At 42.5% G+C, this 144,179-nt stretch overlaps 4 protein-coding genes across 8 annotated transcripts in view; 1 reads left to right on the top strand and 3 right to left on the bottom strand.

Annotated features, from left to right (window-relative positions):
- Positions 1-11,580, bottom strand: part of smg7 (SMG7 nonsense mediated mRNA decay factor) — a 22,420-nt gene extending 10,840 nt beyond the window's left edge. For 4 of the 5 annotated variants that reach the window (XR_008386230.1, XR_008386231.1, XM_053627950.1 and 1 more), the window contains exon 1: positions 11,467-11,580. Coding sequence is in view for 2 of the 5 variants with exons in the window: in XM_053627950.1 (XP_053483925.1) it covers positions 11,467-11,492 (26 nt within the window). In the remaining 3 variants the exon portion in view is untranslated. Of the gene's footprint in view, positions 1-2,959; positions 3,274-11,466 lie in introns of those variants that run through there. The other variant, XM_053627951.1, reaches the window with a different exon arrangement.
- Positions 11,581-16,201: 4,621 nt separating this feature from the next.
- Positions 16,202-30,483, top strand: nmnat2 (nicotinamide nucleotide adenylyltransferase 2). Its single transcript, XM_053627949.1, has 11 exons — positions 16,202-16,510; positions 21,707-21,795; positions 24,277-24,344; positions 24,489-24,567; positions 24,676-24,799; positions 26,730-26,810; positions 26,977-27,021; positions 27,779-27,855; positions 28,234-28,335; positions 28,495-28,562; positions 29,876-30,483. The coding sequence occupies exons 1-11, from the start codon at positions 16,243-16,245 to the stop codon at positions 29,976-29,978; spliced, it is 1,104 nt and encodes a 367-aa protein (XP_053483924.1). The 5' UTR covers positions 16,202-16,242; the 3' UTR covers positions 29,979-30,483.
- An 8,023-nt stretch (positions 30,484-38,506) lies between these two features.
- On the bottom strand, positions 38,507-52,312 carry lamc2 (laminin, gamma 2). The gene is made up of 22 exons (XM_053627948.1): positions 52,141-52,312; positions 48,335-48,508; positions 47,697-47,820; positions 47,518-47,609; positions 47,294-47,425; positions 46,982-47,171; positions 45,622-45,734; positions 45,295-45,510; positions 44,866-45,039; positions 44,533-44,766; positions 44,281-44,417; positions 44,004-44,157; positions 42,695-42,900; positions 42,351-42,430; positions 41,975-42,112; positions 41,680-41,824; positions 41,236-41,385; positions 41,000-41,111; positions 40,498-40,691; positions 39,999-40,157; positions 39,811-39,910; positions 38,507-39,076 (listed from the first exon to the last, which is right to left on the bottom strand). The coding sequence occupies exons 1-22, from the start codon at positions 52,205-52,207 to the stop codon at positions 38,823-38,825; spliced, it is 3,345 nt and encodes a 1,114-aa protein (XP_053483923.1). The 5' UTR covers positions 52,208-52,312; the 3' UTR covers positions 38,507-38,822.
- A 2,084-nt stretch (positions 52,313-54,396) lies between these two features.
- On the bottom strand, positions 54,397-135,753 carry lamc1 (laminin, gamma 1). Its single transcript, XM_053627947.1, has 28 exons — positions 134,895-135,753; positions 89,062-89,366; positions 82,536-82,666; positions 79,342-79,508; positions 74,168-74,356; positions 73,954-74,071; positions 71,719-71,817; positions 69,353-69,489; positions 69,146-69,268; positions 68,677-68,866; positions 68,350-68,462; positions 67,967-68,188; positions 67,665-67,853; positions 67,324-67,560; positions 66,261-66,414; positions 66,033-66,175; positions 65,757-65,935; positions 64,582-64,735; positions 64,275-64,480; positions 64,080-64,159; positions 63,198-63,335; positions 62,976-63,120; positions 62,666-62,815; positions 61,823-61,937; positions 60,650-60,849; positions 60,404-60,562; positions 59,660-59,759; positions 54,397-59,572 (listed from the first exon to the last, which is right to left on the bottom strand). The coding sequence occupies exons 1-28, from the start codon at positions 135,265-135,267 to the stop codon at positions 59,316-59,318; spliced, it is 4,773 nt and encodes a 1,590-aa protein (XP_053483922.1). The 5' UTR covers positions 135,268-135,753; the 3' UTR covers positions 54,397-59,315.
- Between the last annotated feature and the right edge of the window lie 8,426 nt (positions 135,754-144,179).

The raw sequence follows: 144,179 nt of genomic DNA, 5'->3' as shown, positions 1-144,179 counted from the left end.
TGCCCTGAATAAGTTATTTCACATAGCAGATATCGATCCACAAGACACAGTAATAACTCAACTTACACAAATTACCCCGTTCACAAGTTTACACACGCTTGATTCTTAATACTGTGTGTCGTTACCTGGATGATCCACGACTGTGTTTGTGTGTTGTGATGGTTGTTCATGAGTCCCGTGTTTGTCCTGAGCAGTTAAACTGCCCACTGTTCTTCAGAAAAATCCTCCAGGTCCTGCACATTCTTCGCTTTTCCTGCATCTTCTGCATGTTTGACCCCTTTCCAACAGCGACTACGTGATGCTGAGATCCATCTTTTCACGCCGAGGAGAACTGAGGGACTCGTACACAACTATTACATGAGGTGCAAATATTCCCTGATGTTCAAGAAGGCAACACAATACAATAAAAGCCTCAGCTCAGTCGTCCTCAGAGTCAAAAGATGGATCTCAGCATCATATAGTCGCTGTTGGAAAGGGGTCGAATATGCAGAAGATGCTGGCAAAGAATGTGCAGGACCTGGAGGATTTTTCTGAAGAACAGTGGGCGGTTTAACTGCTCAGGACAAACACGGGACTCATGAACAACCATCAGAAACTGGGATTACAAATAAATAAATGTGAAAAGGTTTATGAGAATGTATCTAGCCTCATCCAACCTTTTTTTTTGTTCTTTGCTTCTTGTGTACAAACAAAACCAAACGGCAGAGTATGAATTTCTCTCTGATCTTTCTATCAGACTCAGTTATCAGATCAAAAGCTGTAAAAGTGACCTGACGAGACAAACCGTGCATGAATAATATGGACACAAATTGTCAAAAGCACGGCACCAGCAGGTCTCTGATGTTTTGCATAACTTGGCAGGAGACACTTGCAAAGCTTGGTTAGTGTGAGAATATCAGCACTGTATCAAAAATGTAAAAAGGGGGATGAGTTCATGCCTGCAAAGAAGCTGAAGCTCTGTCGGGAACAGAAGCCGATGCCGACACGTCAATTAACAGATAAAAATACAAGTAGCAGCAACAAGTCAGTATCAGTAAAGAGCACAAGAGCAATACAACTCTGCAATAAATGGACTAGCATTCGTATTCATAGTGGCACACACACCAAGCTCGTTATTTTTCGGCTAATACACGCATCATAGACAGATAAAATGGATAGTTATATGCTGTTCTAATAAAGATAATCGTTCATCCCCCCCCCCCCCGGTCGTAACAATGCGCCTCATTTATCTCGATATATACGAACGGATTGACGCATAAATCGCTGGTGGGTTTACGCAGGAAATTTGGTATGCATGAAAATCCTGTCCCTTCAGAAAAAAACAAAAAAAACATTTGTATCCTACTCGTGCTCCTCAGTCTGTGTAAATGTACACATAAGACGACAAACAAATGGAAACTTCGACTTAATTCATCTCAAATCATCATATATGCATGGATCACTGCACTTTTATATCTGGAACATATTGTCGAGGTTGAACTGCTTACTTTCATCACATTTACGGCATTTAGCAGATGCCATTATCCACAGCAACTTCTAGAAGTGCGTCAGAGTCTCTACCAAGTTGGGATACGAGAAGAATACCCCGAGTTGACTTCCCCGTTGCACTGGCATTTGACGTCATGAAAGACACAATCCCCATTTACACTGTCCAGAAAAAAGGGTTCACTAATTTGTGCAAAAATACTAACCCTTTTTTTGTTTTCAATAAGAACCATTGTTTGCACTATTTGGTATAGATGGTGCTGTTAAAGTTCCCCAAAGGCCATTATAATAAATAAATAAAAATGATAATCAAACTGTGGAATTTTTAAAATGCATTTTGTAAAAACAAAATATACAAACAAACAAGCAAAAAAAAATCAGCGTTTGAGACTTTGATAAACCAGGCAGAAAATGTTTGTTTGGTTTGGCTTACACAAATACTTGGACATATTTGCTAAAAGATTGATAACTGAGGCCCGTTTTTAATTTTCTATAGCAGAAGCTCAGATTAATGTGTGCTGCCAGTAATTCAAATTACAGGTTTCTATTAAACCCATGCTAATTTACAAGTAACCGTTTCTATAGCAACAGCTCGTTCACAGGGACTTGCATGCCAGACAATCCACATAGTCTAATCCAGTTTCAACTCTCTGTAACAGTACATTTTCTGCCAAGGGAAAGTCTTCAGGACAAGTCAGCTCCATCATCACAATACAGCACTGATAAACAGTCATGATACCGTATTAGGAGGACTGCATTGATATTACCCGCTATTCCTGCTTGAGCAAAAATAATGCAAAGCTTCTGACCAATCAGATTCGAGAACTCAACCCCATTATATGATGAAGATCCTCTGACGACAGACCTGTGATTAAAGAAAATGTCTATGATCTGTGCACATCATCACTAAGCACAATGCAGTAAATGGAGTCCCATTATTTCTGTTCAGATTGGATTACTTTGATCAGTTGGATGTCTGTAATAATTTCTTACATGCCCCCCTCAGTGATAAAACGATCGCATCCCGGCAGCAAAAGAATTAGAGGTCGCCCGATAGTGGATTTTATAGTTACTGATAACCAAGTTGAGCAGTACCTGCCAATAACCGATTAATCAACCGATAGTTTTTAAAACCGATACTGAATGAAAACTGTGAGGGACATTTTTATTTGTAATGGTTTTGTTTTTGTTCTTTTTCGGTTCATGTGAGGATAACGCCTAAGGAGGCCATGTGAGGTCACTGAGATCAGTACAGAACGTTTATCTGCTTACAGAGACACAAACATGTTGTTCTGTTCTAGGTTCGTCTAAACAGCTTCCAAGATCCTAAAACAAAGCCTGTTTGAACTGCCTCAAACTGCTTCTTATCGGTACACAGAATGATGTCATGCTCTGCGTTTCATATATATAGTAGTGGTTTAGTATGAGCGCTCTCATTATTCTATCCTGTATAAACCATCTTTCTGTAATAAACCTTTTTTCCCTTCAGAGGACGAGTCTGCGAGTGTTGTCTAATTTCCACGACAATTTGGCGTCTCCTGGCTGGGCTGCGCGAGTCTTTTCAGCTTTTCTGGACAACAAGCAAACCGGAGGAGGCTCGTGAAAAAGTTTCACCCTGAAGTCCATGTTGATGTGCAGGCGGTTTGCCCTTTGTGGTGCGGAGCGAAAGACCGATGCAGCCTCAACACTGACTGGTAGGAATAATCACGAATTTAGAATTCAGAATTAGAATTTTATGAAGTCATTGCGTATTGCTGTCTGTATGGAAGGGAGTCAGTGATATAAGAAATGCGTGTATTACACTGAGAGAAGTATTACACGGAGCCATTTCTTATAAGAAGTTTGAGGAACTTCACCTCTGCGATGGCAGAGAGATTGGTGTTTCATAGATCACAGCTTCAAAACTAAGATATATACCGACGGGTGTAATATATATATATATATATATATAGAGAGAGAGAGAGAGAGAGAGAGAGATAACGGTAAAAATACACGGAAAGAGTCCGGTTCGAGGAATAAATAAGTAAAGAGAGTACTTAAGAAGCGCAAGAGGCGCAGTGTTTTTACAGCAGATCATCATCAAGTGGCATGCCCACTGACTCATTCCATCATATCAGCAGTACACGATATATTTGGCAAATTTAACGCACAAGTAAATTTTACTGAGATAAAAAAATTTAAATGTGGACTCGCTCTCACAGGTAAACTCTTTCACATTCTTAAAGTTTGCTCTATTGATCCTACAGGTTATATGATTAATTGAATGTCTAGAGATCTGGCACACATTTTGAACCTTTTCTGTCTGTGCACGAGAATGCACATGCACTTGATTTTCATAGCATGTTAAATTGAATAAAACTTTGAAAGTTATAGAAGGTGTAAAAGAAAAGAAAATAAACCCTACAACCTGATGAATGGTGATTCGTACAATATTTGCAAGCGTTAATGCAGCAGTCAAACAGAGAGCTCCAGACGTGCCCAATTCGTACACTACGTTAAGCCAGGTTCCAGCAAATAGCGAACCGTTTCAGTCCTAGATTTAGCTAATGCGTTTTTTCAGTATATCTCTTGATATAGACAGTTTGGGTTTGCATTCATATTTGACAGACGTCCTTGCACGTTCACACGCTTGTGTTAAGGGTATAGAGTCACTAATGCCATACAACCAAATGCTAAAGGACAGCTTAGCACCTCTACCTCTTTCTCCAGGACACAGTGTGACACTGACACCATTAAATTGTTGCAGCATCTTGCCAAAGAGGGACACAAAGCCAGTCTCTCCAAATTACAGTATGTACAACAAGAAGTGAGATTTCTAGGGCACGACATCTCCAGCAGTGGAACGAAACTCTCAGCTGACAGAGTATCTGCAATCCAGAAGATTCCCGATCCTCTGACGAAGAAACAGGTTCTCTCTTTCCTAGGTATGTGTTCGTATCGTAGATCTTTCATTCTAAACTATTCCATTCTAGAAGCACCACTCAGAGAGATGGCATATGTGACAGGCTGCACAGTTCATTCTCAGGTAAGCTGGATCCAGTCGCTGCAGAGTTTCCCGTGTGTACGTGCAGTAGCAGCAGCTGAGAAAGCTGTGGTGGCATAAAGAGACCTGGTAGGTTACTCAGAATTGATTCTCTTGGTTCCACATGAGGTGTTGTTACTCCTACTTGAGCAGAAAACCTCACACCTGTCCACCCAGTGGTGGCTGCACCATAACACTATAAGACTAGACATGCCGAATGTCACTTTAAAACCATGTACTGTCCTTAACCCTGCTACTCTTCTTCCAACAGAGGGAGACGGGGAACCATATGATTGTGTCGTACTGACTAATGAACTCTGCTCCCCTAGAGTCGACCTGAAAGACGTTCTATTGGAAAACTCAGATCTGATCCTCTTTGTGGACGGATCTGCGTCACGTGACCCAGAGACAGGTAAAAATCGTGTGGGATATGCAGTAGTAACCGCACACGCGACGGTTTGTCAGGAAGTCTCCCCTCATACCTGTCAGCACAGGCAGCTGAACTGTATGCCCTCGTAGAGGCATGAAGACCTGCTGAGGGACAGTCAGTAAATATCTACACAGACAGTAGATATGCCTTTGAGGTAGTACATGATTTTGGAACAATTTGGAAACACAGGAACTTCCTGACGAGTTCAGGAATACATTTAGCCCACCACAAACGAGTCTCTGAGCTACTGTACGCAGTCCTACTCCCCAAAACTACTGCAGTATGCAAATGTGATGTACACACTAACAAATTAGACCCTGTCTTCCTAGGAAACACTCGAGCGGACAGTGCAGCAAAGCAAGCAGCTGCATCTATGGTCCCAATATTCAAAAGAAAATGATCACTCCTTCTTTACAGCTTTCAGACCTCCAAGCACGGGCAACGCGAAAAAGGCTGTGTGGCACAAAGCAGGCTGCACGGTTGTTGACGGAGTTTGGCGATGCCCCCAGGGCTGTCCTTGTCTTCAAAGTTGACGCATGGCAGGGACCATGCGTAAAAAGGGGGAATGATGGCTGCGAAAAGCATTGGTTTCTCTAATTACGCTAAAAAAAATTAATAATTTCTTTTTATTAATTTTGTTTATGATGTTTGTGCAGGTCATAACGTGGGTTGAGGTTTGAAGGTAGAGAAGGCCACGTCCCTACGTCCAAACAGGACTCAGAAGCGGTAGTGATAATGATAATCTCCAGTGATAATGGCACACCTTTTGTGAGCCATGCCCTTGAGTAGGTGGGTGAATATTTGGGTGTTGACTTAAAGCAGCACTGTGCATATCATCCAGCTAGTGGTGGGGTGGTAGAGAGAGAAAACGGGACACTAAAAAACAGACTGAGCAAATGCTGTTCTGAAACAGGCTTAAGATGGGCTTAGCCCCTTTGGGATACTGATTGGGAGACCTCCACACACAGGAATTGGACCTGTGACAGCTCAGCATGTGATGATGTAATGTTAAATTACTGTGCAACCTTGTCCTGTGCTCTGCACTCTATCCACAAGCAGGTAAAAGCAGCGCTTCCAGCTCCAGCCACAGGTCCGCTGCATGATCTGAAGCCCGGAGAGTGGTTCGTGATCAAGGACTTCCGCAGGACCAGGTGGAACAAGCCACGGTGGTCTGGGCCATTTCAGGTTCTCTTTATCACTCATTCAGCAGTCAACCAGAAAGTCAACCAGAGAGCCACATGGATGCGTGCAAGCCACTGTAGGAGAGTGCCAGAGCCGAGCACTGAGCTGGAGAAGACGGGACTGCAAGAGAATTACGGTCTAGTTCTCCCAGATCAAGAGGCCTCTAGGAGGACCGTTGCTCACGAGCAACGATCTGCATATACACACCCCGACACATCAACACACCAGTCCCACGCGACTCCATGATGGACGTCTTAAGTGGTATCTAGTAGACTGCGAAATCACGGACATGTAGTTTTTGGAGAAAACGTTGACGACGGAAACCGTACTATTAGGAGGACTGAACTTCATTGGTGCGTACTATATAGCCACGTGACCAGGACAGAGGTTAGACGACGTGACTTTGCTACCGCAGCTCTTACGCCCCAAAGCTCCCTGACCATAGACTACTGTTGCAGACTAGACACGAATCATTAGACGTCGACCTGCACATCCGCTCATACATACAAACCTATTCCTAATCGTGCACCCTTCTCCTGGTACAGGTGGTATCTGTTAGTATTAAGCCCTGTCATAGAAATAAACTCACAAATCACTGGGACCGTTCCCGACAACACTGGGGGTCCGGGGGTAGACCCTTAAGCTGGAAAGATGAACCAAAGTGCGATATTGAAGTTTATTGGATGGAAGACTTAATGATCAATCACGCCAATCACATCGTTGCAGCAGAAAGAGTGCATGACGCACACACTTTTACCCAAATTTGGTATTTAGCTGACCGTGGTGAAGGGACTAAGTGCCTAAGGCGACGTGATTTCTGTAGGTCCCACATAAGCCCACGAAGTTCTCTAGTAGACTATTGCTGTAGATTGGACGACAATTAGTAGTTAAAAGCCCTTATGCCAAGATATTGGCCGCCTCTGTAAACCGTTCTGTATCGCCTTTCGTCGTAAGAATCGTTGCCAACAGTGCTACTCACACAACGTCACACGCCCCCTCGTCATGCAGACACATAATGGCTATTCTATCATTGAACACATGCGGTCTGCGATACGCAACCCTCCACAGACTAGCGAGACGGGGTTTGATTGGTTGAACTCCGTTTTCGGGGGCTGGAGGTCGTGGATACTGACCATTTGTGATCCCATAGTCACCGTCATTCCACTTGTCTTAATCATGGCTCCGTGTGTAATTTCCTGCATGCGGGGGTGTTTCCTCTGCTCATTAAGATCAATGACTGATGACTAAACACCGATGCTAATTAAAAAGTCCACAAAAAGTGACTACGAGCCTTACGAAGCCCAACCCGAGCTGTATCTTAAACCTGACTGGGAACTAGATTCTGCCAGCGACACTGACGATGACGACCCATTGACATCCATTTCACGTCTATTGTAAACATGCATTTGCCCATGATGATTCTCATTTCACTCTAAAATAAGCCTTCGTTATTTCTGTTTCATGATGAATTCAGATGAATCGTGAAAGGATTCTGAAGTTCTGATGTATTCACAGCATTGTAATTCCTCTGTTAATTTTAGCTATCATATTTTGTAATGATAAAAGGGGAAATGTGAGGGAAATTATTCATTTTTACTTTGTAATAAGTTTGTTCTTGTTCTGTTTCATTCTCATGTGAGGATAACGCCTAAGAAGGCCACGTCATGTCACTGAGATCAGTACAGAATGTTTATCTGCTTACAGAGACACAAACATGTTCTTCTGTTCAAGGTTCATCTAAACATCTTCCAAGATCCTAAAACAAAGCCTGTTTGAACTGCCTCTTACCAGTACACAGAATTATGTCATGCTCTGCGTTTCATATATATAGTAGTGGTTCAGTACAAGGACTTCAGAGCTCTCATTATTCTATCCTGCTTTATTCCATCCTGTATTAACCATCTTTCTGTAATAAACCTTTTTCCCTTCAGAGGACGAGTCTGCGAGTGTTGTCTGATTTCCACGACAAAACATAACATTCAGTAAAATATCACTGAACTTTATGACAAAAATAAACAGTACTGACTCTAAAATGTACTGTACTTACTGCGAGTATATCAATATTAATGTATTAACTATAATAAATATTAAAGTAAATAAAAAAATATTTACATCCAACCTGAACCAAAAAGTAACAGACATCCAAATTGAATAAAAAAAAAAAAAACGTGAAATAAAATGTCAGCGATGGTGATTATTTCGCCTCTAGGAGCCGCTCTCGGTCTGTACAATGACAGCGGACCCTTCTCAGCCGCTTCCGCAACTGGGAAAAACCATCGGTGTGGATTTTTGCCGATAACCGATAGTTCTAGTAATCACCTATCGGATTAATCTGCAAAACCGATCAATCGAGAGAAATAAATCAATCAATCAATCAAACCTCTAAATAAAATGCCCACAGGAGTTGTCTAGTAGGCGTTTCTAGAAGGCTGCGTTTAGTAACACGCAGTCATATGATCATGCTTGGTTTACAGCACGGCAATTGAAAAAGCACTGGCGTAGAGGAGAGACGCTCGGATTTCGGTTTGAGGTGAACCAAGGTTCAACGTTTGAGGGGAAAAAATTTACATGATAAACAAAGTAAACAATAAGTATTTCGTTTGTTTGTTTCATGATTTGGGAAGTGTTTAATATCTGGGGGGAAACGCGCGCTGCGAGACTAAACACGGTAAATAACTGCAGTCAAACATGCCATCTGCACCAGCAAAAGCCAGTGCACCCACTGTAATGAAAACATACCGGTGAACAAATTACACAACAAATCAACAATGCACCAACAGTACTTCTTAAAGGAAAAACCTACAAGTCATGTTGCGAACACGCCGTCTCCATGACGACGCACTAAACCACGCTCCATGAGGAACCACAGCGTAAAGGATTCACAAGACTGTGTTACAGTAACGTACTCGTTGTAATGTTATTCACTCAGATCAGGCTTTCACAAAAAGAGCAGTTTTACTGTTGTGTGTTGATGCATGTTCAAGTTACTACATAAAATACATGAATACTGGGTTTCATTTCCGTCTCATCAACAAAAACGCCATTTTAGTCAGTGTATTGCTGACTAAAATTAGTAAAACATGACGTCACAGAATATAAAATTTAAAGGATATTTTCGTCAGTCGAGAGAAACTATTTGACATTGCAGTGTCTGAATGTTTTTACGGATTAACAGTTCATCGCTCTTTGAAAGGGTGTCCTTGCATTATCATGCGATTGATATTATCATTATATCAGTAGCATGAAATGGTCTCTAAGGCTGCGTTAACACTGCAGCTCGAGGCCCAATACGATTTGCTAATATCTGATTTATTTGACCACCTTCTTACATCTTCTTTTAAAAGTGACCCATATCCACATTTACACCAGACGCTTCACGAAACAACCCGAGGTAGATGTCACCGGAAAAGTGGAAAAAAAAACAGAAGTGAAAACATCATTTGCAACGGACGCAGACGAAAATATGATACAAGCGTTTGCTTTCCGAACCCTATTTAAAAGTAAGCAAAAGACCGGCCTCTTAAGGTAGAGGGAAGAATAAATACATACAATTAAAAATAAGAACAGGAGCGCCCTTGTCGAGCGTTGTGTTTTCACGGTTCACGTGAAACGTCGTTCGCCGCCGTCGCTTTTTCAATGACACTGGAATATCCGATTTATCCGCTCACACGGCAGACGCAAACGCACGTATCCAATTCATATCAGATTTATTTCCGCATACGGACGAGGCCTGAAATGGATCGGAGAATATCCGAACCCGCGTGCTTTTTTTTTTCTTTCCTGTTTACACATTCATTCATTCAGCAGACGCTTTTATCCAGCGCGACTTACGAAAATGAGAAAATACAAGCGAAACGGGTCACATCCGATCTGTGCCACATGGGAGGGAGAAATGGGAATCGGGTCAGTGGAACCATGCAGTGTAAATGCGGCCGAAACGACGATAATATAGTCTGTCGCAATTATTTCCGGGACGATATATCGTCCGACAAAAGTAGTCATCGTGACAGGCCTAAAATCAACCGGCCATGCGTTTTACGCTCGATCCGGACCGCCGTGCCGCGTACGGCCGCAAACATCACAGACGGACCCCATCCGAATACGGCGCAGGACTACCGGACTCCAGAGAAGCATTTTATCTGTCTTCGAGAGCCAAAAAAAGATCTAGTCCTACGTTGGAAAGTTAACACGTCTAGAAGTTATTACATGATATGATATTACACGCGACATAAAATGTTTCAAAAGTATGACGGATCATGCATAAAACTGGAACTTTTTTTTTTTAATCGGTAAATCACTGTGGTATAAGAGAAATAAAACACTTACAAAAAAAAATACTACTACAAAGAACAATAAAAGTAACAATAACTGAAAATAAACCCTCTTCACGTTATGTCAGACTTTATTAGACTGGTACTGTTGATTCATTTCCTGTAACAGCATGCCCGGAGATGATTTATTCCTCCCATTAAACCCAGTGAACACTGGGGTTCGGGACAGACTCTATATTCTGTCTTACTACTCATCTAGTTAATGGACTACCAGTTACAAAAAAAAGTATACCCCTCACACGTGTGTGTGTGTGTGTGTGTGTGTGTGTGTGTTAGCTATTCAACCAAACTCCGTATCAACAAGAGCAACACAAAGCCAAGTTACTCCAGCTGTCGCGCAGAAATAAACGCAGCCAGATGTGTCCACGCGCTCGGGTCGCATCCTCTACACATCTGGGTTGCTCGAAGCAGGCAAACCAAAGGAAAACAAACACAGTGACCAACTCGGCAACGAAGCTAGACAGCTATAGCTAGCTCGCAGGAATGTGACACTGACTCCACAAACAGGAGCAATGTCAAATATCACAAGCCGAACGTTAATGAACGATAGTATTCACATTAACAGTGTTCAATATTACCAGCTTTGGTAACACAACAAAACGGCTCGTGCGCGTGCGAACACTTTTTTTTTATATATACATGCTGCGTCGTTTTGTTTGCTAACGTTAGCTTAAAAAAAAAACCTGAGCGAGCCAAATTAGCTCCGCGTTCTGGCTCAGCACAAAGCGAGACTCAGCAGCTAGCTACACGATATTAAAAAGAACAGCTCGAAACACGTACACATGTAGAAACACATAAATAAGTAAGTTTAAAGGAATTTGCTCAGTACCGCGACTCGGTTGGACTCCCCAGCGTTGCTATTTAGCTTAGCTTAGCTTAGCTTAGCTTAGCTTGTGTTGGCTAGCCGGGTACTCGGTATACCGATTCCACACTGGCGCATAAAACTACTGCAATACAAACTTCAACTCGCGTGGAGACGTTTTTTTATTATTTAATATTTTTTTACGTTTCCTTACCGCAAATATTGGCCACAGAGGTTCATCCTGCCGGACAATTAAACAACCGCAGGTCCAGAAGCTAAATCTACACCCGGCGCCATATTGTCCATCGCTTACAGCTACCGCTTGCTAACAGGCAGGGGGAAAAAGCCCGATTATTTTCACACCCATAATTCGACAACATCCCGTCTACTCCTGCTACGATTGGCTGGATGGTCTATCAGTATAACCCATCAGCCAATCACATATTATAAGGCGGGGCTGGAATGTCAGCGGTGGAGTTCAATTCAAATAGCACGAATGGCCCGCTAGAGGGCGCCCGTGGGCTGTCGTCGTTGTCAGGCTGCCTGCCTTCACTGCGCAAGTTAGATTTTTTGTTTATAGACTATATTAAAGAAAAAAAATCCGCCCTGAATGACTAATATGTTGAACTTATATTAATATAATATATATTTTTATAATTAACATACATCCAAATTTTATTTTATAAGGAATTGATCTGAACTGATTTTTTTATGTTAAACTTCTTTCATCTACATATTTGTGTATTTTCACTTTGAGTAACAGTTTCCTACATTACCCACAACGCCATTTGATTACCTGATGATAATAGTGCCAGTGGGATTTATTTGTAGCTTCAAACTGAATCCTAATAGAGCCGTCAACGCCATCATACTGGTCATCTGGTCAATCCTGGTACACGTATGACGATCCTGCTACCCTTAGGTCTATTCTGTTACCCTTATATCAGTCCTGTTACACTAATGTCACTCCTGTTACACATATGTCTATCCGGTTGCATCTATGTCAGTCCTGTTGCACCGTGGGGGAAGTGAGTATTAAACACGTAAAAACAAATTCAGTAAATATATTTCCAATGAGGTTATTCACATGAACTTTTCACCAGACATCAGTATTAACTCAAGAAATGTGGAAATATAACGAATACACAACATTAAAGTCCTTAAATAAAGTTATGTGTAATAAAGTGGACACGGAAAAAAAAAGTATTGAACACGCTAAGAAAAAGCAGTTCTCCAAGGCAAGGTAAGGCAAGGAACCAGCTGAAATCCATAAGTAGTTAGAAAGTAATTATACCTCCTATCTGTGTAAATTAATATCAGCTGGGTTAGTAAATTGATGGTCTATAAAAAGGCTTTTCGTTACCAAGGTGTCACACATGAAACATCTCATGATGTATAAAAGCAAAGAGCTCTCGCAAGACCTTCACAACCTTATTGTGGTGAAACATATTGATGGAATCGAATACAGACGTATTTTAGAATTTCTGAATCTTCCAGAAAGCACCATTGGGGTCATTATCCACAAGTGGAAGCAACATCACTCCGCCATCAACCGGCCACGCACAGGAGCTCCTCACAAGATTTCTGACCAGGGAGTCAGAAGAATAGCCAGAAGAGTAGCCCAAGAGCCAAGGACCACTCGGAAAGAGCTCCAGAAACACTTGGAGGCAGCAGGTGCCATCTTCACAGAGAAAACAATAGGCAATGCACTCCACTGCTCACGCTCACCCCACAAGACTCCATTACTAAAGAAAAGGCATGTCGATGCTCGTTTAAAGTTTACTACAACTCATCTGGACAAGTCTATGAAATACTGGGAGAGTGTAGTCTGGTCAGACGAGAGGAAAACTCAACTTTTTGGCTGTCATACTACACACCATGTTTGGAGAAGAAATGGCACTGCACATCACCCTAAAAACACTACACCAACAGTGAAGTTTGGAGGTGAAGCATCATGGTGTGGGGCTGTTTTTCATCACATGGTACTGGCAAACTTCATATAATTGAAGGGACGATGAATGGAGCCCTTTACCGGGAGATTCTTGAGAAGAATCTGCTGCCATCCACCAGGTTGATGAAGATGGGACGTGGGTGGAGCTTCCAGCAGGACAACGATCCAAAGCATACAGCAAAGGAAACTCTCAATTGGTTTCAGAGAAAAAAAATCAAGGTGTTAGAATGGCCCAGTCAATCACCTGACTCGAATCCAACTGAACAAGATTTAAAGACAATATGTTTAGAAGAACGGACCAAAATCACACCTGAATACTGCAACCATTAATCTCTTCATACAGGAAGCGTCGAAGCTGTCAGTACAAACAAAGGCTTCTCCACTAAGTATTAAATACATTTCAGTTAGCGTGTTCAATACTTTTTTCCCGTGTCATTCCACTTTATTACACATAACTTCCATTATGGACTTTAATGTTGTGAATTCTTTATATTTCCAGATTTCTTGATACTGATGTCTGATTAAAATTTCATGTGAATAGCCTCATTGGAAATATATTTACTGAAGAAAATGTTGATGTGTTCAGTACTTATTTCCCCCACTGTGTGTCAGTCCTGTTGCACCTATGACAATCCTCATACCCTTACGTAAATCTTGTTACCCTTAACAAGGAACTAGGAAAAACCCAGCAAGTAAGTAATGCATGATAACACAGGCAAGACATCACCACTAGACTAGAATACAACAGACTATATAAAGACAATCTAATCAAGAGCTAAACACAACACCTGGGCACAATCAGGAAACACACCAAAGACAGGACTGGGGTGGAGACAAGGCTCAAAATCAAAACAAAATGCACATGGTGAATATAAACAAAACTCAGAGCCTGTACACTGTCTGACAAATTTGAATGCCTAAAATATTACCACAACCATGCCACGGGAAATAAAATGCTTAGCTTGGTTAGCCTTGCACCACACACGATGAGTTTTCGAGTTACCCAACAGCTAAAAAGTATAAAGATTATTGTATAATACCACATCATGAAACAGTATCAAGTTGAACAAACTCTCTCTACAATTGTTTTCACATGTCTGGTCTAGCATTCCAAGGGGTTTCAGTTTAATGACTCAGTCTTAAGAGGCCCACAAGCAACCCATACTTTAGAGATGGTCTCAGTATGGTTTGGCTTCTCGTTAATTTTATTTCCTACTAGATTCGTGTCTTGAATTTTTCAACATCAACAAAAATTAATCCCACTCCAGCCCACTCCCAACCTACCACAGATGCACTATGTGGCCAAAAGTTTGTGGACACCTGGCTATCACACTCGTATGTGGGCCTTCCACAAACTGGTACCACAAAGTAGGAAGTACACAATTGTCTAGAAGGTCTATGCTGTCGCAGTACAATTTCCCTTCATTAGAACTAAGAGGCCTGAACCTGTTCCAGCATGACAATGCCCCTGTGCACAAAGCGAGCTCCATGAAGACGTGGTTTGCCAAGGTTGATAAAGGTGGAAGAACTCTATTGTGCTGCACAGAGGCCTGACCTCAACCCCACTGAACAGCTTTGGGATGAACTGGAACACTGACTGCACTCGTACGACGTCAGTGCCCGAACTCACTCACGAGGCAGTGGTGGCTTCGCGAATAAGGCTCTGGGTTACTGATCAGGAGGTCGGGGGTTCAAGCCCCAGCACTGCCACTTGAGCAAGGCCCTTAACCCTCGCTGTATCATGGCTGACCCTGTGCTCTGACCCCAGCTTCCTGACATGCTTGAGTATGTGAAGAAGAAAAGAATTTCACTGTGCATATGTATACGTGATCAATAAAGACTCATTATCATGATGCTCTTGCGGCTGAATGGACACAAATCCCCACAGCCACGTTCCAAAATCAATAGTGGGAAGCCTTCCCAGAAGACTGGAGGTTATTATAACAGCAAAGTGTGGACTAAATTTGGAATGGGATGTTTAAAAAGTATAATGGGTGTGATGGTCAGGTGGCCACAATCTATTGGTCATAATGTTAAAAGTTTTACTTCCCTGCTAAAAAAAAAACTATAGAAACCCTCACAGAATTTGTACTGGTTTCAGTGGTTATAATGGGAATTGTATTGGTTTTAATGGAAACTGTAATGGTTCCTGTGGGTCTGTACGGGTAATCTGTTGCCTTCTGTCAGTGGCACGTTATGTCAAAACAGTTGTTTTTAATATATCTTGTCGGCAGTAAACAAATAATTGAACAGGTTGGTATTTTTTTTAATGCAACACTACAGTATTGCTGGCAGATACAAATTGTGGATCATGGACACGCCTTAAGACTTGTGATAAGATATTTCTGCCCGACCACCCACTCCTTTTGTCTGATGAAATAATAGATTTCTTTTAAGTAGGCCTGTAGAAAAGACGATCAATCGATTAGTCGTTTGTTTAGTTACTGGTCGACAAGCAGTTACCCAGCTGAAAACAAAAATCAACAGAAACCATCACAGACATTCTAGTGTTTTCCACTACAAATACCATTACAAACCATTTGCTGTTAACCATTAAAACCGTTACCATGATTAGTCCTTAATGGTATCCTCTAGACCAGGGGTGTCCAATCTTATCCGGAAAGGGCCGGTGTGGGTGCAGGTTTTCATTCCGACCCAGCAGAAGCCACACCTGAGTCTACTGAAAGCCAAATTCAACTGATTAAACAGGTGGAATCAGGTGTGGCTCCTGATTGGCTGGAATGAAAACCTGCACCCACACCGGCCCTTTCCGGATAAGATCGGACACCTCTGCTCTAGACATAACATGCCACCAGAAGGCAACAAATTACCAATATAACCCCAACGGTTTTCATTCAAACCAATACAATTCCCATTATAACCAATAAAACCATTACAAATTCTCTGAGGGTTTTTATTGTCTATAGTCGTGCAGTCGGGGGGTTTACATACAGTCTTAAAATTTATTAGAAATATTTCCTAGGTTTTCTCTATTTTGTTCTATACAACAGCTCCATTAGGTCAAAAATAACTGAATGGATGAAGGATGTGTGTTGCTTTAAGGCAGCAGGGCAGAGAGCCTATCAGAGCCCAGCACTGCGTCTGGAGGAGTGGAGCAGCTCTGCCGCAGCTGAACCAAACCTCGCCTTTAAGCTGGAACAATCGAAACAAAAGGCCTGGGAGTCGAGCACGCATGTGAAAAGAGCCGGAGTGACGAGCAACATGACAGAAACGACCAAAACGCACGTTATTCTGCTTTCATGCGGAAGCTTCAACCCCATCACAAAGGGACACATCCATATGTTCGGTAAGAGACCTCTGTTTCCTGAGCAGAGCCGCGGGGAAACCGTACACACCCTTCTTTTCTGATTGCTTCGATTGTTTGTTTGTTTGTTATAAATATATATTTGACTTTCTGGACGCCACATTTCGAGATCAGTGAATTAGGTTGAATGGTTTGAGGAATCACTTGGCGGGGGTCGCTGTCCGAGTCCCGGTGCTGAAATGGGCGACGGCTCCTGACCCGCCGAGCAGCGTCCACGCAGAGGGATCATGTGGCGCAACTAGGCCTAGATGATTTATACTGTTAATCATCACTAACACTTAAACGCTTTTCCCCCCTGCTTGTTTTTCTCTTCACAAGCAATGAAGTCATTTACCTAGGATTAGAAGAAAAGGGTGGGCTTGGTCCCTTTTCAGTCTGGTCCTTCTCAAGGTTTCTTGCTCATTGCACAAATGTGATTTACACCAAATACGAAACAGATCAGCATTGTTTACCAAAAATAATAATAATAATAATAATAAGTCAAACCCTGTTTTTGTCTAAAATGTTTACAGACCTTTGCGTCAGAGAGGTGACGTTCAGACCTCACTGGAAATAAAATAAGCCTCCATTAACAGATCCTAATTGATTGATTTCCTCTCATGAGAGGATGAGTTGAGTCGGGTTCAACCGAAAGAGTCTGCTTCCTTTCAAGTTTTGTTTTTGTTTTTTGTTTTTGTTTCTTCGTTGCCAGCATCTTACTCACCAGGGACCTAAATGTACCGTACATTCAGATTTCTGTAAGCATGCCTCGGATAGGCTCTGTGCTTTTTTAAAAAAAACAACAAAAAAAATACAAAGGAGATCGTTTGAATCCAACTTTATCTACTAAAACAAATTCCAAATTAGAAAACGTTGGCGTCACCCCGAGAGAAGTGACGTCCATTCATCACTGGAAATAAAATAAGCTTCCATTAACAGGTCCTAATTACAAGCCTTGGCTTACTGATTTCCTCTCATGAGATAAAAATCAACCAGAAGAGTTTAGTCTCATTGAACCAGAAGTGTTGACTCCCGTTTGAGTCTTTTGTTGTTGTTGTTTGTTTGTTTTGTTTTTTTCATTGCCAGCACCACTGGTTTACTCACTAGGGAACTAAATAAACTGTACCTTCAGATTTCCGTAAACATTCCTCGGATAGGTTCTGGCCTTTGATACATACAAAGCAGATCATTTGAATCCAACATCATTTACTAGAAATTGCTAAACCTATTTTTTGTCTGCGATGTTTACAAACCTTTGAAAAGTCCCTCTGTGTCATACTAAGAGAAATGACATCTAGTCATCACTGGAAGTAAAATAAGCTGCTATTAACAGATCTTAATTACAAGCCTTAGCTTATTGTTTTCCTCTGATGAGATTTTTTTTTTAAATCCCCTATAAGAGCATGGGTTTGGGTCCCTTTTGAGTCTAGTTCCTCTCAAGTTTCTTTTTCCTTGCCAGCATCACCTCTGACTTGCTCACCAGGAATGTAAATGTACTGTCCATTTAGATTTCTGTAAACATGCCTTGGGTTCAGTGCTAGGGACGTGGTGGCTCAGTGCTTACGATGTTGGACTTCTGATCGGAAGGTTGTGTGTTCAGATTCCAGCGCTGCCAAGCTGCCGCTGCTGGGCCCTTGCGCAAGCTCCTTTGTATAAATGAGATGATTGTAATAATCGCTCTGGATGAGGGTGTCTTCCAAATGCCATAAATGTAAATGCTGTGATTATTAGCTCTGACCTATGAAGAATACAAAGCAGGCCATTTGAGTGTCTGTCCGTTTGAATGATCATATCCTAATTACAAGCCTTAGCTTATTGATTTCCTCTGATGAGTTCGAATCACCCAGAAGAGGATGGGTTCTTTTTGAGTCTGGAGTTCTTCTTTTCCAGCGTCACCTCTGACTGGCTCAGGGATCTACCATCCAGATTTCCAGAAAGCTGCTTTGTAACCATGCAAAATAAAACGGAGTGAAAGGAGAATGAAAGCTGCAGTGGCTACATCAGATGGAAAATGCCGCATTATCCCATCTTACGCCGTGTATTCATTAAGGAAAGCTCTCATCGTAGTTGACCTGGCAGTTAAGATTATGCTGTCGTGACCAGAACCTTGAGATCACAGTCCAGAAATCTCTGACAGTCACCGTTGGTACATTGAATAAAGCTCTCAAATGCTCAACTGGATACGATTGTGCCTCACAAATCAATAAAAAAAAAAAACTACAGTTAGGAATTTGATGAGTACTGAGGTTTGGAGTAATATTGAAAGGAAAATGACCTTTACAGCCTGGAGAGTAGATATTTGGAGTCTTACCATACTCTTAGAAAAAGCTCAAATCTTTAAATTTTATATGTAGAATCCTACACCTGGAAAACCTTAACCAAGGTAACTTTCAGAGTTTTTCATGGTAATTCATAGGGAAGCATCACAACCATTTCTTCAGACAGAGTATTAGTATGAGTATCTTTTTTGGTACTTGTTGATAATGATACTGATACCAAAACGGATACGAGGACCTTAGTATTACTCACTCAGGGGCTTTACGGAACGTTTTATTTAGCCCTGTTTAGGTTGGTTGCTGCTGGGTGCTGCTAGCAATGAACTCCTCGTGCTGCGTTTTACGTTTACCATTTTATGCCTTTCAAATAGCTCCCGCGAAATCGAGTGTGAGTTCAGATGATGCTGTGAATGGCACCTTAGAACCTGGTGAGCAAGGGGGAAAGGAGGTGCAGGTATCTGAGTGCTCAGTCCTTGCAGAAACAAAACGCTCTCAAATGCAACTGCTTCACTCTAGCGACTAGCTTTGTTTCACGAGCTGATGCTGCTCTGCACACTCCGATCGGCCAGCTTCACACTCTGTATTAAAGGTAGTGTTTAAGCAGTAACCATAAGATGTTTAATCAGCTTACAGGTATTGTAGGATGATACTTCTCTTGATATTTACGCCGGGTTCGCAGTCTGCTTTGCTTTGATTGCCTTCGTTAATCATGCAATAAATCCAGATGTCTGCCATCATGTCATCTGCTCTTGAATCTTTAGCATGGCCACACACACTAGGCTTATATTACAGAGTACCACGTGGTATATGATGTTGGCATTGGAGCTTGTTGTTTAAGTAAATAAGCACCGTATTCGACTAAAAACCTATACCAGTATCAGTATCGATGCATCTCTAATTGGTTTTTGCTGCGCATACTAATGTACTGGGAGTGTTTAAAACCCCCTTTTACAGGTCTCAATGTGTCAGGTAGAGAGATATTCGGTAGTTGCCATGAAGGAAATGGCACAATGTATTTTAAGAGGCTATTAGGTCATTATATAGACTCAGGACATATTCATATTCCTTGAGAAAAGCCTTACTCAGCTCTTTTGGCAGTGAATAAAAGTGTCTGCCAAATGCAGTTTAATAAATACATTGCATGTACAGATTGTTCGGTGGAATATTTGGGGAACTAAATATAGCTATACGGTAGCCTAAGAATTATAAACCGTCCAAAATATATCACATAAACACATTTGAAACGTTTAATGATAATTCGAGTTAAGGCTCAGATCTGAAAGGTCTTAGTCATTATAGGTCATAAGATCACAGGGGCTTGACTGCGCAAGTCATCGTTCTGTGTTGTAGTTGAGGATCAGAGGGAATGTCAGTACAGCAAGGCCACTGAGTGCCGCAACATTCATCTTCAGTTTGCCTTAGATCTTCGAAAGATCTCTGACCCACTTTTGAAAGCTCTAATGGCTGTGTACAGCGTAGAAGTAGAATAATTTTGCAGGTGGTTTAAAAAATATATCATATCCAAAGGTGAAGAACTCAAATATGATCGGTGAGCTCATTTACAAAGCACAAAATCCGATTTGAAATTAGACGTAGGGAAGAGTCTCCGTATGGTGTAGAGGTCGACCGATCGCTGGAACTATCGGTTACCGGTAAAAATCCGCACCGATTCGTTTTTCCCGGTTGCGTCCGTAGCTGGAGCGGCTGAGAAGGGACCGCTGTCTGAGACACACTGAGAGCAGTCTCTAGAGGAGAAATAAAAACTATCACTGACCAATTTTGTTGTGTTATTTCATTTTATTTAATTTTTAAAAAATTTTTGTAGGCGTTTTTTTCATTTGAATTTTTTTGGACGTCTCGATTTTTATTTGTTATTTGGAGTTTTACTTTTTGGTTCTGTTTGGATGTATATATTTTATTTACGTTAATATTTATAAACAGTTCATCAATAATATTATTTTTTTTAAATTTCATTTTAAAAAAAAGTACAGTACATTTTCATGGTACAGTCAGTACTGTTTGTTTTTGTAATAAAGTTCAGCGATATTTTACTTTGAGTGTTATGTTTTCATTCAGGATCAGTTTTAAAAACTATCGGTTGATTATTTATATTGGTTATCGGCAGGTACTGCTCTATTTAGGTATCTGTATCGGTAAAATCCAGTATCGGTCGACCTCTAGTGTGATCATTGTATCATTGTAGACATCGTATGTTCTCGTAACATGCACGTAATAATTTTTTTTCAATTCTCTTATTATGTCCTTGCTAAATTAAAGTACCTTATCTTTCCACAAACACATCTCAAGAGGACATCCTATTCCCTCTTATATTGCGCAAAATGATGAATGGGAAAACATCATCTTTCCTGCGGTAACAGTCCAGGTGCACTTCAGTTATACACGGGACGTCTGAGTTGTTATTTCGGCCGTCTGTCCTTGTTGTAGATGTTGTAGCTATTGTTTCTGAGCTTGACGGTTATACGATATGGTAAACATTGCTGTAAGGAGATGCTTCTTTAACCTTTATGGAAGGAGTCTCCAGTATCAGCACTTTATAACAGTCAGTAAGTTTTCCACCACAGGAAAGTCTCCCGGGCTTTCTGTCATGTGTCTCTGTAACATGAGCTTTTTTATGTATTTTTTTTGTCTTATTGACTTCAAGACAGAGATAAAAGTGAGGCTGGTGATGTCATTCATTAATTAATTAAAAATTGTAATCACTGTGCTATAAGAGAAATAAAACATTTTACATAGTGCTGTTATTGGAAAATAATCCCCTTCACTCCACATATTGCCGCATCACACCGCCCCATGGTGGATTCCTTTCCTATAACTGCACAGCCCCAAGAGTTTTATTCCATACTAAAAGGATGATAGCGTTCAACTGTGTTGTACCAATCATGCGACCATATCTGTTTTTCAGAAAAAGCCAGAGAGTTCCTGCAAAAGACAGGGCGCTTTATCGTGATCGGTGGGATCATTTCACCTGTACATGACTCCTATGGCAAAGCGGTAAGTGCCGGCTTGAAACTGAAGCGTGAATCAAATGTACAAAAATGAATCAGTCTGAAATGCCTGCACAGGGGATCCAAATTAGAACCTTTTTACGGAGCTAAGAACCTTTTAGAAAGAGTGTAGTAATCATAATGCATAACAGTTATTGAATTATATGCTTTAACATGGATTACTAAATAATGTTGTGCATCATTTAATTTAAGACCGTATTAAACATACAGTAATTACGCACTGGGCTGAAATATACATCAGTGTTTGATCTAGTCCTAATAATAAATCAGGATCTCTGGGGCTTCATGTGGAATTAATGAAAAGCTTGACCTATTTTCTGTCTCTCTGCGTACCAAAAAAAAAAAAAACAAAAGCTTCCAGCCAGCAAAATATGGAGAATACATGTTTTAGGAAAGAGTGTATGTCCCCATTGTGAGAAACGTTCTGCACTCCTGTTCTATGCGTTAATAAGTGAAATCACATGGGATGAACAGGAATGCACCTACAGACGCTTTGATTCGTTGGCCCTTATTCATCAGGGTTGCGTACGGACAACGTGATCGTGAAACCGGGCGTAAGCAAATCCCACCGACAGTTCTTATTCACCGTTCTCATGTCTAGCGTGTGCGGACGATCAGACTCAGTGTTCGTCTCGTTAACATTTTCACAATCTGAAAAACGCGTAAACAAATTCAATATCAATATCAATATCATATATCAGTAATAAGTAGAGTAAATAATTAGCTACAGTAGTACGTGTTAGCCAATAGCGTGCAGATCATCACGATTGTGCGTGCAGGAACCTCGTACTAAAGCACAAGTAATGGGGTTTAGTGTCCGTATCATCTGTAAATGCAAATCAGAGCCTCAGAAGTGGGTCTCTATCACCTCGTTAATCGTTCTGTTTAATAAGAGATGCATTTGAGTACAAGAGGTAAAACACACCACGCATGGTTTTATTTCCTGGTCATTTTCGTGGTCTGTTTCTCAGCGTTTGGTTAATTTCTAAAATGAAATAAATAAATAAATAGAGTTCTCATAACTGTGACATTGGAAAAAGATTCAGTTTTCTACCAAATGATAGTCTTAAACTTTAGTATACTCGATTACGTTTTATAAAATAAAACAGTGCACACTTCCAAAGCACCTCCAACTCAGCTCCAGTGAAATGACATTTTATCCCCCGCCTTTTTTACTTCTTTCCTTGGATCCTGATAAGCTGCTGGATGTTGTCCTTGCTGACTCATCATTTGTGAGCGACTCATTGTTGGCTGTGTAGTTGCTGTACAAGAGTTTCATTCATCAGTTTTGTTCATTCCGTGTGTTACTCTTTTTGGTCATGTCATGTGGCGTCACCAGTCTCATTCACTGGTCGACAGCTTAATTTAGACCAGTATTTGCATGTGGAATGTTATGAGTATTCAGTGTTGGGTTATGCACCTGTTTAAATTGATCTGGGCTCCCTATTCGCATTTTTAAAATAACCTGAGTCCAGTTCACGCCACCAAGGTCGTCTGATTTTCCTCGAGTAGAAGAGTCCGAGACGGGGTTTTTCAACAGCGTCTAGACCCCTGGCTTTAGACACAAGCATTTGCCTGAATAAAAAATGCAGACAATAAAAAAAAAATGGGAATTAAAAAGGAATAATAAAAAAAATACAGACAAAAGAAGTCATTCTTTAGTGTTTGCTCTGAAACTCTGATACAGTGTGACATGAAAACATTCATCTTTGAGATAACAAATATCTCTGATTAAGCAAAAAAAAAAAAAAAACCTTTTCACTGACTTTAAAGGGATAATACTATTAATTAATCAATAGAATTAATGAATAGCGTCATATTTACGTATTTAATATTGGCCTCGAATATCATTCCGTAATCATTTTTTGTGTGTATTCACAACCCCAAATTTCAGAATGACGTTCTCAGCACACTCCGTTCACTTAAGAGAGCACTTAAGTCCGTAGTTACGTCTGAGGTCTGAATATCAATGAGGGTATTTTCGCTATGAAAGGGGTCATATGATGATTTTAATAGAATAGGTTAACATGCTCTAATGTTCAAAAATAACATTATTTTTCACATACTGTACATTATTGCAGTGCCTCTATTCCCAGTCTGCCTGAAACGTTCTGACTGAGTTCCGGTTTCTCCAAAGCCCCTCCTTCTGAAAAGCCCAGAGTGTTCTGATTGGCCAGCTGACCCTTTGCGTTGTGACCTCAAGTGTGTGTCGGAAATGTAACGCCCCTCACCATAATCACGAGCTTCAGCTTCAAAGGCTTCTAAAGCGATTATAAACACGGTTAATAATACACATTAAAGGAAAAGTAAAACATCATAAGCATCATATGACCTCCTTACTGTGTGCACTTAACTCTGAATACAGCCCAGAGTCTGCGCTTGCTGTTTGCTTGCTGTTGCTGTCCTGCTTGTATAATGCTTGTGGGATTAACATATGATCAACTGTTTCATCCATGTGGTTTCTTAGGGTCTTATTTCTAGCAGACACCGGCTCACCATGTGTCAGTTAGCAGTGCAGTCATCTGACTGGATCAGGTACATGTCAATGAGTCAGAACAACATCTGTTGTGAAGTTATTTGTATTGTAATGTTTAGTAGATCATTTATGTGAGTAAAAAAAAACAGACAAACGGCACAATACACGAACAAGATGGCGTCCGATGCCTTTTCCCTTCGCAGGGTCGACCCTTGGGAATGCTATCAGGACACCTGGCAGACTACCTGCAGCGTACTGGAACACCACCGAGATCTCATGAAGGTCTGTGTCACAAATATACAACTCTAGGACAAAAACAAGCTCATCAGATTAACATTCAACTGTCACTTTCCACTTTAACACTGAAGCGTTTAAACCGTCTCCTTGCAGAGAGTAACGGGATGCATTCTCTCTAATGTGAACACACCCTCTACAACTCCTGTGATTGGCCAGCCCCAGAACACCACTTCTCCTATCTATCAGAACCGCAACACAGCCAACAAGCCCTCAGCTGGTAAGTGTCCTTCTAAACGCTTTGATTCAATTCATTTTGTTTTTTACAGTCGTTATAAACCGCATGGAGAAAAGTTTATGGTAGTGTGTGAGTGTACGGATATGCAGTGTTAGAAGAATAGCATTTAGCAGAGAGTAGGATGGGATGAATTGGCCAATCCCTCTCTTTGGACTATTTGTGGAGTGAAGAACAACAGCATTCCCAATGATTTTAATGCAGTAATAATTCTGGGGCTGATTTCTTTCTAGCTCAGATTAAGAGTTGTTTCCCGTGACAAAGGGAAATATTACCAAGATTTGTGGATTTCTAAAGATCACTTCGCTGACACAGGTATAACAAGTCCTCAGCAGTGATCGTGAAGAATAATATGAAGGCAGAATGAACAGCAGATTATTTACTTGATGACCCATTTTTCAAAATGTCTCTGGAGAAAGTAAAAATAAATAGATTGAGTACACATCGTCCAACTCAACGTACAAACGACACAAAAGAACACACAACAGAGCTGTAAATTTTGTGCTTCTTTGGTTTGTTTTATCTGTATTTGGATTTTTCACTGCCCGCTACTGGCATTAATCCGGTGTATACAAACTGCATGATATATACTGTATGAAGCTGGTGTACGAGGTTAAATGTGGTATTTAAGCAAACGGGCGAAGGGCGCCGCGTACACACATTCACTTCAGGGAGGATTGCGCAAAAAAAGTGGGACGTCGGTGCAAAAAAAAGAGGTATTTTTAGTCATACGAGCATAAAGCTTTTGAAAAGCAATGAGACTAGAAAGTGTGATCCTTTATACAGTATGGAGGCTAATTCCTCTTACGCACTTCAGGCTAATTACAACCACACCCACAGCTTAGGGCTGTGATTGGACAGCGATTGCATTTTTGTGTGGCACGATTGCAGCTCAGTGATGAAAGTAAAATGCAGTGTAACCAGGAATTACGTTTACTTCTCATGACAAGCGAGTGTTTCATTCTTTAAAAAACTAACGAAGATAAAGTCCCCACTGATTGTTCACTAAAGACAAATAAAGAGCGGAGCAAAGGTTTTGATTATCAGTAGAGATCGACTGATATTGATTTTTATAACCGATACCCGATCCCGATTATTTGCATGTCTGTGTACCTGATAACCGATATGCCTAACCGATATTTATTTATTGTTTTACTTCTGATAGCAACACCACTGAACTGAACAAAACATTTTATTTATAACTATTTTGTCAATTTCACTTCCTCCTTGCATACAAAACAAGAAAAAAGAGGGAAAACCCCTCTTATCTATACGCCAATAAATAGAGGGGTCTGAAAGAGTGCACAAAAATAAATAATAAAGTGCACTATTAGTAAAGCGTCTTCTTTTTAATAAAGCTTTGACGAGGTAAAAGGATTACGTGACTCCATGAGTTTGTCTCTATTTCTTTGTGCCAAGCAGCTTAAACAGCAAGTGTTTATGCAACACATCTAATTAGTACATTAATGGCTGTTATGTTAAATAAAGTTTATTAATTAAAGCGAAGCAAGTAAACTTTACCTGTACACACTGTCGTTGACTCGTCTCTCCTTAGATACAGTGTTGCGATGGTGGCCCTGCACGCAATTCTCAAAACGCCCACCAGATGGTGCCATTTATCGGTGGATCCGATATTACAAAACCGATATCTGATTATAGAAAAAATGCTTAAATATCGGGAAAAATATTCTAATTCTAAAAATCTCTAATTATCACCGTGCCACATTTTGCCCATTTCCCAAATGAAAAGCAATTATGTCTGTGTATTGCAGTGTACTGGATTTCACATTCTGTCCCTTGCTTCTGTTTGGCATGGAATTGTCAACAGAAAATTTGGGCAGTTCTGTGATTAGTTTGTTTTCTGATTTCTCTCTCTCTCTCTCTCTCTCTCTCTCTCTCTCTCTCTCTCATCCAGTTAAGCTGTGGGGAAAGATGAGTGAGAGTCTGGGCAAAATCTGCTGTGTTCGCCCACATGTGGAACGTTTCACCTTTGTTGGTGTGTACTACAAGATTAAGATATGATAAGATATAATATATATATATATGTCCATCCCACAATTATCCTACATTACGTACAAGAATATTGGAGAAACTGCGTACACGTTACATGAACATGTAATGACTCAGTCATTTCCACAACTGCTTTTCCTTCCTTTGAGCAGATGAAAACGCAAACCTCGGCACCGCAGTGCGCTATGAAGAAATCGGTGAGTGGATTTGATTTGTATTATCTTGTCTTGTGGATTCTAGATCATCACACAGCACCATAGCGAATCACTGACACAATGATGATGAACAGATATGCATTCATTTTGCCTCCGAGTGTTCTCCTCACAAAGCAACAGACTTGATCATATTTAGTCTTAGTGTTTGGCCATAACGTGTGTTAGTCTCATGCAGTGTATTACCACTGCCTTCATTTGGTTGAATATATTTTTAATTATTATTTACTTCTTGACGTTATTTATTTTTATTTTTGTTTATTTACTTCATGACATTATTGATTTCATGATTTTTTTTTTCTCTGACCCCAAGTAGGGGCATTCCACATATGCCAAAAAGGCATATTCAGTGGAAGATGTTTCTCGGGTCTGATCAGACCAAAATGTAACCTTCTGGCACTGGCACAAAGCATTATGTTTTCTGCAAGACCAACACTGCTCATCACCCTAAGAGCACCATTCCTTCAGTGAAGCATGCTGGTGTCTGGATATCATTTTACTTGATATCCAGACCTTCCTGACTAACTTTTGTGTTGTAGATGAGCGCTTGTGTACTTTTAATAAATCTGTAAATATGTCCTGTAAGTGTGCAAGACCAAAACCACAGCTGTAGGCTTTGGGACAGCACCTTAGTTCAGCTTCTTTAACAGTTAGATGTTTGGAATTTACAGTGTACTGCTCAGTGAGTAAACGTAAACATATTGTGTTACACAGTGTGACTGTATTGTGCTGTATTGTATAGAGTTGCGTATCCTGCTCCTGTGTGGCAGTGATCTACTAGAATCCTTCTGCATTCCTGGGCTGTGGAACGAGAGTGATGTGAGTATCGTTAATACCCGCACCCAAAAGACAGAACTATACAGAGATTCATGGTTCAGTTTTAGCATTTTTAAATCAGACCCTAGACCCATTTTTTGAATCTAACCCTAACCCTAGGTTGTATTGAGCTCCGTTGTTCCTTTCAGGAGGGAAATGCTGTGTCTATTCACCCCCTTGAGCTTTTCCTCATTGTGTAGTGTTTCAGCCTGGAATTGGGTATTTTGTGTAGATTCGTAATATATAATCCCAACTCTATTCCATTTCCAGGTTGTAAGGGGGTGAATACTTATGCAAGGCCCTGTATTACTAGCTACAATTATAAACTGAAGTAGATACATTTCCAGATTGTAAAACATTTTGCACGGGGTGATTCTGCAGATGGAGGTGATTGTAGGTGACTTTGGGATAGTGGTGGTGCCTCGGGATGGAGCTGACACAGAAAGGATAATGAATCATTCCTCGGTACTGCGTAAGCACAAGGTAATGAGCTACAGAAGCTACCTGAACCATCATAAGATCTTCAGACATTTGGGCTTGTTAGAATGATTATTTTAGTATTATCCTCCTAAAACGATATACTGTCATAGACTGTCCTAAACACAGTGCTGAAGCAAACTGACGGCTTCTTTCCTATGACAGGACAACATCACTGTGGTGAAGGATGACATGAACCATCCGATGTCAGTTGTCAGTTCGACTAAGAGCAGGTGAGGAATTTCACACATTCTCCTCATCTGGCTTTGCATTAGGCCACACCGCACCACCCCATCATTGACTACTGTCCCACATACCAGCATGTCCACAGGTGTTTGATTCTTCTTATACCGCAGCACTTTGCCACTGATTACAAAACAAGTTGACGCTGTTGATCAGAACTACAGTCATTGTGCTATTATAAGTCTATGAAGTCTATTTGTCTACAAAAAGACGTCAATACACACTATATGGCCAAAAGTTTGTGCACACCTGACCATCACAGCCACATATGCTGGTGAACATCCTATTTCAGAGGTAGTCACATTTGCTGTTATACGTCTATAAGTGTGTTATACGCTTCTGGGAAGGCTTTCCACTAGATTTTGGAACGTGACCGTGGGGATCTGCCCTTTCAGCTACAAGAGCATTAGTGAGGTCAGGCACTGTTGTTGAGCAAGGATTCTTGGCATGTTCCAATTCATCCCAAAGGTGTTCAGTGGGGTTGAGATCAGGGCTCTGTACAAGAAACTGGAGTTATTCCGCTCCATCCTTGGTAATCCGTGTCTTTATGGACCTTGCCTTGTGCACAGAGGTATTGTCTTGCTGGAACAGGTGTGGGCCTCTTACTTCCATGCTACAAAGACATTTCAGACAAATCTTACTTAAAATACCAACTTTGTGGTAACAGTTATACACTCGTACACATATGAATGTAATTGTCAGATCTCCACATATTTTCAGCCCTATAGTGTAAGGTATTGAATATTTTAGATGTCTTGGAACCAAGCACGACGTCACCACAGGATGGTATAAGGAAGTGAGGCTGGGGCTGATTTCCCCCCCCCACTAGATTTCATTTGGGACACCTGTAACACATCATCAGCACTGATTGAGAAGGTACATGTGAAATACTGTCATGATGTAATGAAGGAGAACGAGGTGGATTATTTACTCTCGTTCCCAATCCTTCAAAAATGGCGACAGTGTTTTTCAGGTTTGAACGTAAGGTGCTATGTTTACCATTTTTATGTTTACAGTGTTTTCATGTTACGTTTACAATTTTTCACGTTTACAACGTTTGGTATTCAGAGGAAATACGGAATGAACCTAGTAGAGCACTACGGACTTGAAAAAATAGAAATCACAGATTCAGCTATGTGACCTTGTGATATGTTGCATTTATTGTCGAGCTATTGATCGATAGATTTTCAAACCAGCCCTCACTTTTGATCGATTGTGATGTCCACCCTCTTTGATTTCCTTTGCAGAGAGTCTGTGTAACTGTGTTAGTGTCTACAGTGTAACGTTCACCTTTCTTCTGTAGACTGGCGCTCCAGCATGGAGATGGCCATGTGGCGGATTACCTGAGTCAGGTTGTGATTGACTACATCCTGCAGAACCAGCTCTACATCACCGCCTCTGGATAGGAGAGAGGACGCAAGTGGACGCCTCTCTTTAAGCTGCCCCATCTGTCTCCCTGTGTGTGAATAACAGTGTAATCCTGCCGCACTCTACCACTGCTTTTTCCATATAGAGGAGCATTACCTATCTGTCATCCTTTCTAACTGTATCATAGTGACTTGTCAGGAGTAAGGGTGCGCCGCATTGTGCCGAACGGAGCCACCCTGTACCAATGCGATGAAGGAGATGGAGCAGGTGAAAATAGTGGTCTAATCAGGTGAGGGAAAAGGATGTTTAAAGAACAGAAATTGGAAGAGAGTGTGAGTAATGCAGGAAATGTTACCGGCTTGAATGTTGGCCTTGCTGTCAGTTTGATACCGTCTTTTCCTCTAATTGCATGTCTAGTCTTTCTTTTACCGCACGAGTGCTTGAATAGCCTTGTAGGCAGTAGTCTGCTGTGACAGTGTTTGCAAAAAAAAAAACCCCCCCAAAAAAAAAAAGTACTTAGGCGCATCTCATCTCTAACTTCATTTTCTATTTAATTCTATTTATGACTCCGTGTACAAAGGAATTTGGATTGCTGTCATTTTTGCAACTGGAAATATTATGCTGCACTGTTCTTGTCTTCACTGTATATTCATGCATATGTCATTTGTATTTGGTTGCACATTAAAGAATGGCCTTTCCTTTTGCGCAGTACTTCTAATAAGGCTTGTCTTTGCTTGCCGAAAAAGCCTAAGAAGCTGTTAATGCGTTTTCCGTAAAGACAAATCACTGCCGTTACTCTGTATAGTTCGTGGCTGCCATTTTCAACTTATTTTGACTCTGTAAACGTAGACACACCTACAGGCTCTCCTCTTGCTTCCAAACTCTTGAGCTGGGTTTGTCAGAAAAAAACAAACACTGGGTACCTGATTCCAACTGGATTTCGATATCTGGAAATGGTAAGCACTTTTTTGAGTCGCTTGAGAATAAGCGATGCAGTGAATAAAGCGGTTAAACTATAGAGCAGTGCAGTGAGTTTAAACAGGGCATATAAACGTAATATACGCTGACCGGCCACTTTATTAGGAACCAGCCAGTCGTGTGACAAGAGCGCAGTGCATACTGTAAACGCATCCAAATACAGGTCAAGAGGTCTGACGCTGTAGTGAACTCTAAACTGTCCAGTTTTGGTGAACTTGAGCCCACTGTAGCCTCAGATTTCTTCTTGTTGGCTGACAGGAGTGGAGCTCGGTGTGGTCTTCTGCTGTTATAGCCTATCCATCTCAAAGTTTGATGTGTTGTGCATTCTGCGATGCGTTTCTGCTCACCACGGTTGTAAAGAGTGCTTATTTCAGTTACCATACACATCCTGTCAGCTCAAAGAGCAGCACTGAAAGCCACAGGAATTTTTTTTTTTCAGATTCTACAGCCCCCCAGCTTTCTGCCAGGTGGCGTGCTCTAAAGCCTAAATACTGTTCTCTAAAATCTAAATGCTGATCAGTCATTTTTTTAAATATAAATATTTCCATGTCATGTTTTCTGTTGTTTTGCGCGGGCTTGCACGAGAACTTCTGTCCTGATCAAGAACATTTACCTTATTTAATTTTACAACCAGTCCGATCATTCTCTGATGAATCTCTGATGACACGGATGTTTGACGTGAACAGGAACTGAAGCTCTTGTCCTGTATCTGCCCCATAATTGTAGTGTAATGATGTTTCTAAAATATCAACAACGTCATCATTATGATTCTATATATAACCACCCCAAATGTCACCCGAACATGTCCCTTAGTTTGTTTAATCAAGTTTATTGGCTGTTAGCTGCTGTGGTGAGAAACAAACAGGATTAACCTGTCAGAGTCTCCCCCCCCCCCCCTCCTCCCCCCGAATCCCAGCTAGCTACACTCTAAGTATAGAAATACTGAGGTGACAGCCAATGAAGTACTAAAAGTTTCACAGCAGGAGGTGATAAAGAAGGGGAAGATGTGGTGTTATAAGATAAGATATCATTACTAGCATGGTATTGTAATCATTTTCAGCTCTTAAAGTTTTATGATGGTAATGTTATTAATATGGCAAGGTTGGTTGATGGTAGATTGTGCCTTAAATGGCTTGTATGAGTGTGTCGCACTTCTCAGTTGTACAGCTGTACAGACCAGTGATGTTATTCGGTATATTTCCTTATGCTCCACCACTGCTGTGGAGTCTTACACCTACATCTCTCTTAATTAAGCTGTAATACATAATCGTCACCTGTCACGTAATATTATGTTAATGTATGAATTGGATATTGGATAAGTGAAATATGACCTAGTTCATTTTAGTAATTCTTTTACAATATAAGTAAGGATAGTGATTTTAGCTCCGTAAGGGCTGACAGAATGGAGCATTGGGTTAGGTTGTATCGGCAAGTATTTTGTAGAAGGTATATTTTTTCACTGTTTCGTGACTTACTTAAACTGAATGAGTTCAAACTACAGCACGTATTGTATACTCGCTGCTACTTAAACTTCACAGCACCGTGACCAGTAACCGTACTTCATCCAAGTGGATGCATTAGGTTAGGTCATTAGGATTAGGTTACTTCAGTTATCTCGCTCATGAAATCATTGTGCATGATGCAATAATACGGTTTAACACAGGGTTACAACGGATACACGCTAAACACTTGACTCTGCATGGCTTACGCATACTCCAGTTTTGCTGTAATATACCTCTATAATCCACTCAGCTTCCTATACATCACTATGAAGTTAGTGCAAATCATAATCTACTCTCTGGACATCCTTTCCATTTAGATTCAGATTGTTTACATTTTATTTCTGCTTTTTATATTTATTATTAATGCTTGATTATAACTGTATGTGTCTATTGATGTGCACATGATGGAACGGACATATAAAAAAAAAATCCACATTGTGCTGCCAGTGTTTTAGTTCATGTCAAGTAATTCTTTATAGTGACATGTATAAGAGGACAGAGACGCTCAGAGTTTTATTTACAGTTTATTCATATTACGGATGCACATTATGGATAGAAAATAGTATATTGCTAATTGCAATGTATTAAAATTGATGAACCCATGAAGTGTGAAGATTGATCTATAGTTAATCAAGCAAAAGTGTTTGAAACCAAGCGCCAGTGAATAGCAAGGGTGTGAAATGTTACCAGGAAAGGGGCGGTGTGGGTGAAGGTTTTCATTCCAACCAAGCAGAAGTCACACCTGAGTCTATTGCACGACTGATTAGCACAACCTGCTTGGTTGAAATGAAAACCAGCACCCACACCGGCCCTTTGTGGATAAGATTGGACACCCCTGGTGAATAGGCACCCTATTGCAGTTTTATGTTTACTTCTTCTTATTGTGATTATGCTGTACTGTATGTCGTATGGGAGTCTATGGCAGCCCATTGAACACTTTTTATGAAATCCGGCAGAGTGACAGTGGTAGCCCCACCAAAACGGCACATTTGGATCGTGAAAACCTGATTCCACTTTCCTCTGACGCTTTGGGTCACTGATGCCACGATATCACGATGTTAACTGCTGCCATATTGGGTTTTCATTTTACGCTTCTTGTCCTATTCAGGCCAAACTTCGTATGTGAGTGACAGACCAGGACCCAGGGGACTCCAACGTGCTATGTCTAAATTCACCTCTAGGGGATGCTATAATTCAAAAATGAATAAAACACCAGTATAGATTACAAATGTGAAAATAATGTTCAAAATAAAACGAGCATCGAAGTTCTCAACATCAAATAATGATTCTTCTTTCTGTTGATTCCCTGGAAAGTGCAGAGTGTTCTTGATGTAACAAATTTGTGATTTGCCAAACAGAAACTCGGACATTTTGAGTTTTAGGAAAAACAGTTATTTCACCTCTTCTACGTTGACGGTGGTTGGCAAACGGGATGTGAGGGCATATCTCAGCAAAAATCTACTCAGACCAAACTTTGTACATGAGTAAAAAGGACCATGTCCTAAAGGTCTCCAAGTAGTTTTGTTTAAGTTTACCTCTGTGGGTGCTATAATTCACAAATTTGTAAAACTGCTCCTAACTTTTAAGCTGCTTCATGTCAAACCGTGATTCTTCTTTCCGATAATCTGCAAAACAGTTGGACATTTTTCATTTTAAATGAATGTTTTTTATTCTTCTTTACTCACAATTTTCTGCTAATATTTCTACGTTTGAACAATTGCATTGTCAGACCATGCTGAAAAAAAAATATTTATCAGATTTTTTATATTCCACATGGTTCATACAAAATGTGTGAACAATTCGATAATGAAGTTGCCAATCAGGACATGAGACCATATAGCAAAAAGGGCTTGATAAAGTGGCATTAAATTTAGTATGTCTCTTTGGAAAAAGCACTGATGGTCCCTACAGCATCTCATCTTTCTCAATAACTAAGGGATGAGGCCATAAAGTGCTTGGCCCCTTAATCACTGCAAATTATTCTACATTCTACAATCCACAAGCCATGTACACTCTTAAAATAAAGGTTCCAGAGAAGGTTTCTGAGTCCTATCTATTACAGAAGGCTTCATAATCTCCTTTCTGCCACTGCCTCTCAGGGTTAGTTAATGGGTGCTCACTCTCAGCAGCTCCACCGTAGTTCCTACGCTATGGAGGAACTCATCAAGGCCTGTAGAGTGGAGCTGCTCTCAACTAGCGTTAACACTAACGGTTTAAATAACAGATACCTAAGCAGGTAACCCATCACCCTTTCTAAACCTAGAAGTAAAACTGTTCCAGTCATGTACTGCCCTGTCTAAAAAATTACAGTGGTTCTCCTGGTAAATGCAATGACTTTCTTATGAAATGATCCATTTTCTGCACCAGCTCTCCCTCTGCTAATCCAAAGGCCCATGTGGACAAAATCAGTGCTATCTCTTCACACCAGAAGAGCGCTCACCTGGGCCACCACCATGCTTGATCAAATGACATTAACTACCCAGTTTCTGCTAAAGACTTGTTGCACTAAAACAATGAAAAACTCCCAGACACGGATTATGCTGTGAAGTTTCATCCACTTGCCGTGCAAAGCAGGCAGAACGAGCTTACTCAAAAGACTGTTTAATCAGGGTTTCAAGGAAAAGTTTTAATCTCGTGACAAAGATTCTCTCTCGGTCAGTTCGTCCAACTTTCCATTCACACAGATAACCTGATTAGAGCATGACAACCACATGCTTTCACCAAGACACAGCCCTGTTTGTCCAAAAACACACCTGGAGATGGAGAATTTAGAAGTCGGACATGTCAGCCTCTCCTGTGAGGAAAATGTGTGTTGCAGAGATTCTGTCTGTATCGAAGAAATAAAGGCCCTTTCTGAGTGGAACGCATCCTAAGACCCAAGAATACACAACATGACCAGGTCAGCAAAACTACCACCCCCCATGCTGATTTGTCTTAGTGCTAACATTCAAAGTGCTTTCCAGCACGTATTGACTCTGGTACATCAGGGAATTTCCTGGATGAGAAAATGGCTCAAATGCTTGAAATCCCCCTTGTTTCCCTGAGAAGCTCTCTAAGTGTGCATGTGCTGGATGGATAGCTGCTGGGCAACTAGTTCCCTTGTAGATGTGTTCCTGGGTAATGCATACAGAAACAATTTAATTTATGGTCACATAACAGATCTCCCAATCATTTTGGGTTCACCACTCATACCCCAACAATCGCCTAGAAGGAAGGTGAGCTCATATATAGATTACAGAACTCTGTCATGATCAAGTATGGGTATCCTCTCCCACTCATACCTCCAGCTCTGGAACAGTGAGAGGAGCTCAAATTTACACTAAACATGACCTTCAACGTGCCTATAACCTCACTTGCATCAGAGAGGGTATTGAGTGGCAAAACTACATTCGTATCTGGACTCTACGAATAGATTAGATTGATGTCATTTTGATATTTTCACATCTTCCATGTCAGAAAAGTGCTCCAGAAGTTGATGGAGAACCAGCATTTCATCAAGTTAGAGATGTTCACCATCCTTCTGTAAAGTTCCTTGTTTACATCTTAGACAAATATTGAGTAAAGATGGAACAGGAAAAGGGAGGTGCTGTAACATCAAGGCCACAACCCTGAACCATGACGGAGCTACAGAGATTACTGGGGTTCAATTTCTCACAAGATTCAGCACCATGGCAGCCCCTTAATATCCCTCCTGAAGGGAAAGCTGAAAACTCTTAAGTGCATGGAAGAAGCCGTTTCGTTCTGAAAACTATGATATAGGAAATCAAGAACTACTGCCAATCAAAACTGCATTGGAGTAATGGCGACACTGGGTAGGCGGGGCTGAACACCCATTCCTCATTCTAACTGACCACAGAACTCCAAATACTATAAGTCCAATCAGCCAAGAGATTGAATCCACATTAAGCCAGAGCAGCCTTTTCTTTACTCGATTCAAATTTACTCGGCCCCATGCTCAATCTGAAGGATTTCAAGAAGAAAAATGTGTCTCTTTTTTCTTGCCTTCTATGCCTGAATTTCAGGTTTCAGGTCTTTTGTGTGGTTGTTGAGATGTAGTTGGGTGGTGATTTTGCGGAATGCTGCTAACCTTGCTTATAGTTTTTCTCCATCATTTATCGTTTACACACCAGCACTAGAACTTGAGAGGCAATTAGCAAAACCTGAAACTCACGTAGCCATGTACACCAATTCTGCACAAATACAAAATTCTACAACACTTTTTTCTTTTGGCATTTTGCATTTTTTGCATTTTCTTCATTTAAAAAAAAAAATTACTTATTCAGAATGCTAAACTCAAACCACTGGTTACACCTGTAACCTCGCACATGGGCAAACACCTCTTGCTTTTCACTTAGCGATCATAGCTTAGGCAATGAAAGGGCCAAAGGTGAGTGCTCCTGTTCTGTTTGAGAACAATAGATACCTGCTTTGCAGTGAGAGCTAGGGAGTCAGAGGAGGAGGACGAGCAAAAGGAAGACCAAGATGATAACCTAGGAGAGCGATATCTGATGAGATTCAGGACACTTTGGTTGACCACATGGTCAATCATGGTCTGACGCTGAAGGAGGCTGGGCTGAGAGTTCAGCCAAAATTGTGCTACTTCAATGTGGCTTCAGTCATCCAGACATTCAGGAATGAGAATAGGTCGGAAATAGCTACTAGATAATAGATAGGAGGCCAAATAAGAGGTACAAATAGGAGGTACACTTGATAGTTGATTGGACACCAAGATGAACTGATTAAACACATGGAAACAGCTGTGGTTCCCGTTTGGTTGGAATAAAAACCTGCAGCCACACCAACGTTTTGCAGATACGCTTCAAGACCCCTGCTGTAACGTATTGCAAGTGGACAGTCTAAATACTGTGCTGTAAACAAAAAATAGATTTAATATATTCATGAAATTGGGAACTGTACATATTTCTACTTTGTCAGTGTAAAAGTACTGTTACTGTATTGTTCTAATCATAGTATATTATAGTAATATAATTTCTCTCAATAGTTTACATTTGAGACGCAGTGACCAAAGCCTGAAACTACTGCAGCTTATACAAAACCATTTCTGCCTTCCGCACAAATCCAAACAATCCAGAGTTCTCGCTTCTTTTACTCAGTTTGCAGTTTTAAACCACATCTGGATCATTTCGGGAGGACTCGACGCTGTTCTGAAGCAGTGTTTGCTTTCGCAAGGGATTTGTGCGTGAATTTCTGGACGTGTTTTTAGAGTTTTGAGAAAATCAGACATGCTTTCAGAAAACGTGTAAGCGATTGAGGAAAAACTGCAATCATCGTTATGCTCTGCGCAAACGTCAGCCACTGTTGTGCTCATTTGTTGTGTTGTGCTTCGAGGTTAGTGACTCATTAGTTTTATTTTATGTTATTTTTTACTTTTGATTGGGTATGTGTCCCTAAGCTTGCTTGTGTATTTTGAGATTAGCCTGTCCCCCTTGGCTTGGCTACCATTTTTGTTGTGTGCGGGTGTTTCGTATTTGATTTTGGATTATTTAGGGAGGAAAAGAGCAGATCGGCATTCGTTTATTTTCTTTATTGTGTAGGTAACTTGGGTTCTCTTGGTACAGTTAGACTGGGTGTTTGTTTATTATTTTGGTCTGGACTGGCCTGATGCAATTTACTGGTGGCTCTGTACATTTAAATTTCTTATATCATATCTCCTTCTCAGAGAAATAATTGCCAGCGTTCTTTATTCATTCCACTTTATCTGTTATTGTCTCTAACCCTAGACTGGGGACACACCTGTGCTAGATGACTGTATGTTGTGGGATTACTCTAAAAATTCACTAGATAATAGCCTACAGCATAAATCAAGTGCGAGAGCCCCTAGAATTAATTTTGTTTGAAGCTATGCCATTAGTAACGTCCTGCCTGACCGAAATCTATGGCCATGAGCCACTGCTGTTTATCACAACGCCCACAGAAAATGGATTTGGGACCACTAAAGTGGTCCAAATGCTTTAAAACAAATTAAATAAATTATGATTTGTTAAAGTGTTCATTTGCATAATAGTGCAGCTCTAAAGGATGTACTGAATTCAGTAAGGCTTATAAAATTGAATGGGGGAAAAAAATCAATCAACATCAACATTTTATTCAAAAGCACAATACATACAATAAATACTGATTACACATGGGAATGTCTTTGGGATCAAACAAACAAAAAAAATGGTATCCAAATCTTTCCTACCTGCATTAATATTGTTTGTGTCTTACACGTCACAGTCATGGAATATATAAATATAATTAGTGACAGCCACTGACTCCTAAATCTCCAGTAAAAAATACACATAAAAAAAACACATTAAATGAAACGTGGTGTCAATTTTCTAAAAGTCTCAGAGGCATTGTCTATCCATAGGCCCATAGTCCATTTCTTACATTAAGCCACTAAGGCCTCTCGATGGGCGGCCTGTTAAAGCAGCTAATTGGAATGGTACGGTTAATGTGCTCAAGGTTGTCGATATCAGCCAGGATGGTGTCGATATCGTTGATCATGCGTGTGATGGCAGCTCTCTGCTCAGCCTCTTTGTCCTCTAGCTCTCTGAGTCTGGGCCTGAGCTCTGTCTCCACACGTCTACGGCTCGTGGCTATAGCGTTCTCCAGATCCGTCACCTTCTTTTCATCCACAGTTCCTGGTGTTCCTGCGGGACATGTGCCAGACTTTAGGAATGAACGGACTAGATCATATATCACACAGAGGTTTGAAATGGAGTCCTGATCTCTGCTGCTTCCTTTCAAGCTGTACTTTTTCTGCATAATGTCTCCGTGCACTCGGAACGTAACTGAATCCCAATGTGTAGGAGGTGCACTATTTTATTATTTATTTTTTTGCCTGCCAGGAATCGGGTTGAAACTAGAGGTGTGAATTGCGACTGGGATCCCGGGGAACGTGACGAAAACTGCACGTGAATGGGGGGTCTTTTCTTTCAGGTGAACATGCGGCCAGACATGAAGCTCGCAGAACAAAGAGCGAGCGCGTTCATTAACATGAATATGAGCTGCTGAGGTTCATTCCTTCATCCTTACTAACTGCCTGGTCAGGGTCATGGTGGTTTAAACGAGGCTGCTTTAAATCCAACTATATCCGTTAGAGAGTTACGAACAAAAATCGTAATTGCTTGAGCAGGATAAAAAAACAAAACAGGAGCTACTGAATACAGCAGGCAAATTATGAACTCGAGTCATGTAGCTAAGGTTGAGGAAGTGTCAGAGCCAGATTTTACAGACCATGCTGACAGTACTGCCATTCCTACCTCGAATATTAATTCATGTCTATTTATTTATTTTTTTTTAAAGTAGTGTAATTCATAAAAAATATATCAATATATCAATTAATCAACTGAATAAAAACAGCATGTTTGTCATCAAGACTCACCAATTAATCCTAGAAGGTTATTAACGGTCTTCAGAGCATCTCCGACAGCACCCTTAGTGTTATTTGCATTAATATATGCTCCACTGGCCTCCCAATTAACCTGAAGTGGAAAAACAAATGTGGAATTGAGTACACTCAGGATTTAACGCGATGTCAAGTTCAGTTGAGCGCAGGCGTGTGGGTCTTACCTCCTCGGCTAGCTCCCGCTCTCTCTCTGCGTTTGTTTTCTCCTCGGTCAGTTTGTTCATGGTTGAGACTGCTTGGTTATTTAGCACTTCCAGGCCTCCCTTCAGCGCCGTAGCTGTTTTCAAAAGATCTGACGAGGACGGCAGGGAACCAGATATTTTCTACGGAGACAAAGAGAACAGCCTCACGAGCAAATTCAACATGTTTGTGTAGCCACTTTTCAGAGTGGCAGCACGGCTTGACCCTAGACCGTCAGTGACGACTCGCGCCAGCGAGACTTTATTCGATATGCGAACAGAGAGAAAAACAAACTTCCTTCTAGAAAGTGCAGAACAAACATGAAAATGGACCATTGTGTTGTGAATAAATATGAATAAATAAATAAGTTCCAATTTTCTGATGGAACTTAGATTTGCATTTCGTCCTCTAATTAATTCTTTCGCTTGTCACTTGAGTTACCCGGACGTAAATGAGATGTAACGTATGTTTCTCATACTGTACCTCTACTTTGGCCAGAGAGATGTTTAGCTTGTCGAGCGTGCCCAGAGCATCACCGTAGTCGCCCAGCTGGTCCAGAATGGCCTGAGTCTTGTCGTTGCTGACCATGGCTTTCCCAATAATGCCACTAATTATGGGCAGTTTACTGAGGGCATCATCAGCCAAAGCCTTACTACTATTGAGCTGGGCTTCAAATCCTAAGCAAAATATAAAGTTGGGGTTGTTTTTAGCAACAATAATTTCTAATGATTATATTAAAAGATTTAAAGTCACCCCATAAATAAACGTATACCCCACCCCATTCATATACATATTCACATTATATATATAAACTGTCATAAACATGCATGGCATAGTATGTATATCTCATTTAACGTCAAAATGGCTATAGCTTATGTTCCACTTCGGGTCACACAATACCTGTGTAAGAACGCTAAGCACAGTACGACAGCATCAGTTTGCTGTCTGACAGAAGAGTGCTATTAGACCTAAAATGTGTCCTAACCTTTGAGCTTCTCCAGAGCCTGATCCACACTGCCCAGATTGTTAAACAGCTTCAGGGCTTTATCTGCATCTGCTTTGGCAATGGTGGCCCTGGCAAGCAGGTTTTCCTGGACCTTAAAGCACAAGGCAAGGGTAAGCATGGTGACATCGGTTTAATATTATTCGCCAAAAATGTGTGAAAATAGTGAACAAGTGAGGTTATATTATTTATTATGTGTCCATGGGATATTCCTTTACCTGCTCAGCATTTTTAAGTTGTTTCATTAGCTCCACTGCCTCTCTCTGATCATCCCCGGCCTGTTTATGCAGCTCCAGGAACCCTGACACGTTACTCCCAAATGAATTCTTCAAACCATCCAGTGTGGCAACCAAGCTGGTGATGTCCTTCTGTAGACAGAGAATTGACCTCAGAAGTGTACTCACCGTTTAAAGGAGCGCATCCCACGGCCCACAACAAATACACTGCCGATATATATATACTACCACAGAGTAGTCACAAAACGGATTAAAATGCCCGTGAGAGCTGTGATTTGATGCTGTATGTCAAGTGCATTTCCTTTTGAAACACGGAGTCAGGGAGGAAGCATGCCGAATGGTTTGACTACTACCGTATAAGGCTAATACTTTTAAAAAAATACACTGTTTATGCTAAGCTGAAATCTACAGCTCACTGCTCAGTACCTTTGGGGCCTTTGGAAGGTTTTTCTCCAGGTCAGATATTTGTTTCAGAGTATCCAGTGCCACTGTGCTTTCCGTCTCTGCTGCTTTACTCAGACGAGACGCCTGCTTGTTCATGGCATTCACCTGGGCTATGTCTGCCTCGTACCTGCAACAGTGATTAAAAGAAAAGTTTACATCAGTATGAGCTGTCTATCTAATTATCTATCTATCTAATACATATATATATATATATAAATATATATCTGTTGTGAGGAAATCAGCGGATAGCTTGTGTCAAAAAAACCAAATCGCTTACTGAGTCCTGAGGCCATTTAGTTGCTCTGTGACTTTGTTTTCTCCACTGATGACAGTGCGCATAAGAGCCAAAGCTTTCTCAGCCTCGAGAAGAGAGCTCTTCACTGTCCGCTCCACTGTTGCTGCCTCACCCATGTGCCTACAGAGAAAAATAACATTCTGAGGTCAATAACGTTGTTAAAAAAATGTACCGTAATAAAGCTGCGTACTTAAACATGCACGGTCACTTTCTAGGAAGAAAATGCTCTATACACTTCTTTCTTTTTAATTTCACCTTTGAGTAATAGTACTTTTTAGGCTAATACGCCTTTTAATAAATAAGATAACCATATTCAAAGTAGCGTCATCCGAAAGCACTGACAAGACGCTGCACTCACTTCTCAGCGAGATCGCTTGCTTTCTGAACCAAATCGGACGCGACGTTTGTACCTGGTACCGCATCACGTGAGGGGAGCTCCTAAAGTAGAACAATATAAACAGTACAAATAGACAAACGAATCAATGACTTAACACGGAACAGGTGAACACAGTAGGGCAACAGACCAGTAACACAGCGTGGGCGGATACTGGAGACGGGACTAGAACCGAAACATGAGCACATAGCATTGTAAACAAAACCATGATGTATAAACTCCGTGACTCCGTGACTGACATTCAGCCCCCATTTTACAAGATCAACAGAATTGCTACAGGAGCTATTTAAATATTACAAAACACTCACAATTGATTGGATGTCCCGCTTGGCCTTCTGCAGATTTTGCCTAATATCACTGATGAGTTTCTGGATGTCAGCCACTTCTGTCCGATACTGCCGCTCCTGTCGGACGACGCTCTCCACGATCTGTGAGATGTCCTGTATTTTTCCCTCGTCTTTCCGCTGATCGTTGCCGATGGCTACCAGCTGGGCATGAAGACTCTTCTCTGCCTCTGCAGGATGAATGATGAAAACTTATAATCAGTCAACAGAGGTTAAAAAGTACTTAAGTAACTGTACTTACTATGCTTAAGTATCATTTTAGAGGATTATTCATTTACCTACGTTTTGTGCAGCATAGATTGATTTATAGCTATTTTAAACCCCCGAAATCCTTATCTACGGAGCCTCTGACGTGACAGTGGTGATTCTCTAACAAGGCATGGTCACGAATTAGTATATTGAGGACACGTGATAAGATTTCGAGGAAACAAATGAAGTATATCATGAGATACCAAAGTCATAGCCTTGAACTGTGTAACGAGACCATGACTTAATACACTGCGATGTCATCATTTTAAATACATGGCCTCCAGTTCATTCTTTCAGCAGGTTCAAGTGAAAAAGGATATCCGCTTTGAGAATTCACTTAAGATAACATGGATAACGGTGTATCTGTGTCACAACACCAGTGATGTCAGTACGTTTTAGTGGATCGTTCCGTGATTGAAGTAACGTGTAATCTTCTTGCTTAGTTTCCTGCAGTCACAATCATCTAAATTCGTTGATTTCTCAGTTTCACTCACTTACAAATATAATAGTTGCCATGACTGAAGCCTAAGTATATTAAATCATGGTCAGTCCTTATTAAAAATTAACCATCACAACCAGTGATTTTTCTACAAAGAACATTTCGCTTATTACTCTGACGTGTACTTTATACTCCTGACATTCTTTAATGACGGGGGAAATTACCTGATCTCATTAATAATGTCTATGAATTTGAACAAATGAGAGCAATGTGGTTAAATTTTTAATTTCATATGAAAGACGTCACTAGAAAAGGTATGAACACGACCCCCTAATCTTAAGCTCCATAAGTTTTATCCAAATTGAGTCCTGTGAATCACGATGCTACGATCGTATTGGGGAAAAAATTCAGTTAAAGTAATTTACTTTTATATTTAAGTGTGTGGCATTTTTACTAGCCAGATTTTTGACACAGTTTCCGTACGTTCACTTAGTATGGTGTACGCTGTCAAGTGATGTGTCATATTCTTTATTTTGTTTTGGCGTTCTTTTTGGACTCGACAAAAAAAGAAAGTGCGTGTTTTACCAATAAGTGATTCTGCTTCACTTTCCACTGTCTTGACCATTTCCTCAGCAGTGCTGATTGCTTTCTCCATGGCCCTTGTGATGTCCACACCACCGGTCCCCACTTCATTAAAAAGAGCCTCCACGTGCTGCAGCTTCTTCACGTACTTCCCAATCTGTTTAATCACAACATCGCGACACAGCCATTAACTAGGTTTCTCATTCAACGTCTTCATTTACAGCTGCGAGAACACGAACTGACTGGTTATGTCTGAAATGCAGAACACATTTCCCCCCACCTGGCTCTTAACAGGGTTGAAGCATGATGGACACGTAGATCCGACACACTTTTGTCCCTCGAAACCCTCTTTACACTTGCACTGGCCCTGCTCGCTGCAGGAACTGGCGATTGATCCCTTTGGGTTGCAGTTACAAGCTACAAGACAGAGAGGAGAGCATAACGGAACGCTTGTTTACACCAGTACAACGTACTACGCAGACGCAGGATTTGATTACACTCCTTCTTGCGTGTCAGTATTTGTCTATGTTACCTCGACATGCATCGCCGGCTTTGCTGTGGAAGAATCCCTCCAGACACTTCTCACACTGAAAGCCTGTGGTGTTGTTCATGCATTTGAAACACTCCCCTGTCAAGCGGTCGCAGTTGCCCACGGCATTTAAGTCCAAGTGTCCGTTACATTGGCAGCTCTGGCAGGGTCGCTGAACGCCACTCTCTCCCAGAGGATCGCCATAGAATCCATCGCTGCACTTTTGGCACCGAGAGCCTATAATTCAACACAGGAAAATGAGCAGACAATTATTTTAGGCTTGAATGTTCAGCTCTCTAGTGACGCTTAACTCCAGTCCTGTTGTTTGCTACTCACCTGTTGTCCCAGGTGGGCATCTGCAGTTTACGTTCAGTGTCCCTGCAGTGAGCGAGCAGACGTAGCCCATGGGGCATGGGCACTTCTTGCAGGCTCCAGGAATCTCAGGGTCGCTGTAGTAACCAGTACCACAGGCTTGTCCACTGGGTGTCTCATCAGCTGAGTAGCAGTCCCCTGGAAAGGACACACCACGCCACACCACCATGTGTTATCATTATGTCCCGATGGCTTTGGCCTTTTGTAATTAGCAACATCCCAGAACAATAGGCACATCCCGAATCCTTTTTTTGGTGGAACTACATGTAAAAGATGACTAGTCGTCGAGTCTACTACCGTATTTTTTTAAATTACTTGTCGACTAGTAAAAACAAATAATCTTCCAACCCCTACTATTATCAATACACTAATGCTGTTTTCCGAGTAGCGTACCTGTTTCAGGATCACAGCTTCCTCCCCGACAGGCACATGGCTCACACTGGCTACGGACACCCTGACCAGGGAAACGTCTTTTATAGCCTGTAGCGCAGCGCTCACAGAAATGTCCTTCGTAACCTGTCGGACAACGGCACTTCTCTACCCAGGATGCAGGGAGGCCAGGACCCAACCGAGCCGAGACCAGAACCACGTCGTCCAGATAACCATTTCCTGGTGTAAACACATAGGGATTCAAAAACATACAAACTAACCATTAAGGATAGTTACAAAAAAAAAAAAGAAGATGTGAATAGACCTTAATCAATATATTTGCATACACACCCCCTTCCCCAAACGTGACTCGGATCTTGATGGCCGTAAGGTTACTCAAAAGGGTTTGAAATTCCAGCGCTGAGAGCTGGGGATTCCATCTGCTGCTGGGTTGTTCATCCAGCCTATAAAATGAATTACAGTACTGTATACTCCTGTACAGAATGAATAAAATAAACCAAACATGCTGTCTAACAATGTATATTGTGGATGTTGATAGGTCTAGGCGAATTGATCTAATATTTCTAATATTATGACATTATCATCAATCGAATCTTATGTTATTTAGCTTGTTTTGAGCTTGTTTTTATTCTGCTGGCTGATCACTTGGCTTCTTTCTAGAAATGAATGCTTAAAATCCAATACAACGAGCCAATTTCAAGCTTGAAATGAGTAAAAGTGCATTTGTATATTGTACGGTATCGTCAAGATCCAACTGGAATAGCAACACATTCATCAACCGTACACGCAAGTCATTAATTAACGTGGCATTTTCCTCACGTCATTTGTACGTGTTTCTTTTGAATTCTCTAAAGTGCTGAACTCAGGCAGTACTGCAGCTGGAAGGCTAGTAAGGCTGGCACTGCAGCAGCTGAGGCTTTTTTAAACACTGCTATGCCCAGACCGCACACACTAAATGCCAAAATGTCTGTCTAGGAGGTTCTCTGTTAGTAAACGCAGAGCCAGCACTGAAAAAAGTGTGCTCTCATTAAGCCATTCTTCTAGCGCCTAATGAATCTACAAAAAAACAATCAGCGAGGCATTCGCATCGGAGTTTGCATTACTACCATTTCTGTATACGCAGAACCAAAGCGTACACTCTAATAATTACTCAAAAAAGGTTTTGAGTGAATTCCATAATCGTACTGTTTGAACAGTATCCACATAGTCATATTTTATACAGAAAATCTACTACAATCAGAATCTACTACAATCAGAATCTACTACGAAGCTGGGACACAGTGCTGCTGCTAGACAAAATGGGGTCCTTTACGCAGCATTTTGTTTTAATGCCTGCATGGTTTTCATTTAATAACAGTGTAGAATGACAAAGATTAAAAATAATAATAATAATTTTTAATGAATTAGCTTAGTTAGCTAGTTTCTCGAGTATGGGCAAATATATACATATATATATTTCAAACGTGAAATCGGCAGATACATGTCTAGGTTTAAATATCTTACATATATTTGGTTTATTGTAATTGTGCAATAAGGATCTATCTAATAAGGATATATCGATTTGAAAATATCCGATATATTTTCACTTGCAAATTGTAATTTTTTTGCTGCGTATGCCGCACGTGCTCTGCGTGGGCTATATGGAATACAGGTTAGGTCAGATTACTGGAAGCAAACCGCTAATGCTTACCTGAAAGTGTAGGTGATTTTCTTGCCACAGGAGATGACAGTCCTCATGTTTCCCAGCGGAGCAGAAACCTTTAGTCCAGCACCTTCTAACACGACATCTGAGGTAGAAGGATAACGGACTCCCCGGTTCAGACGCAGTACGAAGGACAGTGTCTGACCGTAGCTCAGAGCCTGGTTCCCCAGATACTGAGCTGAGCGTGACACAGAAAGGGAGGAAAAGAAAGCACATTAAAATTTCTTTTAAAAACACTTCATCGTTACGGTCATACTGAATAATTGTGATAGATGTGATTCGTTGAGTAAAACTCTGAACCTGGAGCAGACAGGTAAACAGGCATCACGTCTGCAGAGATGACCTCGACGCTGTGGTGTGTTGGAGACCAGCGGAATTGCACCTGGGATGGACTTACACTCGGAGCAGTGACGACTCGCCAGCCCTCCGTCCCTGTATTTAGACCACATAGACCACTTTTTATCAACTATTCCTCAGGTTTATTGTCTTGTCATGCAATTTAACCCACAGAAACACCGACTCACCTTGATCAAATGTTGAGATGATGTTGTAAAGCGAGTAACCCTGTGCTGGAGAGCACTCGTTTGAATGACCGTTACAGAAACAGGTTTTCTGCCTAAACGGAATTTTTCAAAAATAATCTGTAGATATATATAAAATGACAGGAATGTTTAAGTAATTATACGCATCATCCATTACTCACTGCAGCGGCTCACAGCCGGTGGCTGTGACTGGAGATCCGTTAGCGCAGCGATCGCACTGGGCCCCCTGCACACCTCGCTTACACACACACTGCCCCTGACTGTTACATCCTGAGCCCTCAGAGCCTGGATAAAATAAAACAGGGTTGTCCATGCTACCATCACTTCTGCCTTGCTCTTTAGGGATAAATGAAAATTTTATATCCGGATTCCTGTAAAGCAGCTTTGAGACAATGTCCGTTGTTAAAAGTGCTGGATAAATAAAATTTTAACGAATTGTATTGAATTGAATAGTATTTTTTTAATCCTGAGCCTCTACCCAGTTCAGATATCGATCAGTGGTAAAAGTATGTTCCATATATATCATTTCTTTAATGAAAAAAAATATAATTTAATTTAGACTGATTCAAAAAATACCTAAATGGTTGTTATATAAAAAGGATAATGCTTATTTGTGTGGTTTTGCAACATCAAAACACTTTTTTTTTTTTAAATAAACAAATAAAGAAGCCATAATATACTGTGGGGGATTTTAGATGGTTGAATGCACTTTTCAATATATATTATCACTGGAAATGTGCTTTACCAAATGGTTGAGCAGATGATTAATGGAATAAGCTCCACCCAGATGTTGACCTACCTGTGGGGTTGCAGTAGCAGGGCAAGCAGCGCTCTCCTGCTCTCTGGTGGTAGTATCCTTCCTTACAGCTCTCACAGTGCCGGCCATCGGTGTTGTCTTGGCAGTTCGCACAGCGCAGGCCCAGGGAGTCCCGCACGCAGTACAGAGCCTTTCCATTACATGCACATCTCGAGGCTTCAATTAAACAGCAAACAGACAAAAAAAATAAAGCATTCCCAATAAAATGTAGTGTTAAAACCTGATACTGAAATGGATTTAACTTTGGTTATATTATGAAGCTACATAAATCGTTTGCAAAATTATTCCCAAATAAAAATGTAAAAGGTGGGACTGCATAAGCATTCAACTTTGCATGCAACCAGAAGTCATATCATTAGTTGAACGGAGCCTAAGTGTGCATAAATAAAGCGTCATATCAAGTGATCTCAATACACCTGTTCCTAGAAGGCCCCAGAGTTTATTAGAGAACATACGTAAACAAACAGCAGAATGAATATCAAGGAGCTATCAAAACATGGAAAAGCATCAGTCAAGATTCGTGGGCATGTGGAAAACGGTTCTGCGGTCTAATAAGACCAGAGAAACTGGTGGTGGTGGGATCATATTGCATCATGTTGACCCAATTACTGACTTTTGATGACCTTCTCTTGGTTGTGCCATGGTCTTACCATTTCCTGATCATTTATTAAATAGTGTTCCTTTGGATGTTTAAAGTTTGGGATCTTTTTTTTATATATATATATATATATATATATATATATATATATATATATATATATATATATATATATATATATATATATATAACCAAATCATCCATCCGTCCATCTTCTACCGCTTACTCCTTTTCAGGGTCATGGGGAACCTGGAGCCTATCCCAGGGAGCATCAGGCACAAGGTGGGGTACACCCTGGACAGGGTGCCAGTCCATCGCAGGGCACAATCACATACACATTCATACACCCATTCATACACTGCGGACACTTTAGACACGCCAATCAGCCTACCATGCATGTCTTTGGACTGGGGGAGGAAACCGGAATACCCGGAGGAAACCCCCGCAGCACGGGGAGAACAGGCAAACTCCGCACACACATGGCCCCGGCGGGAATCGAACCCCGGACCCTGGAGGTGTGAGGCGAACGTGCTAACATAACCAAATCAAACTAGGTGAATTTATATTGAGATCATGTGACACTTTTCAGTTGCAGGTTGTAACAGGGCACCAAGAAACTTTTGCCAGATGCTCGCTCAAAAACTTTCTGATGATGAAATTAGGAAAAAAGTTGTGTTTAAGTGTTCAAGTTTAAATGACATCATAATCCAAACTTTCCAAACAAGCTGCTTTGTATAAACTCCTAGGCCAGTGTTAGGCCACACCCTGAGATAGACACCTGCATTCATCCAGCAGTAGTAGCAGGCAATGCTATGCAGACACAAAGAATGTGAAAAGGATATGGCAGAAGGGGCAAGAAGAAGACAGCCAGGACCATCGAGGATCATAAAGTGAGTCAATCACAGGTGTGTCCACATAGCAACATGAAGTCAACTTGCTTTTGCTGGCTGAACAATAAATAGGTAGTGGCTTTGGGCAGGTTTTGTCTTGTACTCTGAGGTATTCAGCACCAGGCTGATCCAATCAATTGGATTTAAGGGTCAGGTAATAATGAACATCAGCTGCACACCTCCTCAGCTCCAGGCAGACATAACATTCTTACTAACATACCCACATTGCGCTGATTCATTCTCTGCCAGGTTAGTAATCAAACAGCTGCTTACTGAGCTCTGTAGTAACAAGTCCAAGATCATATATGTTTTGGAGTGAAAAATTATAATTAGCAAACGTCTGTTTTAATCGTGTCCTTGTTTACAAATAAATAACTAATTACAATTTGATTTAAACTGCTATCTGTAGTGGTAGAATAACTGTTTATTCTTTCCTACCTAACGTATCATCTGACTAAACACTGTAATGGGGGTTGTGTTTTGCAGTAAATATGAACCCTACCAGCTCTGACAGTTCCTCAACCTCAACGACATCATTCCTGTTCATGATTGACTCCAACTAGAGACGTGTACTGGACTGTTTGTTTTTTAAAATCCCGCTAGTTCTGTTATTATTTTTGTTTGCATGTGCACATCATATTTAGTGGGCCAAACCCCAAAGGTATGTAGACACCCTAGCGGAATTGTGAGGGTTTTTTAAAAAAATATATTATATATATATATATATATAGTTATTGCTAATGAATTTTGCAGGTTCTAAAACAAAAATTTTCCAAAATATTAAAAACCAGTAGCTTAATTTAAACGACCGCTACCCAGTAACCCAAGCAGCTCCTAATGTTGAATGAATGAATGAATGAATGAATGAATGCTGTAAATCCATTGTGTTGATATTAATGAACATCGTACCCTTCTATTCTCCGCCATATTCCCTGTGATCCTTTCTGGCAAGCTTTCTGAAAAGATTTTATCCGTTCATCACCAATCAGTTACTGTATCTACACACTCAAGATATATGATCTGATATCCTACCAATTTCCTGCAACCCAGTAACAACTAACTGAAAGCAGCAAGTTCGCTCATCACCCTCCTTTCTATTGAACTTTTTGACTAAATGTACAGTAGGAAACAAACATTTTAAATACTGATTCATTGAATCTTGTATTACTTTTAATTTTGTGCTTTTTTGTATCGTGTCCAATGAGCACTATCCTATTCTAAGTGCCTAAAGTCTGGAGCCTATCCCAGGGATCTCGGCGCACAAGGCAGGGGACACCCTGGACGGGGTGCCAACCCATCTCAGGGCACAATCGCACACACATTCACAAACTACAGACCATTTAGAGATGCCAATCAGCCTACAAAACCTGTCTTTGAACTGGGGGAGGAAACCAGAGTACACACAGGAAACCAACGAAGCGCAGGGAGAACATGCAAACTCAGCACACGCAGGGCAGAGGCGGGAATCGAACCCTCGACCGTGGAGGTGCGAGGCAGACGTACAAACCACTAAGCCTGTCTGGTGTATTTGTTTAAATGAAACAAATACGGTATGCCGTTAAGTTTAATAACTCATTTGAGCACAATTTATTTTGCCATTATTTGTGCTAGGATTATTCAATCACCGAAACCACTGATCGTTTCAGTGTCAAGCCTCCAGTACATTTCTGAGACAGTGGTACTTGCCCTTGTCGCTTGGGTGTTACCATTAAGGGGGCATGTTTTGTATTTTTAGTATGTATCTTTGAGTCAAACATTAACGGTACATCCGTGGTCCTGAAAGCCCGATTATGTATTATAAATTATTCTTTTTTATAGTACCCTTGGTAGTTTGGTACCTTTACACACCGTGTGTTACAGCTGTTTATACCACAGTACCGGTGACTTATTTGATTCTGATTGTTCAGGTGTTGATTCATTCCTAGTTCTGGCTGCAAGGTCTCAGCCTATATTAATGCGTTCTTCTAATACTACTGTTTCTATAGTAAGTATATAGTAATTCATAGGGATTTGTATGACAGGCAGTCTAAAGACCTAAGCCTAATAAACACTGAGTAATAGAATTTAACTAAGAAAGTGTATAATCACTGATCTCAAGACGTTTACTGTAAGGAACCATTTATTTAACACTTATGGAAGGAGTCTCCAGTGTCAGTACTGCCTAATGGTCAGTACGTTTGGAGACACATGGGCGTCGTGGAATATTCTCCTATAACAGCAAACCACCAGGTGTACTGCAGCAGCACTCTGCCCCATGCTCAGTCTATTTAATTGGTTTCAATAAAGAAAACTGCACTTACACAGATATGTTCCTTGAACTGGAAACCAGACGCAGATTGCGCACAAACAGATCCAAGCGCTCTTCATGTTCCGGACACTCCGAGTAAAGTCCAGGTGTTGTGTGTAGGTGGTGTGGTGTAATAATAATAATAATAATAATAATAATAATAATATAAACCACTGCACGATCCCGACTTGTTGCACGACGTGTTTGCTGCCTTTGCTCTCAGTGCGCGAGCTTTTAAACTGTCTGGAGGCTCGTGCATGCGCCAACACGCCGCGCGCGCTTCACTGACTCACTGACTCTGACTCGGAGCTGATTCAAAAGCGCGCGACCCGCTGACTGGCTGTTAGCTGTTAGCTGTTAGCACACCCAAACTCAAACTTTCTTAAAACTCGCTCTCTCTGAGTCCCAAAAAAAAAGGCTACTAAACTGTACATTTCCCCACCCTTTTTTTTGTGTTCATAAATGATATCAAACATTATTTACTAATGACGTGTGGTAATTAAACACACTTACTCTCCAGAAAATAAAAAGGACTTTGGACCTGTGCTTTCTTGTGTTTGGGGTGGTACTCTGAAGGGTACACCAGTTGTACTTTTAGCACGTATCTTTCACCTGGAATTGTGAATGTAGTTTAACTTTAAACATGATTGAAGCTACGTAAATGGACCGTAATTATCTTTTAGAGTAAAACTTTGCAGATAAAAGATACACGCTAAAGGAAAGGAGGTACACTGAAGGTACCACCACAAAGACAAGAACGTTTAGAACCCTTTTTCTGAAAGTGTATTGTATGACCAACAAGAAGCTGACACAGACAAGCAGACCCAAGTAATTTCCCCTTTGTTGGATTCATAAATGATATCACAAAGATTTTAATAATGTCCTGTGGTAGTTATAGGTACTAAACTGTACCTTTTCTTGTCACTGGTGTGCTAGACTCAATGGTACAGCTTTTGCCCCTTTATTGTTTATTTTTTTACGCTGTATTGTGAATGTAGCATACATTTAAAATGATTTAAAGTACATAATTGGACCTTAATAACCACAAGTATATATATATATATATCGTAAATGAATATGGTAACATTACCACCTCAGTGACAAAGAAAGCCACAGTTATATAGTTTTTTTTTTTTTTTTTAACTAATAGTGTACAACTGAAATACATGGTTTTTAAAGTGCTGCTCAAAAGTTCTACGGCTGGTTTACGCTCTTAGTTTAATGAAAAATCCAGTTTATAGGTGCATCCCAATTCGTGTACATATGCACTATTCTATGCCGTTTTGTAGTCTAAATAGTAGAGTGTTCACACTGAAAAATTCCAAATAGAAAAAGTACACTTTAAATACCCGGATGATGCACTTAATAAAGCGAAAAAACAAAGTGTGGAATGTTGGACACTTCATGCACTCAACTGTCACAGCTTTAATTACACAGCGGAGTGCACAGTGTATAGTGCGTCATCTGGGACACAACTTTATTCTGACCATCTAGTCTTTAGTCTGACCAACTTTACCTATCATCTGTCAGAACACACACTGAGCTAGTCAAACCTGTAGACCATCTTTGCAGTTACATTTTAGACGGTTTATTTATCAGAAATTAGATAATCTCCAACATTTATTGATCACTTTGATCAAGTAATAAGGAAGCTGGAATATAAATGACAATCTGGCAAACATGATCTACCAGCTCGAGCAGTTCAGCCTGTGTTTTGGCAGCTGGTAGTTGGTCTAATTTGTGTTTTTTTTTTTTTTTTTTGTAGTAGGGATGGGGTTATTCCAGGAATCTTTTCAGAAAGGGCTCTACTTATGGCCTTGAAGGGTTAACCTATTCAGAGACAAACCGAAGAACCACTGAGGAAGGAAATGCTCCACTTAATGAAATGTTGTCAATGTTGTAAAAGCACAAAAACCTGGTACAGTTAATTCATAACACTGAAATACTCTGGTACGTTCCGATGAATTCATTCTTCTAAGAAATTGTATATATACTTATATACCAAAAATGCTGTTATACATACCATGTTCTTGTAAACGCTAAAACGAATTGAATTTCCATGAAAAGTTATCAACTTGAAATGAGTGGACATTTCTCTGAGGAAAAACAGGGGACATTCTAAAGCTAAAAGCTTGTAAAATGCTCGAAAACAACAACCAAGTAACAGCAAATCATGATATTTATATTTGGGGTCATTCATTTGCATTTTATATAATAGACAGTGCTTATAATTTAAGCACTGTTACATTAAACAGTGTTAAGCTGTTTATGGTAAACTTTATAATGAGAAAAACTGCTTTTTATTTAGTTTATGGGGTGATACATTTTCATAATAGTCAGTAGTTAATTAATACATTAAGGAGATGTTTCTACACCACCGATTCAACAAATGATGCATAGTTAGCCATTTTAAGAATGTTATATTGTCATATTTTAATTACAGTGGATAGTGATTATGACGGAATGGACGGAGTATGACAAGGAAAGTGTGCGAGAGAGATCGGGTGTGGTTTGGTCGTTGTTATGCTATACTAAGCCGCTTAATCTTTTTTTATGATGTGTTTTAGAAAGTCCTCACAGAAGTAGGATTCATAACAACAGAAGGAAAAGAGCTGAAACACCCTGGAAAGATATCCAAGCTGATAAATGCACTGATGGCACTGATTCATTTCCATGAAAAAGCAAAGTGTGCAAACCCGGTTTATCATTAGATTTTGTAAATGGCACAAATCATTTCTACCTGAACACCGACTGTAATGCTTATTGTTATGTAGTTTTATTATATATAGATGGCACAGCCACACCTAGAATTATGTGGGAGATGAGGGAAAGTTGCCAGCTAGTTGAGATAAAGACATAGCTTGCAGCAAGGAAAGAAATTCCAGCTGGGTGAGGTTTAAAAAAAAAAAAGAAAAAAAAAAAAGCAGCACCTCAAGGCTGTGATTTCATAACCTTGTACTAAAAGCTACACCCTGAGTGTCACACAACATCAAAGTACTTTAGACATGGGCTGAGTCAGAGGTTTCCAAGCCTACCCAAACACATACACACAGCCACGCCCTGCTTGGTTTGCACACACCATGCCCTACCTGAACTTGACCTCAAACACACACACACACACTACACTCATGATGCGTCCCAAGTCACATCCTGTGTACGTCTATCCTATCAATACCACACCCTGCTTAAACATGCGTGATTTAGCCTGTACGATTCACTATTTGTGTTCTAAAGGTGATAAAGGAATACTTATACATGAAACAGCCTGTCTAAAATGGATGTTGAAGAATTAGTAAACTTGAGTGAAGTAAATTATTTCTTGATTAATACCATGTCAGGTTTTTAGGCCTCCTATGTGAATAAGGCTTACTCAAATGTCAGAACATTCAACATTCCATGTATCACATGATGAATTTGATTATACTTTTTATAGTCTAAATGCCAAAGATTTTCATGGCAATTTGAACAGGGACATCGTTATGCATGCTTTAAAGCCAGAATGACTCCCTAGCATGTTAAACAAGGCCCTTTATTTTAATGCATGCAAATAACTTGGGGGAAATAAGTGGTGCACAGTCTGCACAGACCAAAAATGGAACAATGATGGTCCTTATGATGCGTGCTACAGGCTTCAGCACAGAGATCCGCTCAGTTCAGTAGAAACAAAGCCTTCGGCCAGTCACCCGAATGACAAGCTAACCATACCTGCTGAGTCAGAGATCAGAACATGCAGCTCATCATGATTATTTCTTAACACCAGTGATTCTATGAAGGAATAATACAGCTGCAAGTCCGAATTTGTATCTGCTATAATGAAACTAGCCAAATCCGGTGACCCATCCAGCTCGTTTCACTTATTAACTGGCATAAACATTCCAAAGCCAGTACACGTGATCTCAAGATGAATACACCTCCTATATAGAGTTAGAGAACATATCTAAACAAACAGCACTATGAATAGCAAGGAGCTATCAAAACAAACATCATTCAGGGTTTGGTTAAAAAATCATCCCAAACTTTGAACATCCCTCACAGCACCATTAAATCTGCTATTCAAACAAATTTAAAGAAAATGGCACAACCATAAACATTCCTAAAAGAGGCCATACACCAAAAGTCAGTGATTGGGTAAAGAGGAGATCAGTCAGAGAATCTAGAGGCCAAGGGTAATGCTCAACATGATGCTCCCACCACCATTCACTGTGAGGATGGTGTTCTCTCCGTGTCGAACAGTATTGGGTTTCTGGGAAATGTAGAACTTTTTGCCAAGACCAAAATGTTCAGTCAGACCAGAGCACCTTTTCCATCTTCTTTTTATTTTCATCTCCCCGAGTCTCCAACATGCCTTCATCAAACAGGATTTCATATGTCTCACCACTCTTCCATGAAGTCCAGCTTTCTGGATTTAGTTATCCTGTGAACAGCTTCTCCCAGCTGAGCTGTGGAGCTCTCCAGCTCCTTCATAGACACCCTCTTGGTTGCTTCTCATTACCCGGCCACTGATTTTTGGTGGATTGCCTCCTCTAGGCAGAGTTAGGGTTGGGCCAAATTTGTCGCATTTTTAAATAACGGATTTCATAAGGATGTTAAAAGTGTAGGATATTTCAAATTTTCCCCTTGGGATCAATAAAGTAAGTCATTAAGATATTTAGTAAGTAAGTAAAACAGTAGGTCAGTCAGTAAGTACATACTTCAGAAAGTCAATAAGCAAGTCAGTCGATCAGTAATTAAGTTACTAAACTAGTAAATGAATCAGAAATTAAGTCAGTCCATCTTGTCCTTCATCTAGTCTTTTTTTTTTTGCTTTTTCTTTTTATCAAACTTTGTCCAGGACTTGTTTTGGTGTTCAGGATGCTGTTTGTTTAGGTATTTTCTCTAACAAACTCATTTATGCATTTATAATGAGATCATACTTTAATTGCATACAACTCGACTCCATTGAACTAATTACGTGATATCTGATGATGACGGGTTTATGGGCTTCACACTAATCGGGGTGCATATTAGGGTATTTATGCGACCCCCCCCAATTTGTATTAATTTTGCAAACTATATTGATCACACAAACTGTACTAGGAAAATCAAAAGTTTTATTAGATTATAGGCCGTGAGTAATACGCTTTCAATCTTCAAAACGGATTTGCGTTCCTACAAATCTAATGATTTATGGTTTAACTGTTGTATACTTAAGGTCTGATTCGTGAAAGGTGAATCAGTGCCGTCTAGACGACTCGGTGAGTCACAATTAAATGGTTCACATTAAATGACCATGGTCACACATTATCATGTCTGGAAGTAACCACTGTTTATTATTCAAATGTTATAACTCGATTTAACAGGCAAATGGGTGACAAGCTGGAGTTTCTCAGGCCCTTTCTAGTGTGTGTGTGTGTGTGTGTGTGTGAAGAGTGCCTTGAAGATCAACAGGTTAAAGCAGGAAACCAACTTAAAGACCGTGCAACACACACCCATATACTGAAGAACAGCTTTAAAAAAATACTTGATGCATTATAAATTAGAAATACTGCTGTATACATAATCGTGTACATGTTGCACTCGTGTCCACATCGGTAAGGCGAGAGGTTTCGAGGAAACGTTCTGGATAAATTCACCAGATAAGATACATAAAGGAGGAGTGTCGAGGCCATTAGAGACTCTGAGAAACCATATCTGTAGTGGAGTGCTTAATACTCTTCCTGCTTCTTTAAATCTAGCGACAACAAGAATCGCATAGCGTGTGCACATTTTCTGATTACATCCTTATAAAAAAAATAATGATAATTAAAAAAATAGTGTATAAATCGTGGACTGGGTGGGCTGATGATCTTCTCCAGCAGTTAAGGCACAAGACACAGTCATAGCTGCGAAACTAGTCACATGACCAGCTTTCTGTCACAACACTTTTTGAAATGTTAGACATAGTGTACACATTCGGACAGTTTTAGTTAAGGGAGTGTTCTTTGTACAAAAGCGTTATATCTTGTTTTTATTTATTAACCACCCGCTGAGAATTAAACACAATTTAACATAAATGGCAGCGCTATAAGGCGACTGGGGAAAAAAAAAAAATTAGCCATGTATACAAGCAAGCATATTATACCACAGGTCTTATATATAGATTTATATATTATGGAGGTGGAGATTTTAGCTGATTTTCTCTTAGGTGAAATAACCTACAGCTGGCAGGGTGGCGGTGTAGTTTAAAAAACAACAAAAAAAAAAATCAGCCATTCCTGAAACATTTAAGAATATATTTACACAAAAAAAAATCCTCACTCTATATCATCATAATAATTAAAAAAAAAAAAAAAAAAAACATTCACACAAAAATATAACATTTGAAATAATTATTAGCACCAGTGTATCAGGTAAGTCTTGCTACGCAAATGTACAAAGTTGCATAGTGTTGAATTTTTTTTTCGCCTTGAAAATAAAACCGTGAACGCGAGATTGGCAATAAGTAAGCAGCAGCTTTTATAGAAGACGATGGCGTTAAACGTAGCGTTAAAGAACTGTGTGAAACGTGTTTAGATCACTGAGCTGAACGTGAGCTGGATACGCTCGTGAGACAAGACGAGATGAGCTGAATACTGTACTGTAGTGTGTGTTACTAACTCTCTCTGCACGGCCGCTGATAGTAGGCTTCTATAACTTCGAGAGAGAGAGAGAGAGAGAGAGAGAAGAGGCAGATTACCAAGAAAACAGCAAATAAGATTCCTTCACTGTCCGTTTTCTGAACCAAATGGTAAATAGATGGCGTTATAAAGTAATGTGATGGGGGGGGAAAAAAAAAAAAAAAAAAAAGAAATCACTTAATTCTCCAAGCAAACCGACGTGACTGCATGGCACTGGGATTGAAGGCAGGATGGAGGAGGAATAAAAGTTCTGGAGGTGACCTCAAGAAGACACCTCTCCAAGCCTGTCTTTTCACACGGTAGTATGATTGAATATCTGGTAATAAAAAAAAGCTGCTAATGTCTGTGAATTGTCGAGTTTAAAAAAAAAGAAAAATGTGGCTTCACTGATAAGAAAACACAGCTAAAACAAACGAGACAAAAAACAAAACAAAAACAAAACACAGTGAGATTTTGGTAAAGGATGGCATCTCGCCCCAAATGTTAGATGACGACAGGTGTGGTAGAGACGAGAAGTGGTGGAGGTGGAGGGAGGAGAGGATGAGGGGAGAGGTTAAGGCCGCTCGAGGGATGGCGTGTTGAAGCAGCCGTTCGGCAGAGTGTTCTTGATGTCGTTGAGGTTGGCGATGTCGGCGCGGATCTCGCGGATCTGCCGGTCGTAATCGCCGATCATATCCTCCTGGCCCTTGGCCATGTCGTTCAGCTCCTTCAGCTTCCTGTCCAAGTCGCTGCCTGCCATTTTCTCCTTGGCCTCCTTCAGCGATCGGTCGATCTGGTCCAGCTTACTCAGATCCACCTTGTCAATGTTGCCTGCATGATCAGAGCACAGGATTGGAACAGAAAATCTTTCCCAGGACACACGCGGCGAATGCAGACAGTAATGAATTCTGAGCTCACCTAGCTGGCCGAGTAAGTCTGTGATTGCGTTGAGCACGGTGCGGACGGAGTTTTTGGCTTTGCGGGCGTTTTCTTCTGCTTCCTTCGCGTTGTCTGATGCCTGTGGACGAGACGGACATGGTGGTGGACATGACGGTTACTGTGTGCGCTAGGACTGTAGGACTGTCACAGTTTCACCGTTAGTCCTGGGAGTATGATCTAACGTGTATCGTTACCACCGGTCAGTCGTTCTTATCCCTTCTGTATCTGACCGTCATACACAGATAGGCTGGATTCTGAGTCCCTAAATCATACTACAGCAATCTTAGTTTTTCAGCAGGGGCTGTTCGTTTTCTTAGGGGTTATTTTGGGCTCAGTGTGCCGCCTTTCCTCACAGCCACTCAATCCACCCTTCAGCTTACAATAACAACATAAATACGGACAGATCATCGAAATAAAATAAGAAAGAACAATTAGCGTCCAACTGTTAGAACAAAAATTTTAATTAATTAATTTTAATTTTAAGAGTAGATCATCCCACTGTGAACGTGTCAAACTGTAGAACCCAGAGTGTCTAGATTAAAAAGAAAAGGTAAAAGGAACGAATTATATCGTGAATCAGACTGATTGTTGTTATTGGTATGCTGCTGTGACGCTTCACGTTCGCTTTGGTGACCAGTAAGGTGGTGTTATGTATTCCTTACTCTGTTATCCATCTACGGCACGCACAAGCCAATCCAGTAGCAAACACCACTCTGTATTTACCATAGAAGCCATCATCATGTCCTGCATCGCGTCTTCTTTCTTCTTCTCCAGCTCGGTCTCTGCCTCTGCCAGCTGCTTCATCATGTCCTTCACCTCGCCGTCCAGCTTCATCGTGTCGTCAAAGGCCTTTTCTGCATCCGCTTTGGTTTTAGCAGAACCCTGCGCGGGAGAACGGGAAAGTGGTTACCGTGTGTTACTTAGCGCCCTCGAGCATTCACTCTGCCCCGTCGGACTATTTGCGGATACCTTCTGGACACTGCTGGCGATTTTCTCGGCTTCCTCCGCTTTGGATTTGGCCTCTTTGGCGTCGGCCACCGCGTTGCCGAGGGCCGCCTCAGCCTGCCGAGTCTTCTCGTTGGCTGCATTGATTGTCGCGTTGATTTCTGGGATCCGTTTCAACGCCTCTTCCGCGGTGGTCTTGTTGTCGTTCACTCTTCTATCGAAGTCTGCATAGAGGCGTGAGCAACATGGGTATAATGACAAAAATCAAACACCGCACTCCCACGAGAGGAACGTTTTCAACAAGATCCAAGTTTTTATCATATAAGAAGGGATTCGGAGATTATGATACGACTACGGGCGCTGCATGTGACCTGAAACAAGACCTGATACTCCGAGCAAATTTGAACAATAATAGCTGGGACTCAGGGTCTGTTTCTGACCAGCTGTGCTACTTACGTCTATGATAAGTGTTTATGCCAAGGCCAGTGTTTAAAAGAATTAAAAAAAAATACAAGTTATTACACTTGTATTTAATATATACACACTACCGGTCAAAAGTTTACACGCACTCATTCTTTCTTTTTATTTTTTCCCCCACAAAACTCCGGAGTAACACAAATGGAACGATGGGAATTATGTTGCGATGATAAAAAAAAAAAAAAAAAATCCAAAATAAATCAAAATGATTTAATATTTCAGCGTCTTCAAAGTAAACACACTTTTTGCCGAGAATTTCCAGAAAAGTATTATATTTTTTGTCTTCGACGCCGATTTCACACGTTTAATCACACACCTTCAGATCGAAAGATTTTTAACATCATGAGAAACACGTCAGTCAAGTGTCCACAAACTTTTGACTGGCAGTGTATATAATAAATAAAAGTAACATTTCAAGAAATTCAGTCTAATACTACGGAATTTTTTTGATACTTTCATTATATTGATATATATATATTGGTAGTTCTTTGTAAAGATCTATCCATCCATGTGACTGTTACACAGTGCGGACAACAGGTGGCGCTCTACACCAGCTGACTGTTATGTGTTTGAAATGTACACAGGATAAGTTGAATTTCTTCTGGCATTTTCAACTCAATTAAAATAAATAAGTATATATATATTTTTTCTTTAAAAAACAAAACAAAACAACAACCAACAAACGAACAAACACATTCAGCATCTGCAAACCTCATTTACCTCGGAGGTTGTTGAGAATGTCCTTTGCCTCCTGGTATGTGGACAGGCCTTTCTTTGCTGCATCCTCTGCCAGGGCCTTGGCTGCGTCTGCCCGTGCCAGCAACTGATCCGCTGTCTGAGCAGCACGAAGTAAAAGTAGAGAAACGTGAGTGGGCAAGAAAAAAAAAAAAAAAAAGAAAGGGAGAAAAAAAAAAAAAAAAAAAAAAAAAAAAAAAGAAGGGATGGAAACTTCATTCAACCGTGCAATTATTTACCACTTGAACTAAAGCGATTTCACCGAGCTCTTTTCTGTGTTTGAATTACTGTAATTAGACGCACAGGCAACATCCAAAGAAGTGCATAAAATAAAATAACGTACAAGCGGCAAAACGTAAGGCATCTCTTTTGACCGAATCTGCCAGGATCACTTTACAAAGCCTGGGTGTGTATCCATACAGTGTCATTTTCTTACTATAAAGTGTGTGCTCAGGGATCAGCTCTTTCATTAGCGTGACATTTCACCCAGTTAGAACAGGACGAGGCTGGGGACTAAAAGATTCATCATCTTTCATCACTTTTAAATCTGGACCTCCCTGCAGCCTGGCCTGCATTCTCTCGAATAACTGTGTAACGAAGCTCGTTAAACAATCTCTAAGCCTGCACGTCGGTTTGTAAACAAACAAATGGGGCCATTATGAAGAAATGGAAGGAAATGTTGCTTGCTTAAACACCAATTATCACTAATACACCAAACTGAATGTATTCGTACAATAGCGGGAGCACAGCTGAGTGTGTGTGTGTGTGTGTGTGTGTGTATGTATATATATATATATATATATATATATATATGTAAAAGAAAAGCACCTGTTGCTCAGTCTTCCCCTTCTCCAGCAGTCTGCGGACTTCATTTTCCTTGCTTCGCAAGTCTTCTCTCAGATCATTGTATTCCCTCTCGGTTTTATCGATCAGCTTATCCAGGTCCGATGCCTCCTTCTTGATTTTATTGGCTTCGTCCTAAAAGCACAATGGTTGTTCATATAGTAATTTCGTGAAGTACAGTATTACGTACCTCAACAGCTGGATTACGTTCATGTTCTGAGGAGTACGTGGAATTGATTTTACACTCTAAAATCTTTTAACGTAATAAAATAAATAAATAAAAATAAATCTCTACCTCTAGAGATTTGATATCAAACGGAGGCAGGCTGGTCAGGTTCGCGTAGATCTTCATAGCCTTGTCTCCTGCTTCTTCTGCTTCAGCTCGTACTTTAGTGGCCTGTTTCTCCAGGTTCTTCGCCAGATCCTTTGCCTCATTGTACCTGCGGAAGAGTCCGTTTACAGTTCATGAAGTGTACTGCATGTAGAGTGGCAACTCTCTTACTCGAAAGACACACACTTCTTGTTCAGGTCATCGATGTCCTTGTTGATCTTGTTCTCGCCGTCCAGAGTCTTCATCAGCAGGTTGTAGGCCTTAGTCGACGTGTCGTTGGCGTCTTTCGCGATCTTCTCAATCTGATCCGCGTCTGTCTTGTGCCTATGTAGAGGAATAAAACCGGTCAACCAAAGTGCCACCCGGGGGCGGTCCGCTCCGAAAACCGATTAGTCAACCGACTAATTTTAAACTGATACCGAATGAAAACATAACAGAACTGAAATACTGCTGAACTTTATCAGAAAACAAATAAACAGTACTGACTGTACCATGAAAATGTACTGCACTTTATATATACACACACACACACACACACACACACATATATATATATTAAAGTAAATAAGATATACATCCAATATAACTAGAGTGCCTTTATAATTATCCCACAGGATATAAAGAAATCTTTACTGACATGTCAATCAGATGTAAAGAATCTCTGTGAGGCTGTGTCTGTAGGGTTTACACAGAAACAAAAACCAAAAAAACCAACAACAATCCAGTGAGAAATCAGAGGGGAATCACTAGACTTGTCCGAGCTGAAAGTAAGTCAACTGACCGGGACTAATCACTCTTTACAACCACGGTAAGCAGGAAAGCATCTCAGGTGATGTTTGGCTGATTGGATGATTGCACGAAAGAACATTAAAGTGGCCGGTGTGTGTATATTAGCTGCGGTTATGTCTACTGGTCGTTTCATTAAAAAATTGAAAAGAAGCTTTCCAGATGCATGCAGTTCATAAAATTGTTTACTAATCCCGGGAATAAATAATTCCATGACTTCACCTCCCCGTATAAATCGAGTCCAATTCAAATAGGGCAATAATTACTATCTTTAAATCTTACTTCTCTGCCAAATTGCGAGCCTCCTCAGCCAGGAGCGTCATGTTGTTCGGATCTCCAGTAGTCGTGGGAATTTTGATATCCTGGTGAGAAGAAAAACACATTCATTACTCTCTAACACACTCATGTCATCACGTTAGTCCAAAGTAACGGTAAACGTCAGCTCTATTAAACGTGCCGTCTTCTACAACAACCCACCACTTTGCTGATGGCATCCTTCGCCTTGTCCAGCTCCTCTCTAGCCCGCTCGATGAGTTTTTCCGTCTTGCGCACTCTGCTGCGTGCCTTATCCGCCAGGTTTCCGGTGTCTTCCACCGTGTTCCTGATGTTCTGCAGCCGGTTCCACTGCGTCGTCAGCGTGCTGTTGATGCTCTTAAGGCGATCTAAGAGGTCTTTGTCCACCTCTGTGGAGGTTAGAACGACACACGCGTGAGCAGCATGCTGGAAAATCATGCGGAACAGTACAAGAGCGAGACTGTATGCTGGCGTCTAAGGTAGGCGGTACCTTTGCTGGCCTGAGCCTCCTTTAGTAAATCCATGATGGTTTTCTCAGCCTCTTTGAGGCGGTCTTCGAAGGCTTTGTCGCTCACCGTATCCTGGCTGCCCAAATTGTCGATCAGATTCTGCAGGTCGTGGAGCTTCTGTCTCTGCTGGTTCACCTGCGGGACAAACGGAGAGAGGACACGTTCGCTGCAGCGGCTACGACAGAGGCGTTGTACAATATTTACTATTAACAATAGTTTTTTCCCGGTCTACCATAGTATGATCTTTTGTGGTCGGAACGTTAAAAGATCTGTAAACAAACTATTATGTATTAAAATCTGACCAATATGGCCAGGAATTCAGGAGAAGAACTGATCATGCTCTCTGTGTGGAAAGGGAATCTGTCCTAGCCAAACATGGGCATCGGTTAGCTTACTTACTTACACGCTTTCAAAGCGTGCTCAGCCACCACGTGCTGTTGCAAGGGCAGCGGATTGGAAACACGAGACGTCACCATTTTGCAATACGACTGAGTGCTAGAATGGATTTTGTTCCTGGTTCTACTTTACGGCGTGATGCACATCTGATCTCCTGGGGTTTGTATGCCTGTAGAGTTTACATCCAGTGCGAGCGAGTGGACACATCTTGCTGATCAGACTGGTTTGAGCTGACAGGGAGACTACATTAACTCCAAAAACCACTCTTTACAACCGTGTTGAGCAGAAAAGCATCTCGGAACAGCGGAGGGCTGGATGGGGTTCCACTCCTGTCAGCCAGGAACAGGAATCTGAGCCTGAGAAACTGGACAAATGTGCAAGGCACGTGCTTCTGATCACTGAACTGATCACTTTTTATTCCTCCGCCACTCTGCATGACTTTTTGTCTTCTTGAGAACGAGGGGTTGGAACGATCGGAGGATTTGTATGGAATTACCTCTGCAAATTTTGGAATTGATCTATACAGCGTCAAGGTCACGGCGAGGTCAAATGTTTGAAATCTTCAACAGAAGTATGTTTTAAGGGTGTTCGAGGCGTACGAATTAGTAACTAGACTTGTTGATGAATTAGCAAAAATAATAGCTCAAAATTCGGAGTTGTAGGTAGGTAGTATAGATCGTTTCAATATTATGTATTCAAGTTAGACACCTGCGACCTAAATCATATAAAAGCCTTCTCTGTAGCGTTGGACTGCTCTTACCTTGTTCCTGACGAGACTGTAGCAGTTGGGACACTGCTGGCAGCCAGAAATGGAGCGGTTGTAGAAGTAGTTCTCCTCGCACATATCACAGCGACTACCGACGAAGCCGGGGCGACACTCGCAGCGGCCGTCGTCTCTGCACTGAGCTGCCCGGGAGCCCTCGGGGTCGCAGTCGCAGGCTGTGAGAAGAGACAGAGGGGCAAGATGACGGGGACTTCCGCTAAAGATAGAAACACACCCGTGCACCCGTAATGAAATCTTAATCGAGTCTCTTACGTTTGCACCCGGACGAGCTGAAGCCGAAGTTGTTGACTTCACAGCGCTCGCAGTGCTGACCTGTGACCCCGGGCTGACACTCGCACTGTCCACTCACAACGTCGCACTGGCCGTTAGTGGAGCCGATGGGGTTGCAGTTGCACCTGAAAGACCAATCGTTTAAAATGGCAAATCAATCACGTCAAAACGAAATCAGCGTTGTCGTTACTGTAATGTGCCTCAAGGTACCGTTGGCAGCCTTTTCCGCTCTGCAGGTTGTAATAGCCGGGCTCACAGGCGCTGCAGTCTCGGTTGACGACGTGAGGGAGACACTCGCACTGCCCCGTTACCTGCATGCAGCTCGTCTGGCTGTTCACCGTGCCGTACCGGTTGCACGAACAAGCTACAGAGGTGAACAGGAGAGGAAGGGTCAAAAGTCCTGCTCTGATATGGTCAGCACTGCAAGTAATGCATTAGTCTGACTGATTTTTATCATAACATAGTGCACCTCCAGGCAACGCCTTCACCGGCAGACTTGTTGGCTCATTACGGGCAAACCTTTTGGAATATCATCGTTCTTTTGAAAATTTCTGTCCGGATTGGTCTGAAGGTGACGTATGCCAAATCTGGTGGCAACTGAACATAATTTTGACAGAATTTTGACAATTTTCAAGATGGTGGAAAATCTAATGAGGTGTAAAGTGATGTAGGCTCATAGGGCGCGTTGAACTCGTGCACTGAATGTCTGGATTTTTAATTTTGGACGCGTGGTTCAAAGGTTATGACCATAAACATGCATCCAGATGAGGCCTAAATTTGACCAGATGGTGGCGCTAGGCCCAAATTTGGTTAGAATGTTTTTTTGACCCTCCCCAATAGGTGGGCTGAATTTCACAACTTTTTTTTTTTTCTTTTTTTTTTACCAGATGGGCTGCCACAGACGCCCTATGAAGAAGGAGAGGAAGACGTAAAATAACAATAGGGTGTCTACGTACCTTTGGTGCTTGACCCCCTAATAATAATAATAATAATAATGCTTTAAAGTGTTGTGTAAAGAAAACAAGAGAAACAGAATAGTAAAATACGCCAATAGGACGTAGTGCAGTTGATGCATTGTGCATAAACACAGGAAGTTGGGCCAGCTGTAATTACACTACAGTTTAGCTAAGAACCAGACATGACGCAGTGGGACGGTGAACGAACAGCATACTTGTGTGCGTTTACTCTGCTCCCGCACGTCACTCGAGACGGAAGCTGTCTCATGAGACACGCTTTCGGTGCGGAACCGGCGGTCCTGGAAGGAGGTACTCACGTTTGCACTTTTCGGCCTGGTTGCTAGCCAAGGCGTTGCCATAGAAACCGTCCTTGCAGCGATCGCAGAAAAAGCCGTCGGTGTTGTAGATGCACTTGAGGCACTCGCCACTTTCGCGGTCGCAGTTCCCCACAGCGTTGGGGTCGATGTTGTTGTTGCAATTACACGCCCGGCACGTAATCCCGTTCCCGTTCCCGTTTCCGAAGAACCCGTCGTCGCACAGCTCGCACCGTTTCCCTAGGTACAGACACGAGACACAATTACGATCGACAGGAATGATAATCGAACACGGAAACACTAGCAGAAGTAACATTTGAGCTTGAGCAGATTCAGCAACGGACCTGTGGTGCCGAGCGGACAATTGGTGCACACCACCTCTTTGGTTTTGGGCACGACTGCGCAGGAGGCGCCTGCAGGACACGGGCACGGTTTACAGTCCGAAGACGAGCCCACCGTGGCGTCGCCATAGAAACCATCCTTACACCTCTCGCAGCTCATGCCAGATGTGTTGTCCTCGCAGTTACACATTCCTGTAAAAGAGAGAAAGACGGTGTGAGGGCATGGCCGAATAACGCCACGACTATATAAACAGACAGACAGACAGACACACTGTAGGTATGAACGTGTTATGAACGTGAGTGACCTGTTACGGGGTCACAGGTGTCGCTGTGGCCATTGCAGTTGCAGGTTTCACAGGGGCTGAATTGACCCAGCTCTGGTCGGCTCCTCCTGTATCCAAGAGAGCACCTCCCGCAGTGCTGACCCTCGTAGCCGGGAGGACACGAGCACTTCTCCACCCAGCGCGCTGGATCCCCATGTCCTCGCCGCGCAGTCACCAAAGACACATTATCCAGATATCCGGCACCTGGACGCCAATAGATTAGTTTAGATTAGGCTCCATCACGGGGTGGGCGATTTCCCTTGCCGCTGACACCTGTGGCTTGGTCATTAGGAATCTAAATCTACATCTGCGTTTCTGTAAAGCTGCCTTGAGACATGGCTACTGTTAAAAATGCAGAAGCATACTTCTCTCGCTGTAGGTTCCACGGATCTTGATGGAAGTAAGGTTGTGGAGGAGCTTCTGGAACTTTCCGTGCTCAAGCTCTGGACTCCAGGTAGAGACTGAGGTGTGATGGAGCCTGTCAAAGACAACGCGCGTATTATTTAAAACTCCTTTAATGTCGCTGACTGATGGGAATATCGTCAGGACCCGTACGTTCATGGAATCGTCCGATTTGAAACGTTAACGCTTTCGATATCTTTTTTCCTTAATGGCGTTCCAGTTGGCTGCAACGCTGATCGTTATTTTACTCTGACCTGAACACGAGCGCAGCCGTCCTGACGTCAGCTTACCTGAACACAAAGGTCTGCATTTGGTCTCCGGGGTAAGCGTTTCCCTGAGCGATGAGGGGCACAGCGACGCGGAGTCCTGCCCCCTCCAGCACCACGTCCTCGGCTGAAAGACGAGCGTCACGCCGATCCACCCGGAAGCTGAGGGTCAGGTTCTGACCGTAGCTCAGGACGTGGTTCCCCAAAAATTTCTCTACAGGAATAAGTAACGCATTAACCAGTTAGCACGGACACTCTGTCCTCTCCGCCACACATCACTTGGCATGTAGTTCCAAATTCTGGACTGAGGCTTGAGCTCCAATACTGGGCCTCGTTTATCAAATCATTTAGTAAAGCTGGGGGTAAACGCTTTCCTAGGCCAAACTGAACTGAAAACTCCTCCTCCTGTGCAATAAGTATATAAACGCCGATCATTTGTTAATTACAATCATTTGTTTGTTTTGTATACCGTGTATCGTACATGCAGCCGTACCTGGAGCCACAAAGTATATGGGGAAGTAGTCTTCAGAAACAAGCGAGATCTCGTGAGAGCTCGGAGACCACTGCACTGCCACGCTGGAGCCGTCTCTCTGCTGACCCGTCCAGCCTTCGTCACCTGACGACGTGGAAAACACGACGCGTTGATCAGCAAAGCACAGCTACACGCACATGGTTTCTCAAACGTGTGCGCGAGACTCACCTCGGTCGAAGGTGGACGTGATGGTGTGCACGCTGTAGCCTTCTGCACTCTCGCACACGGTGGAATGGTGGAAGCAGAAGCATGGCGTGCATCCCTGAGGGTTCTGAGGGTCCAGGTTGAAGAAGCCGAGCTTACACCTGAGTAGCGTGCAAATCACGGGCTGTTAGTTAAGATCTACCGAACATCCAGGAACCCAAAGATGGCTTAGCTAAACAACGCAGCTAAAAGTTTAAACAGAGCTCGTCGTTAGCTACGTAGGTTCTCGGCGCCCGATTCGCCCGTTTCCAAACATCGAGCCTCGGACTGTACGGAAACTGAAAGCTTGTAAGGGGGAGCGGGGAGGGGTTGCTGTCATTATTTCTAGTTATTATCTCATTATTTCAACTCCCAGACAATCTGATCACACAGCACTGCTAGTAACTAATAAACAGCTTACTGGTGCATGAACGAAAGGACAGGTCTGTCCAAGTCTTGCGTCGGAGCTGCTCTTCGCTTAACAGTCTACAGAACCGCACACAAAGGGGCTTGAGCTGCACTCCTCATTTCTAATTTGTTTCAAGTCCATAATGGTCCGCTGGAGTCATACCGCATATACCGAAATGGAAATTCTTGGCCGAAGCCGAAACTGAATATAATGAAAAACTTGTCCGAAGGCCGAAACCGAACATGTTTTTTCACGTTTTTTCCAATTATTTTGCCATTTTTTTCACCAATGCATAAATTAAATAGTCAAAATGTGCTTTTTAATATGTTGTCTTGCTTTTCAAAGAAAAAAATCAATTACAAAAACTACAATTTCAAAATATTTATTTAACACTGAACATTTTTTTCCCATTCCAGCAGGCATAGGCTACCAACAAGGCACAATATAACTTTAAATAAATAAACGAGTAAATAAAAATATTTTGATGTGGTGCTCTCTGAGCCCCTTGAATAGCCGATGTTAGGCCTGTAACTGACTGCTGAAAGAATGGAACACTCTGTAGCCTACAACAAAATGTGCATTAAAAAGTGCATTGACAAGAGTGCAGAAGCTGGTTCTATTGGGTTCTATACGGCTGATGATATTGGGATATATACCGCTCGCGTCCCTGTACACCTCGCCGAGTATTAGAGTAGATATAGGAATTTTCTGCCTGCCCGTAAATAAATACGTCTTTACCTGCTTCCGTACTCTACTCCCTTACGTCTCGCGACGTGACAGAAACAAAACAAACGCACGTATCCACGGATCGTGCATGCGCGCGCCCCCTCATCGAGGTCGTGACATTCGCGCGTCTCACTCTGGTTGCTAGGCTATCTGGTCGCGTCATCAAACACGCCACTGCGCGGTCAAATTTATTCGGCTGAACACCGAAAATGCTTTTTTTTGCTATTTTCGGCCGAATAATTTCGGTTGCCGAACATTCGGTGCATCTCTAATATATATATATATATATATATATATATATATATATATATATATATATATATATATATATATATATAAAAAAATATAACCTTTATTTTTAGAGTGTTTCTATATTATTGTACATGCAACAATGTAAACAACATTTATTTCTACCCAACTGCTCGTTGCATTTTATAACAAGACACTGAGGCTCCGTTATTAGTTGTGTACAGGCTGCCGAAATGTATAGTCTATATGGGCTAAAAGGAAATCAGCCTCAGCCTCACTTCTCCATACCATTCGGTGGTGCTGTTGCACTTCCGTACACAGAAATACAAAAAAAATCCAACACTGCTTAACTGCATGTTTACTCGTTTACATATTTAGAACTGAACTCTGTTTACATCGGTCATTCACTCCAACGAGGAGCAGGCCGTTTGTGTTTTAAAGACGTACTCATGTTTAGGCATACAGTCTCCTACTGAAAATGTGGATGTATGCATGTATATATAAAGGGGGATGGAGTGTATAGTTAGTACTGCGGTGGGGTAAGCTGGCCTGTCTGAAGGCCCTACATGGCATTGCTCAGGGAGGTTGCTCCTATCTCTGCGCTATTTTTTTCCTGCCTCCAACACTAATCCTAATTCTGTCTCTCACACATACTTCCCCAATTAGCTGTCTGTCTGTCGTCCCGTCCCACACACACACACACACAGAGGGACTTTCCAAAACGAGTAAACCTCTGAAAGCTTTTAATAACCGACAGCTGATTAAAAGCACATTTCCTCAGAGACGTGTTTAAAGCGGACTTTGCTGGGAATCTTTATAACATGTGGATGACTTGTTCGTACTGGGACACGAGCTGCTGGTATCTAATTTGAGAACAATGTGAACTGGAGGCCCTTTTTCTCGACGCCGTGCGTCAGCACTGCGGCATGTCCCGGTCCGCACACAGAGAGACAGAGAGAGAGCTGACCTGTCGCAGCTGAAGCCGTCCACGTTTTCCTTGCACTGGCAGCGTCCCGTATTGACATCGCACTCCTGTGTGCTTCCGGCAGGGTGGCAGGAGCAGGGGCTTTGGAGGAGCAGAATGAAAGAGAGACGTTACAGGGCAAGAATTTACAGCCACTGACTAAAATGGATCTGCAAATATGATCTTCCAGGAAGAGAGAGGAAAAAAAAACCAAAAAGAGAGAAAAGGAGACAAGAAACACTAGAATTAGAACTGGTACATTGTAAATTGTTGCTGTACGGCAAGAATGTGTAACGGTGGTGTTGTGACATGAAATAAACACGAGGGAGATCTAGTATGAGTAATATGTAATTTTATTGAAAATTCACAGGACTGGTGGGTGTATAATCTTGAGGAGAGCGGTAGGGGGAAGAAAATGGGGTGTGTCCTGGGGACATGGGATAGCCAGCAAGGGTGAAATAAGGAGACCACTGAGAGTGGGGCGGACTGACAGGTGAGAAGAGGGAAGAGTGGTCAGAGCCCAGATCAGAGAAGGCGGTGTCGTCCTCGGACTGGGAGCTGGAGGGAGGGTCAGGCGGAGGGTCTGTCTGTGTAGAGGCGTCAATACACACATTCACGGGGTGGATTCTGTATCTGAGAGGGGGGGAATTTCCATTTCCAGAGGGGATGCTGCGAAGAATGTCAAGTAGCACCATGATGCCAGCAGTGAGATGCGCAAGCTGATAACGTGTGTTTAGATCCAAGTCCACCCCCTCCAGTAAAGGAGAGAATGAAAAAAGACGGGCACCTAGACACACAGAAGCAGAAGCGGTATTAGGCGGATATTGACGAACTGGATTCACATTTTAAGATGAACACACTATGGTTTATTAGTCACAGAGAAAGAGAAACGCACACACATAGCTAACACACACACTCTTACACAGTCAAGGACGGGCGTGCAGACATAACATAAACACACACACATAGCATTATAACTTTATAAGAATAAAAAAAAGGAGTAGTAGGATATGTAGGATATTAGAAGAATAATATAATGATATCATATTGCTTATATTGATATATAAGCAGTATAACTATATATAAAATAGAGATATAGAGCAAATATGAAAGTAAATTATAAACCAGAAATACAGAAAAATGTCAAAGAAACTTACTCATAATTCAGATGGGGAAGATTCTTGTCTCGCGAGGAGGGGTCAGGCATGGTGTAAATGAGGGCCTTAATTTTAAGAGAGAACCATGAGGAGCCATTTATAATGGTAAATTGGAAAGGCCTCTTTCAACACACCATGGTAATGTAGATGAGCTCTTTTTTTTAACCCTATTGGTATTGATATCATAGTCTTATTAAAACATATTGGTTATCTACTGTGTAAATACAGTATAAATACTGGAGCTTGAGCTCCGGGTGTCAGATCACTTCTGAGAATTCTCGTCGGTGTGGATCTCGTGTGGTGGAACGGAACCAATAAATCTGGACCCTTGCTTCTTCTCACTCACGGCTGGTGTCTTTTTTTCATCTCCAACTGGGTTTGCAGATGTGAGTATTTGCTTCTATGTTGAATTTTTAAGTTTCTTCAGGTAATAGGCTAAATTTGAGGCTAAGTATGATACAGTCAAAAGTAACACGAAACGTATGAGATTACATTTCCGATTATGGCATTTTCCCGACTCGAGTTTTTTTGCCTTCGAGAAAGGAATTACAGTTGTAAAAAGTTCATGAATTCTTCATTCTTTCTCTTGAAACATAAAATTCTGAAAATGTCTGAAATTACAATAGATTCTTACTTTGAATGTGAAAAATAATGAATAAATACTATAAGAGAAGCCTAGTGTCTTTTTGTGCTATGTAGGCCTGTTTGAATTCATGAACGCACATACACTACATTTCACTATACAAAATACTCAAAATATACAAACTTGTTTAAATGACCAAAAAAAAGGTAAATGTTTACTCAGATAGTGTTTCAAGTTTTCCTTTAAGTAGCTTTGCCTAAATGATTCAATTAATCATATTTTGAGAGCCCTTTGATGACCATGCCATGTGAGTGCAGAAAAGAAAGTGCTTCCTGGTCATGTGACATGGCATTTTTTTTTTTTAAATGTCATGTCAAAGTTAAAGCCCACTTTTTCCAGTTAAATAGGAAAATAATAGTTTTATATTATTACCCAACAATGGAGATAAATTCATTGCTGCCATATGGCAACACCATGCGGTGAAGGGTTAAAGTGTACCTGCAGCCTGCCTCGGTCAGCGAGTGGAATCCGGGCTGGCAGCGGTCACACTTATCTCCCATGACACCCGGTTTGCAGCTACAACGACCTGTGTTGTCACACTGAGTGCTTTGAGAACCTGAAGAGGGGAAGAGAGAGAAGAAAAGACACACGCTCAGACGTTTTCTCTCTCTCTCTCTCAAACACATACACACAGTCCTGTGTCATCCCTCACCAACAGGGTTACAGCTGCAGGGCAGGCAGCGCTGGCCTGAACCCACTCTGTAGTAGTTGTCCAGGCAGCGCTCGCAGTTGGGTCCATCCGTGTTGTCGGCGCAGTTGCGGCAGTGACCTCCGTGACCCGTGGCGCGGTACAGAGCCGGGTCGAAGTAGCATTCGCCGCTCTTGCCATTGCAGTTGCATGCTGAAACACACGTTCGCGTTCAAGGTTTACACAAAAGAAATAAGGATTCCTGAAATCTCGCAGCTTTTCAGGCAATAAATAAAGTGAAACGTCACAGGTAATTAATGTGGAAATTCTAGCATAAGCGTCGTATGTGTGTCACGAACGCGGAACAATTTCATTTATATCACAGAATAATACCACTGTTCCAGGATCAGTCAGGAGTTTGTGCATCCTGATGAACGCAGTGATGTGAAAGGAGAAGGAGCTGCTTGGAGATAAGCAGGCTTCCTCTGAGAGAGAGAGAGAGAGAGACAGAGAGAGAGAGACAGACAGAGGAGGCGAGAGACAGGGTGTGGGAGCACTGTGCTCTGGGACACTCCATGCTCACATGTGTGCATTAGTCATGCATTTCTAGGAAATGCCTGCTTGTATGGTCAGTTAAATAAAAAACATTTTTTTTAAAGCATTAACTGTCCATTTACCTCCTCATTCCATGACTGTAAAGGATTTTATGGGAGTAAAAGCAGGAAATCGTCTGGACATAAGCAAAATAAATTGATTATCGGTTTCCACTGCGCTATAAGGCCACTATAACGTCACTGTAATGCCAGTTTCTCACTATAACACCACAATAATACCGCCATGTCTTCACTGTAATGCCACTACAATGCCACTTTAATGCTGCACCTATAAAATCACAATAATGCCAGAATAGTGCCCCTACTATATCACTATAACACCACAGTGACACCACTACATCGTCAGTATGCCACTATAATGTCTTTGACACACCACTATGTCACTAAAACTTCATTAAAAGTCATTATAATGCCACTATAATGGCAACCTATCACTGTGTGCCACTATAAAATCACTATAACCACTACAATGTCACTACATGGCACTATAACATCACAATGTCATTATAACACCACTATATCACTATATGCCTCTATAATGCTACTATGTCACTACTATGATTTCACAATGTCACCATGACACTATAATACCACACATGCTACTATGTCACTGTCACCAGTATAAAGCCTCTATAACATCACCACTAAAAAGTCACTATAACCTCAATTTAATGCCACTATAACATCACTATAACATGACCGTAAAGCCATTATAATGCCACTATAACATCACTATAACATGACCGTAAAGCCATTATAATGCCACTATAACATCACAATAAAGCCATTACAACACTGTGACTGTATGCCACTATATCATAATGATAACATTTTAGAGGCATTATAGTTGCTGATATTGATATTATAACACCACTATATGCCTCCAAAATGCTACTATAATGTCACTACTATGATTATCACCGCTATGTCACCACTATAATGCCACTATATCACCACCACCACTATAACGTCACTATATGCCACTCTAACGCCACCATATCACCACTATATCGCCACCATATCACTATATCACCACTATATCGACACCATCACTATATCACCACTATATCGACACCATCACTATATCACCACTATAACGCCACCATATCACTATATCACCACTATATGACCACTATATCGCCACCATATCACTACTATATTGCCACCATATCACCACTATATCGCCACCATATCACTATATCACCACTATATTGCCACCATATCACTATATCACCACTATATCGACACCATCACTATATCACCACTATATCGCCACCATATCACTATATGACCACTATATCGCCACCATATCACTACTATATTGCCACCATATCACTATATCACCACTATATTGACACCATCACTATATCACCACTATATCGCCACCATATCACTATATGACCACTATATCGCCACCATATCACTACTATATTGCCACCATATCACTATATCACCACTATATTGACACCATCACTATATCACCACTATATCGCCACCATATCACTATATGACCACTATATCGCCACCATATCACCACTATATCGCCACCATATCACTACTATATTGCCACCATATCACTATATCACCACTATATCGACACCATCACTATATCACCACTATATCGCCACCATATCACTATATGACCACTATATCGCCACCATATCACCACTATATCGCCACCATATCACTATATCACCACTATATCGCCACCATATCACCACTATATCACCACCATATCACTATATCACCACTATATCGACACCATCACTATATCACCACTATATCGCCACCATATCACTATATGACCACTATATCGCCACCATATCACTACTATATTGCCACCATATCACTATATCACCACTATATTGCCACCATATCACTATATCACCACTATATCGACACCATCACTATATCACCACTATATCGACACCATCACTATATCACCACTATATCGCCACCATATCACTATATGACCACTATATCGCCACCATATCACTACTATATTGCCACCATATCACTATATCACCACTATATTGACACCATCACTATATCACCACTATATCGCCACCATATCACTATATGACCACTATATCGCCACCATATCACTACTATATTGCCACCATATCACTATATCACCACTATATCGACACCATCACTATATCACCACTATATCGCCACCATATCACTATATGACCACTATATCGCCACCATATCACCACTATATCGCCACCATATCACTACTATATTGCCACCATATCACTATATCACCACTATATCGACACCATCACTATATCACCACTATATCGCCACCATATCACTATATGACCACTATATCGCCACCATATCACCACTATATCGCCACCATATCACTATATGACCACTATATCGCCACCATATCACCACTATATCGCCACCATATCACTATATGACCACTATATCGCCACCATATCACCACTATATCGCCACCATATCACTATATCACCACTATATCGCCACCATATCACCACTATATCGCCACCATATCACCACTATATCGCCACCATATCACTATATGACCACTATATCGCCACCATATCACCACTATATCGCCACCATATCACCACTATATTGCCACCATATCACTATATGACCACTATATCGCCACCATATCACCACTATATCACCACCATATCACTATATGACCACTATATCGCCACCATATCACCACTATATCGCCACCATATCACTATATGACCACTATATCGCCACCATATCACCACTATATCGCCACCATATCACTATATGACCACTATATCGCCACCATATCACCACTATATCGCCACCATATCACTATATGACCACTATATCGCCACCATATCACCACTATATCACCACCATATCACTATATCACCACTATATCGCCACCATATCACCACTATATCGCCACCATATCACTATATGACCACTATATCGCCACCATATCACCACTATATCGCCACCATATCACTATATGACCACTATATCGCCACCATATCACCACTATATCACCACCATATCACCACTACATCGCCACCATATCACTATATGACCACTATATCGCCACCATATCACCACTACATCGCCACCATATCACTATATGACCACTATATCGCCACCATATCACCACTATATCGCCACCATATCACTATATGACCACTATATCACCACCATATCACTATATGACCACTATATCGCCACCATATCACCACTATATCGCCACCATATCACTATATGGCCACTATATCGCGACTATATCGCCACCATATCCCTATATCACCACTATATCACCACCATATCACCACTACAATGCCACCATATCACAATATCACCACTATATAGCCACCATATCACTATATCACCACTATATAGCCACCATATCAGCACTATAATGCCACCATATCACTATATCACCACTACAATGCCACCATATCACTATTAGACCACTATATCACTACCATATCACTATATCACCACTATATTACCACTATATCACCACCATATCGCCACTACAATGCCACCATATCACAATATCACCACTATATCGCCACCTTTTCACTATATCACCACTACATCACCACCATATCACTATATGACCACTATATCGCCACCATATCACCACTATATCGCCACCATATCACTATATGGCCACTATATCACGACTATATCGCCACCTTTTCACTATATCACCACTATATCACCACCATATCACTATATCACCACTATATCGCCACCATATCACCACTATATCACCACCATATCACTATATGGCCACTATATCACGACTATATCGCCACCTTTTCACTATATCACCACTACATCACCACCATATCCCTATATCACCACTATATCACCACCATATCACCACTACAATGCCACCATATCAATATATCACCACTATATAGACACCATATCACCACTACAATGCCACCATATCACTATATCACCACTACAATGCCACAATATCACTATTAGACCACTATATCACTATATCACCACTATATTACCACCATATCACTATATCGCCACCATATCACCACTATAACACCACTATTTCGCCACCATAACGCCACTATTTCGCCACCATATCACCACTATAACGCTACTACATCACCACTATAATGTCACTATAACACCACCATGTCACTATATCACCACTATAACGCCACTATATCACGCCTACTATAATATGACTATATGCCACTATAACGTCAACAGTATAACGTTACTATAATGTCACTATAACCTCAGTATAAAGAAATTACTACACTGTGTCACTATGTGCCACTATAATGCCATTATGCTACTATACTGTCACTGTAACACCACTGTCTTTTAGAAAGCCCCTCTAAAGCGACTATAACCCCACTATAATGTCACCTCTATGAAGCAGAAGGATTTTACTTCTCGTGTCCAACACTTGTTTCCATGTGAGGAACCCCTCCTCCTTTCACAGATACCATTGTGTACTGAGAAAAGTATGGACAGTTCTGGATTCGGGTCGGTACCCGCACCATGCCGTACTGCACGGTCCAGTGAAGAAAGCGTTACATAGGAGTTGGCACTCACGCAGACACTCGTTGGCACTGTCAGAGGTGGCTCTTCTCCATGGGCGGTCGTTATAGAAGCGCTTACACACGTTGCAGTCATCACCCTCTGTGTTGTGCTTGCAGTTACACACCAGCTTGCTGTACTCGTTCTTCACACACTCGCTGGCATGACCGTTACATTTGCACCTGGAGGGGCGAGAAAAAAAAGCAGGTGGTCACACACACACACACAAACTCTATACCATATTCTATAGCACTATGATAAAGCACACTCGCGGTGTGTATACACATCCTGTCTGTGTTTTGGGTTTAATATAGAGGCAAGGCTGTGAGACAAGAGTGGAATGACGCATGTCACAAAACAGTGAACTGTTCAAACAGCGAACACACCGACTGTTTACGGAGCCTATCACTATGTCACCACGCCTTTGTTGTGCCTAATGACTTGTCTTTATAGGTCCGACCTTTGAATCTCTCACCGAGAGCAGCGGCATATTGTCTTCTTTACATGAATAAAGAGCTCTGCACTAACAGGCCCCCTTTAAACAGTCTCAGGTAGGGCTGTCTGAACAAATTCCACTGTTTGAAGAGGATTTCTTTCTAATACACATGTTGCCGAAAGCACAAAAAAAAAACCCCCAAAACACTTCCAAAACTTCAACTTGCATGCTAAATACAGTAACTGAACATCTGATGCAATCTTATTATCTACTTAAATGTTAAAAGGACCCTCCAGAGAGGATAACAACAGTCACGATTACCAAATCAAATGGTCAACTCTACCGCAGCCGTTTAGAAGCAGTCTGTCGTGGCACAATGCTTCGTTTGTGCTCCTGGCCACTGCTCAAGCACGAGGCGGCAGGAACATTCTCCTGCAGACACTTTGACGAGGGGCTCCGCCGAACAAGAGAGGACTTGTGCGGCTAGTCGCCTCTCGGCTATTGTCTCAGGTGTTTCTTGGCAAAGCCTTATGGAAAACGTGACGGAAGGAACAGAGAAAGCGTGCAGGTCGTGTTCGGCTGTCAAAGCATTCTGAATTGTAGCGGTGTTATAATTAAAGTCCGTGAAGAATCAAGAAAGCCGGGGTGTCACGCAACACCATAATCATTTGTTTAGTGCTTCAAATATTTGAATTTAGACCAGAAGTGGGCGTGGCCTTAAAAAAAAGTTGATGTGTTTTTTTCAGTTAACTACAAACCCTGCCACTATGTCTCGATAAACCCTGGAGGGGAAAGAAAAAAAACAGCTGGAGTTGGAATCCAAGCATTGTCATCATGGGGTGCTTCACGGTGTGTGAATTCTGGCTCTGGCAGTTCCTCAACCTCAGCTACATCACTCGTGCATGAAAGTCACATTTTGAATTCTGCAGTGTTATTATTTTTGTTTGGACCTGCTGGAGATATTGAGTAATAAATTTAGCTGCTCCTATTTCCCAAAATATAAACAAACTCGTAGCGTAATCGAAAGCACTGCAAACCTGACCAGGCAGTCACTAAGGACCAGCGCACGTTGTCTGAGCCTCATATCCGAGCCGTCCCTGAAACCTCCCACTCACACTACTTTCTCGTCCTGTTCCCGATGCACACCTCCAGTGGTAACCAGACGCTCTGCCAAACTTTCTGGAAAGAAATGCTGCTGTTTTGTTTTTCCGCTGAAAGGTTGCTCTCGGGGTTACTCACGGTGTACGATCATACAGTTACCTCACCGCTGAGCTTTTTCAAAATACTACCATCTACTTCAGGGGTTCCCAAATTAGGGGTCACGATCCCGCGTGTCCTTGATTTACAAATGGGGTCATGAGAGAAACTCGTCGCAATATTACAAATATCAAAAGATCCATTCTGTGTGCTGCTATTTTGAAAGGTTACTGGAAGTCACATCCGGAGAAGCCTTGTTTAAATCAATACGTGCTATTTTACTTAATAAAAATGGACACATTTCCCCGACTATCTGACTCTACGAAACAAACTCGTGTTGTGTCTGAAATTGCATGCTTATGTACTATTCAAGACGAGCTAAATCCACACCGATAGGTCTTTCCCCGGTTGCGTCCGTTGCGGGAGCAGCTAAGAAGGGTCCGCTGTCGTTATACGGTACGAGAGCGGCCTCTAGAGGCGAAATAAAAACTATCGCTGACAAACTCTATTGTGTTATTTGTAGTGTTTTATTTGTTTGTTTTTTTTTTTTTAAATGTGTTATATTTGTTTGTAAATTTTAAAAACTAATCGGGTGATTAATCGGTTATCGGCAGGTACCGCCCCCAGCTTGGTTATCCATAACGGTAACGTCCACTATCGGTCGACCTCTACTTATTACACACCAGCACTAAATGGTTTTTCCATCATGTTTAGTGTTTGAATTTTTAGAACGGCTCATGTTATCATGGTCTGTGTAGCAGTCTTCTGGACTTTCGAGCTCAGAAAATACTTTTGAATGTTAAGCCCTTTTCAAACCCTAACACCCTGAGGAAGCCCTGTGCGTTATTAGATGCTGGGGGTTTGGGGGTCTGTGGACCGGCGAGATTAAACAACTCCTCTGGCTCTTATACGCACATAGGCCCGGTCGGCCCCGCTCTCCTCCCTCTGCCTTGTAATCCCGCACGGCAGTGCAGGAATGTCAGGAACGTGGGCTGTGTCCTGGAAATCTGATCGACATTTCAAACACATTACGGTGAAAAGACACGATGCGGGGCGGAGGAATCGTTGCTTAACACGCTCTAAACACTAGTCTGATCCCATAAAGAATTTTATTTATTTTTTTTTAAAATTTAAACAGCTCATTCCAGGCTCTGAGCCGTGCAGCGAAACCTGGATGTGATTCAGGAGTCACATCTCTAGGAACCTGTGCTAGTGTCCACAGGTTGGCAGCGTGCTCTACACTTCAGCTCAACGTTTACATCACCGCTCCTGCACTTGTTCGAACTTGGATGAAAAGAGCTCGGCTTCGTTTTTGTCAAATTCGAGTCCGTTTTTTTTTGTTGTTTTGGTTTTTTTGGCGGGGGGCAGTGTGGGGAGGGGTTGAAAGTGCTTGTCTAGAGCGTTGAAAGAATTTCTGTGTTTAGACAACTTCCTCGATTTGGATTGGTGTGACAGACGCAACAAGTTTGAAAAGAAAGAAATAAAATCAGTCAGTCAATATCAGGAACAGCGTGTGAAAAGAAACTGTTGCAGATTCACAGTAACGATGCACTGATTTTCATTACAAAGCGCTCACCTTCCTCCGACGGCGAAGTCGGAGATGGCGTAGTAGTATGACTTCAGGACCTTGGGGTCATTGAACACTTCGTCTCCGAACGTGTTCAGCCTGTTCAGGGTCACTTTGATGTCTGTCGCAGTCACCCAATCCTGCAAAACAGAAGAACGCTTCAGCAAGACACTTTCACAGACAAAGCAAAGTACAGTTTCTTAACCTCCTGTGTGTGTGTGTGTGTGTGTGTGTGTGTGTGTTTGTGTATATATATAACAGTGAGTCGCTAGACAAAAGTAAACTGAAGATACAGATGGTTTGTGGCGACCCAGGAACGGTAAGAACGTGGTATGGAGATAGAGGAGCGGAAAGAAAACACCGTACTTCCAACATCTGGATTTAGTACACATGTGGAACACAATGTTGACTGCATATATCTGGTGATACTGAGAGACCAAAATGAGTAACCTCATGGAAGATTTTAAATGATCTGTGTTTACGTACGATTATGGATGAATGTCGGATTTAAAGCCATATTAGTGCAGCGAGAACACTTCCCCTAGGATATGGATCTGCGATAAGCTTTCAGGTGCAAAAAAAGAAATAAAAAAGTCCTAGGAAGGCCTTCACGAATCTAAGCATGAGAAAAATCTGTAACGTGTAAAGCCCAGCTGGCAAAGAGCTGCAGAAAACCCTCAAGCCTTTCTGACACGTTATCCATAGCACACAGCTGTGATTCAGTGCATGTTCCTGCTCAGGCAGGCTGCCAAAATCTCTCCCTCTCTCACACACACACACACGGTTTGACCCACTAGAACGTCTAATGATTAGCAGTAATCTCAGCACAATAGCTGAGCATAAAGTAATACATGTGTGTAGGTCAGTATAAAATAAACAAGTCACCACATCAATTTAATGTGTTAGAAATAAACGGTTAAAGCTCTTTAAACCTGTGCCGCAAGACAAAAACTAACTGCTCGGCTACAGATAAAGACACGTCCGATAAAGTCTCAGCCTCGCAAAATTTGATAATGTCAAACGACTTCTGGCGAAGTTTCGCGCTTTAGTCACGCATAGTTCGCGAGCACATCTGGCTCGCACTGGACGTCCAAACGGCGAGCAGACGTACAAACGCTTTCCAGCTGTGACCGCATGCTGCCAAGTGTAATCAGAGCCAGGGTGGGAAAACTGGAGGCGTCAGCTCGCAACGTGCTGCAACTCCTGGAAGTGACCGGTGAACGGTAGACGAGTCTGTCATGGAAACATCAGGGATATCTCCTACATGTACACGTGCACATGGATATAGTGGGAGCTTCTCTTATCGCCAGTCCGTGCCCGATTCTACTCCCTCAGCAAATCCTGCCCGCACTCCCCAAACATCAGATGTGTTCACAACCAGACGACTAGCTGACTCACTGCTCTCACCTCCGTCACCGGGTTTAAATAGACTGAGGGAAAGCGTCTCAGCAGACGGAGTGTTCAAATATTCTACCGAGGAAACCAGGTTCAACAAAAGGGAGTCTAAGCCCTGCTTCTCGAGGGACATCTGATTATCAAGTATAACAGCCATAATGGATAGTTACATGTCAATGTGCAGTGTTGCCAGGTCTCAACAGATGCCCAACCCCAACTACACCTTAAAGTGCACCCGTTATGTTTTTTCAAATCTCACCTTTCATGTAGTGTGTTATATACGTAGCTGTTTGTGAATGTAAAACATCTGCAAAGTTTCAAAAATCAACGTGCAGGACAAACGGAGTTATCGACTCCCAAAAGAAGGAACTGATTCTGAACAGCTGAAACGAGTCGTTAGTGATTCCAGACTCACTTCCTGTACTAACCTACGTAGGTTTTAGGGATGTCACGAGAACCGATACTTCGGTACCAACGTTCTTAAAACGTGACGGTACTTGTTTTTCTGCAGTAGCGTGGGTACCGTTATTAATGAAGGTACCGACGGTTGCAATTCTTCCGGAACTGAAGATGGCAGCAAATACGCGCAAGTGTTTTAGTCTGAAAAAACGTAGAAACAAGCACACGGGAAAAACTACAGAAGTTTAGCTCCGCCCCGACTCATTGAGAGGCAAAGATAGGATAGCTCGTTGAGAGCAAAGCTAGCATCGGATGCCGGTGTGCAACTGATGCTATCGTTCATTTCAAACAAAGTGAGGAAACACCTGGAATTTGGCGAAGCACCTGAAAGACGGTCCTGTATTATGTTTGTTTGAGGCAGCTGCATTGTGGTCGTGAAACCAGCTAACGATATGCTCCATGTAATGTTAGCGATAGACAGGTATTTGTTAAACGCTAACCCACTGCAGTGTTATAAACTACCTCCTAATGTTACTCCATCATCTCCATTCAGCCCGCGTCCTGTCAGATACATGTAGCCTCATGTCACTCATAATTATTCACATGTTCATGCTTTTAATAAATCTTTTTATCTTGCCATGATATCAGTGAATTTAAATTAATGCTTGCATTCAGAGTATAACGGGGTGTGTGTGTGTGTGTGTGTGTGTGTGTCTGCGCGCACGCGTCTGTGTGTAAGCGTGTTTAGGAGTGCACCTTAGTACTTGTAGCTTCCACTGTTTTATTAGTCATTGTCAGACAGTGTTTGATAACTCACTCTCTCTCTCTGCCAGTATCAGCCAGAGGAGGATGTCCTCCAGGAAAGTTTTTTATTTAATTTTTTTTTTTTCTTTCTTATTTTTTTTAAAAAAATAAAAAAAGCAACCCTGGAAACATTTATTCTCAAAGTCCACGCAAGCAATCTATCCTGTGCTACAACAGGCTGAAGTTCTGCAATCTGCAATCTGCCTAGCAAAAACAGTTTCATATAGCAAACTCAAGAGCTGGAAAAGTACACACTGCTGACGAGTGAAGGAGTGAGTGAGGGTGTGAAGGAGTGAAGGAGTGAGTGAGAGAGTGAGGGTGTGAAGGAGTGAGTGGGAGTGAAGGAGTGAGTGAGAGAGTGAAGGAGTGAGTGAGGGAGTGAGGGTGTGAAGGAGTGAGTGAGGGAGTGAGTGAGAGAGTGAGGGTGTGTTTGTTACTGTTATGTCTAATAACAGGGGGAGTGAGGGTGTGAGGGTGTGAGGGAGTGAGTGAGGGTGTTAGGGAGTGAGTGAGGGAGTGAGTGAGGGTGTGAAGGAGTGAGTGAGAGTGAAGGAGTGAGTGAGGGTGTGAGGGAGTGAGTGAGGGAGTGAGTGAGGGAGTGAGTGAGGGTGTGTTTGTTACTGTTATGTCTAATAACAGGGGGAGTGAGGGAGTGAGGGAGTGAAGGAGTGAGTGAGGGTGTGAGTGAAGGATTGAGTGAGGGTGTGAGGGAGTGAGTGAGGGTGTGAGGGAGTGAGTGAGAGAGTGAGGGTGTGTTTGTTACTGTTATGTCTAATAACAGGGGGAGTGAGGGAGTGAAGGAGTGAGTGAGGGTGTGAAGGAGTGAGTGAGGGAGTGAAGGAGTGAGTGAGGGTGTGAAGGAGTGAGTGAGGGTGTGAGGGAGTGAGTGAGAGAGTGAGGGTGTGTTTGTTACTGTTATGTCTAATAATGGGGAGTGAGGGAGTGAGGGAGTGAAGGAGTGAGTGAGGGTGTGAGTGAAGGATTGAGTGAGGGTGTGAGGGAGTGAGTGAGGGTGTGAGGGAGTGAGTGAGAGAGTGAGGGTGTGTTTGTTACTGTTATGTCTAATAACAGGGGGAGTGAGGGAGTGAGGGAGTGAGTGAGGGAGTGAGTGAGGGAGTGAGGGAAGGTGTGAGGGAGTGAGGGAGTGAGTGAGGGTGTGAAGGTGTGTTTGTTACTGTTATGTCTAATAACAGGGGGAGTGAGGGTGTGAGGGAGTGAGTGAGGGTGTGAAGGTGTGTTTGTTACTGTTATGTCTAATAACAGGGGGAGTGAGGGTGTGAGGGAGTGAGTGAGGGTGTGAGGGAAGGTGTGTTTGTTACTGTTATGTCTAATAACAGGGGGAGTGAGGGTGTGAGGGAGTGAGTGAGGGTGTGAGGGAAGGTGTGTTTGTTACTGTTATGTCTAATAACAGGGGGAGTGAGGGTGTGAGGGAGTGAGTGAGGGTGTGAGGGAAGGTGTGTTTGTTACTGTTATGTCTAATAACAGGGGGAGTGAGGGCGTGAGGGTGTGAGTGAGGGAGTGAGTGAGGGTGTGAGGGAGTGAGTGAGGGTGTGAAGGTGTGTTTGTTACTGTTATGTCTAATAACAGGGGGAGTGAGGGCGTGAGGGAGTGAGGGCGTGAGGGAGTGAGTGAGGGTGTGAGGGAGTGAGGGAGTGAGTGAGCGTGTGAAGGTGTGTTTGTTACTGTTATGTCTAATAACAGGGGGAGTGAGGGCGTGAGTGAGGGTGTGAGGGAGTGAGGGAGTGAGTGAGGGTGTGAAGGTGTGTTTGTTACTGTTATGTCTAATAACAGGGGGAGTGAGGGCGTGAGGGAGTGAGTGAGGGAGTGAGTGAGGGTGTGAGGGAGTGAGTGAGGGAGTGAAGGTGTGTTTGTTACTGTTATGTCTAATAACAGGGGGAGTGAGGGCGTGAGGGAGTGAGTGAGGGAGTGAGTGAGGGTGTGAGGGAGTGAGGGAGTGAGTGAGGGAGTGAGGGAGTGAGTGAGGGTGTGAGGGAGTGAGGGAGTGAGTGAGGGAGTGAGTGAGGGTGTGAGGGAGTGAGTGAGGGAGTGAGGGAGTGAGGGAGTGAGTGAGGGAGTGAGTGAGGGAGTGAAGGTGTGTTTGTTACTGTTATGTCTAATAACAGGGGGAGTGAGGGCGTGAGGGCGTGAGGGAGTGAGTGAGGGAGTGAGTGAGGGTGTGAGGGAGTGAGGGAGTGAGTGAGGGTGTGAAGGTGTGTTTGTTACTGTTATGTCTAATAACAGGGGGAGTGAGGGAGTGAGGGAGTGAGTGAGGGTGTGAGTGAAGGATTGAGTGAGGGTGTGAGGGAGTGAGTGAGAGAGTGAGGGAGTGTTTGTTACTGTTATGTCTAATAACAGGGGGAGTGAGGGAGTGAAGGAGTGAGTGAGGGTGTGAAATAGTGAGTGAGGGTGTGAGGGAGTGAGTGAGAGAGTGAGGGTGTGTTTGTTACTGTTATGTCTAATAACGGGGGAGTGAGGGCGTGAGGGCGTGAGGGCGTGAGGGAGTGAGTGAGGGTGTGAGGGAGTGAGGGAGTGAGTGAGGGTGTGAAGGTGTGTTTGTTACTGTTATGTCTAATAACAGGGGGAGTGAGGGCGTGAGGGAGTGAGTGAGGGTGTGAGTGAAGGATTGAGTGAGGGTGTGAGGGAGTGAGTGAGAGAGTGAGGGAGTGTTTGTTACTGTTATGTCTAATAACAGGGGGAGTGAGGGAGTGAAGGAGTGAGTGAGGGTGTGAAATAGTGAGTGAGGGTGTGAGGGAGTGAGTGAGAGAGTGAGGGTGTGTTTGTTACTGTTATGTCTAATAACGGGGGAGTGAGGGCGTGAGGGCGTGAGGGCGTGAGGGAGTGAGTGAGGGTGTGAGTGAGGGAGGGTGTGAGGGAGTGAGGGAGTGAGTGAGGGTGTGAAGGTGTGTTTGTTACTGTTATGTCTAATAACAGGGGGAGTGAGGGCGTGAGGGAGTGAGTGAGGGTGTGAGGGAGTGAGTGAGGGAGTGAGTGAGGGAGGGTGTGAGGGAGTGAGTGAGGGAGTGAGTGAGGGAGGGTGTGAGGGAGTGAGTGAGGGAGTGAGTGAGGGAGTGTGTGAGGGAGTGAGGCAGTGAGTGAGGGTGTGAAGGTGTGTTTGTTACTGTTATGTCTAATAACAGGGGGAGTGAGGGCGTGAGGGTGTGAGGGAGTGAGTGAGGGAGTGAGTGAGGGAGTGAGTGAGGGAGGGTGTGAGGGAGTGAGTGAGGGTGTGAAGGTGTGTTTGTTACTGTTATGTCTAATAACAGGGGGAGTGAGGGCGTGAGGGAGTGAGTGAGGGAGTGAGTGAGGGAGTGAGTGAGGGAGTGAGTGAGGGAGGGTGTGAGGGAGTGAGTGAGGGTGTGAAGGTGTGTTTGTTACTGTTATGTCTAATAACAGGGGGAGTGAGGGCGTGAGGGAGTGAGTGAGGGAGTGAGTGAGGGAGTGAGTGAGGGAGTGAGTGAGGGAGGGTGTGAGGGAGTGAGTGAGGGAGTGAGTGAGGGAGGGTGTGAGGGAGTGAGTGAGGGTGTGAAGGTGTGTTTGTTACTGTTATGTCTAATAACAGGGGGAGTGAGGGCGTGAGGGAGGTGGTGGTTGAGTGGTTAAGGCTCTGGCCAGAATGTTTGGGGTTCGAGCCCCAACACCGCCAGGCTGCCACTGCTGGGCCCTTGAGCGAGGCCCTTAACCATATCTGCTCCAGGGGCGGCGTACGACGGCCGACCCTGCGCTCTGACCCCTGCATGCTAACAAGCTGGAATACTTAAAGCAGAGAATTTCCCTGTGCCGTAATGTATACGTGACAAACGCTTCTCCGTTTTCCAAAACTCGCACTGAAGGAACGCTAGTCGGAGCTGGACACATACAAAGTGAGCAAAACCGCTGCTACCGACGATGCTAACGCTGAAGCTGGACTTAATGTGAAACTTTGATGACGCGTCTCTACCTGAAGCACCGGGCTGTGGTCGAAGTTGTATGCGCTGGGACGTCCCTCGAGCGTAGAGAAGGCCACGTTTCCTCCGGTGAGCGGCGAGATGTCGCTGAACTCGTCCGTGCAGAGCGCCTGCTGCTCGTCCTCGCCGGTGCGGATGAAGCCTCGGTTCACCTTGCCGTAGGTTTTCTCGCACGAGCCGCTGTAGTACTGGTACGGGATCCACGGGCCGTCCTCGCGCGTGCGCTTGTAGATGACGAAGCTCTCCGGGCGGCTGGTGTGGAACTTCAGACGCACGTAGGTGATGTCGAAGGCCTTTCCTGCGAAATTTAAAAAAGAACACAAAAAAACCCCCCGAAAAGATCAGGAACTGCAGTGTAGTAAGCAACGAGTAAATAAACAGAAAAGACACGGTACGTTCAGTTCATTCGCCATCTCCGGTTAGAAACGGGACTTAGGACGGAGTGTTCAGACATACAGACATACAAATATACAGCAGCAAGGAAATGCGGCGCGCCGGATGACCGGTTCTCAAACTCCAAGCTGTCCAGAGCAGCGTTCCTCCAAAAGGAACATATTCTTCCCATTCCCGCCTGCTCCCGGAGGAATTCTGAACAATCCCCGCCGCTCTGGCGGACGCCCTTGACCGATCCCAACTGCTGTTATTAACGTTTGCGTATGTACATTTCTTTTTTTTTTTTAAGGCGAACTCATTTGCATTTACTTGTCAAAAGGTAAATAAAGAAGTATTTGTAATCCACCATGATAAATGAAAGCGCCATACAAACACTTAATACGCTTAATTCGGACTCGGCCGCCCGCCCCCGCGTGCACGAGAGTTAACGAGAGCAAAGTCTCTCCTGCTACTGTATTTCGGTCCTGCGAGATCCCGGTCTCAGGTGTACCCCTCAACCGAGATGCTCTGCTGAAGCAGGAGCATGAGACTCGACCCAATCCGCCTCGTCACGCACGCGTGTGCAGGCGTACTCGTCAAGGTTGGAGTTAGGACACGGCTGAATTACATCAAAACGCTTCAGGATGAGCGATTACAGGAAAACAAACCAACGACATGTGGAGATTTTAACTGTAACTACAGTCTAACACCGAGCGATATGAGCATATAATTAAAATATCGTGTGCATTGCGGTATCTATTTTCATTTTATATATATATATATATATATATATAATATAAACATGCATATATACACACATACATGTACACACGTATATTACTATATATATTTAAATTATAACATGCAGATCTATACTTTATGCGTTGTTATGGTAAATGGTCTGCACGTATATAGCACCTTTTAACCTTGGAGGTTCTACAGAGCACTTTACACTGTTTCACCCTCACACACACCCCCACTCACACACACCCACCCACTCAACCCCTCTCACCCACACCCACTCACCCACTCACCCCCTCACACACACACACCCACCCACTCACACACCCACATACACTCATACACTCACACACCCTCACACACACACCCATGGCAACGGAGCTACCACGCAAGGCACTAGGCCTGCCATCAGGAGCACCCCAGGGTTCAGTGTCTTGCCCATGGACACTTCGGCATTTGGAGGGGTCGGGGGTCAAACCGCCAACCTTGTGATTAGTGGACAACCCACTGAGTCACACGGACACTGATCCATTCATGACAGACACAGAGTCTTTGTGTTTTCTCTATAAAAGCAGAGTCGAGTAAAGAGTGTTACGACATACTACATCCCTCCCACGTAATAAGCGTCAGCGTGCGGTCCCAGAGAGCCGAGATTGTACAAAAACTTAATTATTTTCTTCTTCCAACGCACCATCCTCTCAGAGCATTATTCCCCCAGTTCTAACTTTAAGCGGCTTGCCAGGCCCTCCAGCATGTAGGAACGTATTCAGCAAGCCTGTGCAGGCCAGGCATGCTCGAGAGGATGAGCACACAGCTACACCGCAAGCCAAACAGAAACCTTATGGAACGGCATCGTTTATTTTGCGTGAAGGAAATGACACCGTCTTTCAACAGGGCCGGGGCGGGGAGCGAGGTGACAGTGTTTGCCCTAGCGAAGAATTTGCTCTCCAAACAATTCTGCAAAAGCTAGCAGGGAGAACCAACTATGTAGATATAAAGAGCAAACAGAATCCACTGCGGCTAAAAGACTGAGGAGGAAGTTTGTCGAGGCCGGGGGGGTGGGGGTGGGGGTGGGGGGAATGGGGGGGAGGTGTTGTGAATCGACCGATATCGGCGGTGCCTTTGACTGTATTGTGAAGGTTACCGTGGTGAAAACCTTGCTGATTTCAGAGACACACGTCGAACTGCCAGGGACAAGGTTCAGCTCGAGGGAGGGAATGTCTTAATGGCAGGATGCAGGGCTTTGTGTGTTAGCACCACAGTATGAATGAAGTGGGCAAACCGTGGCTCTCAAAAAACAGAAGATCATATAACACTTCACGAACAAAGCAGAAAAGTACTAGAAATGTGTTTGGGGAAAGACGACGGTCAAAGCGCTCGAGACACCCGGGTGAAAAGCTGACACAAAGCGAGAGCAAGGCTCCAACAATGCAGGAACTAATCCAGGAGGTGCTCACGTTTCTAATTGGACTTTAAAATCCACTCTATACAAATAGTTGGCAGCGGGACAGCTATGTATTTCTCACAACCTTTAGCCTTTATCTGAATTACCCTCTGAGCAGCTTTATTACAGATGACTGGTTTGAGGAGGAACCGTCAGCATTACGATACACTAACAGCACTCTTATTTCCCACTAGTTGCCATGGTTTCACTGGTTTCCACTGATTGGACTCCGGGTCGCAACTTTAACAAGCGATTCTTCTTTTACTTTACTGTACTAGCTACGCAGACTCACCAGAGCCATCTACCTTACAGGCTTTCGTTTTCTTCATAACGTCTCTGTTTACTGTCTCGAAGTTAAAAAGACAAAAAAAAAAAAAAAGGCAGTTACTGAGAAACCCCCAAAGCGCAAAAAACCTCTGAACTGAAGACTCTCCGATGGTGGGAACCTTCCTGACTGTTACAAAGTGCTGACACTGGAGACTCCTTCCACAAATGTCAAGAAAACATCCACTAACATGATTATGATTTTTATGAAAAGGGTCCACCATACAACTCTGTGAATGAGCCGTTGCTATAGAAACGATAAGACCCATATTAGACCCATCTGACCAATCGAATCGATCAAAATCAAGACTCTACCAGTGTTGTGGTACGAATTTCATAACGTCTAATTCTAGGAGCACATGACAAAAAAAAAACAAACACATTTCAGAGCGACTCACGCGACCTTGAAAAAAACAAGACGAGCATCTGCTGGCATGGCAGCACATGATTTTTTTGCGAGTTAACACACAAAAGCCCTTCATCTGAGCAACACGGCGTGGAAAAACGCTTTCAGAGCCAAGTACAAAGAGAACTTCAGCGCTAGGTGCTCGGCGGAGCAGTTCTGGAGCTCAGAGGCATGTTCGAGGACAGGGTCATGCCCCGCCGGAGATGTGAGCGCCGAACTTAGCTCTGGTAACATCCTGCTTTTGTCCCGCTCACTGCGACACCTCAGTAACAGGTGCCGGTTTTAGAGAGCAGTCAGAAGGTTCTCTACAACTCAAACGCCTTCGCAGACTGAATTAGGTTCAAAATGCCTCAACGCATACAGCCAGACAGTTTCACACTTTGAAATGTTACAGGCGTGTATCGTGGAACGTTTACGTTCACGCTTGACTGTTGATATTCCATAATGCGCCGGAAAACACTGTGTATCCTGAGAGCTATGTATCACTTCCTTTGGAACAGCTGCTGGAAGTACAGCAAGACCAGTAAAAAGAAGAGAGAGAAAAAAAGAAAAGACTGTGCTGTTCTCCACTGCAGCTGCACGGGAAGCAGCGATAGGTGTTGCTTGGACCTAGTAACCAGCCTGAGGGGAAAATCCTGGCCTGAACCTCACTGGAACTGAGCACTAGCGGTGGCTTAAAAACAGTTTTCGTTGCGTTTAATATTGTGAAACGTCCGCAACACTTGCGTTACAGTAAGCGTACACAGCCGCCCCTCACCAGCCTCTCTTTTCCATCTCTCAACATTAATAACAGCAAATAAAAATGACAGAATCTGGAAGCTCGTTCTGAAGGCTTTCCCATGACGGAAAACGATGGAATTAAATTTGTGCCTGAAGCGTTGAACATAATTTTACAAGAAACGAACAATATACAACGAGAAAGAATCTAAACCCCTCTGAAACTAAAGTGTAACACGGTCTTCATTAAGTTTCCTAAGCTTCGTTTTCGTTGATCACGGGTTACGTACGCGCTGCAAGTTTATGTTCGTCGTTCTGGCACGATCCTCTAGTGTGGGCGGGGCTTAACAGCGACTTGCTCTCATTGGCTAGTGAGATTTGGATCGACGGCTCGAGTGTCGCCCAAACTTCAAATATTAATCACGAACCAATACACTGACTGAGTGAGTGAGTCAGTAAGTCATTTCCACTACAAAGTACAAACACTACATCTATACAGAGAACCGCGTCCAGAATGCACCACACTGAAGCCCTAATTCCTGGTCAGGGAGCTGTGGAGCCAAATCTCACTAGCCAACGAGCGTAAATCGCAGTTAAGCCCCGCCCACACGTAGTATCTGTGCCAGAACGGCGAACGTAAACTTGTGGAGCTCAAAACTCTGGCAGCGCCTTCATAACCCATGACTAGTGAAATCTAAGCTTAGTAAACTGCTCAAGAACGCTGTCTCTCTGACGACCATGTCAAGCTTTTCCCACCGAGTCTGCCGTCTCAGAGTGTTTTTATTCGCTCTCGTTGAATATTTTTGTTCGTTTCTTGAAACGTTGCGTCCGATATTTTTTGGCATACATTTCATTCCATAGACAACTTGCTGACGCCGGAGACTCTCCTTACAGGAAACGTCACTACATCAACAATTAGACGCTGTTAAACGACAACACTATGTTTATTATTAGTCTTGGGTCATGTAGCTGTTACTATTAATATGATGCGATCATTACAATTACAGCTGGAAATACTATCAGGGTTGCATTACATGGAACGTCGTCTGACCAACGTGAGCACAAAAGCGCTGTGGTACAAGGGACTGTTCAAATATTATTTTTATTTTTTTTAAAAAATCAGTGAATGTGACAATACAAGATCATTTTTGAATGGAAGCAAACAAATCATCCGTTTCCATAATACTATTCGGACGTGATCAACGTGACGCGTTTCGTCTTCTCTAAGCAGACTTTATGTTCCTTTTAACTTTTAGATAAATCCAAAACACAGTACGAGACACTTCACTCAGCTTCACATAAACGCTTTTGGGACGAGCCGCGGGTTCTGAGCTCCCGACTGTATGACTTGTTCTGTGTCTATAAGGTCAGAGACAGAGTTGGGGGTTGTACCATGTCTCTGGTTCCCTGGTGGAATGTGCTTGTACAGAGCAGAGTGACGCCAGCCAGGGGAAACGGGGGGAAAGGGGCGAAACAGGGGGGAAACGGGGGGGAAGCTGGGCAGGCTGACGAGCACAAGAAAGCGGATGACATCGACTATGAGAGACTGGTTATAGAAGACGAGCTGAATTTAACGTGAGACAAAATACCAAAAGTGGTCTTCAAAACATACTCATTAAAGCGATCCAATGCAGTCGGTCCACAACAGGGGGAGCAGAGAAGATGATATAAATCTTTTTTTTTTAAAAACAACAAATAAAACAAACACTGTGTGGTTTTAGTGGAGCTTAAGTGCTCTTGAAAGAACATGGGAAGAATGTTACGCAGCGTGCTGAGGCTTATACTCGGACCATAAATACAGGCCTCTCAGCCCAAGTGATCAAGGACATGCCTGTGAAAGCAAAGCTCTCAAACCACCACAGAGACCGAACTGCTGAAAAGTCGTCACCTCAGTAGTGTCCTGTATAAACGTCCAGGTGGATTCTCAACCAACTTCTCAGAGACGCACGTTTCAGTTTGCATACTGTTTGGCTTTATAATATTCTACCTATTTTGATGAGAAGATACGCAAATAAGATATAAAGTTGTCCTTCACTGACGAGACGTTTATCAGCTAAAAATAAATAAAACACTATTTCTTAAGAACCGTTCCAAAATCATCTTACCCCTAATTACTACTATTATTAGCGTGTTGTGATGGACGGTTAATATATGCGAGGATGTTGTTCGCTGTAGGCAGGAACCCCTTTAACAGGACATTAAACGACCTCGCTCAACATGGAGGTTATTGTGAGGCTTGGATTAAATCTGTTTGATTCTATAACTCTCCTCAAAATTTGAGTCACTGCTTATCCTCACTGGAGTTGCGGTGGATCCCAAGTCTATTCTGGGAGCACTGGGCGTGACAGGGGAACACCCTCGGGTCCATCGCAACGCACCGTGAACACACACTTCACCCGAGTCATCTTAGCCAGTCCACATACTGGTACTTTTTCTTGGATAGAGGAAACCCGTGCAGACATGGGAAGAAGATGACCCGACTTCAGGAGCCACGGAGCTGAGAGACAGCAATGCTGCTCTTAAACAAAACAAATAGCTATAAGAGTGATGATTATTTTTAACCAATGAGCCAGATAAAGAACCCTCCTTTGATGATGGATGTCCGGATTAATGTTTAATGTTTAAACAGGCCATTTGGTGAACAAATCGCACAAGCTGAGTATTTGGAACCTCATTCATCATGAATGGTTTGTTCAGTTAGGAAGCAAGTGCAGAAAGCTACTACTGCATGCAAATGTTTCCACACTAGTGATTACTCAACCACTGCAGACTTGGAATGTTTAACTCACTTGGAGCATCAGATGCGAGGCGTCATTGTGTTTTCCTGCCTTTCGACACCAGACCACACAACCGCGCTGTTCCTCCTTCAGTGTTCTGCTACAATATCTGAGCGAAGTGATTAAAAAACAATAAGAGCCTCATTGAGCTCTTGCGTGCTACATGGTAGTTTAGAAGTCAAAGGAGCCACAGACGTGCCAGAAACATTCATTCATTCATTCGCTCAAGCCACAAAAGACTCATTTAAAACATGGAGAGCTTGTCCTTACAGAATGTCCATCAATCACAGTCTGAAAGAAGGTGCGAACAAGTGGTGCTATTTGGAAAATCAGATCAGATGACATGCTAGTCTCGCTGGTTTGCGTGTGATGCACAACGCTAGCTCGGACACAGGAAACGAACTGGCTTAAACAAAGCCTTTTTTCAAGCTAGATTAAAAATTCTTGTCAAAGGATAGTTATCTCAGCTTCTACTTAAGCCCATGACCAGCCCCAAGATCCACACAAGATAGCGCTAATCCCATTAGCGTCTTTCCCCCTTCACTCGCAAGTTTAAAAGTCAGTCCCACCTTTTTGATTTGAGAAACTCCTTTGAGCGTGGACAAATAATAAAAGAAAATAATAAAGGAGTTCACGCCTTTTCAGGTCACCTTCAAATCCCGCCAGAGACCTTCAGAAGGTGATGGATGTGAACTTTGCCTGAGTGAGCCTGAGCTAACTCTGCTAAAGCAAACAACTGACGACAAATCATCAGAACAGACAAAAACTCACAGGGCCTCTTTGCTAGCTAGAATTCACAATGTTTACTTGAAAATCTTACAAAAACAACATTGTTGCCATCAACAGCAGGCAGAAAAACAAAACCACTGGCGGATGATGATGATGGTGGTGGTGGTGGTGGTTGAGATTGCTCCATGCTAACAACATAAATGTCAGACTAAACAGCACGAGATTGTTCTGACTGATGCTTTGACTAAGAAAGCCAAAGTGTGCCACACCAAGAGTCAAACACCGTAGATGTTATGGTTAAAACAAACGCTTCCACCTCTGCACCTGCAGGTCTTTCTGTCCTGGGGACACCTAAAAGTGATCCGTAATCATTTTCTATTTGCCCTTTTCCCACAGCAGTGCTGAATTCTCAAATCTCAAACACACACCGGCTTTATATTACTGCGCTCGCTTTAATACTCTATCGTCTCTATAGTAACGACTCGTACACAGGGACTCGTACGGTGGACGCTCACATAATCGAGGCCTGATAATAAACTAATTAAGAAAATCGCATAATTGTTGATACGGTGAAGCTTCCTGTAAGTAGAGTCTCCGGTGGCAGCATTTTGTACAAGTCAACGGAACAACTGTTCACAGCTGTTACCGAGTAACCCCGTCTCAGGGATGTTCCACAACAATTCAGTTGACCATAAACGGTTAAAAAGCACAAAGTGATAACATTGTAATGCTTGGCAAATCGCTGTAGTATACTATGGAATGAAATTTGTACCAAGAAAGCATTGAATGTAGCTTTACAAGAAACAAACAATAATCTCCAACGAGAAAGAATAAAAACACCGAAACTGATGCGCTGCCAGAGCTTTCGTTTACGCTCGCCATTCTGACAAAAACCCTCCCGTGTGGGTGGGGCTTAACAGCGATTTACTCTGATTGGCTAGTGAGATTTGGATTGACAGCTTGTGTCCAGCTGAGGAGGAGGAGGAGGATGTTGATGACGCTGCGTGATGCTATATCAAAAACAAAACAGTCGTATGAGACCGCCCGAACCTTAAGTATTATTTACGAATTAAAACACTGAATACGTAAGTAAGTCATTTCCACTACAAAGTACAAACACTAGAACGATACAGAGAACCGCATCCTGAACGCTCGCCAAAATTCACGACACGGAAGTCTCTACTTCCTGGTCAGGGATCAGTGGATCCTAACCTCACTGGCCGATGAGAGTAAATCACTGTTAAGCCCCGCCTACACAAGAGATCTGTGCCAGAATGGTGAAGGCAAACTTGCGTGAGCGATACCTCTGGCAGCGCCTTCATAAAGCGCGAATAGTGAAGACTGTTAACAGAGAATTCTGTTTATTTGAAGACCACGTTAGATTTTTGCCACCGAGTTCACTGTGTTCAGTCGTTTTCAGAGTGTATTCCTGCTCTCTCACTGTAGATTTCTTGAAAAGATACCTTCAATACTTCGGGCACAAACTTAATTCCGTAGTATAAGAGGAATAAAACGTGGCGAAGAGTGATCCGTTTCCGTGTGACAACAGTGAACAGGTTTTGTGTCGAGCTGCGTCACGCCTCAAAGTGTTCTCGGTTCTCGTTTGAAACAGCCTGAAAATTCTGACAGAAATTTCTGTGAGAAAAAGATGTTAAATCTGAGGTAAACCCCCCACACAACTCCCAGGAGTCTCCAGTTCACTGGGGCAAAGCCAGGCAAGGTGCTGCTCGTCCTCTACACCGTATCCACCGGCACACACACAAAAGCAAGCTTCAAACACTTCAACTCAGCTTGGGAAAGATAGAAAAGTCTAAAAAGTCCAGGCAGGCTCCAGAACACACACGTGTGAGTCATGTGCTCGACGTCTTACGCCATGCTGAGCTGAGAAAAACACTTCATTTCAAATTACTAGCAGATGTTCAGTTACTACGACCTCCTGACTGTCACTCTGCTCTGATTGTAGTGTGCGCTCTGTGGGGGGGAAGAAACACAACAATAACATTAAAAACCCTCATAGAATTTGGAATGGTTATAATGGGAACTGTATTGGTTTTAATGGAATCTGTAATGGGGCTCTACTGATAATCTGTTGCCTTCTATTGGTGGCATGTTATGTCCAGTGGATACCATTGAGGACTAATAATGGTAATGGTTTTAATGGTCAGCTGACGGTTTGCAATGGTATTGGTAACCATTAGAATTTCTGTGAGGATTTCTATTGTTTTTTTTTGTTTTTTTCTTTCAGCAGGGTGTTTGCTGGACTAGACCAAGTGAGGTAATTGTGAACCTGTGCCTATGCAAACATTCCTCTTGCAAAGTCCCAAGTACAGCCTACGAGTGCACACATGCACGTACACACACACACACAGGAAAGAGAGACAGAGAGAGAGAGCGAGAGAGCGAGAGAGCGCGAGAGAGAGAGAAAGATGTCCCCCCTGGGAGAAGCCAGGATTAGGGGGCGCTGTGAGAATCCAGAGGGACGCCTCAGCCCAACGCTTTGGCCCAATTAAATTTCCTCCCATGACCTCATCACATTCTTCCTCCGTGCACGGAACAATCACAGCCTTGACTTTCTTGACGTGTGGGCATGACCGTCCTCTCTTCCCCCTGTGCAAAAGTTTTTCCACCAGCTGCCCATCAGCCAGCTGGGAGATATGCAGAACATCTGTTTGATTCTTCACTCCCACGGAACCTTCCATGAGACCGATGCGTGCGGTATTCGGTTACATTTTCAAGATCCTTCTCTAAACACGACTAAGCACTTAAAAAAAAAAAAAAAAAAAGAGCAAGCCTGAAGTTATAAACATCCGGCCCAACATGCCGAACGCGTACCAAGAGCTCTCCTGGTGTTAGAGCGTGTCCGTCTACATCAGTGGTCACCAACCCTGTTCCTGGAGATCTGCCTTCGTGGAGACCATAACCGGGTCCACCTGACCATCGAATCACCGCCTTACGAAGTTCCTGATCAACTACAACAGCGGGTTGGATTTTGGTTGGAGAGGAAACCTGCAGCCAGGTAGATCTCAAGGAAGGGGGTTGGTGAGCACTGGTCTACACGATCAGCCAGCACGAGCATCAATTATTCACTTCCCTGAAGTCGTCCACGTTAACGTCTCACGACCATCTCGTCACGACCACCAGCCAAGGACGGAGAAACTGGCAAGAACTCGAGAGGGTCAGCTGAATCACCAGTGTGGTAGCGCTGCACTGACTGAAACACAGTCCCCTCATGGTGAAAAACGTAGTTCTGAAATAAAACGCCGTTCGAAAATACGTCGGGGTTAAAAGTGGAAACAAACAAAAACGAGCAAAAACATTTTTTAAAAAAAAATTAAAAGTACATAAATATTTGAAAACTAATATGATATGTACGTTAATTATTTGTTAAAAAAAAAAAAACACCTTTTCATACCTAATTAATAAAATAAACAAATAAATGAAAAAACAACTAAATAAACAGATTTTTATTATAAAATATAAGCAACATACAATATATAATTAATATTAAATGAATCAGTCCGTGCAGGATTTCAGAGTCATGCTCGATTTAGCAGCCGCTCTTCCCAAACAGTTTTTTGTGCTTTTTTTGTGGAAGACTTATTGAATCGGCGAAACTGCAAGTGCACAAAATTATTTTGCATGATTTTTCACAGAGATTTTTATTTATTTATTTTTCGGTAAATGAGACCTTTTAGCTGCGCTCGTGTTCGACGCACGTGAATCGAACAGGACTTCGGCTGAATGCACGTCGTGATGACGTCACATGATGCGTCTCGGCCCGGACCTGTGGAAAATCTGGTCGTTTCGGAAAAACGTTTTAATCGCAAGCTCCTCTGAATATCGCGTGATTTCACGTTCAGTTCTGCGATGGTGAGATCCTGACTGAAATAGAATGACAAATATACTGATTGGTATTTTACAGTAGAGATTTTATATATACGTTTTAAAAATGTCATTATTTCAAAATAAAACTACTGAATTGAACTATAACTTGATGTCTGTACATTTATTTGAGTATTTATAATTTTTTCGACTCTTTCATCCCGTCTAAAACTGTTGAAATTCTGACGTTAAATGAATGTTTTTTAAATCCTCTGCACTGTTCCCCCGCTCGTCTACGTCCTCCTGTGTGGAGGAACGAGTAACTTCGGCAGGAGAAGCTTGGGAGTCATGGATACTTTACAAAAAAAAAAAAAATCTGTGGCCATTAGCCACTTCAACACAGCCTCCCGGTTTAACCTCCAAACTCGTGCAGCAGGGCTCGCTTTAAAAAGATTCAGGACTGCATTTCCCTTTCTGTCACTGGGAAAGAATAGACACCACGATGTTCACTTGCTAAGATTAGCAAAAGGAATAAAGCAAATCTTGTCCAGATTAAGCAGTGAGCAAACAGAGAGCTTTTATTTGGAGATTACGGGTAGAGGAGGAGGAGGGGGAGGGGGAGGGGGAGGAGGGGAGGGGCGCACATTTACAATGGAGGAATGTGAAGAATGCGCTCAAACGCGTCGTCGGAGACGGGCCGATGAGAAAGAGAACTTCTGATGATGGGATTAAGGAGAGAAAATTGTACCTTCGCTCTTCTAATCTCCGTATTTGACCAGATTTCTCTTCAAACAAAGTCCTCTGTCCCAGTGTTCGTATATAAGCAGGTGCGAATGTTAAGAGGTCAGAGGTGAACGTGGGAGTTGCATGCTTTCAATTACTATGTTAAAATAATTAAAGAGGTCAGGACAAACTCTGCTTTAGTTTAAACAGCAGGAGCAAGTGTGTGTGTGTGTACGTGTGTGTGTGTGTGTGGGGGGGGGGGGTTGTGCGCCTGCATCTTAAGCTCTTCGGGTCTTCGTCTGGAGAAATCCTCTTAAAATCCTCCTCTGTTCAGCCGAGTGGCTATTCAGGGCTTCGTATCGACTTGGTGAGAAGTCAACACCGTTGAGCCCTGAGGCCCGGGAGGGTGCCCGGACCCCTGGGGTGGAACTCTGGGCAGGGCGGGATGAGAAGGGACGACTGGGGACCAAGGAAAGGCTACGGGACAGCGGTAACGACTGAGAATCAATAATGGCCCGGGGCGACGTGAAAGAGTGTTGGGAACAGACACACAGGCGGTGATTACAGCTTATCCTTCAATATTAAAGAATTCCACACCTTGATGATCATCAAGCGAAGTTTAGTGTAAAGTTTTTAACGTTGTTTTTTTGAGGCTTCATTTGCTTCTACTTCGCCATGCTAGGCCACCCAAAAAGCCATGAGCTGACCAACAGGGATAACACACGAGAGACAGAAAACAAAAACAGCCCACCCGGACGGCTCCTGAGAGTACAGGAACCGAGAGGAACAAACAAAACGACTGAAGGACTTCCTGCTGTGCGAAACAACATGCTGCATTCAGTGTTGATCCTTCGGCTGATGAGATCTGAACCCTTTTTTCCCCCCAAATGAGGCCTTACAATGCATATTAGCTTTTGCACCTCTGCTTTAGTGCAAGTGAAGGGAGAAGGGTAACACCACCGTGCTGGTGAATTCTCAAATCTGACTGATCAGAAGGAGTCTCCAGTGTCAGTAGCATTCCTGAAGACTTTTCATTGCTGGGAAACGTAATGACTGGAGATGCACCCATACTAAATTTCTCAGCTGATACGATAACCGATTATTCAGAGCGATATCGACCGATACCGATAACCGATTATTCAGAGCGATATCGACCGATACGATAACCGATTATTCAGAGCGATATCGACCGATACCGATAACCGATTATTCAGAGCGATATCGACCGATACGATAACCGATTATTCAGAGCGATATCGACCGATACGATAACCGATTATTCAGAGCGATATCGACCGATACCGATAACCGATTATTCAGAGCGATATCGACCGATACGATAACCGATTATTCAGAGCGATATCGACCGATACGATAACCGATTATTCAGAGCGATATCGACCGATACGATAATCGATTATTCAGAGCGATATCGACCGATACGATAACCGATTATTCAGAGCGATATCGACCGATACGATAACCGATTATTCAGAGCGATATCGACCGATACGATAACCGATTATTCAGAGCGATATCGACCGATACGATAACCGATTATTCAGAGCGATATCGACCGATACGATAACCGATTATTCAGAGCGATATCGACCGATACGATAACCGATTATTCAGAGCGATATCGACCGATACGATAACCGATTATTCAGAGCGATATCGACCGATACGATAACCGATTATTCAGAGCGATATCGACCGATACGATAACCGATTATTCAGAGCGATATCGACCGATACGATAACCGATTATTCAGAGCGATATCGACCGATACGATAACCGATTATTCAGAGCGATATCGACCGATACGATAACCGATTATTCAGAGCGATATCGACCGATAACCGATTATTCAGAGCGATATCGACCGATAACCGATTATTCAGAGCGATATCGACCGATAACCGATTATTCAGAGCGATATCGACCGATAACCGATTATTCAGAGCGATATCGACCGATAACCGATTATTCAGAGCGATATCGACCGATAACCGATTATTCAGAGCGATATCGACCGATACGATAACCGATTATTCAGAGCGATATCGACCGATACGATAACCGATTATTCAGAGCGATATCGACCGATACGATAACCGATTATTCAGAGCGATATCGACCGATACGATAACCGATTATTCAGAGCGATATCGACCGATACGATAACCGATTATTCAGAGCGATATCGACCGATAACCGATTATTCAGAGCGATATCGACCGATAACCGATTATTCAGAGCGATATCGACCGATAACCGATTATTCAGAGCGATATCGACCGATAACCGATTATTCAGAGCGATATCGACCGATACGATAACCGATTATTCAGAGCGATATCGACCGATAACCGATTATTCAGAGCGATATCGACCGATAACCGATTATTCAGAGCGATATCGACCGATACGATAACCGATTATTCAGAGCGATATCGACCGATAACCGATTATTCAGAGCGATATCGACCGATACGATAACCGATTATTCAGAGCGATATCGACCGATACGATAACCGATTATTCAGAGCGATATCGACCGATACGATAACCGATTATTCAGAGCGATATCGACCGATACGATAACCGATTATTCAGAGCGATATCGACCGATACGATAACCGATTATTCAGAGCGATATCGACCGATACGATAACCGATTATTCAGAGCGATATCGACCGATACGATAACCGATTATTCAGAGCGATATCGACCGATCCGATAACCGATTATTCAGAGCGATATCGACCGATCCGATAACCGATTATTCAGAGCGATATCGACCGATCCGATAACCGATTATTCAGAGCGATATCGACCGATACGATAACCGATTATTCAGAGCGATATCGACCGATCCGATAACCGATTATTCAGAGCGATATCGACCGATACCGATAATTCAGAGCGATATCGACCGATACCGATAATTCAGAGCGATATCGACCGATAACCGATTATTCAGAGTGATATCGACCGATACGATAACCGATTATTCAGAGCGATATCGACCGATCCGATAACCGATTATTCAGAGCGATATCGACCGATCCGATAACCGATTATTCAGAGCGATATCGACCGATACCGATAATTCAGAGCGATATCGACCGATAACCGATTATTCAGAGTGATATCGACCGATACGATAACCGATTATTCACAGTGATATCGACCGATACGATAACCGATTATTCAGAGCGATATCGACCGATACGATAACCGATTATTCAGAGCGATATCGACCGATACGATAACCGATTATTCAGAGCGATATCGACCGATACGATAACCGATTATTCAGAGCGATATCGACCGATACGATAACCGATTATTCAGAGCGATATCGACCGATCCGATAACCGATTATTCAGAGCGATATCGACCGATACGATAACCGATTATTCAGAGCGATATCGACCGATACGATAACCGATTATTCAGAGCGATATCGACCGATACGATAACCGATTATTCAGAGCGATATCGACCGATACGATAACCGATTATTCAGAGCGATATCGACCGATACGATAACCGATTATTCAGAGCGATATCGACCGATACGATAACCGATTATTCAGAGCGATATCGACCGATACGATAACCGATTATTCAGAGCGATATCGACCGATACGATAACCGATTATTCAGAGCGATATCGACCGATACCGATAATTCAGAGTGATATCGACCGATAACCGATTATTCAGAGTGATATCGACCGATACGATAACCGATTATTCACAGTGATATCGACCGATACGATAACCGATTATTCACAGTGATATCGACCGATAACCGATTATTCAGAGTGATATCGACCGATACGATAACCGATTATTCACAGTGATATCGACCGATACGATAACCGATTATTCACAGTGATATCGACCGATAACCGATAATTCAGAGTGATATCGACCGATACGATAACCGATTATTCAGAGCGATATCGACCGATCCGATAACCGATTATTCACAGTGATATCGACCGATAACCGATTATTCAGAGTGATATCGACCGATAACCGATTATTCAGAGTGATATCGACCGATACGATAACCGATTATTCAGAGCGATATCGACCGATCCGATAACCGATTATTCAGAGCGATATCGACCGATAACCGATTATTCACAGTGATATCGACCGATAACCGATTATTCACAGTGATATCGACCGATACGATAACCGATTATTCACAGTGATATCAACCGATAACCGATTATTCAGAGTGATATCGACCGATACGATAACCGATTATTCACAGTGATATCGACCGATACGATAACCGATTATTCACAGTGATATCGACCGATAACCGATTATTCAGAGTGATATCGACCGATACGATAACCGATTATTCACAGTGATATCGACCGATAACCGATTATTCAGAGTGATATCGACCGATACGATAACCGATTATTCACAGTGATATCGACCGATACGATAACCAATTATTCACAGTGATATCGACCGATAACCGATTATTCACAGTGATATCGACCGATAACCGATTATTCACAGTGATATCGACCGATACGATAACCGATTATTCAGAGTGATATCGACCGATACGATAACCGATTATTCAGAGCGATATCGACCGATACGATAACCGATTATTCAGAGCGATATCGACCGATACGATAACCGATTATTCAGAGCGATATCGACCGATACGATAACCGATTATTCAGAGCGATATCGACCGATACGATAACCGATTATTCAGAGCGATATCGACCGATACGATAACCGATTATTCACAGTGATATCGACCGATACGATAACCGATTATTCACAGTGATATCGACCGATAACCGATTATTCACAGTGATATCGACCGATAACCGATTATTCACAGTGATATCGACCGATACGATAACCGATTATTCAGAGTGATATCGACCGATACGATAACCGATTATTCAGAGCGATATCGACCGATACGATAACCGATTATTCAGAGCGATATCGACCGATACGATAACCGATTATTCAGAGCGATATCGACCGATACGATAACCGATTATTCAGAGCGATATCGACCGATACGATAACCGATTATTCAGAGCGATATCGACCGATACGATAACCGATTATTCAGAGCGATATCGACCGATACGATAACCGATTATTCAGAGCGATATCGACCGATACGATAATCGATTATTCAGAGCGATATCGACCGATACCGATAGTTCTGCCTTTTATACCTTCTTTTAAATGAATAATAATTAATTCCACAATTCTGAAAGAAATGCAAATAAAATCTTTATTCTCTCCATTTCAGCAAGTTGTTTGACAGTAACTGGTCTCATGAACACAAAACACATGACTCTAATGAACATGAACACATGAACTCGATTCTGAAGATTAAAGTAAGATTATTAACTTATTGAATGTTATTAATTCATATGAACATCGACTGAATTGTATAAAACCTCCTGTTAGTCTCACATTCAGTCTCCACACACACAAGCATTTCTACTCCATCACTGACATCACACTGGTCATATATAATATCCACTTTTATATATTAACCTATATTAACATTCACTGGATAGGAAATACACTACTCTACAAATATATTTCTGTGTAATATATACTTTATCACCTCATCTTCATTTAAATCTTCCAACAGTGCACTGGCGCTTTAATTCAGCGCGAGCAGTTCGGCAAAAATCAATAAATCAATAATTTCGACTCGGCGCTGAAACTCCCGCTTCACTGCTGCAGCGTCCGGTGTAAAACATCATCAGTGCAGAGATCACAGAGATCACACGCTGCAGTTTCATCCTCCTTCCACACAAGACACGACATCTTTACACACAGCACCACATCCATGTGTTTTCCCGCCCTCTTTTGATTGGCGGGATATAATCGGCCCTGATCAGCGGATGTTTTTAAACTATCGTCCGACACATCGGTGCATCTCGAATACTGACGGAGAGAATACGAGTGGCTGGTGAGGGAACGACTGCACGTCTCACGGATATCCCACTACAAATGGACAAAACCTACCGTGCGTCATCCCTCAATAAATTCAAACATATCACATTTTTGACACTCACAATAAAAGAAAGAAGAAGAAAAAAACCGCGTCATGTGGTATCAGTAATTCCTTTTCGTGTCCGGACACGTTATTTTAATACCACAGCATGCCTCCGGGTGATTTATTCCTTAAATACCGAATGACTTCAAAAGGTTTGACGCTCAAACTCGGACACAAACCACCGCATCCATCATCACCTCTTCATTTCGAATACAAATAGAACTGATGCTCTTTACACCACAGCACACGCGCACGCAGGCTGGACGAACCACCATTATTCTGATCGATATTCAGATCTCGATTATTTATCACGATTATTCATTGATTTTAGGGACAGCGGATTTTTACTGCTCTTTCACATTAAATAAACCGACCGCTGCTTTCACCTCCACGTTGTGCGTCAGTATCGCAGTCGATCATGTTCGTGTACCCGTGGGCCGTCAACATCAGGATCGTTATTCGATTAATCGTGCAGCCCTAACACACAAACACACGCACTGCGAATACTCAGGAACCACATCAGAGACGATTCACAGACAAGTCTTTGTGGTACGCCAGTCATAACAATAGGCTTTTCTGCTCGATGCAGCGACACACATGCTGGTATCTTGTCGAGTTTAAGAAAGCTCAAGGACACCAGCGGTGGGAAGTCTGCTGGAGCTCATCCTGTCTGTCTATCATCAGCGAGTTACATACATACATATACGTACACACACACACACACACACACACATATATATAAATATATATACACATATATAAAATGTATGTGTGAATGTATATGTATACACACACACGCACACACACGTACGTGAGGTCTGAATGTGACTAAAGCGTGGACTATGCAGCCAAAATTGTATATGGTGATATACAGGACGTCTACAGTAACTTCAACAACCGCTTCTTCACCGCCGGGGCGAGCAGAAAAGCATCTCGACACGTCGAACCTTGAGGCCGATGCGCTACAACAGTACAAGACAACATCGGGTTCTCCTCCTGTCAGACAAAAATAGGAATCTAAACGCTACAGGGGCCATGATGGAGCGTCTGGAAGATCTCGTCATCCAGTTCTAGTCGAACACCAGCTCATCAGCACGTCCGACCTGCTGGTTCACGTTTTATGAAGTTCCTCCAAATTACAGGAACACGACATTCAGATCCAATATAAAGTATAGCCCGTACTGATGAGGTATTCGGAGAGAACCACGAGTTCTACATGCTGCATCCTGAAGCCAGCTCCTAAATGACATTCTACTCAACCGATACCGGAGTTAATGATCAACTCCCAATCTCAGCAGTGAAAGCTCTACAAAGGGAGCGCTCTTTCGCCCAGCAATTACTCTGCTGCTCATTAACTTCAAGCTTGCTCTGCATGTGAGGACCTCTTTCCAAATCTACGCACGTTCGGAGGCCCTTCCAGGTCTGAAAGTCGCGAAACGTAGCTCCGAGGACAGGGCGAGAGCAGTTTCCCTGTAAATCCAGGCCCGCGTACTTTTATTTTAACACCGGCGACAAACACGGAACAGCTGCAGAAACAGTCTGAGGTTCTGTCAAAATCATATGAGGAGAAGCTCCCAACATAGTACGCCCTGCGCTGGGGAGCGGGAGCGGGAGGGGGAGGGGAGTATTTATGCGCTCTGGTTGAGGAGAGGAAGAGGAGGAGAGGTCACGCTTCCTAATTAAAAAAGGTGACAAAATAGTCTCTGTTTAAACAGTAACCGCAGGGGATTTCGGGAAACGTGGAACAAAAGATTATTTTCAATTGTATTGACTAATGATGCATGGAATTATTCCATTCCCGCGCTGTGCTGCTTTATCCGGACAGAAACACACATCACCCTCACCAAAAAAACCCCACATACAGAAGAAACCAAACAACACCAGGTGTGTACCAGGTAAATACTGTGTGTACTACTACTGAGACCACACACACACACACACACACACACACACACACGGAACTGAAAGGTTTGTCTTGCGCTTCAACTGAAGATCGTAACTTGTAATCTCCACATAAAAATGAACTGGGAATTCCGACTCGTGATCTCAAATCAACACGGCGGCGCGTAACTCTGTACGTACGAGTACCTGGTCTAGCTTTCTGTTTAAATCAGCACAGACATATCTGCATGTTAAATCTATAACGCCGACTGTACAGCGTACGGCTTTGAGGAGGAAGAGCTACACTACCGGTCGAAAGTTTGTGGACACTCGAGTGAAACGTTTCTCATGATGTTAAAAAAAGCTTTTGATCGGAAGGCGTGTGATGAGACGTTTGGAATCGGTGCCGGAGACGAAAATGTGATTGTGCCGACACGGTTTTCTAATGAAAGAAAATTTATTTACAACAAAAATGTATTTTTAAACGGACGACTCGGAGGGAAACACAAAGACGCAAGAGAGACGCGAGACTTCCTGTTATCGTGTTCTGCCGGGGACGCAAACACACGAGGGTTTACCGACGCATGGGAAAGCTCCTGGGACTGAAACGAAGGGACGCTAGACATCCGATGGAATTCAGCGCTTTGAAAACGACCACGTCCGACACTGCAGTGCATTCTGCCAGCATATACAGTGGTGCTTGAACGTTTTCTAGAGTTCTGCGTAAACACGACGTCAACCAGGATCAGATTTTCACACTAGTCCTAAAACAAAAAGTAGACAGGACCCAATTAAACAAATGAGAGAGATATATTACACTTGGTCATTTATTTACTGAGGAAAACGAGCCAATATTACAGACCTGTGAGTGGCAAATTAACTCCTAATCTCTAGGATGAGCAGTTTAATCTGAAGGTGAGATCAGAGTCAGGAGTTTTCAATCAATGGGATGATGATGATCAGGTGTGAGTGAGTGAGAGTGAGGGATCTATCAGAGTCTGATCTTCACAACACGTGTCTGTGGAAGTGTATCATGGCACGAACGAAGGAGATTTCTGAGGACCTCAGAAAAAAAAGAGTAGTTGTAGAGTTGTTGATGCTCATCAGGGTGGAAAAGGTCACAAAACCATCTGTAAAGCGTTTGGACTCCACCGATCCACAGTCAGACGGATTGTGTACACATGGAGGAAATTTAACACCACCGTTCCCCTCCACAGGAGTGCAGACCGACAAGCATCGCCCTGATGTCGTTTTAGGCCATATTTATGCGGATACATAGAAAATTCGAAAGGGTTCACAAACTTTCAAGCATCACTGTAGCTTCTACGGGCAGATGCGTAACATTCTCCTGTGACTGTCAGAGCAACGTCTCCGCTAACGATGGCGAGCAACTCTTTATACTTATGTTCCCTTTGTGTCTAGGTTTACTGCTTGAGGGGATTTAAAATGATATTAAATCTGCAGGTGTAATACTATTGCTCTAGCTTTCACACACACACACACACACACACACACTTATTCTTACAAGTCCAGTCTGTGTCTGATTTTGTGATTTAGTATTTCCTGTGAAACAAAACAAAACAAAAAAAACAGCAGCAGATAAGGGAAACAAGGATGTAAGCCAAGCCCCCCCCCCCCCGCGCGCGCGCACACACACACACACACACACACACACCATCCGCTCTTTCTCCCTACGCTTTTGGAAACCTTGGCTGACTCAGACAAAACCAGGGTCAGGGTCACAGGAGGAGGAGGAGGAGGAAGGAGAACACCGAGAGCCAGCTGTAACCAGTTCCTGTGCTCTGCCTTACTGAATTCATCATCATTAACAAAAATCATCAGAATAACACGCATCACACAGAGCAGCTTAAGAGCATGAAAAGGCCTCACAGCTGGCGGGGATACACAAAGCCACAGACACCTCACTCAGCAAAAAAAAATAAATAAAACGATCTGCTGATCGATCTAAAGCAAGAGACGAGCTCGGGCTACCTGCTGCTAGGAGATAAAGTCTCTCCAACCTCCTGCTGAACTTACTCTGGCTTGAAGATTGCCATCAGAAGCTTCAGACCTGTTTAGTCTGAACCTGCATGTGACGGACTTTAAAGGAAAACCTGGCTCGAGTCGAGCGTCATTATCGTCACCGTATTTTATACATCTTATAAAAGGGCACTAGCAATGCCAGTCTTCTACTCCTATAGACGTGGACCGCGGTACAAGAAAAGGAAAGAAACGGGCCAAAGATCTGTTCACGTCAGTTATATTCCGTCAGCGATCCAGGAACTCCGATGAGGCTACCTTAAAATAAACATCTGTTCGAAGGTTGCTGTCTCGCACTAAACCTGTGGGTAACGGTTAACAATGAGGGGTTCAGAGGTCTAATAGCTAGCACACTGTGCCAGCAAACCAACAAAATAACAAGTGGTAGCTAGTGTATAACAATACAACAACGTACGGCAAGTTATTGAAGTGTTTCGACGGATACTAAGAGTAAAGACAGAGTTCTCCGTCACTTTTTAAAATGTACCACGGTGCATTCTGTCCTTCCACAAAAACAGGAAGTTGTCCAGCAAAAAATTCTGATTACGATATAAAATATCTGCGTTTTTTTTTTTTTTTTTTTTTTTTAAATCGTCTCTCGATATGTTTACGATCAAACTTGCTCCGTTTCCACATACTTGCGTGTCCGAGATTTTGTGTCCTACTTCTCTGCTGGGCAACTACGGAAGTAATGAATAAATAAATAAATAAATAAATAAATAAATAAATGAATGAAACAGCCCAGACGTGAAATCTGCATCACGTGTCGAGACGTAACGTCGCTGTATATTTCAGTAATCATCTTCATAATCACCCAGTGAGAACAAAAACCTAAACCACAGAATATTCTACAGCATACAGATAAACAACACAAAGCTACTTGAAATCTTTTGAAGGTTTTGGTCTGTGGAAACTACGTACAGTTACTAAATATCCAACGACTTTCACTTAAATCCAGTTTTACTGACTTTCCCGTCACTGCTTTCCTGCGGACACGTTCCCAGTTTACAAAGCTTTGTATGAAGGCTTAGATGAAGCTTGCAAAACACGTTAATTAGCGTGAACCTGAGTACGCTATTCAGCCCTGGACAAACTCGGCCCGCAAATCCTCCAGGAGAAAAGAACAGAATCGGAGGTTAATTGGAGTGGCCTTATCTGCTGGTGCTAAATACAGCTCTGAAAGGGCTAAAACGGGACAGACGCCTATTGAACAGCTGCTACGGCTAACATGAGGCTGAAGGAGCGCGAGGGGAAAAATCTGCCGCTACTTCAGGACCCAGAATGGCTAAAGGGCTGGTGGATAATAATACAGTAACCTGCATTCTCCGACTCCACGTATGACTGCTATACAGGAACACGCAGGAGCTGTAAAGAGCAGTGATTATCGCCTCTAATACCACGGACAGCTGCATTCTTCTGAACTTCGTAACGTCCCGATTTATAAACCAGGTCTACACACATTCCCTTCACATCATCAAAAACAAGACTCAGACGGTCACACAGGGCCGAGGTAACGTGTCTCATCCTGACGTGAAACGCTACGAAATAAATTAAAAGTAAGCTGCAAGAGTAGCGGATAAGTGCTTGGTCAGCTGATCCTTTAAACCAGGGGCATGTTTTCTTTACATGTGAGAGCACGAAGTCTACAAAAAAATAAATAAATAAATAAAAATACTTTAGCCAAAAAGTTTCGTCACCTCGATTGTGTATCTTGTGTGGAAATGCTGTGTATCTATCGGAGCACTAATAGGACGTGCTGGATCAAGTGCTATTTTATAAGCTGCCAAGTAATGGAGGGTGGAAGCCATGTTGTTAAATAATTAAAAGTACAAAAAGTTGATTTTTTGTTTTTTTTAAATTCCTTCCATGTAAAAAACAAAAACACACACAACACGGAAGATACGCAGAACATGACAAAAACCAGTGGATCAAGCCATGGCCTTAGCAAAACTATGTTGCTGAGAAAACTTCTGGTCTGGCGTGCGTGTGTGTGTTTGGACACGCCTCCTGTCAGTCATTTTATAGATACCACGTGGCCGCCGAAGATCCTGGGGACGGAGCGTCGCGACCCGCTTAACCGAGACCTAATCCACCTGATGCACCTTTAAACCAAACGTGCAGTGACTACCGTGGTGCTTACAACGAGGACTATTAATGCTGCACTATACTGCCAAGAGACTAGAATCATTCATATAACATTGTGTTTTTATAGCAAATCGGGGGGAAAATTATATTAATAACAACAATAAAATTGTCTCTCACATTCGTGGGACATCATATTACATTTGACAGCAAAAAAAAAACCAAAAAAACAACCACTGTTTACTTCTTCAGTGCGTATTTTCTATCCCTGTATCCTGTTCAAAATATCAAGCCCCTTCTACGAAATGTAATATCATAAACTGTTAACCATTAGTTCGAGCATTAGTTTTCGGTCCTCCGTTTAACGGTTGGAAATGTGCGTTAAAGTACTCACGAACCTGAAAAACAAAATGCACGTGAAACAATATTAGACCTTTTTTTAGTTTATTTTTTAAACACACATTCAGTCGTATTGCTCTGCTTGGTTTCTAGGTATAGATAATAGCTGTTGTAGGTTACAGTAAACAACATGTTGAATATAAAAATCCACGTTGATCATTTTTCAAACTTGATGGACAAAATTGTCGGCCATTCTCTTGGGCCAAGTCGGTTGCCAATCCATCGGCAAGCTGGATTTAAAGGTGGTGAAAAGTCTCTCGGCCCTGGCATACCAATGTTGGCCCAACAGACAAACTTATGGTGGGCCAACACTGGCACCCAACACTGGCCCAACAGCGACAAGCTGGATTAAAGGTGGGTTAAAGTCTGGTACTCGACACTGGTCCGATGGGAAAATGACTTTGGCCCAGCGTCGGCTATTCTGTTGGGTGCCAACGTCGGCCCAACATGATTTTGCCAAGTGGCAGGGTGGACTTGAGGTGGATTTGAAGTTTGCGGAAAGTCTGGTACCCAACGTTGACCCAACAGACAATACTATGCTGAGCCAGTGTTGGCACCCAACCGAACGGCTGAGGTTGGTCCAGCGGGACCATGTTGGCCCAACATCCTTTTGCTATCTGGACATTTATATGGACTAATTGTTGCAGCCCTACTTCGTACATACTTAAAACACTATTCTGTTTGTAAGTGCTGTACAAATGTAATATGTAACTCCAATGTGTCGTTTTAACACGAAATCTGTGTGAGAACGTGGTTAAAAACAGATGCCTGTTACACTCAAACAAGAGAGACATGATGGCAACCAGGTGCCGTGTCTTTCCGTCTTAATCAGTAACCACTGACGCCACAATCTGCGTTCTAAGACCTTTGTGCTACTGGTTTCCATGTCTGCGCTGGGCTTATCTCTTTAAAAACAGCCTGAGATGAAGGCCTGTTCTTCATCATCAATAATGAGCTTTTATTCAACTTTCCTGGGGGGGTGGGGGCGTTGGGGAAAGACAGACCCAAAGGAAGCCCCAAGCATGAGCCAACAAGAAAACTCTCCCTAATTCAAATTTTATTGCAGGTGACAATGTAATGCACTGCCGGGCATGCCATGTTTCCATCATGAGTGAAGCGAGAAGAGAGAGCTGGCAGGCCTCCCCTACCATTACACAGGCTTGTAATCCGAGCAAATTTCCGCTCCAGAAGGAACTCGCAGCGCTCGGTAAGGCCGATATTGCATGCTGTGGAAAGCCTGTAAATCCTGCTTATATCCATGCATGTAATTATGACACGAGGAGAGAGCGGCAGGTAGTTCTGCCGCAGAACTCGGCTACTACAGCGAGAACTGGAAGGTGACTTGGACTAACATACATTACATTTACATTTACGGCACGTGGCAGACGCCCTTATCCAGAGCGACTTACAATTATCAATTATTTTTACAGCAGAGCAGTTGAGGGTTAACTCCGCCTACCTTTCTAGAACGCCACCACGTTTGTCCGAATTGAACGGCAAATCTTATTCGTCACATATTTTTCAAGAAATCTCTGTGCACGGATTAAATAAATACGTATTTACAACAACTAATTCTATGATTTGAAGCTTCAGTGAAGGTTCGCATTACACGAACACCGGTGTTTTTATCCCTATAAACTAAGTGGATTTTCATGAAGATGCATAAATCCTCATATGAACATTTCAGGCCCAGGGAGTTTAGAAGCTTGGCTCTCTGTCTTGTTACATAAGCAGCCACGTGAACAAAAGGTGGTGTAATGCCAGAGCTTCTACCGAAAGAAAGAAAGGCTAAAAACAGGTGAGGAGTTAATTGGAAGTCACTCCGTGTGTTTACACGGACAACAATAATCCACTATTAACCCGATTAAGACGATACTCTGATTAAGAAACTAGCATGTGAACAGAGATTACTGACGACCTTAATGGGATTAAAGTCACACTCGAAGTGAACACAAATGGAATTAAGACGTGTGGAGTGTTCCTGTTTTAGTCGCGTTACAGACATGTACACACTTTAATCACACTATTAACGTCGTGTGAGTTTTCACCGCATCGTGCGTCAGGACACGTACACACACACACACACACGGCAGCGCTCACCCTTTTGATGGTAAACAAGAGAGCGCGGCTGCGTCCCAAACCGCGTACTTACCTGCGATATAGTAGGAGAAATACATGCGTCTCAGCTGCTATATAGACGGTAAGTACGCGGTTTGGGACGCAGCCCACGGCTTCAAGCAGTCGTCTATTAGCACGTACAGCACGACTAATAATTAACCGCACTCGAAGCGTTCGTAAAATTAAAAATAAAAACACCCAAAACTGTATACGGTCCCATAACGAAGACCAACTGTATGTCGATACGTGAAATTCTGGAGGGACGTCGGACGGCGTGACGCGGTGACGTAATGACGCATGCCGTTAATCGATCTCTGTTCTATAGCATGTAAAACGGGAACATGACAGGAGTATTCTAAACATTAATCAGATTATTGTCTTATTCAGAGTAAGGTCAGTAATAAGATTACTGCTGTCCATGTAAACGTAGTCAATGAAACATGGGAAGCTGGGTAACGGCTACTGGCTGACCGTATCCCGAAGGCGATACACCGCGTATAACGAGTATAACGAGTCTCAGCATGCAGGCCGTCTACCTGCAGAGTAAACTCTCACGGGTCAGATTCGGGTCAGCGCCTTCAGGCCAGAAAAAAAATGTGCACTCTCGCAGAATGATTCGGAGTTTGTGTTCTCCCTCTTCCTTCACGGATGATCGTGTGAGACGAACACCATGCTGGTGACCATGCGTGACCGTGAAGCAGCACTCTGAACGGGCAAACCAAAAAAACAAAAAAAACATGGACATTTAACAGCAATTAATCAAGGAAGGGGTTCGGCGTGAAGACAACGGGATCTGGACAAATTCATGGGGAATTATTACGAGGAGGCTCATCGAGAACAAGAACGCGGGCAGACGAAGTACAGGGAAAGACGTCCCGGCACATAACGTATACGATGAAGTAACGACGGGAGGATACGCCTGGAAACCTCAGAAGACAAATGAAACGCGTGCGGAATGTGACGTGGTTATCCAGCAGCTGATTACTCGCCGAACGTGGCGTAGAATCCCACTGCATCGTTTATTTTTTTGTTATTTGGGACTTTTCGCAGCAAACGCGAAGACTGCAAAGCAAACGTTCAAACTTTCAGTTAGCTTCCAGTGCCAAAGAGGGTCAGGTCTTAACTTCAAAGTAAATACTGATGAATGGACAGAAATCTGAGGCAGTGCAACTTCTCCAGATGAAGCCTTGACCTGTGTCGCGAGTGTGTGTGCGAGTGTGTGTATATGTGTGAGTATGTGTGTGTGTGTGAGAGAGAGAGAGAGAGAGAGAGAGAGAGAGAGAGAGAGGTGGGATCATGCACAGGAGAGATGGACAGCAGTAAAATGAAAGAAGACAAGAGGGAAAAAAGAGCAAGAGGTACAGAGGAGTAGGAATGAGCAAACAAAAAGAGTAATTCATGAAAGGATGACCCCTCCCCCCCCCCCCACACACACACACACACACACAAGACAAAGGGGTTTTGTGATGTTCTAGAGCTCAGAGAGGTGGGCCAGAGACAGAGGGGGAGAGACAGCTTATACCTCATATCTAAAGATAGGACCCTGACGTCTTCTCCCGGTCTCTCTCATGTCTCTCTCTGTGTCTCACCCCATCTCTCTCTCTAGACGTGTGTCTCTCTCTTCATTTTTGTCTCCCATTCTCTTTTCATGTTTGTCTCTCTCACTGTGCGTGTGTGTCCCTCTGTCTTTGTGTCTCTCTCTCTTGGACTAGGCCTGTCCGTGTGTGTGTCTCTCTCTCTCGGACTAGTCCTGTCCGTGCGCGTGTGCGTGTGTCTCTCTCTCTCGGACTAGTCCTGTCCGTGTGTGTGTCTCTCTCTCTCTCTCTCGGACTAGGCCTGTCCGTGTGCGTGTCTCTCTCTCTCGGACTAGTCCTGTCCGTGCGCGTGTGTGTGTCTCTCTCTCTCTCGGACTAGGCCTGTCCATGCGCGTCTCTCTCTCGGACTAGTCCTGTCTGTGTGCGTGTCTCTCTCTCTCGGACTAGTCCTGTCCGTGCGCGTGTGTGTCTCTCTCTCTCTCTCTCTCTCGGACTAGGCCTGTCCATGCGCGTCTCTCTCTCAGACTAGTCCTGTCCGTGTGCGTGTCTCTCTCTCTCGGACTAGTCCTGTCCGTGCGCGTGTCTCTCTCTCTCGGACTAGTCCTGTCCGTGCGCGTGTCTCTCTCTCTCTCTCGGACTAGGCCTGTCCATATGCGTGTGTCTCTCTCTCTCTCTCTTTCGGACTAGTCCTGTCTGTGCGCGTCTCTCTCTCTCTCAGACTAGTCCTGTCCGTGCGCGTGTCTCTCTCTCTCTCTCTCTCTCTCTCTCTCTCTCTCGGACTAGTCCTGTCCGTGCGCGTGTCTCTCTCTCTCTCGGACTAGGCCTGTCCGTGTGTGTGTGTGTCTCTCTCTCGGACTAGTCCTGTCCGTGCGCGTGTCTCTCTCTCTTGGACTAGGCCTGTCCGTGTGTGTGTGTGTCTCTCTCTCTCTCTCGGACTAGGCCTGTCCGTGTGTGTGTGTGTCTCTCTCTCTCTCTCTCTCGGACTAGTCCTGTCCGTGCGCGTGTCTCTCTCTCTCTCGGACTAGGCCTGTCCGTGTGTGTGTGTCTCTCTCTCTCTCTCTCTCTCGGACTAGTCCTGTCCGTGCGCGTGTCTCTCTCGGACTAGGCCTGTCCGTGTGTGTGTGTGTCTCTCTCTCTCTCGGACTAGGCCTGTCCGTGTGTGTGTGTCTCTCTCTCTCGGACTAGTCCTGTCCGTGTGTGTCTCTCTCTCCTTCTCTCTCGGACTAGGCCTGTCCGTGCGCGTGTCTCTCTTTCCCTGTGTCTGTGTTGCTTTCTCTACACTGATCTCTCTCTTTGTTCGTGTTCGTCTCGGTCACTCCCCGTCCGTGTGTGTGCCTCTCTGTCCGTGTACATGTCTCTCCCTTGGTCTCTGCCTGTCTGTGTGTGTGTCTCGCTCTGTCCCATCCCGTCCGTGAATATGTCTCTCCCCATCTCTCCCTGTCCAGTGTGTCTCTCTTTCTGTCTCTTTCTCTGTTAGTGCATCTCTCTCTGTGTCTCACACTCACACACACTCAATCATCATCTTTAAAGTGCAGACTGACATTTCAGAAGGCTTAAAGATGGAGCCGCAGGTGAAGACACTCCTATTTTTCCTTTAATAAACCTCCTCAAAGAGCTAATCTGAGGATTTACTGAATTAATCTGATTTATTTAGCAACGCTTGAGGACTATGAACCGATGTGAATGCGGAGGATTAACAGGGTGCTAGATCATCCACACGTGCTGAGGCGTTATTCAGGCGTGTACTACAGGAGCGGAATATAAACACCCGCAGGGGTTAAAACAAGCATCTAAACCTGATTACCGACGATCTCCAGGACGAACCTGAAGGTACGTCTCTCCAAAGCTTGGACACTAAAAAAATGGAAAGGCTACAGGGTTGTTGTTTTTTTAAGTTATACATTTACTTCTCCATGTTATCCATTGGTGAGCTCTCCTGGAGTAGTTAAGTATACATTCCTTAAAGTTAACATCTTACAGCGCTTTACTGAAATCACACGCGTGAACCTCGGCGGCAGTAAACCTCCACATCCTTGTTACAGCGACGTCCGCTTCCTTTTCTAGAGGAACTTCATCATCAGCGTTGTTCTGGACTAGAACATGTGCTAAACACCATTCGAAAGAACTTCCGCACTACAGAAATTATAATGCGACTCGTCGCAACACCTTCAACAGAAGAAGAAACTAGAAGTTTGTCAAGGCGGGCGTACAAGCCGGGAGTACGCAGAGCACAAAGCACGCTGGAATGTCACAACAAAGTGTAGAATTCGCTTGGCTGACGTATAAAAGGACAGCATGTTTGGTCAAGCCAGACAAAAGGAAGCGACCGAGGGGAATCCAATTACAGCCCTGGCTCTACTTCTCCCGTGCTCCGGAAGCCCCACTGACCTCTGGCTGAACAACAAGAGAAAGATGTGAATGACTGGAGTTTAACAAAAAATACAGAAATGAAAGTACTGCTGGAGACCAAACGTTCGCTGCATCAGAGCTCACTGTAGGCTTGCGCGATTACAGCTAAGGATTTCTTCATTGTATCTACGTGATGTCACGCTGCTACGACATCCAGGGATGTCTACTCACAATATACTGTCTTACCAATCCTGACTAATCTTTCCTAACTTCGCGTAGGAGCCCTTAACGATTTAACATCAGCATACACTAGCGCAAGTTTCACCAAACATGCACCGAAAAAACAGTCTCTCTCCCGCCAATATTATAAAATAACTCGCACAAGTGCTCCACCTGAAAGCCCCGCCCCCTCAGCTACTCAGAATATGTTAAGCTCATAAATGTGAAATAAAAATCGTTCAATGAACTTCGCTAACATTAAATTATATACATTTCGTCAACATTAGCCGCTGAAATATTTAAAAAAAAAATCTAATAAATCAATTTCGACTCAAAAAGATTAACAAAAGTGTCAAACCGAATACTTTACAAATCCCCAAATACTTTACAAATCCCCAAACCCTTTACAAATCCCCCCAAACCCTTTACAAATCCCCAAACCCTTTACAGATCCCCCAAACCCTTTACAGATCCCCCAAACCATTTACAAATCCCCAAACCCTTTACAGATCCCCCAAACCCTTTACAGATCCCCCAAACCCTTTACAGATCCCCCAAACCCTTTACAGATCCCCCAAACCCTTTACAGATCCCCCAAACCCTTTACAAAGCCCCCGAACCCTTTACAAATCCCCAAACCCTTTACAAAGCCCCCAAACCCTTTACAAAGCCCCAAACCCTTTACAAAGCCCCAAACCCTTTACAAAGCCCCCAAACCCTTTACAAATCCCCCCAAACACTTTACAAATCCCCCAAACCCTTTACAAATCCCCCCAAACCCTTTACAAATCCCCCAAACCCTTTACAAATCCCCCAACCCCTTTACAAATCCCCCAAACCCTTTACAAAAGGACCGATCCTTCGAAAGGGATTAAATACCCAGATTTTTTCCAGGGTTCCTGTGGCCGTCAGCACTTAGAACAGTCCCTCCAGGATTTCGCGATCGCACACATTGTGATGAAAACAAAATGAAGCAAACGGCACAATATTTTGAGACGCGTGCAATTAAAAATAAAAATAACGCAGATTTGGGCCTCGACGTGTGCGTTGCTGTGAAAGAGCGTGCGGAACAGTTTCATGCAATTGCAATTTTGCCAGTTCAAGAAGTTTTAAAAAAAACATAACAAAACAAAACTCTCAAAAGCTGCACGGCAAATTTTGAAAAAAGCCGCAGCAAAATCAAGCCTTTTCGGCTGTATAAAATTAAAAACTCACACACACACAAAAACCTGACCTGTTAGACACGTCCAAACACTGAACGGCAAAAAATGTTGACCAAAATCTGTAAAATGACTCAACTGAAACTTTCCTGCATCCTACTGTTGGAATGAGTCCAGCTGAGGTTTCTGTTTGTTTGTTTTTCCCCCAATCACCACTGCGAGCACAGCAAGCAGCTCCTGACTGCTTCATCTTCATACACTCCTTAAACCTGAAACAGTGAAAACGCTTCTTTTCATGTCTTTATAAAGCTATCGTTTCTATGAAATTCAATCGTTTATCGTGATTTTAAAGCTAACCAGCGAACAGGGGGAAAAACCTGTATCCTTCAAGCATGGTTTGCAATCAATGGGATATGCTAATGAGACTGGAGTCTAAGACCCCACAAGTACACAGATATCTGATTAAAACGTTTCAAAATCTGCCTTTAATTTGAATGGTTTCAATATTTTTGTGTGGATGGGGAAAAACGCATGTTTTTGCTAAACCTCTGCATGAACCTGTGCATGCCCACTGCGATGTTGTGCGCCGTGACCGCTTTCCACATCGTCAGTTTACTCTCCGGAATTCCTTATAGAAATGATGCGTTTCATTTCACTTTGTTATTTTGTTATTGTTTGTTAATTAGCCACAGCTCGTGGAGTGCTTGATTTGCCTCCTTTCTGGCATTAATCATTTGTCTGGTTGAACCACAGACTTAACCACAGACTTTACAGGGCCGCAGTGCACTGTAAAAAATTCTCAGCTGAAGACTAAGCGAAAAAGTGAATCAATCCAGTGGAGGATATGGAAAAAAGAGGTGAAGGTTCACGGTCATGTGAGATTAGCTTAACCCCGGCAATATGTGGTTCTGAAAAAGGACATCCTGTCTCACGAGGGAAGCGATTTGTCATTGGGTTGTTTGCCTCCAGCAAGAGTTCGTTTGTTTAGTTGGTTAAGTGCTTGACTCAAACATTAAAAAATATTTCCAGCGACAGTTTATACATTTTTGTCACACAAAACTAACACACCAATATTGAGCAACGTTGATTTATCCGGTGCTGTCGGCCAATCAAAACGTATGCGTTCACTGGGTAGGTTATACCTCATTACATTTTTACCAATATGAGCTAGTTAGACCATATTGCGTTTTTGCTTTGGTAGGTTAGCCGTCCAGAAAATAATAAGTAACTGTATGAAAAGGACCACTACACATTTTCAACACTGCCAGTCTAACCCACTCTCCAGAGACACATCATACACCAGTCTAACTTCGACGTCGACACTGCCTACTGTTAGAAGTCACGTTTACATACTTTTTCCATCAGGCCTTGAAAAAGAAAAGCAGAGGTAAAGGCAACAGATGCAGCTTTACTAAACGATACTTTCATGAAGGCCCTGAAGTCCAAAACACATTCACAACAACGACAACAAAAAGCTAAACGAAACACAGAAAGAGAAAACAACAGCGAGAGAAACAGCAGCGAATCAGAAAACACAGGAAAACACTGTACTGTTATTGTAAGGTGTATGACAAAATTTCTTTTGGTAACACTCCTAGAGCATGTTTAAACTGTATTGGACTCACGACAATATAACTACACCATTATACTACACAAGACAATATAACTACACCACCATACTATTCAAGACAATATAACTACACCATCACACTATACAAGACAATATAACTACACAAGACAATATAACTACACCATCACACTATACAAGACAATATAACTACACCATCATACTACACAAGACAATATAACTACACCATCACACTATACAAGACAATATAACTACACCATCATACTACTCAAGACAATATAACTACACCATCACACTATACAAGACAATATAACTACACCACCATACTATTCAAGACAATATAACTACACCATCATACTATTCAAGACAATATAACTACACCACCATACTACTCAAGACAATATAACTACACCATCATACTACTCAAGACAATATAACTACACCATCATACTACACAAGACAATATAACTACACCACCATACTATTCAAGACAATATAACTACACCATCACACTATACAAGACAATATAACTACACAAGACAATATAACTACACCATCACACTATACAAGACAATATAACTACACCATCATACTACACAAGACAATATAACTACATTATTATACTATACAAGACAATATAACTACATTATACTATACAAGACAATATAACTACATTATACTATACAAGACAATATAACTACACCATCATACTATACAAGACAATATAACTACATTATACTATACAAGACAATATAACTACACCATCATATTATACAAGACAATATAACTACACCATCATACTATACGAGACAATATAACTACACCATCATACTACACAAGACAATATAACTACATTATACTATACAAGACAATATAACTACACCATCATATTATACAAGACAATATAACTACACCATCATACTACACAAGACAATATAACTACACCATCATACTACACAAGACAATATAACTACACCATCATACTACACAAGACAATATAACTACACCATCATACTACTCAAGACAATATAACTACACCATCACACTATACAAGACAATATAACTACACCACCATACTACACAAGACAATATAACTACACCATCACACTATACAAGACAATATAACTACACCATCATACTACACAAGACAATATAACTACACCATCACACTATACAAGACAATATAACTACACCATCATACTACTCAAGACAATATAACTACACCATCATACTATACAAGACAATATAACTACACCACCATACTACTCAAGACAATATAACTACACCATCACACTATACAAGACAATATAACTACACCACCATACTATTCAAGACAATATAACTACACCATCATACTATTCAAGACAATATAACTACACCATCATACTACTCAAGACAATATAACTACACCATCATACTACTCAAGACAATATAACTACACCACCATACTATTCAAGACAATATAACTACACCATCACACTATACAAGACAATATAACTACACCATCACACTATACAAGACAATATAACTACACAAGACAATATAACTACACCATCACACTATACAAGACAATATAACTACACCATCATACTACTCAAGACAATATAACTACACCATCATACTACTCAAGACAATATAACTACACCATCATACTACACAAGACAATATAACTACACCACCATACTATTCAAGACAATATAACTACACCATCACACTATACAAGACAATATAACTACACCATCACACTATACAAGACAATATAACTACACAAGACAATATAACTACACCATCACACTATACAAGACAATATAACTACACCATCATACTACTCAAGACAATATAACTACACCATCATACTACTCAAGACAATATAACTACACCATCATACTACACAAGACAATATAACTACACCACCATACTATTCAAGACAATATAACTACACCATCACACTATACAAGACAATATAACTACACCATCACACTATACAAGACAATATAACTACACAAGACAATATAACTACACCATCACACTATACAAGACAATATAACTACACCATCATACTACTCAAGACAATATAACTACACCATCATACTACTCAAGACAATATAACTACACCATCATACTACACAAGACAATATAACTACACCACCATACTATTCAAGACAATATAACTACACCATCACACTATACAAGACAATATAACTACACCATCACACTATACAAGACAATATAACTACACAAGACAATATAACTACACCATCACACTATACAAGACAATATAACTACACCATCATACTACACAAGACAATATAACTACATTATACTATACAAGACAATATAACTACACCATCATACTACACAAGACAATATAACTACACCATCATACTACACAAGACAATATAACTACACCATCATACTACACAAGACAATATAACTACATTATTATACTATACAAGACAACATAACTACACCATCATACTATACAAGACAATATAACTACACCATCATACTATACAAGAAATTACAACAAATTTGTAAACGCATCAAAATTGACTCAAACTGAAAAAAGTGGAGGATGTTATTAAACATTTCATGCTTGTTGTTGATCGGACACGGCATATGACTCTCACAGCAAGAACGAATTGCACTTTTGCAGTCCGTTATCTAGTTAGTCGAGCGAAAGTCATTTCTTGAAGTTATTACAGCAGATACTTTTCTTCTGAATAATTTGGCTTCCTGGAGGCATCTTTCCAGCGCTCGCTACTCGTACCAAGGTTAAAACTGACCTCTATTTTATCATCACATGAATGCTGTTGAGACTAAAAGCATCAAATAGGCTTCCATTTCCTCAGACTGTAAACGACCTCCGTTTTGCGTAGTCTCTCAGACCGACACATGATGCAGCCAATCAGCAACAAGCATGCCATGTTCATTAAGGACCTCCCCTTTGTTCTGATTTGAGGTAATGTGAATGTTTCCAAACTTTTGTTTGTGGAGTTGCTGTTACGGTTTCAGATTTAATGTTGCATTTTTGTTTTTGTGAATGTTTGGTGCTTACAGGCCACCATAGATGTTTCTCAACCCTGCCCCATACAGTACAGGGAACTCCCTGCTTAATGTACAACACCTCCCAAAGCACCAGGGCTGACAAAGGAGTTAGTTAGGACAAAAACATGTCTAAGCACAATGTGACACTAGCCAAACATCAGCATGCTTTAAAATAAGGCAGGGGAGAAAGTACATGTCCTAAACACAGTTTATCGCTGTATGATGAAAACGTATCCGGAAAGAAGTTCTTTTTTTTTTTCTTTTCCCATGGCTATATTGTGCGGCTCTCATGGTTAGCAGCACTACCTTGGAGAAGAAAAATAAACACCCCCTCCTGTAAAAGCAGGTGTTATCACTGCAGCCTGAGGGAGGACATTTTATCATAATACAAAGCAGTCAGAATGGCTTCAAGCACCGTACCAGTCGGGGGTGAAAAAACAAACAAACAAACAAACAAACAAACAGCAAGAGACGCCTTCTCATTTTTCAGGGTTATCCATTTCGTCATTAATGTGTGAAAACCAGCTGTATTTGGCCACTGACACCCCACTCGGTTTCACACTTCAAGCACTCGCGACTCCACTTTGAAGTCTTTGAAGAGCTGCTTGTTGGGAAATAAAGAAGAAAAGCTCCGGCGGTGGATATGCTTTTAAGCAAGAGTCCCTTCACAATGGAGATGCGCGAGTAAATTATAAAGCACATCACACCATCTGCTTCGGCACGATGACGTGACGCGCGCAAAACATCGCTCAGGCTTCAAGTGTTGATGGACAGAATCCTCAGGTGATCTCAAGGAAAATATTACGAATGATAAAAATATAGCGATAGTTTAACGCAGTTGGCTTGGTAGGAATATCATCGGAGGCGGTCAACTGGTTCCCTCCAAGGACATGCATCGTAGGCTGATTGTGTGTGAATGTGTGAGCATTGTGCCCTGCGATGGCTACCCTGTCCAGGTTGCCCCCTGGCTTGTGCCCAGAGTCACCTGGGATAGGCTCCCGGCTCCCCGTGACCCTGCGTAGGATAAACGGCACAGAAAACGGATAGCTCGATGGAGGGTTCAGAGTAGAGGTGTGTATTGAGAAAAGTCATGGGAGTGGGCAGTTTCCGTTTTAATATAAATAAAGGTGCAACAAATGTATTTAACTCATTCATTCAGTCATCTTCAGAAGCTGCTCGATCCCCGACAGAGTAAGCGTGCTTTGAATGACTCATTTGTTTACATTTTGGGAAATATAACCAATGACGTTTGCTGGAAAAGTTCTTAGGCAGGTCCTGATCAAGGTGGTGGGATTGGTCGGCCTTTTTTTTTTGGTTGCATGGTTGAGTGAGCCTCAGAGGTAAAAACTGGTACCAACAACAAAACGCAACCACTTCCAAAAGGTCCTATTTGTAGCAATAAACAAATCACCAGTGGTTACGCATTAAAAGGCAATAGTCATCGTAATCACCAGTCACGTAAGCTGCTTATCCGAACCTCTGTATGATTGTTTTGGCAATTCAAAGGCTATCCTGAAGCAGCATGGCCGGCTGGCATGGTCTCTACTGCATGCACCATGATTGTGCGTCTTTTCTTTTTAATGGAAAACGTTTCCTGGGAAATGTAAGTGTGAATTTGAAGATGTACTACTACAACCATCTGGGTGAAAGCCACACAGACTCAAGTATAACCTCACCCAGGAGGAATTTTCCCCACTAATTTGCCCTTGGCATTCTGAAGTAACTAAAAGCCAGCTAAAACAAAAGATAAGCTGAATTCAAACAAACTAATTGGAGGCGAGAGAGAATACGGCTCCCTCTGACTTGCGAGAGCGCGTCGGATTCAGGTGCATTTCACGGCCATGTGTGCCAAAAGGGTGGGAATGAAGTACTCTAGGGTCATTTCAGGGACAAGATCGCTTCTCGCCTAGGAATGAGTCACACTCGCCACCACCGAAGATTTCCTGATAAGATGATGTAATGGAATTAATGAAGTGTGCTCAAGTCCAAATGCTAAATCATCTTTCCTTTCTTACCAACAACCATTATAAGAAATGGTAAATAGTCTGGCCACAAGGTTCGCTCCTTTCATGGTTAAACAGCTCTGTCCATTGACAAAGGCAGGAGCAGTATGTTTGACAGCTCCTATGAGGTACAATCTGAAAGCAGCAGGAGCTCTTTCTTGAAGTGTTTGGCCATGTGGGCCAGAATCAGCTGCACACAATGGCTTTATCACCAGGAGATGAGGCGACGCTTTGCACTTTGACCACCCTGGGTGGTCTGATACTCGGGTTCCACCTCCGGCGACACAATTAGAGAAGCAATTAACAGCCTCGACTTCTTTTATCACCGAAGAAGACAATGCTGCCAAATAGGGGTGTAAGGAAATGCCAGAATCTGTATCTGCGTCCATTTAGTGCTGTCTCAGTATTCAGATTTAAGCCCAGATGGGGTGTGGAGTAAACCGCTGGGGTTCTCTTTTATTAAATATGAACCCTACCGCTATTTACTAGGGTTTTGTACCTTCCTGCAATGCTTTCAAAGCAATTTAGCTGGTTCTATTTTTGCTAAATATAAACAAATTAGTACTTTAATTCAAACCGAGTAGTTGGTGTAAACGCATTCCGCGGGTCTTGTAATTCAAGCTTCATATCAAACCTCTCGAAAGTAAAAACCTCCCGCTTGAGTGGCGTTTTTGTTGTGTCTGACGGGATCCCAGTCCCCGGTGCATACTTTTACTCTCGGCCAAATGCCCTATGAACCTTTCTGGCATGAATCCGTCACTCACTTCAACCAGTGTTGGCTGCATCGAACAAAGCATCGACTGCATACCTACGATTGTAAATGGCCCGACTTCACAGTCCTTTATTTACACAAGTTTCCCACAGTGAGATCATACCTTCCAGGCTCTAAGCAGATAACTCACACTCCCTCCAGCCTTCTCAAGTGCGATTGGTATAATCTGGCCCAGCTGGTCCCTTTTGGAAATGACAAGGTCTTTGAGTTTGGGAGGGGGAGAAAACTTGCGAGGGATGAAGGAGAACGGACCCTAGGGCCCAGGCAACAATCTGCTTTTTACTTTCCCACACTGTAGGACTTCGCCCTCTGCGCACACTCGGCCAGTGAGAAAGAGAGCTGTGGCGGAGGAGGCTGGGGAAGAGGGGGTGCCGGTGCAAGCTAGAGAACCGGAAGAGAACGCTCTTCCTACATGCTTGACCCTCGTGAAGTACACCAGGGACACTCCGAAATCCTATACCGTAAGCGGACAAAAATACCGTCCTGATAAACGGACGTGCATCAGGAAACAGGCATCGCTCATGTTGCGACTGGTATAAACGAGCGTCACAGGAACATTCCCAGATCCGAACGAATGTTAGGCAGATGTATGGCCAACTTCTTTCCATTAAAACAGCTGCAAACAGGGCCAAGTTTTGTTCAGCGGACAAACGGACAGAATGAAAAACAGCTGCATAATCATTGTTTAAAGCGCCTTTTCATAATCAGCTTCTCACTGAAAGCCGTAGCTTCGGTGCTGAATTGACCATTCACTGCCAAAAAGAACACTTCTCAGTCAAGAGATTTCTGCTTCCGAATGATTTGGTTTGGAGACTGGCCATGGAGACACTGCGTAAACGTATGTTTTTAACAAAGAAGCAATCAGAATCAACCTGTTTACATAAGCTCCAAATATAGAATCTGACGTTTTTCCTGCTTTGCTTAGCATCCTCGCGCCTGAATGTGGGCAAAACTGCATCTCGTTAGAACCTTCACCAGTTTATACACAGTATTTACTTCTTGTAGTTTATGTGATGTAATAGTGAGTAGTTCTACCTTGGGTTTTTGTTAAATAGCAGGCTATTACTGAGATAAATACTGCAAAAAGGCAAGTAGGCAATCTGTATTTTTGTCTAATTAATCAATATTTAGAATTAGTATAATTGTGTAATTGGGCACATGTGATTAGGTATGATAAAAATCTCACAATGTTATAAACGGAAAACCACCCGGACCTTGCCAAGCTTCACTCGACATTCATGAGCCGCATGGAAAAACCAAAATGGATGGCATTCCTACCTGCTTTTCTAGCACTACCACCTTTCACGCTGCCGGTGATAGTCCAAGGTCAGTCACTATCTTGCACTCAGTACTGACTTTCTGTAGATTTTGGTTATAATTTGAACTTGTAGTTAGTACTATATGTTTCTCTGACCTACCATTGGTCATTTGTATTAAATAACAGATGTTTAGCGTCATATAAAATAAAAAATAATAATAATTTAACCATGTTGCCGAGGGATTTTAAGTTCATTAGGATCTACTGGACAGCTTCCCTGGTCCCTTATGTGGTACTGGAATATTTAGGTGTAATTTGACAGCAAATGATACATGATTTGGGAAAGGATAGTGGTTATCTAGGAGTAAACAGTCCTTTCTTTCTTTTCTTTGCAGGCAGGAAATACAGCACGATAAGCTCAGAATGCCAAGGCACCCCTGGGACACATTTCATTCATACCAGCTCAGGTTAATGAATTATCTGCCATTATTTCTCAATGGTATTCGCTTTTAAAGTGTACGTAGACGTTATCAGGAATAAGGTTTTGCACAATGATCTCTCAGGGTAGAAGTTCCAGATTATCGCAAAAGGGGGTTGGGGGGGTGGGGGGGGTGGGGAGCTTATCAACTACTACTGGATTGTTTTTCAGTCCAGTTTAAGACTACAGATAAAAAGAAAAGGTCTATCAAGAGATAAGTAATATTGATTAAACTAGGGTAGGTGGAGTTTGTCCTTCAACTAAAAGAAATATGCCCAATAACAATGCAATGCAACTTAAATAAATGTAAACCTTGGTCCGTGTTTGCTTTTTTTGAGAAAAGGAAAGGAAAATATTCCTGCCATTAAGTGTAAAAAGCCCCGATTGGCGTCCAACATGCACCGCCTCGCCATAAACTTACAGACGTGTCCAAGTTTCATATTTCCCACTCAAATCAGACATACATTCCTCCTGCGCAAAAGACCAGTGTGCCGTGGACAATATGGATGGCTTGCGCACATCTGATTGCTAACATATTTGAAAATACCAGGCTTACATAATCTGAAACTACTTGCTTATATCGACCCGAGTCATCTCTTATTCTGTCTGGCTGCTAGATCAGGCTTCATCTCGCAGTGTTCAGGGAAGAGTGAGGGAACTGTCGAGTCAGGACATGTCTGCTTCCTGCCCAAACCAGGCAGAAAAGAGATAAAAGCCTTCAAAGGCAAAGTATATAAAAATAAGAGCTTATGGCTCAAAGCTCCAGACTTCTTGTGGCTTCCCACCTACTGAGATGCACACACAACATCCTATCCAAAAAAAAAAAAAAAAAAAAAAAAAAAAATCCCACCATCATTACGGACAGATATTTTAACTTCACTTCCCATGAAAAACGGGGGGGACGGGGTGGGGGGTGAGGGGGGTTAAACTATAGTGTCTGAGTACAAGTATGTGGAACTGCATGGGAGACCACTTCCGCCCGTCGTTAGCAGTAAAGTCAGCTGTAATTACAGATGCGGGTCTCTTCAGCACCCCTGGCCATGCCAGCCTCACAGCCGACAGCTGATCAGCTTTATAGACCACATTCCCCAAGCGTGCTATCTTTCAGCCGATACGAGGCTCGTAAGCGATTATACACAGCGATTAGACCGCGGCTGAGCTCATCCGATGAGCTATGTGGGGGGAGTAAATGAAATCACCTGAAAAGCACATACTTGTATGCAAAGGCTGAGGGGAACATTCGTTGGCGTATTGGATCCCATGGGATTGCTTCAGAAGACGTTTTTATTCGAATTAAAGTAAGTAAGTACACCTGCACACAGAAGGAGCACAAGATACGAACATACTGACCCTGTAGAGCGAATGTAGCGCACGATTCGTCCAAGAGAACACCGTTTGAGATTCGGCAAAGGATAACACCACGTGTTTCTGTTGGATTTTCTACTCGAGTACCACTATTCACTCCATAACCTCCAGAAACCCTCTTCCTACTTTTAGGGGTACATGCAAACAAACGGTCACGAATAGCGCCGACTTTTGATTAGTACGTGTACCACGCCGTACTCCTGCATCCTCTAATGTCTTAATGCCGATCCCCTGCTTGTTATTAGGCCCTGTTTACATGATTGCAACATAACTGTTGCTACGGTTACGCCTGTCGTCTACACTACTCCGGCGTTTTAGTTTGAAAACCCCGGGCTCGCGTTTCCGTGTAAAAAGACCGAAACGAAGACTTTTGAAAATGAAGGCCTGGGTCCGCCCACGTTTGCCCCCTGACTGGGTCTTCTGGATCAGCACGTATCCTTCCCTGATTCGTCAAGCCCCTACCACATGACCGTTATGCCTCCTTGATCTTATACACAACAACATGGAGACTGAACCGCAAGCTTTGCTGGCTTTGTCGTCATTCTTAGCGTTAATTAATTTTATAATACTGCAGCTGCTACATGCACAAGAGGCGAGCTATGATCAGAGAAAACGGCAAGAAATCTCATTTCAAGCAGCGTAAGCCCTACATGACACAGCAGTTTGTTGTCCCTGCTGGTGACCAGCTGCCAACTTCCTGTTTACACTTGTATGCGCATGCCCAGTGTGTATGAATGGTCACGTGACGTGCGTATTCGGCCGTGTAGTGTGGACGGAGATCGTTTCTGAAATGCCAGCGTGGACGAGGAGCATTTTGATTTTACACGAAAACGCACCGGTGTAAACAGAGCCCGAGTCTCATTTCTCTAGCGTACTGTTTGAACTTGGCAGCAGTGAACTGATTGGTGAAAGACTGGTGAAAAGTGTAGTCGCTTGAGTAGTTTCGGTAGTAGTGAAGCTGCTTTCTCGTCTGCCGTTACTGTCGGAATTACATAATCATGTTTTTTTTGGACGATCCTGATGGATACGACGACAGACACAGCCTCAGAAAACGAAGCTGGACGACTCCTATTGGCTCGTACCAGCTCGGGGTTCCGCTGCGAATTAGCGGTTCTCTGTTTTTAAGTCTATAAACATGACGTTTAATGTGATTACGGTCGATTCTTCTTGCACTACATTTCACATCAAAGCCTTCCCATTAGGAGTAAACTACACATGACTCTGTAAACCGTGTCCAGCTGTCCCTAAAACAGCGAAATGACTCCCATAAGGACAAACTCGCCGTCACAGCAGCGTCTCGTTCGACATCTGGAATAGAGAACTACAGGCTCTTGTGTAACACTGGAACATTCATTGAAACAACGTGTGAAGATTAAATTCACGGCCATAACAAAATAACGTGTCAGAGTGTAAAACTACATTTGTCAACTTTAGTAATCGTAGATATAGAGATCCGTAGAACTTTTCGGATTGAGGAACATGTTATATTACAAGCGACAACATGATTTCTAATTATTCAGCGCACACCTTTTATGGATTAGAAACGTGCCTAATTTTGTTTTAAAGGTCTCATACAATAGATTCACATGCACCCGAGGTCAAAAAACACTTCAATGTGCTCATAATTTAAATGCAGCATCCCCCCCACCCCCCACCAGTGTCACAAACGACTCGTTCTAAATGATTCATTCTAAAGTCCTCCTTTCAGGGAGCATACTCTGCTCTGATTGGTCGGATGTCGCAGTCCGTCGTGATTGGTCTACCGCTGTCAGCGAGCAGCCAATGAAGATGAGAGGCGGGGCTTTTTGTTACAAACCTGTAAAGTCTGGAATCACTAAGACTCGTTTTAGCTGTTCAGAATCGGCTCCTTCTTTTGGGGGTCGCTTAGACTTTTTGAAACTCTGCAGACTTTCTGCATTCACAAACAGCTACGTATATAACACTACATGAAAGGAAAGATTTGAAAAAACATAATAGGTGCACTTTAAGTCTGTAACGCTCTACTGGTTTTGTGCCGGGTTTCCTCGAAATTCCAAACATGTTGAAGCGATAACTTTTCCATTCTAAAAACTAATCACTGTACGGATCTACAGTCTGGGCTAGAAAAAAATTAAATCAGCCGCATCTTTTGCTTCCTTACACAGTCCCTCCAGGATTTCTGCGATGGGGGGGAGAAGCAAACTCCGCAATATCCGGAGGAGTGTGCAATTTTTTTAAATTAACACAGATTTTTCACACGTTTGGGTCAAGACGTGTCATGTGACGTAATCATGACGTTGATGCACGTTCAATCGAAGCCTTGCTCAACTCAAGTGCGCTGAACACGAGTACAGCTAAAAGGTCTTGTTTACCAACAAACATCACTGCGAACGAGCGTGCAAGACAATCTCGTGCAGCGAAACATTTTTGCTCGCAACAATCACCACAAATAAATAAATCAATCAATCAATACAAACTCCCTGACGTCATGTACGGACTGATTATACCACGTTTATCCAGCTTGTATTTCCCAAGACCTGTTGCACTCGGTTCGACGAAAACAACAAATAATCACCAGCAAACAATCTGATGTGGGGGTCAAAAAGTAAACCCTACAGAGTATTGATCTCTGAAGGGCAGTGAAGGAGTGAGAGATACAGGGGTACACCAGCCCGCTTCTGATCAGGCTCATGATTCATGTGGTGGTATAGAGCGGTTTGGCTTATAATCACCAATACAGTGGTCTGCACGATCATGATCACCCGCTGAGATACAACATCAGTTTCGAGTCGATTCGTCACGTACCGAGGTCCACTATACCACCCAAAAGTTTGTGCACACCTCACCATAACACTCTTGTGCTTTTTTTTTTTTTTTAGCATCCCGTTCCAGATTTCGTCCCCTGTTTGCCATTATAACAACCTCCACGCTTCCCGGGAAGGCTTTCCACTAGATTTCTGAAGGTTCATCCGAAAGATCAAGAACCTGCGCTAAAGTTCTTCTAAACCGGTGGTCACCGAGCATCTTCCTCGAGATCTACCTTCCTGCAGGTTTTATCTCCAAAGCAAACGCTGTTCTTCTTAAGGCTTCTAATGACTAGATTAGGTACGATTATGGTTGGAGCTCAAGTCTTCAGGAAGGTAGACCTCCAAGTGACCGCTGCTGCTTAGGTGTTCTAAGCCTAAACTTCGCACGCCTTTATGGACCTGCACAGAGAACTTGTACAGTACACAGAGATAGAGAGAAACATCTGGGGGGGATAGGGGTGATCTACACATGAGCGTGTGATGGCCAGGTGTCCACAAACATTTGCCCAGCCACAGTGTAATGAAGGACCGTGCAGTAGATGCCCTTTCCTGAACTCGAGCTGTAAAGAAGAGATGGAGGATGGAAGGAGGGAAGACGTACCTAGGTGCAGGGTTAAGTTGATGGAGCTGGGGTACTGGATGCCTGCTAACATGGTCTGGCTTTGCCACCAGGTGGTGTCGGCTTGGGTGTTGTAGTCGGTGAGGTAGACGGCGCTGTGATGCTGTCTCGGATCTCGGGCACTGCAGATGTGGCACGACTTGGTGACTCCGGTGACGCCGGTTTGCACGCAGTACTCTTCAGGCGGAGATCCGCACGTGTTGGTGGCCACCACGGTCACGTTGAACGCCGCGTTCACGAACTCGGGCATGCAGCGCTGAGGCCGACCGCTCTCGTCCACGCACTCGTCCATTGCTGCGTGAACGCGCGCCGCGCACAAAGTCAGTAAACTCAAAACTAGAGCCACGCAGTGCATGATGGTCTCCGTGCGTCCTGTGACCCTGTCCCCAAAACACTCTCCTTCTCGACCTGGACTCCCTGCGCCTTCTCAAAACCTGTGCGGAGGGACTAATAAAATCATGCAGGAAACCGCGACGCCTGTCTCTCTCTCTCTCTCTCTGTCTGTTTCTCTCTCTGTCTGTCTCTCTCTCTTCTCTTCCCGACTTCACTTCCTTCCTTCCACTCGTTCGGCTATTGATTCCTGAGCAGCGCCATGGAGGGGAAAACTTTTAGAGAGAAAAGTACTACATCTGACCATCCAGGCTACACCCTGTCCGCTAGTGCGCAAGTCACAGAACTTCAGTGGAGGGGAGAGGAAAAAAAAAGTTTGTCTACTTCCGGTCGAGGAACTCTCTTTGATGTTCCACAGAGCCACTGGGAAAGCCGAGTAGGAATAGCTGAGACACGAGTGGGCGTGGTTTATGAGGAGCGAGTGTTCTTATTGGTCAGCCTCCCCGTCAGTCTCAGTAGTGAGTGAATCAGTGGGCAGGGCCGGATTTTATTACTATTATTATTAAAGAGTGGGGAAAACATTTTAGTACATGAGTATAACAACAAACAAACAAACAAACAAACAAGAACAGTTGTAACAAAATAAAATGACAAGTAAATGACAGTATTGAAATGCATTTAAAAAATAGAAATATATATTCTAAAAATGCTATTTAAAACTATAGTATTCAAATATTTTTAAATTGCTCAAATATTTTATATATATATAAAATATCAAAATAACGAATCCTTCAATTCAAAAGATTCAATCTGTCGAACGGAGATGGAAGCTTTTTTGGTATGTATTTTTTCCTTCATTATTTTCCATTATGGTAAGTGATTGGAAGTAATTACATCTCTCTGTTCTGGGTATTGCACACCTCACTGAAGGAGTGGATCAAATGGAGGGAAAAAAGTAGTAGAAATACTTAAATGCTTAACATAAATAAACATCTTTGGATTCATAGAGCTGCCTGGGTTTTTTTTTTTTTCTGTGTATATTGAAGTAAATATTACTTGGGTTATATCTACGAGCTTAACGATCTTAGATTTTCCCGTGCACGGTTTTATGCTCCGTGAGGCTTAACGGTCCGATGTAAAACCCATTAACCAAGATTTCTGTTCCTCACGAAATGTTTCAAGCTCCTTTAGTAAACTGATCTTAACTGTTGAGAAACCCCGCTTTTTTTCTAAGTAAATTCCAACATTTTTCTTTTGAGATGACAAGCTATGCTATTGTCTCACAAATGAGCGTTCTCTTAACATAAATGTCCCTGAGAGAAACAGTTCTCCGGTGCTGTGAATAAAATAGAAGATAGCCATTCCATGCTGTGAGCAAAGAGGCCAAAAAGCTAGGTTAAATATACCTCGCACAGAAAACCAAGAATAGCAGTGGATGGTAAGAATTTATAGCTGCAGAGGCTTACGTTACTATGTCTGACACTTGCTCAAAGTTTCTTACACCAGCACATACTGAATCAGACTCGGACCTTTGTCATGGACACCATTTTGAATAAAACACCTAAAAGCCTAGTTGACCTGCTTTTGAAGTTATAGACGAATTGTCCAAGCACCGGAGGAACAAGACCATTTAGCATTTTCAAAACTAATACAAGTTCCAGAAAAATCCTCCAGGTCCTGCACATTCTTTACTTTTCCAGCATCTTCTGCATGTTCAGCATATTCTGCATGGGCGGCTGTGGCTCAGGTGGTAGAGCGGGGTGTCCACTAACCGTAGGGTTGGAGGTTCGATTCCCGGCCCACATGACTCCACGTACCGAAGTGTCCTCGGGCAAGACGCTGAACCCCGACTTGCTCCCGATGGCAAGTTAGCGCCTTGCATGGCGCTACCGTGCAGCTCTTGCAGCTCTGCTACCGTGAGTGCGAATGGGTGAATGAGACACAGTGTGGATAAAAGCGCTATATAAGTGCGACAGCGACTATATGATGTTCAGATCCATCTCTTCACGCCGAGGAGAACTGAGGGACTTGTACACAACTATTACACGAGGTGCAAACGTTCACTGATGCTCAAGAAGGCAACACAATACATTGAGAGCCGGGGGGGGGGGGTGTAAACTTTTGAACAGGATAATCGGTGTAAATTGTTGTTATTTTGTCTTCTGGGAAACATGTAAATATCGAATGTAGCTTCTAATGTAGTGCAGTACTAAATGAAGAAAAAAGATCTTTAAACAAAATATTAACAATTTACACCCCGATCATACTGTTCAAAAGTTTATACCCCCCCCCAAGCTCTTAATGTATCGTGTTGCCTTCCTGAGCATCAGTGAATGTTTGCACCTCGTGTAATACTTGTGCACGAGTCCCTCAGTCGTCCTCGGTGTGAAAAAATGGATCTCAGCATCACGTAGCTACATATGTACTACCCTAATTTTCTTTCCTCTGGACAAATACTTAATCAATATCGGAATCAGCCCAGTTTTGATGTCACGCAGGATTTTGTTATGAGTGGTGAGAATAGCTGTTTACTGATTAGCGGACACTTTGCTGAGCTTTTCTTTTTCAGAGTTTACAGTACACGTTTCTCCATAAAGGCCATTTTAAATGCAGCTCAATCGCTAAATTCCTCACTTCTATGTAAACGTCGTCAAATCCTTTTGTTCGACTGCTCATGCAACATACAGTCAGCTTCAGAATTACTGGCACCCTTTGCGGAAAACGTGCCAAAGTGAAACATAACGTTTGTAGTAACTGATCTTTGCTCTAAAACTCATTTAACAGAATATTTGAACGTGGTTAGAACAGCATTCTGTCCGCGTCTTGCTCCGTAACTCCATATATAGCGTTGCATCTTTCTTAGATTTGTTCAAGAATTCCTTCTACAATTCGGACCGCTGTTTTCAAATCTGAACACTGAGCTGGGCCTCGCAAAACTATACCCACAAGCCTTTGTTTTGATTTGGATGTATGTTTGGAGTCATTATCTTGTCAGCCATTTTTGGTCAAGTCTTAACCTCATGGCAGAGGCAACAATGTTTTGGGCAAAAATATCCCAGTACTTAGCCGTGTTTGCGATGGTATCAATCTTCCCAAGAGCCTCTGGACAATTAGCCACAAAATGGCATCAAAACATGAATAATTCACAACAATATTTGACAGTGTTTTCTAATGTGTGCAGGGGACACATGAGTCAGGTTGTAGATTCAGTAGTGCTTGGGAAAGTTCAAGATAGTGTCTCTGATTGTTCAAGTGGAAACGTTTATGTTCCCTATTCTCTTTAGGAGCTGTAGGTATTAGAGTCATTCGAGTTAACGGTGATTGCGACAGTAAAAAGGGATTGTCAGCTGTTTACTAAGGAACAAAACTAGAGATGCACTGATACTAAATTTTTCCGCCGATACCGATAACCGATTATTCAGAGTGATATCGACCGATAACCGATTATTCAGAGTGATATCGACCGATAACCGATTATTCAGAGTGATATCGACCGATACGATAACCGATTATTCAGAGCGATATCGACCGATACCGATAACCGATTATTCAGAGCGATATCGACCGATACGATGACCGATTATTCAGAGCGATATCGACCGATACGATAACCGATTATTCAGAGCGATATCGACCGATACGATAACCGATTATTCAGAGCGATATCGACCGATACGATAACCGATTATTCAGAGCGATATCGACCGATACGATAACCGATTATTCAGAGCGATATCGACCGATACGATAATCGATTATTCAGAGCGATATCGACCGATACGATAACCGATTATTCAGAGCGATATCGACCGATACCGATAACCGATTATTCAGAGCGATATCGACCGATACGATAACCGATTATTCAGAGCGATATCGACCGATACGATAACCGATTATTCAGAGCGATATCGACCGATACGATAACCGATTATTCAGAGCGATATCGACCGATACGATAACCGATTATTCAGAGCGATATCGACCGATACCGATAACCGATTATTCAGAGCGATATCGACCGATACGATAACCGATTATTCAGAGCGATATCGACCGATACGATAATCGATTATTCAGAGCGATATCGACCGATACGATAATCGATTATTCAGAGCGATATCGACCGATACGATAACCGATTATTCAGAGCGATATCGACCGATACCGATAACCGATTATTCAGAGCGATATCGACCGATACGATAACCGATTATTCAGAGCGATATCGACCGATACGATAACCGATTATTCAGAGCGATATCGACCGATACGATAACCGATTATTCAGAGCGATATCGACCGATACGATAATCGATTATTCAGAGCGATATCGACCGATACCGATAACCGATTATTCAGAGCGATATCGACCGATACCGATAACCGATTATTCAGAGCGATATCGACCGATACGATAACCGATTATTCAGAGCGATATCGACCGATACGATAATCGATTATTCAGAGCGATATCGACCGATACGATAACCGATTATTCAGAGCGATATCGACCGATACGATAACCGATTATTCAGAGTGATATCGACCGATAATCGATTATTCAGAGCGATATCGACCGATACGATAACCGATTATTCAGAGCGATATCGACCGATACGATAACCGATTATTCAGAGCGATATCGACCGATACGATAATCGATTATTCAGAGCGATATCGACCGATACGATAACCGATTATTCAGAGCGATATCGACCGATACGATAACCGATTATTCAGTGATATCGACCGATACGATAATCGATTATTCAGAGCGATATCGACCGATACGATAACCGATTATTCAGAGCGATATCGACCGATACGATAACCGATTATTCAGAGCGATATCGACCGATACGATAACCGATTATTCAGAGCGATATCGACCGATACGATAACCGATTATTCAGAGCGATATCGACCGATACGATAACCGATTATTCAGAGCGATATCGACCGATACGATAACCGATTATTCAGAGCGATATCGACCGATACGATAATCGATTATTCAGAGCGATATCGACCGATACGATAATCGATTATTCAGTGATATCGACCGATACGATAACCGATTATTCAGAGCGATATCGACCGATACGATAACCGATTATTCAGAGCGATATCGACCGATACGATAATCGATTATTCAGTGATATCGACCGATACGATAACCGATTATTCAGTGATATCGACCGATACGATAATCGATTATTCAGAGCGATATCGACCGATACCGATAGTTCTGCCTTTTATACCTTCTTTTAAACGAATAATAATTAATTCCACAATTCTGAAAGAAATGCAAATAAAAACTTTATTCTCTCCATTTCAGCAAGTTGTTTGACAGTAACTGGTCTCATGAACACAAAACACATGACTCTAATGAACATGAACACATGAACTCGATTCTGAAGATTAAAGTAAGATTATTAACTTATTGAATGTTATTAATTCATATGAACATCGACTGAATTGTATAAAACCTCCTGTTAGTCTCACATTCAGTCTCCACACACACAAGCATTTCTACTCCATCACTGACATCACACTGGTCATATATAATATCCACTTTTATATATTAACCTATATTAACATTCACTGGATAGGAAATACACTACTCTACAAATATATTTCTGTGTAATATATACTTTATCACCTCATCTTCATTTAAATCTTCCAACAGTGCACTGGCGCTTTAATTCAGCGCGAGCAGTTCGGCAAAAATCAATAAATCAATAATTTCGACTCGGCGCTGAAACTCCCGCTTCACTGCTGCAGCGTCCGGTGTAAAACATCATCAGTGCAGAGATCACAGAGATCACACGCTGCAGTTTCATCCTCCTTCCACACAAGACACGACATCTTTACACACAGCACCACATCCATGTGTTTTCCCGCCCTCTTTTGATTGGCGGGATATAATCGGCCCTGATCAGCGGATGTTTTTTAACTATCGGCCCATAGCATGAAAAATAGCCTTTATACGTCGGTGCATCTCTAAACAAAACAGGACAGGGCACGCTGTTAAAGTAAAATAATCCACAACAGAGTGGTCGGAGTTTTACCGCAGCAATTTGCCAATGATTACAATAATGAATTTATTAACGAACGCCACGTTCGGGTTCTATTCCCGGGCAGGGAACCCCAGCCACTGGGGGATGCACTCAGTGCTGGTCCCAAACCCAGCACGGATAAGATGTGGGGGGGTTACTTCAGGAAGGGCATCCGCCGTAAAAAAAAAAAAAACAACAAACCGTGCCAAATCAAACATGCGGACCGATGACGCGTTGTGGTGACCTCTAACTGCAGCAGCCGCAAGAACAACAACAACAATTAAAGACTGACCCATCATGCTTTTTAACAGTTATAGAATGACTGTGAAACAAGTTCCTTCCTCTTATCACTTACATTATAACAACTATCAAGGAATTCCTTTACCAGCCTTTCTTTTTCTCTCTCTTCAAGCCAAAAGCTCACAATAGAAAACGTAACGTATTTGAATTACTGTCTGACCAATCGGACCCAAGAATTCAACTACGCTTTGGTAGACTGCAAAAAAGTCATACAGAAATGGCATGAAAGTGATATTCACAGACCAGCAAACGATAATTCCTCTGAAAGAATGTTATCAATTGAACCCTATTCCTGACTGATGGTTATCCTCAACACAGAAAGGCACATTCGTTATCATGATTCCATTATAGATCTGCTCTCTCACTGGCAGCCATCTTAAATGATCAAAGACTGACAATCAATAAATACAGACTCGTAAGCATTTAACTCAATCATGCAGGATTCAGGATAACAGCTCCGAATCTTTCTCCTTCTCACGCGGAACACCTCTTACACCAGCGCTCATGAGATCCAAGCACGTCCTAATAGATGAAAAATTCAACACCGTCTCGTCACCGAACCGTTTATCTCTTTGCCTACACAAACTGCAGCCCCTCATGCTACGGTTCACGTGCTCATCTATCATTGCAGCGCCTCGACAAATCCGACTTGTCGTTCTGTGTCAAAATGAGTAGAGCATGTCAACACCCTCAGTCATCTACTAGTTCCACCTTTCCTGTCTGAGACAATCCTCTTCGGCTTCATGTGCAGGCATGCCCCAAATGCGCATTGTCTCAATTCCTTAGCCTCGAGAAATTGAAACCTTCACCAGCAATTGTTGTCTAAGAGGATTTCTGCAGCTACCAGAATTTATCCCGAGGCCTTTTGTTCTTTCCAGACGTTCATGTTATAGTACAATTTTGTCTGCTGTATTCAGACCAATTGACATTATGGTGCGTTCTTAAATTACTGATGATACCCATTAAGAAAACCGTCATAAAAAAATCTCAAGTAAAGACATCTAGTTCAGAATTATAGTCAATAATTTAACATCGGTCCTTCAATTTGGCATGGTCGTTCACGGAGTCATATAAGATCAAGATAAGATTCCTTCACTCATATATAACGTAACGGGGAATGTCAGGAGCCCTAGGCTTTGGAAGATTATAGAAAACTATAAACATGAAAATATCCATTAAAACAGATTTATAAGTAATAACTGAAAGTTAAAAACAACCACACGTTAATATTTGCTGGGTTAAAAATGACCAACCTGGGAGCAATTTGGAAACCCAAGACTCAGTTGAGTTAGGATGTTGACCCAGCATGCCAAGTTAATACTTTTACACAAACTTGTGGGTGAAATGACAATACTGCTGGGCTGGAGAGACCAGGGCTAGCTGATAACGCAACGTAATGTTTACATACAAAATGAACTAGCTAGAACATTAGATACATTGTATCCCAAAATGAGGTAACTTTCTTCTAACTCTTCATATAATTGTGTAAGAATTTAAACTAGAAGCCAACTTAGGCCATATTTCCCCCAAATAACATTAGGCAGCATACTTTTTGTCAGCGAGTTACCATTGGCTATCAAGCTGAACTACACAATACAAAGTTATTACATGTTAAATGTCTATTTAATATAGAAATATTCATTTGAAAAGTCCAACTAAGTTCAAAGTGAATAAAAACTTGTAGCTATTTTCTTCTAATTTACTTCAGCTTTTCTCTGGCTGCTGTTCTGACTCGACAGACACAGTGGAATATTCCAGAAAATGAATCTTGACGCAATGTCCCCGTTTCCTTTCAGGTCCCCAGCAACCACGCACGCTGAGTTTTCCATTATGAATCCAATTTGGGTCATGTTGATCCAACTACCTGACACAACAAGCTAAAACCCAGCAACTGAATTTTCTATTATTTTTTTATTTATTTTTGAAGAGTGCACATGACCTCAACTGGAGAAATATGGTAGTGGATTGAATAATGGCTCCACAAACGCAGTGTTAAAGTAAACAGAGACAATAATCTAAGCATTCCTCCACAAGCACATAAAGAGAGAGATGGAAAGCAGAAAGAAATCTCACATTTCCACAGCTGTGAGGATGTGTTATGGCGATGTGTTGCTTCCAAGGGAAGCTTTATCGGTTAGTTTTTTTTTTTGGTTTTTTTTAAATAGCTGGGACAGGTCTTGTACTTTCATATTATTTCAAATCTGATCATTCTGTTAGGATTAAACCTAACATGAGATGATCACATGACCTAGAAAGTGCTAACATAAAGAAGTTTTCCTATGACCCTCTCGGTCATGAGATCTGATCTGAAGAAGACATCCTATGACATTTGCAGAGTAAGAACAGATAAATTCGGGAAAATATCAAGTAGAAGCAGTGACGTTTGGTCAAAACGGAAACGTTAATCGATAGCTCAACAATGAAGCTATTATGGTTGAACGGTGCGTTATACCACGATGTCTCATCCATGGAACAGTAGGAATGATGTGGGGCAAACGAGTCCTGTTTTCAGTTTCTCCTCCAAATGGCGAAAAAGAACTATTAATGGGGAAATGACCGACCTTGTCTGGTGACG

Source organism: Ictalurus furcatus, chromosome 7 (genome assembly GCF_023375685.1).
Source record: "Ictalurus furcatus strain D&B chromosome 7, Billie_1.0, whole genome shotgun sequence".
Lineage (NCBI taxonomy): Eukaryota > Metazoa > Chordata > Actinopteri > Siluriformes > Ictaluridae > Ictalurus > Ictalurus furcatus.
This window is presented reverse-complemented; position numbering and strand designations above follow the sequence as displayed.

What these genes read in the sequence shown, in the direction of transcription:
- nmnat2 (XM_053627949.1), top strand. Translation starts at nt 16,243, where the DNA reads ATGAAGGATGTGTGTTGCTTTAAGGCAGCAGGGCAGAGAGCCTATCAG. An exon ending in CAGTCATCTGACTGGATCAG is followed by an intron (nt 24,345 to 24,488) that starts GTACATGTCAAT and finishes TTCCCTTCGCAG; the next exon opens with GGTCGACCCTTGGGAATGCT. An exon ending in AGCCAACAAGCCCTCAGCTG is followed by an intron (nt 24,800 to 26,729) that starts GTAAGTGTCCTT and finishes TCTCTCATCCAG; the next exon opens with TTAAGCTGTGGGGAAAGATG.
- lamc2 (XM_053627948.1), bottom strand. Translation starts at nt 52,207, where the DNA reads ATGAAGAGCGCTTGGATCTGTTTGTGCGCAATCTGCGTCTGGTTTCCA. An exon ending in AAAATCACCTACACTTTCAG is followed by an intron (nt 45,735 to 46,981) that starts GTAAGCATTAGC and finishes TTCATTTTATAG; the next exon opens with GCTGGATGAACAACCCAGCA. An exon ending in AGCGGGAGCTAGCCGAGGAG is followed by an intron (nt 39,911 to 39,998) that starts GTAAGACCCACA and finishes TTTCCACTTCAG; the next exon opens with GTTAATTGGGAGGCCAGTGG.
- lamc1 (XM_053627947.1), bottom strand. Translation starts at nt 135,267, where the DNA reads ATGCACTGCGTGGCTCTAGTTTTGAGTTTACTGACTTTGTGCGCGGCG. An exon ending in ACCACAGCCCGGTGCTTCAG is followed by an intron (nt 82,667 to 89,061) that starts GTAGAGACGCGT and finishes TCTGTTTTGCAG; the next exon opens with GATTGGGTGACTGCGACAGA. An exon ending in AGGGGAAGACTGAGCAACAG is followed by an intron (nt 61,938 to 62,665) that starts GTGCTTTTCTTT and finishes CGTGCTGCTCAG; the next exon opens with ACAGCGGATCAGTTGCTGGC.